A 144,179-nucleotide genomic window follows, 5' to 3' on the forward strand; every position below is an offset into this window, starting at 1 on the left:
AACTCATTTATAGTGCTATACTTGGATGACGTCCTAATCTTCAGCTAGAGTTGGGAAGAGCACCTCCACCACATCCGACAGGTTCTCCAAACACTGCGGCAACACAAGTTATGTGCCAATTTGGAGAAATGCATATTTGGCATGACCTAAGTTCAGTATCTGGGCTACATTATTAATGAACGGGGGGTGCATGTGGATCTAGTGAATATCCAAGTCATTCGAGATTGGCCATCTCCAACCACTCTAATAGAGCTCCGTAGATTTCTAGGTCTTGCCAGCTTCTACCACAGGTTCGTGTTGGGATTTTCTCATATCACTTGGAGTCAAGTCACCAAGGGAGGAGCGAAAGAAAAATTCTTTTGGTCTGAATCTCAACAAAAGGCATTCACAGAGTTGAAAGATCGCCTCTACTCAGTACTAGTGCTGGCATTACCAGACTTGTAACAACCATTTGAGGTCGAGACAGATGCCTTTGAATATGATATTGGGGCAATCCTTACTCAACATGGGAATCTAGTGACATATCACAGTGAGACACTTTCAGACACAATCCGGAAGTATCCCACTTAAGACAAAGAGATGTATTCCATTATGCAGGCCTGCCGACAATGGAAGCATTACATTTTGGGGAAGGAAATGGTCATCCACACAGACCACTGACCCCTGTAGTTGATATAGACCCAAGGGAAATTGTAGAATGATCGCCATCAGAAGTGGTCCACATACCTGCAACAGTTCCATTTGAATATCAAGTATAAGAAGGGAAACACCAACAATGTTGCAGATTGCCTTAGTCGATCACCGATCATGGCGTCAACCACCGTGCTCAACTCTTGTGGGCATGAGACTTCTGATTGGCCACTTCTCTACAAAAGTGACCCAGAATTTAGCCACACATACTAGACACTCTTGGAGGGTCAGCATGTTCCATATTTTCACTTCTAGGATGCCCTGTTATGCCACCTGGGTCACCTTTCTGTTGCTTCAAGAGAGCGTGCCAAGATGATTTTGGAAGCACACTACAGTCGGGCTGCTGGGCATTTCGGGGTCGAGAAAATGGTGGCAGTACTATAGAAGTATTTCTATTGGATGAATCTTCAACAGTATGTCGGGCAGTACATTAGATCATGCACTGCTTGCGCCATTGCCAAACTAACCATCAAGAAGCAAGGCCACTATACCCTGCTGCCTACCCCTAGTCGACCTTGGGAATCCATCTCCATGGATTACATGTCGGGCCTTCCTTCTACTAAGAATGGAAATGACTGTGTTTTTGTGGCCGTCGACAAGTTATCGAAGATGGCCATTATGGCGGCCTGCAAGAAGAATATCACAGCAGAAGCCACTGCTAAACTCTTCTTTGAACGAGTGTGGGTACACTTTGGGATCCCATAGTCTATCATCTCAGATCAAGACAATAGGTTCCTTAGTACATTTTGGTCCAGTCTCTGGTCAATGCTGGACACCAAACTCACTAAGTCCACAACCTTCCATCCTCAAACTGATGGCCAGACAGAGGTTGTCAACAGGCTGATCGTACACATTCTGCACATGTACAACTCAAATCATCCACACACATGGGATGAGAGCCTCCCCTATGTTCAACACAGCTACAATTAGGCTCTCCACAACTCGACTGGCCATAGCCCTTTTTAGGTGGGCTTGGGATTCCAGCCACTATGTCCCATTTATGTGGCCATGCCGTTTGCAACTACTCACGCAGATTCGACTCATGTCTAGTCCGAAACAGATAAGGAAAACAACTTCATTGAGCACATCCAACATATTCGCTAGTAGGTCCACAACATTCTACAGAAATCAAATGCTAAGTACAAGCAATGACATGATCAACATTGGGTGCCACACAAGTTTCAGGTGGGTGACAAAGTCTAGTTGAATTTGCAAAAGGAACGCCTTACCGAGCCTATCAGAAACTCAGACCACTCCGATATGGTCCTTACACCATTACCAAGGCTGTGGGAGACAATGCATTTGAGCTCAGCATTCCCCCATTCCTTGGCCTGCACCCAGTGTTCAATGTGGACTGCCTTTGACCATACTTTCCACCATTACTAGACACATTCGACATTGTAGAACAACTCACACCCATAGAGTTAAATCCAGATTGCATGGAACAAGCTGCAACTGATCAGATCATGGACACACAGATCAAGCACACTCGCCAGCAGAATATCCAACTGTATCGAGTTGTCAAAGCAGGCCAAATCCTTCACCAGGGCAAGTGGCTCACGAGGGACCAAGTTCAGCAGAAGTTTCCTCATCTCATGGAGGAAATCAACGCAATGGGGACCATTGCTTCCTAGGGGGGGGGAATGATCTAGGTGGATATTGGTGGCCACCCGCCAAATCCACTTGGATCCCCACCATCGTTTCTTTCAGCTTTTCAGTTTCCTTAATTGTAACACAGTTTACTATTTTTAGTAGTTTTTCAGGTCCTGAACTTCCAGAGCCATTTTGAGGCCCTAAATGACATTTTTTTGGGAAAAATGGGAGAAACATGGCTCCATGGACCGATGTTTCTCTTCCCAAAGTTTTAGTTCTCAGATATATCTTTCTAACGAGATATTGTGCATGTCAAATGGAGATCGTATGCCAAAGTTACGACCCCGGGAAGTTGATGTACCAATTTACCCAAACGGGGCCCACAGTTTGGCGTTTCATCTTCTAGGGTTAGGTTTTTGGATGTTTATGGTTTTCCATTATTTCTCAACAATAAATAGGCCTTTGAGCTTCATTATCACACAGTTAAGAGGCATGTAGCCGCCACATCTCTTCTCAGAGATAAGCTACCATCGCCCTAGCTAGTTTATTTCCATTTCTGTTTGTAAGCATATTTCAGTATTTTACAGTAATGAAATGAAGTATTATTTCTACTGCATCTCTATATGTATGGTTATATATTTAATTTGTTGCATTCCTTTTTAAATCCGGATCACCAAATTACCAAGGTTCACCCCAATGTGGGCTATGTCCACAAGAACTGTTGCTTAATATAATAAATCTTGTACAACAAACAGTTCTTGGCCTATGCACTAAGCTGTAGGCTGTCTGTGCACTCAGCTGTCGAATCAGGACTCTATGCACTCATCTACAGAGCATCTCCTTCACTACAAAACTATAGATCACAATAATACAACCATAACACTGATCTAGATCAATTCGATGTTTCTCTCTTTATTATTTCACCCTATATACTATTACATCGAAAGGTTACATCATCACAATACCATGGTCCAAATACCATGGACTCCTTAAAACAAACAACTATGGCCCAAAACCCTTTAGAAAATTGTGCTATTACAAAAAGGAGGGGTTTCCACCCACCCTGAAGCCCTTATACCACGTGTTATACTCCAACTACTCCACTGCGTGGTCCACTTCATGTTCCGCTGCTCTATTGTGCGCTTAGCTGCACGCTCCACTGCGCACTCCACTCAACAAAATGTAGTGTCCTTGCCAAAATATAGGCCAAGTTGGGCTGTGCCCAACATGCCCCAAACACTCACATGTGACTCATCTCGAGTCACTCAGCCGTTTTGCCTTTGATCTTTTCTGCGATGTTGTTGTAGGCATTGTTGAACTGCTGCAGAATCTTTGTGACCTTCTTCTCTTCGCTGCGCACTTCCTCCCACAGTGCTTTTGTCACATTTTTGTAGCCTTCTACACCATTGTTGTCTCTCTCTATCAAAGCTCTTGAATCTTCTCATCTACTACTTGGGACAGTTGGAGAGCCTCATCCTACCATGGTTGAGTTCTCTCTATCAAAACATGCTCTTCCTTCCTCAACTCCTCAATATTCTTCTGGAGGGAATTTCCCTCATTAATATTTACGAGCTTCTGCGAGATTGGTAATGTCTTCGCAATTTCCTGAATCTCTTCCAGCTGCTGTTGCTTTTGGTGAATGTTTTCTTGCAATTTCTGCACATTTGGATCTTCTTGCAGTGAACTCCAAATCTGTAAAATCTCGTCCAAAATTTTCCCACAGTTTGCCACTGCTACGGAGATGCTATCCATTGCAGCCTTCAGGTCAATCTCCCTCTGCTCCTGCACTTCCTGTGGTGTGGTTGGTTGTAGCTTCATTTGCAACTCACTTATCTTCATTTCATATGAGAATTTCACTTCCACAATTTTCTCCTTGTACCCTTTTACTGCAAGGCTGAGCTTTGCGACCTTGTCCTCTATTGGCTCTTCTTCTCAGACATCAAGGTCTGAAATCTCTTGACATGTTGCTTCAACTAATTCCTTAAGCTTCTATTTATGCTGAATTGCTTGATCCCTTTCTTGGATCGCCTGGTCGAGCTTCTGTTGCAGCAAAGATCACTCTCTTTCTACTTGAATGTTGAGCTGTGAGGTGTGCTATTTGTGTAACTTCATCTCATTTATGATTTCCAAGTGCAACTTGTGTAATCTCTACAATGGTACTGCTGCGATGTTAATGTTAACATTCCTCCATTCTTTAGCATGCTGCTAAGCCTTGGTGGAGTCAAACTGCAGGGCTTTGGTAGGTATCAATGCTATCTGCGCTACAAGCGTAGGCTCTATTTTCCTTTCTTCTCCAGTCTCCTCCACTACCTGAGTTGGCTGTCTAACTGTCTATGCCAATATTTTAAGTTCTGCGATGCACTCCTGCACACCTGTTAGAAGTGCACCATAACAATCTTCTAACTTATTCCACAATTCTGTTGTCACCTCCTGAATCCTATCTGTTGTGGGGAAAAATGCCTATTTAGGACGATCCTATCCACCTAAGATGTGACAGCGCCTTAGCAACAAACGAATACAGCTATCATGATTACTTCCTTTATGAAATATGAAAGAGAGGAGATCGGCAGACTTACCGTTGTCTTGCGGTTGTCCCTCGAACTAGATCCTCTTCTCTTTGTGTATCCACAGCTACTTGCCTCCTCGCTTGATCAAGAGAACAACTACTTGAATCCCACGAGATCACAGGAGAACAACTACCTGTGACAAGAGAACAACTACTTGCGACAAGAGAAGGACAAAATACAAAGGCAAATATACATATTCATAAATGATTCAGGATTAGAAGTAAATCAAATATACTAATGCAATCATACAAAATACACCAGCATATAGGAAAGAATCAAGATAGCTTTATTGAAAGTAACAGGATTCAGGAAGAGATACAACCCATAGGGCTCCAACCCAGCATCTCCTTCCTAGCAGAATGGAATTCCTTCTTCAGCTCCTTTCAAAGCATAACACACCCAATGTTTCTAGCCACAAACCAACAGCAATTCTTTGCAAATACCAAATTCCAACCTCCTCTGACCTCATGGAGAGAGATCTATATATAGGAGTTTTGGAGAGAGGATGAGTCAGCTTGAGACTGGTCTGAGACTGACTAGTGTCCTCTCCCACTTCAGTTCTTGAGTCCACTTGGAGGTTCTTGCTTCCACTTGGAGATTTGGAACCTCTTACTCATCACCAGTCGAATTCCCTGATCCAAGTGTCATTTTGGAAGCTTCCTGGGCATTGACACCTTGAGGAATGACTCTGCCACTTGTCCAAACTCGCTCAGCGCAGGTAGCCTTCTTTGCAGTTGACATTCAATGCAAGTAGACAGTGGAGCAGTTGACATTCAGCGTAGATGCTCAGTGGAGTAGTTGACATGATCCAGAATTGCCTTGTTTTGAGTGTTTTCAGGTGGAGAACTTTTGTGAATTGCTTTGGTTACTTGGCCTTGTTCCTCTAGGGGTAGGAACAACATGTTTAGGGACTTTGGATCCCTTGATTATTGACATTTCATGCTCAGTGATGCAAGGCACAAAAATGTCTATAACAGTTTCCCCCTAAAGTATGAGGCCGTTTATCGGGTGAAATGCTTTATCCAGGAGGGTCCGAAGTTCATCCATCTGCTGGGAGGAGACCTGTAATAAAATACAATACAATACATTATGATTCATACTGCTTTCATGATCTAGCTGAGGCGGGCATTCCCATGCTCAGCTTTATAAATTCATTTTTGTACATAGAACAGACGATCGTCTGATGGTAGACTGATAATTTTGGTGAAAATTATCATCCTTTGAGTAGGATGATCATCTGCTGCAATGATGTACATGTCAAATGTCTTTATATTTTCCTGAATATATATCGCAGCCCGGATGGATGAAACTAGATCCGGGGTCTTCAAACTCGTTCGATCTTCACTCTAAGTACAAGTCGATCCATGTGAGAATTGCGCTGAAGTCGAACATGGAAAGACATCGCTTGATTACCGGTCAATGATGTAAACCGTTAACAAGCGCGAGAGGAATCACCGATAATGATAATGACCCTCAAGGTACTGCAGTACAATTCACGTGGTGTGAATAAAGGACTTGGCATCGAACACCACGTAAAATCTTCTGGTCGAAGGTCATTGATGTATACCTATCGCCGGAAGTGAGAAACTTGCCATTGAGGCATGCAAGCTTCAAAGTACTGAAGGGGTTGTTCCTAGATCAACTCCTTGGATAATGAGCTGATGTCGACAAGGAGCGATCCGTCAAGGGAGGGCCTTAATGAATCCCACATCAGTGACACGGAACGGAGCTAATGATTTTAATGGAGGTGAAAACAATCTGTGACACATGATTCAGGGTGGCGGTCATGAATGGATGAAGGATAATGTATGGCAGTGGATGGGACCCGGTTGACTCTTTCTGAATGACTTCTCTTGAACATATGGCGACACTGATGCGATGGATTGGTAGCATTACCCCAAATATGGATGGTATGGCAAGACCATGGTGATGTGACCGGTGAATGAAACAACCCAACCCGATTGTGGTACGGAGGAAAAGTGTCATGTTCAAGAGCGACCTGCTACCATCAAAGTTTTCTTGATCTTTCCCAATTTTTCCCCAGTCATTGCTCACCAGTACCTCTTTATTTTTGTCAAGCTTGAGGAGGATAACATATGCTTGTTCTATAACCTTCCCTTCGGGTAAGCCCATCGCTATGTTTTAACGAGCCTAGCGATAGGGAAACTCGTTCTCGTCTAAAGACAAGTTTGTCGCTATTTAATCATTTTAACGAGTCTAACGACAAGGAAAACTCGGTCCTTTTCATTTTTAGAGAGTCTGAAAAGGTACATAAAGTCAACTCCAAAATTCCTTTTTCGTCATCTAATCCCTTAAGTCCGAAAAAGTATAAAACAATACAAAAGGGATGAGTTTTCGATAATTTTAACGAGCCGAATAAAACAAGCGCTTGACCTTTTTGTGCAATAATCCCTCAGGTCCAAAAAGATTAAAATCTAGAGGAGGGATAGCTCTTCCTGTCCTTTTAACGAGCTGGAAGGCTAAAACTCGACAATCTTTTCATATTTTATGAGTCAGTTGAAAAGAGCTTAAAGAAGACTCGTCTTTTGAGGAACGAGTGATAAACAGGGATAGCAACTGATTCCAGGTACAGGTTGGAATTTTCCAATCACGGCAGTGTCACAAGGATGGCTAGGTGAAATCACTCTTCACAGCTGTTCCTCAAAATGGGTAAACAATCATATGGAGGTGAACGATCGGCCAAATGAAAGATGGAGGCGGCAGGTGCAAACACGACCAAGGTTTTTATGGCTGATAAATTTACGATCACAGTGGTTATTTACCGGGATAGGTTCATTTTTTAGATAAAAATGAGCTTAAACTCTGGAGGAAACATTGCTCACTGCTTATATTTATTTTTTAACGAGCATGAAGACCGCGTTAAAACTGCTCAGATCTTGCGTTTATTTTTTAACGAGCATGAATTTTATGCTAAAACTGCTCGATTATATAGTCAAATTTTGATTTTTACCATAAATAGCTTTTCTCTTTTCAAGGATAGTACTGTATTCTCAATTGCTGCAACAAACTTTGTTAGAAATGAATAATATTGGCATGAAAATGAGATTATAACCCTAATATTTTGCTTTGAACTACGTAAAAAGCCATTAAAAGGTGTTTTTACCTCTCATTTTACCATTTCATTTGAATTTGGTTTGTTGGAGCTCTGGAGGTGCTTCTTCCCCCTTGATTTTCACCAGCTGATTCCGGGAGATTCTGCAGACGATTTTCAGCGCCGTCTGGACCAGGTAGGAGCTAAACCCTAGCTCTTTCTTTTCATGGTTTCCTTTTTCAGTTTTGTGCCTGTTTTCCTGCCCCCATGAGCCCCTGGGGTTTTACTAGGGCGCTCTGGCATCAGCGCAGGCAGTCCATTCGAAACCTGCGCTGAATGTCAAGCTGCCTTAAGGCAGTTTGACCTTCAACGCAGGTAGGACACTTTCCAACTGCGTTGATCTCAGAAAAACAACTCTATGCACATTTTTTGATGAAATTTTGCCAGTTTCTCATCAAACTCAGGAACTTACTCCTTCTCTTGTTTGTTTTGCAGGGATCTTTGAACAAAATGTCCCTTACATGGCGAGAACGAGAACATGAAGAGGAGGACATGATTGCCCTCCATGACCCTGTCACGGTGAACGTGCTGCGGAACTGTGGCCTGCTGAAGTTTTTCCGTATCTCTAGCATGAGAGCACAAATCTCTCTACTGCAGTATATGCTTGATGCTTGGGATCCCATTAACCAAGTATTCCAGATTAGGGGAAAATCCATCCCCTTGACCATAGAGGACATTTACTTCTTGACCGGACTGTCAAGGCGGGGTGCCCCCATTTCATTGTCAGGTTCGGCCCGGGGGACTGACTCCGTGAGAGATTATGTCCGCCAGTATTGCAAGGAAGGTTCCCAGCCGAGCAGAGACGGCAAGGTTGTTATCCGTGAGATTACTGACAGGTCTCTCAGGTCCATTCTGTATACCATTGGTAGGATGGCCGGTAGCGCAGCTCTGCATGTTGCCAACAGATCTTATGTGCAGCACGCCTTGGAGTGTCTCCAACCGAAAGTATTCAACTGGTGTGATGCAGTACTTGCTCAGATGAAAAGTCAATTGACCAAGGTAAAGGATGGGAAGCTGAAGAACTTTGGGTATGGTTCTATTCTGACTGCCTTTGCCTTGGAGAAAATACCACTGATGCAGCCTCAGTATATCGCTCTCGACTTGCCTTCTCCTACCGAGCCACGCATGCAAAGATGGGTTGACCACATGTCTAGGCATGCTGGTCAATCTCAGATTACTTTCACTGATACCTTCTTCAGGTGGTTCGAGCGCCAGGAGATGGTCTATTCTGAGTACCCATATGTTGGCATGGATTTCCGAGGTGATCCGGATTTGGTGCTACTGGATGGCGAACAGTGGGGCGCTATTGGTAAAACTTTTGACCATATCACTGTTTACTATTCTTACTTATAATGTCCTTTTTCTTTATTCTATCAAGACTTTAATCAAACTTATGTGTGCGTGCAGATGTTGGTCCTGTTCGTCCAACAGCTCGCCCGAAAGCGCCAGTTGCTGCCCCAGCAGGGGAGACTGCTGGGAGGGTTATTCTCCGCGACCTTAATGTGGCAGAGATTCTTACAGCTGTGCAGGAGCAGGTTGAGAGCCTTACACTCGGCATTCCCGATGTGAGGATTGACGAGTTACCTTTACAGTTGCAGCGACATACTACTGGTGTGCCTAGACGATGGACTCGTCTCTTGCGCATGATTGCACAGGCCGTGACGTGTTATCATGAGCATCACTAGACTAGGGTGCCCCCTAGCATTTTGAGTTTTTGGGTCATATGACTGATTTTGTCTTGGTTACAGAACATTATGTACGAACTATGAACAACTTATATATATTTTGATTTTCGAGTTTCATTCTGGTTGAGTTATATGATCCATATGTACAATCATTGATGATGTGTCTCTTTTATAAATGTTGCAAATGTCTATCTAACACATAATTTGCTAATGAGTCGGTTAATGTGTTTAAGTTTCTGGAAATGTGTTGGTATTGAATTGAATCAAACTGTCTTTCCAAAATCTTAACCCTTAGGAACATGCGATAAATAGCTGGATTGCGAACGGAATATATACCATTGAGTTGTAGTATTACGAGCTGTGAGTCTAGCCTGACAATTAGTCGGCGTATGCCACGTGTGATGGCATCAGAGAGTAGTTCTATCAACGCGCTATACTCAGCGATGTTATTCGTTGATTTCCCAATACACACTCCCCTGAAACTTACTAACTCGCCGCTTGGATCAAAAATGGCCCAGGCTGCGGAGGATAGGTTCCGCGAACTACGACTCGCTCCGTCGGCATATCCAACACATGTATCCAGAAGGTTTGACATCTGCAACAAATGAAAAAGGTGGATCACTCAACCAGAACAAATACTTTTAGCGAAAACAAAATACAACAAAAACATGCAGGTTACTATTTAAGAATAGTAACGCTTGAGGTACAACCCGTTGTGGGGCTGCGCCAGTGGAATTCCGTCGTAATCCATTAACTCGTAGGCTCCTTTTGCTAACACCCTTTTAACAATATAGGGGCCCATCCATAAGGAATTGAATTTTCCTGCTCCCAATTTATCGGATTCTTGGTCATAAAGCAAGACCAAATCACCTTCTGAGAAGACACGGGGTTTGACATTTTTGTCGAACTGCGCCTTGACTTGTTTCTTATGGGATTCGTTAGCCAGAGCGGCATCACGACGGGTTTCATCCAACTGGATTAATTCCAAGAAACGAGCCTCTTCTTCTGAAGTTCCGGGGAGGAGATCAATTGCGAGTTTAAGCGACGAAATTTCACACCGGATTGGCAAGACTGCTTCCAGGCCATACACCAGTTGAAAAGGTGTGAACCTGGTCGCGTTCTTTACCGATGTTCAGTAAGCCCACAAGGCTGAGTGGAGGATTAGGTGCCACCTTCTTTTATGAACCCCGATCATCCTTTGTAACATACGCTTCAGGACCTTGTTGATTGCTTCAACTTGTCCGTTGGCTTGCGGATAATACGGGGTAGAGCTGTCGTGAGATAGCCCTAGCTTGGCAGCTAATTCGACCATCATGTGATTGCGAAAATGCGATCCATGATCTGTAACTATAGCCTGTGGTACGCCGAACCTGGCAACTACATGATTGAAAAAGAAAAGGGCAGCCGTTTCACCAGTGTTATCCAATGTAGGCATCGCCTCGGCCCATTTAGTAAAATAGTCAACAGCGACTATAATATACCCATGCCCCCCGGTCGAGGTGGGGTTACATTGCATGAAATCGATGCCCCATTTGGCGAAAGGCCCAACAGCAACTATCGGCTGTAAAGGTGCGAGTGGTCTTCTGGTTTTGCTATCAAAAATTTGACAAGCATGGCAACTTCTGACTGCGATTATGCAATCTTTGAAGATAGTTGGCCAGAAGTAACTTGCTCGTAAGATTTTTTGTGCTGTTGCATATCCAGATTGATGCCCCCCACACGCGCCTGAATGACACTCATTCAGGGCGTTTTCGGCCTCCTCATGGGTAAGGCACCTCCTCAGAACTGTATCGATACCACGACGGTAAAGTGTATCACCGACGATCATGTAGTCTTTTGCTTGGTATCGTATATGTTTCTGTTCTGAGTGAGAGGTGTTAGGCCTGAATTTTTGGGTTTGGAGATAAACTATGATATCTCCATACCACTCATCGCTTGTAGATATCAGAAACAAACTTTCGTCCACGATTGACTCTTCTGATGTTTCATCGTTGGACGACGATGGGAGATCTCTCAATAATTCTGCGAAAACTAGAGCTTTCTTTGATTTGGATTTTACAAATTCCAGATCAAACTCTTGAAGGATCGCTATCCATTTTGAATATTTGCCCCCCAGCAACTGTCGCGACAGTATATAAGTCATGGGGTTGCAATCTGACAAAATGGTAGTTTTCCGAAAGAGGACATAATGTCGAAACCTTTGAATTGCTTGAACAACTGCAAGCGCTAGTTTTTCAACATAAGAATATTTACTTTCTGTATCATTTAAGTTTTTACTTAAATAATAGATAGGATGTTCAATTCCATCGACTTCTTGAACTAAAACCATCGCAATGGTCGTATCTGCTACAGCCAGATACAGGTTAAAATCTCTTTGATAGTCCGGGGCGTACATTAATGATGCTTTTACTAGACAATCCTTCAGAGCATCAAAGGAAGCTTGTGCCACCTGGTCCCAGACGAAAGGTACATCCTTTTTCAAAAGACGAGTATAACCTTTAGCAAGTTCTGCGTAATTTGGAATGAACCTCCTCAGAAAGTTTGCTTTCCCTTGGAGTTTCTGAATCTGAAGCAAATTTGAAGGTGGAGGCAAATTAATGATTGCCTGAACCTTGCAGGGGTCGAGACGAATCCCATCCTTAGAGACTACAAAGCCAAGTAAACGACCAGAACCGACGCAAAACACACATTTGTGTGGATTGAGTCTTATCTTGTAGTGTCGGCAACGTAGAAATATCGCTCTTAAATGCTGCGGATGATCAGTCCGCTTTCGCGAATGAGCCGGAAGGTCGTCGAGATAAGTTTGAACGATGTTCTTGATGTCATGGAAGACATAATTCATTTCCCTCTGAAACGTCGCCCCTGCATTCTTCAAACCGAAGGGTAATTTTTGATAAGTGAATGTGCCCCACGGACAAATAAATGCATTCTTTGACTGGTCCTGTGGGCGGATATTTATTTGATTATACTCGGAAAATCCATCCATAAATGAAAAGATTTCGCATCCGGCGCATTCATCAATTATCTGGTCGATGAAGGGTGTAGGGTAGTTGTCCTTTGGACAAGCTTGGTTTACATCCCTATAATCGACACACACTCTAATCGTCCCTTGTTTCTTCATAACAGGGACAATATTCGATACCCAATCGGTTAGAGGAACCGGGTAGATGAATCCAGCATGGAGAAGTTTTTCAACTTCTGCTTTAATGGCAGCGGATTTCTTGGGGTGCACCTGCCGAAGCCGTTGTCTTACTGGTTTGACATCAGGATACATTTTAATTTCATGTTCAACGATACTCGAGTCAATGCCTGGCATTTCATCATATGACCAAGCAAAGACATCTCTGAATTCGCGAAAAAGAGCGTTATATATTTCCAGTTCTGAAGGGGAACAACCTTTGCCAACATAAATATTCTCTACAACATTTGTTTTAGTCGAGATATTTATGGCTATAGTCTCTTCAATATTGGATAAGTTTCGCTCGGAATCCACCGTATTTACAGTATTTTTTAGGAATTCAAAAACTGAAGGGTGATAAAGGTCACGTTGAGTATCTTCTTCATATTCCGGAAGAAGGGAACAATGGTGGTGATCATTCCATGGTGCCCCCTCAATCAACATTGATTGTAAGATTCCTTCGTCAGTCCCATGTACTTTCGACCAAGGATCTAATGGGGTACCATATTCTCTAGACCTATCTACCCAAACGCTTGACGAACGTTGATTTGGGTTCGCCTCCCATGCTTGAAACATTGATTGCTACAATATTTCTAAAGGGCTTGGGGGCAAAACAATTGCGTGATCCATGTCGACATTGTCTTTTGCGACCTTCGTGGAAGATATCATGTTGCAGGTTGCTACAAACGGTATATTTCCTATGTAAATAGGAGGTGGTAGCGCGGAAGTTCCCATCATTGTGGGGTCTTTCAATAATCCTACTCCGATATCTTGAAGCGAATGGTTGCTCTCATGGATCATGGGAATGCTTCCTGTAACTTGTGAACCATTAGGGAGGAAGTTCTGTTTGTCGACGACCGTAATCCCTCCTTCAAACGGGAATGCGATCTTCCTAAAATAAGTCGACACAACAACTGTCATGTCATAGATCCATGGTCTACCCAGTAGGATGTTGTAGTCAAGATTTCCATCGATGACCTCAACATCAATTTCTACTGTTTTTCCTCCCAGTTCAACCTTCAAGTTGTTAAGGATACCGTACGGGGTATAAGTCCTTCCGTCGAAAGCTTTTAATGTCGTCGAAGATCGCGACAAGGTTGGAGATCCTAAAGTTTTCCAGCAACTCATCGACATGATACATGTAGATGCCCCCTCATCAATAATTGTTCTGTGAACAGTCTTGTTGAGGGCTTTCACTTGAATAAGGAAAGCTAGTTGAGCTGGTAACTGAGGATCGTATCCTTTGTGATCAAAGGATACAAGATTGGAATCCTTAGGATCAACCCCACCAATAGCTGATAACAAAGCCTGCCTTTGGGATGGGCAATTTTGTAATACTTCAAGAGTCGACATAGCGGATGGCGATTGGGCCAAATATTCCACTATGTTATAATGCTGCGCCGCCCTAGCGCGAGGATTAAATGTCGACTTGTGTACTACTCCCTTAGGCGGTTTTATTGTTAATTCAGGAATGATGGGCGGTACAACTTCTGTCGAAGTCATTGTCGAACTACTTGGTTGATCTTTACCTTTGTTGTTCGACAGTTGAGGATTCCCGTAATCTTTGTTCCTTATCGAAATCAAAGCATCATTCTGCTGTTTTGAAACCGACAACATAAGCACTTGCGACGAGGAAGCATTTCCACTATCAACCAGATTTTGACTTGGGTTGGGAAATGGATCAGTTAACACAGCTGAGGTTTGGGAACTTTTAAAGAAACTCTTTAATTCAGCTTTGAATGGACAATTCTTTGTGTAATGATCCTCTTCATCACATATTTGACATGGATAATTTGGTTTCCCTTTCCCAGGAGGGTTTGAAGAATTTTTTCCAGGAGATGACTCACCTTGTTTCTTCTTCTTCCCTTTGTTTTGCTTCTTCTTGCTTCCTGGTTGATTGGTTTCTTTGCCTTTATCTGCTGATACGGCATTTACTTCCGAAGCAAGAATTTCTTCTTTTGCATTTTGATCCGAATTCTTACGGGCTTTCTTAGACGAAGCCTTTATCGATTTCGCGTTTGCCGTGCCAATCACGCCATCACCGGCATGAGAGTCACTATTGGATTTTGGAGGAGGAGGAATTGAAAATTCCGGTCTAGGGGCGTCAGGTATTTTTTCATAGAGCGTGCCAGACTGAGTATAAACTAAGTCTAGATATTGTGCACGAGCAATAACTTGCTCCTCTGTTACGACTCCCCCCTTCGCCACATCTTCCGTTATAGCGGGAAGTAACGACTTTATAAACCATTCAGCTAATAGGTGATCGGGAACGTACGTTTTCACCATTCTACGACGACGACGCCACTCATGTATATGATCAGATATATGAGTGGCAGTTGTCTGCTTGAAGTTGGTTAATATTTCTGTTCCCGTTTCATACCTTATCGGTAATTGAAAATGGGTCAAGAAAGTCGTGGCTAGGGAGCTAAAATTGTCGAAAGAGGCCCTAGGTAATTCAATATACCATTTAGCCGCTGGACCTGTCAATGTCCTCTGAAAAAGGCGAAGCCTTATCGAATCATCATTCAGGGTGTTCGACGAGCACCACAGATGAAAAGTCATCACGTGATTCGATGGGTCTTCACCTGGATTTCCATTGAATTTAGGAATGTCAGATGGAAGCTTGTGAGGAATCGCTGGCCACCAAGGGGCATAAGCAATCGGATCGTTGGTTAACCGGTGTAAATCGGGTAACTCTAAAGTTGCCACGAATGGTAACTGTTGATTCAGGTTAGGTGAAGCATAACCAGGGTACGATGGAATCGCTTGAGCAGTGGGCCTCTGCATACCAGCATAATGTAATTGATGTTGGTATGACTGATACGATTGGTGGACTTGACCACTGTACAGTGGTTGGTTTTGACCGTTTTGGATATACGGTTGTCCACTGTTCGCAAAGATCTGCTGCTCGGAACCTTGGTACACTTGCTGGAATTGTGGTTGTTGGTATTGCACTAGCCATGGTTGCGAAGCCATGTTCTGTTGTGCTATGCTAACCATTGGACCAAGGTGTGGGGTAATTGTACCCGTTTGGACCTGTGTCGCCCCACCAGTTGGCGATTGTGGTTGTGACCCATGGTCAAGAGGCTGTTGCATTACGACCTGAGAAATCTGAGGTTGACATGCAACAGGCATCGCTTGAACTTGTGACACTGTTACAATCGCCGGTGTTGTTGGGATGTTCGTCATAGGTACACACTGTTGCATAGAATATACAACCCTTGGTTGTTGAGGTAGCATAGGTACCCAACCACTTGATGTAATTCCAGTATAACCTGAATACTGTTGCGAACTCCCGTATGGGTACCCTCCCGGAGGGGGTAATGAAAGGGCATACTGCCCCCCATACGGTAGCAATCCGGAACTCAAGGGGATTGATTGTCCTTAGGGACTGGATTGCCCAAATTGACCTCCAAATGGATCAATTTGGCGAGTCTCAACAAAAGAGTTGCCGGATATTACTCCGGATGAACAAACTGGAACAGACCACACTGTCGAAATAGTCCCTTGGTGGACTCCTTCTAGCGGTTGTGAGCTAGTTGGGACAGATGGTATGCCGGCAAACATCGTTGGAGTGACGGCAGGGGCTTCTGCTGTCGTTGTGTCGTTTGACACAGTCCTAGATGATGACGGTTGTTCAGACATTTTAAGTCTATCCAATAGATTGCCTAGCGATTCTACAGGAACCTCCACTTGTGGTGGGTTAACTTCTGATGAAGGAAATAGAGTGACCCCGACTCCAAAATGTGTTGGAGTACTTGCTTGCGGATCCTCTGCAATTTCCTCTATCGCAATCAAACCCGGTGGAAGAGGAAGACCGTCAGGTCCGTAAAATATTTCTGGTGCCGAAGAAGGCGCTGTTTCGACAGCGACAGTTGCTTGAGGAACAAGACTCTCTGGACCGGTTATAGATGGAACTGGTTCAGTTATACAAGTATTTTCCCCCAGACTAGGATCAGTATTACTGTCCTTCTGTAGCTGTTGAACTTCTTCTATGGAGGCAGGGTTTCCAGAAATGTTTGGAGTAACCAGAATCTCAGATGTAGTTGGAACGCTAGTTCTAACTTTTATAGGAGATTTTGAACCGGTTAAACGAGTTCGCTTTGTCCGTACTGTTTTCGATTCCGGAGACAAAGACGGTTGACTCGTAAGCCTTCGTGAACGATGGGGTTTCAATTGACTTTCTTCCACGATTGCGGATTACTCGATCAACCAAAATATTAAAAGGGGAAATTTGTGTTTCCGAACTGAATGAATTTTATTAGACGCTTTTAGACACAACTTGCTTTTTCAGTTTTAAAGAGTAGAGAAAAAGCTAAAGATGACTCTAGTCTCCTTCGATGTTTTAACGAGCCCAAAGTGACAAATGCTCGGATGGAATTTTTCTGTTATAGAGTCTGAAAAAGGCCAAAAGAAACTGCTCTGGAGATCTAGGCAGAGGGTGTGCCAAACTTTTCGCAAAACCACAGAATACGTTTTACGGTACGGGTGGTCGATCTTCGTGAATGCTGTGTTCACTGCATTGCGATCAGTAGGGCGGCCGACACGGTTTCCTAAGGATAAAAGATATATGCCTATAGGGGTCTCCCAATATATACGCGACGGTATGTGGGAGCACAAATCCGTACTAGCGCTACCATCTCTCAGGAGGAATCACCCACCTTCTTAGAGATCGACAGTCACTAGGCTTAATGACGCCGGAACACGTCTCTAGCCTAGACCTCTATGTTGTGCGTTATGTTACAAAGCGTTGTTAGGTTCATTCAGTTTATTTTAGGTTGATCTTTTTAAAGTTTGCCTTTCAAGGTTCACCACGAGATGTATAATACAACTTCCTAAATGCAGTCTAAGATGATAAGCAAGCTTTACAATCTTTCAACTTTGAAAATCCTAGCTACTAAGGGAAAAGAGAGAGACTATCTTTTCTCAAAGAGCAATCAGCACACTCTAATGCACTTTCCTTAAATCCAACATGCAAACTATCAAATGCAATATGCACAATGCAGGTGTTTGTTTTCACTTTCTTAGTATAAATGCCTACAAAGAAAGCTTTTGCACAACTTTGAATTTGCTTTTACAATGATCAAAATAAATAAGTTCACTTTCTTCGAAATCAACAAGGGTAGAAGAGATTACAATCACTTTGCGATTTTCGAAATAAAAACTTGTTTTGATACTTTGAAAGAGACAAATTCAAACCAATAAGCAAAAGTAAAACTATAATCAATCTGAACAAACAGCCAATGAACTCTCTTCTAAGATCACTCACAATCAGATCTGAATCAAAGGCTACAGAAAGACTACTTTACTCATGCAAAGGAAGACTGTAAATGACGCCACAAACACATAAAAACATTCACAATCTTTTTGTACAAAAATGGGGCGGAATTCAGGTAAAGAAAAGGGTTATCAGGCTAGTACCTATGCTGGTTAAAGGTTGCAAAAACAGAGATCAAAACAGGGCAAAAAAGGACAAAGAACCCCAGCTGCACAAGGCCACACTGGTTCAGCGCAAGTCCAACACTGTCAGTTTGACATTCAGCGCAGGTAGCCCCTTCAGGACCTGCGTTGAAATGCAGACTTCCTTCACAGTGCCTGCGCTGAAGAGAGAAACTCTCGTTTCCCTTGGTTTCTGGGTCACAAAATGCTCAAAAATCGACTGTTTCAGGCCAAATCAGAAACACAAGCAAGGTATAAACAGAGGGATGCTTTGATAGGGTACTAAAGACTATCACAAGGATCAATCAAATCATTCATGGATCTAGTTTAGATCATAGACAAGTCCAACATACTGGATCAAAGCAGCAACTTTTACTTTGCATCCGGGAAAGATGCAGTTCAAGAATTGCTGTCAAGTCTATGAAGTAAACAAATGACGGAAACACAAATGAAATGAATAAACAAGTTCTTCCCCAGTGGAGTCGCCAATCTGTTGTGGGGAAAAATGCCTATTTAGGACGATCCTATCCACCTAAGGTGTGACAGCGCCTTAGCAACAAACGAATACAGCTATCATGATTACTTCCTTTATGAAATATGAAAGAGAGGAGATTGGCAGACTTACCGTTGTCTTGCAGCTGTCCCTCGAACTAGATCCTCTTCTCTTTGTGTATCCACAGCTACTTGCCTCCTCGCTTGATCAAGAGAACAACTACTTGAATCCCACGAGATCACAGGAGAACAACTACCTGTGACAAGAGAACAGCTACTTGTGACAAGAGAAGGACACAATACAAAGGCAAATATACATATTCATAAATGATTCAGGATTAGAAGTAAATCAAATATACTAATGCAATCATACAAAATACACCAGCATATAGGAAAGAATCAAGATAGCTTTATTGAAAGTAACAGGATTCAGGAAGAGATACAACCCATAGGGCTCCAACCCAGCATCTCCTTCCCAGCAGAATGGAATTCCTTCTTCAGCTCCTTTCAAAGCATAACACACCCAATGTTTCTAGCCACAAACCAACAACAATTCTTTGCAAATACCAAATTCCAACCTCCTCTGACCTCATGGAGAGAGATCTATATATAGGAGTTTTGGAGAGAGGATGAGTCAGCTTGAGACTGACTAGTGTCCTCTCCCACTTCAGTTCTTGAGTCCACTTGGAGGTTCTTGCTTCCACTTGGAGATTTGGAACCTCTTACTCATCACCAGTCGAATTCCCTGATCCAAGTGTCATTTTGGAAGCTTCCTGGGCATTGACACCTTGAGGAATGACTCTGCCACTTGTCCAAACTCGCTCAGCGCAGGTAGCCTTCTTTGCAGTTGACATTCAACGCAGGTAGACAGTGGAGCAGTTGACATTCAGCGCAGATGCTCAGTGGAGCAGTTGACATGATCCAGAATTGCCTTGTTTTGAGTGTTTTCAGGTGGAGAACTTTTGTGAATTGCTGTGGTTACTTGGCCTTGTTCCTTTAGGGGTAGGAACAACATGTTTAGGGACTTTGGATCCCTTGATTATTGACATTTCATGCTCAGTGATGCAAGGCACAAAAATGTCTATAACACTATCCCCAATATGGTCCAAGTCCCCATCAATAAGGACCACTGGCATGATATCCTTTGTCTTGTCTCCCTTCTGTTTCTTTTTTCTTTTCATGGCAGCTTTGCCCTGTGCCTTCCTCTTTTCTGTGACAACTTGTTATGTTTCTATCTTTTCATACTCTTTATTTTGTTCATCACCTTTAGGAGGATCCAAGTGACCCTCATCATGTTGCTCCCCTTCTTCTGACTCAAGCTCATCCATGTATTTGTCCTTTCCACTTGCTTTCCCATGCTACGATATGTCCTCCTCTTTCGCACTATCTTCTGCCACTGTTGTACCAATGCTAAGAGGTCATATTCTGTTACCAAATATGGCAGTGGATGCCACTTCTTCTTTGTGTCCCTGCGAGCCTGTATATACACTTTGTGGAAATCAACCTTAAACTTCGCAACAAAGCTATATTGATCATATAATCTCGATGAAAGGTAAGGATTATGGTTCACTAACATATGTAAGTCCATATGATATAATACAAAGGACATGTCATTCTCCTGTTCTTGCGACATTTTAATGGTATAACACAGTGAGGCATATTGCATGGCTTCACAAACATCTAAAGCCACCAAAGGGAACTGTGAATCCTCCAGCTCACTCCATGCCAGCATTGCAATTATTAAAATCAACCATGCATAATGAAATGTGGTACATTTCTCCTAAACCTTGTGGTAGTCATCCAGAAAATCTTGGCATAGATATGTAGCCCAGTTGTACTAAACCCCATTAGCGCACTGCGCAGCTAATGAAACCACCAATGCAGGGACTTCATTAGTCTGACACTTTCTCATGATATTCTCGGCCAATATGTGTGCTGCGAAGTTAACTCCTTGGTCGCTGATTGATTTTATATCATACCCTCACTTCCCTTTTATCAGTCTGAAATTCCTCTTCATGCTTTCGGCTATGGCGTGGTCCTAATCTTTTCCAACAAATTATTCCGTAGGGTTTTTCCCTTGATATGGTAGTATTTTGATTCTCCATATGAGCATTGGTATATAGGGATCCTCTTCCCCATTAATAGGCATCCATCGTGCACCAACACGAGCAACTATCTCATAAAGGATGTGCTCCCTGGACTTCTGCTGAAGTGCAACACATTCAACATGTCCAATAACCCCGACTACGCCAACCCAGCCGCCCACTGCTACGACTCTAACCTCATCACACCACTTTTAGGGTAGTGCACTTGCTTTAAGTATCTATCTCATGAAAACTATGGATATTTATTCTTGGCATTGAAATCGTAGTCCGTGAACTTCAGCTACGTAATTTTCCCAAGAATTTCTCTAGTAAATGGTACTGACTCTAGCAATAGGGGTGTGAAGGTACCATACTTCACATCCTTCGATTCTTTTATTGGTTTTTCATTTGGTTTTATTAGTGGGATATATGGTGGTAGATGCGATGGAAATTCCGCGCCATCTATTTCCATTTCTATTTGCTCTGCTTCTTCCTCGTTGTCTCTGACTTGTTCGGTTTCTTGTTGAGGCTTGACAAGCTTCTTATCATGTTTCTTCTCTGTTCTCTCCTCTTTGGTCGGTTTATTTTGTGGAGATATCTGCTATGTGGATAATGATGCTATTGTGGGCATCTTAGGTGATGCTTCCATGATTCTAGGTAAGCCCTTCTCATGAAATATACGAACAATTTCTTCCTAAGAACCCTCAGACAACATACGACAATAATTTTTTTTGCAACTTCTCCGCAATAGAAACACTCGAATTCTCAATTCAGCAAAGTGCCAAATCTGGGTGGGAGGCGAATTTTTATAACACTTTTGAATTTCTAACCCAATCATTAGCTCAGATTTTATTTAGATTGTGCTCATTGATTATCCTTAGATCTTGTCAATCTGCCCTCATAAATGAAACTTTCCACGTGTATTAATGTTAATTTTCCATTTTAATGTTCATATTGTTCCAATGAACTTTGATGCATCCCATATTATAACGAACAACCCTTCTTACATCGAGGCTCCTATGAACTTCAACATAATCCAGACTGTAGCGAAGTAACTTCCTACGTCAAAGCTCTTTGCAACGTAGTTTATAGTTGAGTGCCCACTTTCAATTGGAGGTGGCACTAAGAATTTTCTCCTTTCTTCTTCAAAGCGAAGCTGTAGGGGCAGGATTGTCCTTGTACAACTTTAACTTACTTCCATTTACTCTTCCCTGAATCAATTCTCCATTTAACTTCTCTAATTGAACTGCGCCTCCATCAGTAATATGCTTGATAATATATGGGCCCAACCAATGTATCTTGAATTTTTCTAGAAATTTCACAAACTTACTATCATAGAGGAGAACAAGGTCTCCTACCTACAACTTCTTCTGCTTAATATGTTTGTCATGCCAGGATTTTTCTCTTGCTTTCTATACCTGCTGATGGAATCCTACTATAAATTTGTCTTCCTCCAAAGCAAGCAACCGCGACATTATTTCCTCCATCATATTAGGGTCTGCCATATATGTAAAAGTTGCAATCCTCAAACTAGGCATGATGTACTCCATGGGCATCACAACTTATTTCCCATAAAATATTCTGAAGGGTATCTAACCTTTTAAATTTTTACATGTGGTCCTATAAGCCCATAAAAATAATAGAATTCTAAGGTCCCAGTCATCTCTATTCACATTGCATATCTTAGTAACTGCATTCTCCAAAACCTTATTAAATGCTTCTACTGTTCCATTGGCCTAAGGGTGATAAGGGTTACTATTCTGATGATAAACTTGTAACTACTCAGTCAATGCTTCAATAGTCTTATTCAGGAAGTGTGAACCTTGGTCAATCATCAAAATCTTCTGACATCGAAATCTAGAGAATATGTACTAAAAAATAAACTTCATAGCAGTCTCTGCATTGCAGTCCCTTACTAGTTGTACTTCGTCCCATCTTGTCAGATAATTGGTCGTTGTAATTGTGTACCTCATACCAGTCCTCCTTCCAGGTGGGTTTCTGGGTCCAACAAAATAAATAACCCATTTTTCAAAGGCCTGCAATGTAACTTGTGGTACCAACGACATTTCATCTCTTCTTGAAGGCTTTCCTGTTCTTTGACACACATCACATGCTTGACAATATTCCTTTACATCTTTGGGTAGTGTAGGTCACCAAAATCCCTCTCTCAAAATATTCTGCGTAGTATCTTTTCCTGCATAGTGTCTACTAGCTGCAGCCCCATGAGCCTCTGCTCGAATCATCTGTCTATGTTCAGGAAAATATCTGTGCAGTATCTCATCTGGTCCCATCTTATATAAATGTCATGCTATTAATGAAAATTCAGTTGCCTTAACCACTAATTCTTTCTTTTGCTGCATAGTATACTTTGAAGGAGCCATTTCTGTGGTCAAAAACTGAATGATATTTGCAAAATGGTCATCTGCAACTTTGATTGCAAATAACTGCGCATCAGGGATATTATCCTCTATGCTGGTTCATTCTTCCCCTATTTCCAATCTTGATAGATGTTCAAGTCCTTCATTAAGTCTCCCTCATTTAACAATGATCTCAAAGTCATATTCCTGGAATAAAAGTAACCATTTGCAAATATTCCCTCCTAAGGAAGGCTTATTAACCAAATACTTCAGTGCAGAATGATCGGTAAACATTTTAAAGTTTGATCCCAACAAATACTATCTAAACTTCTGCAAAGCATATACCATAGCCAATCCTTCCCTTTCTATAGTGTTGTAATTCTTTTATGCTTTAGATAACTTTTTGTTTTTAAAAGCTATAGGATCATCGATCTCTCCTACACCAGGTTGTGCCAGTACGACTCCCAAAGCTATACAAGAGGCATCCACATGGAAATGGAATTCCTTATTCCAATCAGGGAACATTAATATAGGTGCAATTATCATTTTTTCTTTCAATATGTTGAGGCTTTTATGAAATTCTTCATCCGACTAAAAAGTTATATCATTTTTCAACAATTTCTCCATAGGCGCAGTAACTTGAGAATACCCAGTATGTCCCAACGTAGTGCGAATCTGTCTTACTGTCTTAGGTGGAGGCATGTTCATAATGATATCAATCTTTATATGGTCCATCATTAGTCCTTTCTTACAAACAATATGTCCCAACAATATGCATAAAGGTACACAAAATATGCACTTCTTTAAGTTCAAAGAGATATGATATTGTCTACATGTGTCGAGCATAAGTCTTAAACTTCCAACATGCTTGCTCAACAATCAAAATATTGTCCAATCATCAAAATAAACCTCTAAAATCTTGTGGATGTATTCCTTAAAAGCTATAACCACCACCCTAGAAAATATAGCAGGGGCATTTTTCAATCCAAAAGGCATTAGTATGTATTGATATGAGCCCCATTCTATAGCAAATGTGGTCTTATGTTGATCTTTAGGTGCAATTCTAATTTGGATATAACCTGAAAATCCATCTATAAATGAGTAAGCTTCTTGACCTCCTACATCTAACACTTCATCTATGAAAGGGGTAGGGAACGGATCATGTAAACATCATAGAAAATTTTAGGGGCGAATCTTAGCCCATGGGTGAAATTTAAGTGGTTTTTAATTTTTGAGAGGCATTTCTTTATATTAGACCCCTTTTCACCCAAAAAACATTTCAAAAATAAATAAATACTATATTTTAGCCACCAATATTATGAAAAATAAGAGAGATAAATGTCGAATTCGCCTCCCCAAATTTCATTTCAACCTCCTGATTCACCATGTTGGCAGATGGGATTGCTCCCAATCGCCTCCAATTTCCAACAACTGCATTTCAAGCTCCTGATTCGACTTGAAAATATGTTTGTTGGTGTGATTTCTCCTAGTCGCCCTCGATTTCCAACAACGACATTGGTGAGGGGCTATCTCTACCATCGATGTTTAAGAAAAGAAATAGAAAATCGCTTGTCGTTGAACATGATAAAAAAACCCTGCTCCCAGGAATGAATAGGATGAAATACTACAACCCATAAGTGAAAACAATAGAGACAGAGAGAGACACACAACAAGAAACCCAGGCATCGGAAAAACAAGACAACAAGTTAGTGTTAAGTTCATTAGAGAGAAGAGAACAAAGTTGTTCACTTTTGGTTGTGCAAGAAGTTTCTTAGCCAGGAACCACAGGAAGGAAGAAACTTGATTATCGGCCCTATTATTTTCTTCTAACCACATATAGTTTACGAGCTCAATACTAGGGGCATTACCAAATTTCATTTCAATCTTTGGATTCACCTTGAAAATATGTTTGTAGGTGGGATTGCTCTCAATCACCCCCGATTTCTAGTAACAACATTGGTGAGGGGCTATCTCTACCATTGGTGTTAAGAAAAACAACAGAATGGAAAAAACTAGGGGCATTACCAACATAGTGAATGGAAAAAACTAGGGGCATTACCAATGCAGTGAATGTGGGCGTAGTAGTACAACTAGATTGGGATAATCGAGAGTTCTCCTCTTCCTTGGCTCTCAATGTTCATCGTCTTTTCAAATTTCTGCTACAGTTTGGTATGTGGATTTTTATTGTTATCTCACTTTTTTGGCTCTATTTATTTTTTATTTTTTATTTATTTATTTATTTATTTTTATTTTGCATCTGGCTTAGAAAGGATATGGGTTTCATACAGATTTCTATTATTATCTCACTTTTTTAGCTTTGAAAATTTGGGGGTATTTTTGTTCTGTATTTGGCTTAGAACAGATTTGGGTTTCATATGTTTAATATTAAATGTACTAATAACTTTTATCTATGAAAACAATTATGCAATGGATCTGTAGAAATCCTGTGTACTCTAAATACAAAAACCTATATTTTCCAATGAAATCACGTGCACTGTAAACACAAAAACCTATATTTTCCAATGAAAGGGAATACTTTTAAACAATCCCATCTTTGTCTTATTTTATATATGACAACTTTCTATGATGATCTACAATATGGTCTTCTAGCTCTTAGTTTGAAGAACTAACACATACCCATCTAGACCTCCCTTTTATGCACCTCAAGGTCATGGAGTTCTTGATTACAGATCTCCTGAATTTCAATATATGATATATTGCTCATTTTGTGAACTCAGATGTGCATTATGTAGCTGGAAAGTGTGCAACCTCGATATGTATATCACATGCCGGTTTATATGGGTCTATATTAGTGTTCATGTTCAATTCACACAATTCATCATCTAGATTCACTAAATCATTTCACATACAAACACACAATGTGTTGATATATTCCCTACCTTATCTTGGAATGTTGAGTAATTCTGTATAGGTTAGTGATCAGTGCAACATTGGCAAGAACTTGATTTTCAATACAGATGAATAATTCATATCATAAAGAAAAACATACCCACGAAAACTAGGAACTTTTATCTTTTAGAAAAGAATTTTATGAACATGCCAATTCTCCTAGAATTTTCTCTGTAGGAAAGCTTAAACAATAGAAAACACATGGGGGAAATCCAAATTTTGTTCTATTTCATGGAATTTTAGGTGATGGTAACAACCTTTTTCACATTTGGAGGATCCTAGAACTCACCAATTGTTGATCCAGACCATGTAATCTGTGAATCAATGGGCAAGGGATTCATAAGCACCGTGTGCCTTGTTGCAACAAGAGAATAAGAACGGAAATGGCCACAGAACGCAATCACCCATAAGATTATATGTAATAAATGCCTTAGGGAAAACATGGTGGAACAATACCCAACACTGTTAATCGTAAGGGTTTCATATAAATAATCTCTCCTTTGTTTTTCCATAACAAGGGTTTCATATAAATAGGCTCTCCTTAATTTTTCCAGCATCGAGTTATGAAATAAAAAAATCATTTGGAATTGTTAGACATACAATATTTTTGCTTTTGTTTGTAGTGTAATTTTATGACATAAGGCTATTTGATATTTATACTTTATTTAGAGGCCTCAACTAAAAGCAAGTTAGCAGCACTGAATTACAAACTGAGTACATTGGAGCATCAGCTAGAGCTACTTGAAGCCAAGGTCAACATTGCATCAGGTACTTCGGGGTTGGATTGATCCATGCCCTTTTCCTATTGGAGACTGTTAGCACCTAAATCTGCCTTAGGCTGAAGAAGGCAAAAATTAGGGTAACCACAAACCACGCTCAGTCTCGTAGCTAGCCCTACGAGAGCAGGAGAGGGCTCTCTCCGAGTCACACTCAACAAATGGATATGCAAAATGGTCTGAGATGACTTACAATACGATGTTTACCTTAGGCTAGTAAGTGAAAAAGGATTTTGGAAAAGATTTTTGAAAGTGACTGAACTTCTGAGATGTATATGGGACTGGTGCTTAGCAAAGAACAGAGAAATGAGAATGAAGGCACAGATTATTCCGTGAGGCAAGGTAGGCGGGAAGTGCAACAATTTTAACTTAAGGTGACACGGAATGGAAATATCGCTGAAGATAGTGAAAAGGGCATGGTTGCATGAATCCTTTTCAACAGAAGAATAACACTGCACATGAAATTTTCCCACAGGCAGAGCAATATAAATTGAATTCTACCTAATCTCACTTAGAAAATTTCACTGAAATGAAACATGAAATGAATTATGAAACATAACAAGATACATATGGAACATAAGAACACATTTTCTAAACTCACAACCACAAGAATCTCATGAAACAGAGCCGATGCCTTTTATTAACTCTCTGTCAAAAATACACAGTGCAGAAATAGAGTTTCTTTCCCACAGTCTCTCAGAAGTTACAAGCCAGCCAACCCTTTGCAAATAAAATGCATAAAATATATAGAATGTGGGGAGAAGAGATGGAATGCCCAGGGGTCGGGAAGCTACTCAAATCATTTTGAAAAGGAGATGGAGAGCCAACCATCAACTATAGGTGCAGCGCTCTCAAGCGTGACATTTGGCTGTGGTGACCCTTTGCATTCTTCGCCACTTGGATAGATGCCCACCTGGAGAGGAAACTCTTTAAAAGCTACCTTTAGTGCCAAAAAAATGAAGAGTGGATGACCGGGCCCACTTGGAGAAGTCGCGACCCGAAATTTCGCGAAATGGGAGCAAACTGGGAAAAATTTCCTCTGTGCGCCGCGCGCTTTTCTCTGTGCATCATGCTACTTTGGGGCCTGTTTTGGGGCACTTTCATGTGTCCAAAATGTGCCCAAGTGGGCTTGTTGGAAATATTGGCCTGTCTACTTTCTAACCCCACTAGAATTTCTGAATTTTATGCTCATTTGCCCCTTCAAATCTTCATTATCCCAAGACTGCTTTCTGTGTGTCCAAAAAGTGGCAGAGAGACCATTTTTGGGTGTTTTTTCACCTTTAAGAGACCCAAAGCTTATCAAAATTTCTGGCTCAGACACCAGTAGACGTATTTTTTGATGCTAAATCCAAATATGCAAGTCGTTTCTTCATTGGAGTCCTAGAATTTTAGCGCCGCGTAGGGTGCGCGGCGCACAGGGAGAAAATCCTTGTTTTTCGCCCAAAAAATTTCCCTGTGACCAAAATTTGCCCAAATTTTTTGAGATTTGGGCTGGAAGTTCTCTATGGGGTGCCTTGCTAAGCCAAGGAAGCCTCAGCCAAGATTTTGAGCCTATATTTCTCTTTTTCCCTTTTTTCCCTTTTTGTGGCTTTCCTCAGTTTTGCTTTCAAACTCCTTATTCGGGCTCTCAAACTCAAGTTCTGTGCCCTGTAATGACGAGCCATGTGTCTTAGCAGTGTATTGTCTTCATCGGCCTTGTTCAACATATTTTCCAGGTGCATGTTGACTCTCTCAAGAATAGACTCACGATCATCAATAACCTGTTGCTCCAATGAAGTGAATTCAATCCTCCTCTGTTGGGCAGTTAGGCGATCCTCACGGATGTTCTGCAGCTCCATGATCACATGCTGGTCTTCTAGCTATTTGTTCCTCTGCTCCAAATACCTGATGTTCCATTTGGCCATCTCCAACTTGAGTGTCAAGGATTGAATCTCTATCTCTTGCTCCTGGAAGATCTCTTTCAGCTGTGCATTTTGTGGACGTGTATTTGCATCATCATCATCATGAAGGAGAATGAATCTGGTCTCTCATTTACCTGGTGGCACACCTGAAGGCCCCTCCTCATGCTTGGTCTTCTTGCCCTTGTCCCGTACCTGTATTGCCGATGTAGGAAGCGAGGTTCCTTCCACCCCGGGTGGAGATAACACTCGCTTTGCTGCTGCAAACAAATGCCTGGTGCCTTTCGGATAGCCTCTATGATATGTGATGGAAAATGGCACCACAGTGGTCTCATGGCGCTCATGTTGATGATAAGGACCACCTATCTCATGCTTTGCCTCTGCTACTACCTGTGGAGCGCTGAAGAAGTCACGGGAGATGAAGTCCTCCCAAGCAATGCCCTGCAATCCCAACTGATGGTCCACCAAAATCTGGATAAGAGCAAAGTGATAAACATTGTTGAGCTGCTGCCGAGGGGTCTTGTGCTGCATGAACTTTCTCATCCTCTCTATGTTCCCGCAAATGAAAAATGGGAGGTTCATCATACGCACCCTGGTAAAGTGCATGAGCAACCTGATGTGATATGCATAAAGGCGAGAAAACCTCCCCTCACAACTGAAGTATTTCATGATCAATTTCATGAGCGGAGCATACTCATCTCTCAGAAATCTGAATGGGAAAACTCTAGTGAGCTGACTCAAACAACTGGCCATAAAGTTCCCTCTCCACCTTCATCTTCTTGTGCCACTATTCTCCAACATTCGATATGCCTATTGCCACTGATATGGTTTCGGGTATCAATGTGAAAGTGACCCCTGCCAAGATAGACTGACCTCCATGTAGGTGAAGTGCAAAAAGACGGGCCAACTCATGATGAATTCTGACATTTTCCACCCTCTGACAAAATTTGAAACATGCTAAGTGCTGGAAACAAGACATAGCAAGAGGGCATGCATGCAACTCAGTGAGGGTATTTGGTTCATCCATGACATGTCTGCCACTCCTAGGTCTCCGGGGAGCCTGTTATCCCGAAGCTGTGTCATTGTGAGTTTCCCCCTCATAATCTGATGAAACTTCTGATGCCATTACTGCTGTTTATACCTTGAATTTCTTTGCTTCCCTCTGAATCCAATGACTCTGATGAATGCTCTGAAAATCTGTTACCAAGGGGACAATAAAATAGGGGAATGTTAGGAGGGGAATGATGAAAAGGGGAGTAGGGGTTTAAAGGGGAAATTTATCAGGGATTTGGGAGTGTTTGGGGTGTGGTTTTGATGGGGTAGGGTTAAGGTACTTTTGAGCTATAGGGTAACCATTAGGGGAAAATGCTCCAAAGGAGTTAGCTGATAGAGGTAGGGTAGGAGCATAATTGATAATCAAGTTACTGTAGCAAAACCATAGCTATTTTGTCATTCTTTGTGCCATTTTGTGTTTGCTTAAAAAAAAATTTGCCTTTCGAATTCATGGTCACCAAAACATGTTTTTATTTGAGTTTAGGATCAGTGGTGAAAAGATTTATGGGAATTTTTGCAATTTTGATAGCCAATTTACAAAAATTTGGGAGATTTGGTGCTTTTTTAGGCTCACAGGCCTGTGCGCTGCGCCAGTGGCAAATTTGCACTATGGCCGGGCTCCTAGTGCGTCGCGCGCCCTGAGTGCACCGCACCACATTGTGTGTGCGCCGCGCGCCCTGGGTGAATCGCACCACATTGTGTGTGCGCCGCGCGCGGTCAAACGACACAATTTTCTTGGAAAAACAGGGGATGGGTCTTAGTGGAGGTTTTTAAGGGATTTTCTTAGGAGATATGGGGGATATGGAGGTGGAAACGATAAGGAGTGAGAGGAAAAGGAGAGGGCAAACAAAACCTTGGTGGATTCTTCAAATTTACAAACCCCCATTATCATTTTTGCTTTGAGGGTGATTGGCATGGATGTCCAATATGTTTTGGATCTCACTTGATGTCTTAGAAACAGCTAAACATTGACCAAATTGATTGGAGGAGAGGTGTTATAAAGCCTACCTCATGATTTGAGCTTTCACAAAGATTTGAAATGGTTTGGCACTGTTTTGGGCCGTTGAACTGTGTGCGCCGTGCACAATTCCCAGTGTGTAGCACACCTTATATGCGTCACGCCCTTGCAAATTTTCCACTGCGGGCTGGCTTCCAGTGCATTGCGCGCTGTGTGTGCACCGCGCTCCCTGGTGTATGCACTGCGCTCTTTGAAACCGGCTCTCGCTTACTCAAATTCTCCCAATATCGACTTCACACCTTTGCAAATGTGTTCTCCAAGTCATGCAAGAGCTCAATGACATTTGATTTGGGTAAAACATGTATATATAGGCTTGAGAGAAACTGGTTTGATTTTTTCTTCCTTGAAACCCCCTTTCTAAAGTTTTTTTGTTTTGCACTTTTCATTGACTTTTAAAACACTTTGTTTTTCTTTTTTCTTTGAAATTTTGGCTCTCATGATGAAATTTTCGGCGTTTCTTTGCGGGGACTGTGTGACTGAGCCACTGGCTTTTGAAATCCATGACTACATCTGAAAATGTCAACTGTCGATTTTTGGAAAATTTTGTCATAGTTGACCTTGTTTGACTTTTCTTCAAAACAGAGTTTTGAAGAAGAGTCGATGTTTCTTGCGGTGATGATGAAGCTTTTTGCACTATAGGTGTATAAGATCTTCCTCTGCCTTGCATGACCTATTCTGGACATGTTTTTCAAGGACCACACTGATGAATTTCTAGACCCAAACCATAAAAAATGACTCTGTCCTGAAATAGGAACAGACCTTGACTATCATGAATTCCATTGATTTTGGACCAAGACCTGAATCAGCAGAGGCCAGACATGAGGGGAAATGAGTAGCATGAATTTCTCCATCAGATCATGGCATGTCCCTAGCGAAATGCAGCTGAGTGGATGGAGTGGGACACCTAAATTTGAAATGCAGAAAGAGCTTTGATCTCTGATGGAGGGCTGACCAGACCGACTCTAACATTGGCTCCAATGGGGGATGGTAGCTCCTTGGAGGTGCCAAGAACAATAGATCTCTGGAGGAGCTAGACAGTGCCTCTTGGTCCATTGGGCTATGGAGTCATCATTTTGATAAACAGCACAAGACTCTGACTTATTTACAAAACTGGAGTAACCAAGAAATTGACTCAAACTTGACAATTGGAATAACTCAAAAACTGACTGTACATACTGAAACCAAACTGAAATAAAAATGGTATTTACAATGACAGTGGAAGCAACGTTAATAGATCAACAATGATACCGCTTGAGCAGCTGACCATTGATCGGCCCTCCAAGACAATCTTCCCCGTTCATTTCCTTTAGAAGAAAGGCATTTTGACCTCTATATGCTGCGATTTTGAAAGGACCCTTCCGCATATTTTCAAACTTTCCATGCTTGCCTTTCTCTTCATTCCTTGCATCCCACCTCAGCACCACATCATCCAACTGAAATTTGTCTGCTTTATCTTTTCTGTCATAGATTTTCTTTATCTTCTCCTGCAACTTGGATGTGTTTTGGAAAACTTCTTCTCTTGTTTGTTGCAAGCGGATCATTTGATTCAGCCTTCTCTGCATGGGAACTTCCTCACTGCCAGCCTCTTGAATAAGTTTGACCACTGGGGCAGCAAGGGAAGCGGGAAATACTGTGTCTACACCATAAACCAGCTCAAACGGTGACATGCCAATAGACTTTTTCTGACTGATTCGATCTGCCCAAAGTGCATGAACCAGCCTCTTGTTCCAGCTCTTCTTATTAATTTCCAGTAGCTTCTTGATGATGTTGACCAAATATTTATTCGAAGATTCTGCCAATCCATTTCCTTGCGGATGATAGGCAGTTGAATGACCCAAAATTATATGATATTTGTGACAAAATTCTACCATCCTTTTCGATTTGAAAGCTGCTGCATTATCAGTGATCAATTTGTTTGGACAACCAAAGAGAGACAAGATGTTATTTTCGAGAAATGAGATGATTACCGTGCCCATCGCTTGTCTGGTAGGTGCTGCCTCAATCCATTGTGTGAAGTAGTCCGTGGTTGTAAGGATCCATCTATGCTGTCCGGACGAGGTGGGATGAGTTTCCCCAATGAAATCCAACCCCCATTGTTGAAATGGAGCGCTCACTTTGATAGGCTTAAGTGGCAAAGGCTGTAATTTCTATTTCCCTTCGAAAATTTGACACTTATGACAACGCTTTACCATCTTATGCACATCAACAAACAAAGTAGGCCAGTAGTACCCTGCTCTCAAAATTTTGTTAGCTATTGATTTCCAAAAAAGATGCCCATCACACTCTCCTCCGTGGAAATCTTCCATGGCTTTCTTTGCCTTCTCTTCCACCAAACAGTTTAACAAAATGCCACCAGGATCTTTCCAATACAATGCAGAATTCAAAATACAAAACTTGGCAGCCTTCAATTTGAGTGTTCTTTCTTTGTTTCTAGCCATGCCGGGCGGTGGTGATAGATTTTTCAGCACATATATTATATCAGAATACCATGGAGACAAAGCAAACATTTCGGATACTTGAACTGACGTTCCTTATTCATTCTCATCGGACAAGGCAATGATCAGATTTATGTCTAATGCATGCAAGTTTGATTCAGCCATTAATTTCGCCAACCCCTGTCCTTTGAACAGCTTTGTAGGCCTTATCTCCACATCGTATTCTAGCAAGGCTGTGATCCATTTGCCTCTTCTCCCTTCTAGATCAGTCTGTACCAAAACATCCTTTACAACAGTATTAGGAACATAGGCCAGAATGTGAGAATGTAGAATATACACCCAGAAATCCTTCAATGCCTTCACCAATGCCAAAGCTTGCTTCTCAATAATGTTGTACTTCAAAGCTGCATCCCTTATAGCCCTGCTAAAAAATGAAATAGGTCTTTCATGATCATCCCTCCTCTACAATAGTACCGTTGCCATAGTGTGCTCAGAAGCAAATGAAAACAATATGAAGTCTTGAGTGCAATCCGGGCTGACTAGAACTGGAGTTGAAGAAAGGACCAATTTGACTAAGTTGAAAGATTTTACAGCCTCATCCGTCCATTTCAGCTGGATGTCCTTTTTAAGCATGTTGGTCATTTCTTTCAAGTGTTTCGCAAGATTAGGCGCAAAACGACACAGAAAATTCATCTTACCATTGAATGACTGTATCTCCTTTTTATTCCTAGGCAGATCGATTTGCTGAATTACTTGCACACGTGCCGAGTCTATACAGATGCCATCTTTTGAAATGATATGCCCAAGTAATTGGCCTTCCTCCATGGCAAACAAGCTCTTCTTAGGATTCAATGATAAACCATATTTCCTGCATGTTTGAAAGACAATTTTTAGGTGATGCATGTGCTCTTCATCTGATTTTGAAAACACTGTCAAGTCATCCAAGTACACCACCAAAAACACATCCTTCTCATTTGCAAATTCCAAGTCCATTGCACGCTGAAAGGTGGCACCTGCATTCTTCAAACCGAATGGCATTTTGGCATAGTGAAATGTTCCCCATGGAGTGGTGAACGTTGTTTTGTCTCTGTCATCTTCATGGATTGAAATTTGGTTATATCCGGAATAACCATCGAGCAGTGACATACGAGATGCCCCTACTACTCGCTGAAGTATATGGTCCATCTTGGGCAGCGGATAGTTGTCCTTCAATGAGACCTTGTTTAGATTTCTGAAATCAATGCATAGGCGGATCTCACCGGTCTTCTTTCATACAGGTACTAAGTTAGATATCCAATCTGAAAATCTGATAGGCACAATGATACCTGACTTGTACAACCTATTTACCTCTTTTTCGATGGATGGCAGCAACTTTGGATTGATCCTTCTCAACTTTTGTCTAAATGGTTTATGATTGGGCTTGATAGGTATGGTGTGCTGAATGATGTTCGTATCATAGGTCTTTAAATCTGAATAATCCCAAGCAAAAACATCTGCAAATGAAGCCATCAAACTGATATATTTGTCTTTGATTTTTGACAGTAATGCTTTGGACAATTTCACCAATTTTGGATTTGCAGCTGTACCGATGTTGACTTCTTCCACACCCTTTTCCGTTGGCTGCAATGTCGGCTTGCGGGCTACATCATCCTGATCGAAAAGTTCTTCTAGGGGTATCAAGCCTTTAGGAATGATGTTGTTCTTTAGTTTCCATACGTCCATTTGATTGATCTGTACTTCTTCTGTACCATTCCCTTTGTTCCCATCATTTTCCACATCGATTAAGGTTTCTTTGAACTTGCCTTCGTTGAGCAGAAAATCCTTAATCTCCTCATCATCTTGGAACACTTGCCAATGTCGCTGATTGTCTGGAATGGTTGGACAGTGCTTGAAATGGATTTGAAACTTATTTCTGGTGTTCATGGGGATCTTCAAGCTGCTCGCTGCCTTAGCAAGGGCATTAGCAATACTATTTTGTATTCGTGGCACACATGTCAAGGTGTATTCCGAAAATAGCTTCAAGATGTCCAAAATTGCATTACGATAGGCCCGCATCCTAGGATGTTTTGCTTGGTACTCACCTCTGACCTGTTTTATCACCAACTCAGAGTTTCCATATATTGAAATCCTCTTTGCATTCAGCTTCCTAAGAATTTTCAGGCCAGCAATCAGAGCTTCATATTCAGCCTCATTATTGGAACATTCGAAGGCTAGCTTGTAGGAGCAAACTCTCACACTGCTAGGTACATTGTTTGGGGCGGATAAAGCATTGCGTACCCAAATACCAATACTAGCTCCATCATTCCCTACTGCTCCATCAAAATCCATGGTCCATAGGCCTTCTTCTTCTTCTTGCAAGTGCTGAAAATCTTTGTGTTTTCCATTGTTAGTTTGCTGTCCATCATTTGTTTGATGTCCATAATTTCCAACTGATTGCCCAATCTTTTGTTGCTTTTCTTGTCTTTATTTCTTTAAAATCTCTCTAAAATTTTCTGTTCTCTTTGGAATGTCGTTTGCTTCTACTATCTGACTGTCTATTTCATTTAAACTATCTAAAAACAAAACAAAAGACTCTAAATCTGTATGTACATAGTTTACAGGATGATTGATCGATTTCTCCTTGCTTGTGATCATATACTTCAACTTTTGTTCCCAGTATAATTTCCTCATTTGTCAAAACACTGGGATTGTCGCATAGGAGAAATCCAGCTGTAGTGTCCCCTTCAATTTTAACACCCAAGACCTGGAAAGAAGCATACCAAACCTTGGAGGAATGTCTGCTACCACTACATCCATCAGCACATTTTTCATAGGAAGCTGATCTAAACTCACAACTAAGTCTTTGATAAGCCCTATGCACCTTACTCTGCTAGAATCGAAAGAATAAAGATCATGATATTGCCGGGTGATGTCTAGACCAAGCTTATCCATGATAGACTTGGGCATGAGATTGTGAGAGGCTTCGGAATCGAACATGGCATTGTGTAGCACAAAGTCATGCAAGCGTAAACTGATATAGAAGGGTAGCACTTCGCTCTCGGGAGACTCACCATTTGTCGCTGGCCTGAAAATCATTTCTGGCTGATCATCTTCCACGTTTAACATGTCAGACATTGGGTCTAAGTTCAACAATTTGGAAATCTGTCCTCTATAGCTGCTGTTCTTCATGATTTCAGTCAAAGGGATTGATACCTTTAGCTTAGAAATCTCATTCTCTAGGCTGAAAGCGGGAGTTCTTTCTACCTCTTTGACTGGGATCTCTTTCCTTTCCTTGTCCTTTGAGGTGGCTGGTTGCTGTGATTGTTCTGCTGATTTTGATTTGCTGCTCTCCGGAACAACCGCTTCCTTTCCATTTCTTTATGCAGCTGATAGATATTTCTTTGTTGTTTCATCCTCCTTCTTTTTCTGAATTGGTTTAGCAGGTACATCTTTGTTTCGGAGGGAATATCGCTGTTGTTGTGTGGACAAAGCATTCATATACCCCCTTTGATATTCTTCTGACTCTTCTTCCAACACTATTTCGTTAGCTAGGATAAAATCGGTGTCTTGGTGTGTAGCTGAATTCACTGCACATTCTTCTTCTTCGGTGATGTAAGTAGGCAGCTCATCTGGAGTAAAAAGATGGTTTTCCTCACCTATTACATTCCCTTCCTCATCTGATTCTAGTCCATGTACAAAATTCTGCTGCAAAGGTGTTTGTATCGGCTGTTGTGCTGCCTGCTCTTGAGTTTGCTGATCTCTTTGCCTTATCCTATATTGTGGCTACTGTTGGCCACGAAAGTTAGGATTCCTAACTTGTGGCTCTGGCTTGTCCAGTTTTACCCTTTCAAGCATCTATTCTACCTTCTTGAGCAACTGATCCATGGAAGAAGATTCTTCTTTCACCGAGGTTTTCTTCTCTGCTTTCGCTCTTGCTCTTTTGGACAGCAGGTTAGCCTCAACGCTGACTGCAATTTTCTGCATATCTTCCATTGTAGCTGGTTCTCTCTCTCTCAATTGGTATTCCGTCAACATCAAGACCATCCGGAAACTTCATCATTGCTAGTCCCACAGGTGGCTTTAGATGGTCTAGGATGTCGTTGTAGACGGCATTAAATCTAACACAATAATCTTGGACTGACTTACCTACATTCCTTTTGATTTGCTTATACTTGGCCAGAATTTGAAGGGGATTCTTTTTCACTTCCCACCTGTTCAAAAGTTGCCTCTGTAGCTCAGCCAAGGTAGTGATACTTGCAGCTGTCAAACCTTTGAACCATTTTCTCACATCACCTGCAAATGTTTGTACAAAGAGCCTCATTGCCACGTTCTCCGCATCGATCTCATGAAGTTCATAGAAATCTGCCATTTTATCCACATGTTGTTGAGCTGTAATACCATTAGGAGTGCCATCAAAAAACAAAATTTTACTTTGATAATCATTTGGCATGTCATCTAGGACTTGGGGCAGAACAAGAGGAGAAAAACAGGTAGCCATCATTCTAGGTGGATTTGAACTTGGAGGTGTTGGAGGAGTGTGCACAGTCCTTAAGGGGCTTGCACTTGGAGTTTGGGGCTGTGTGGCAATGTAATTATCAATTAATCTATTAGTTCTTTATGTCTCAAGGTCTACAAGAAATTGCGGATCGGGGATGGTGTAATCAACAACCTTTTCAGATTTAGATTCAAACAGTGATATCTCAAATCGTTCGTCAAAGTAAAGCTCTTCAAGATACTCAAAAATATCAGGACATGAAGGGGATTTGAACATGGGAGTTATGGTGCTTTCTTGACGAAGGAGTCTTGGGATCAAATTTGGATTTTCATAAATGTGAGGAGGGTCTGGGTCTAGATTTGCTCTGGTGTATCGTCTTGAAGCCAGCGTGCTATTAAGAGGAATTATGGGACACAATCAACTTACTCAGCCTTTCGAATCATAAGCTCATCATCCGGGAGCCTAGAATTCTTATGAAACAAGGGGATTTGATTTTCACCTTAAGTCCCCAGTATGGTCGCCACAATGTTAGCACCTAAATCTGCCTTAGGCTGAAGAAGGCAAAAATTAGGGTAACCACAAACCACGCTTAGTCTCATAGCTAGCCCTACGAGAGCAGGAGAGGGCTCTCTCCGAGTAACACTCAGCGAATGGATATGCAAAATGGTTTGAGATGACTTACAATACGATGTTTACCTTAGGCTAGTAAGTGAAAAAGGATTTTGGAAAAGATTTTTGAAAGTGACTGAACTTCTGAGATGTATATGGGACTGGCGCTTAGCAAAGAACAGAGAAATGAGAATGAAGGCACAGATTATTCCGTGAGGCAAGGTAGGCAGGAAGCGCAACAATTTTAACTTAAGGTGACGCGGAATGGAAAGATTGCCAAAGATAGTGAAAAGAGCATGGTCGCATGAATCCTTTTCAACAGAAGAATAACATTGCACATGAAATTTTCCCACAGGAAGAGCAATATAAATTGAATTCCACCTAATCTCATTTAGAAAATTTCACTGAAATGAAACATTAAATGAATAATGAAACATAAAAAGATACATATGGAACATAAGAACACATTTACTACACTCACAACCACAAGAATCTCATGAAACAAAGCCGCTGCTTTTCATTAACTCTCTGTCAAAAATACACAGTGCAGAAACAGAGTTTCTTTCCCACAGTCTCTCAGAAGTTACAAGCTAGCCAACCCTTTGCAAATAAAATGCATACAATATATAGAATGTGGGGAGAAGAGATGGAACACCCAGGGGTTGGGAAGTTACTCAAATCATTTTGAAAAGGAGATGGAGAGCCAACCATCAGCTATAGGTGCAGCGCTCTAAAGCGTGACATTTGGCTGTGGTGACCCTTTGCATTCTTCGCCACTTGGATAGATGCCCACCTGGAGAGAAAAATCTTTAAAATCCGCCTTTGGAGCCAAAAAACCGAAGAGTGGATGAGCTGGCCCACTTGGAGAAGTCGCGACCCGAAATTTCGCGAAACGGGAGCAAACTGGGTAAAATTTCCTCTGTGCGGCGAACGCTTTTCTCTCTACGTCGTGCTACTTTTGGGCCTGTTTTGGGGCACTTTCAGGTGTCAAAAATGTGCCCAAGTGGGCTTTTTGGAAATCTTGGCCTGTCTACTTTCTAACCCCACTAGAATTTCTCAATTTGGTGCTCATTTTCTCCTTCAAATATTCATTCTCCCAAGACTGCTTTCTCTATTTCCAAAAAGTGGCAGAGAGGCCATTTTTGGGTGTTTTTTGACGTTTAGGAGACCCAAAACTTATCAAAATTTTTGGCTCGGACACCAGTAGACGTATCTTTCGATGCTGAATCCAAATATGCAAGCCGTTTCTTCATTGGAGTCCTAGAATTTAGCGCCGGGAGAAAATCCGTGTTTTTTGCCCAAAAAATTTCCCTGTGACCAAAATTTGCCCAAATTTTTTGAGATTTGGGCTGGAAGTTCTCTATGGGGTGCCTTACTGAGCCAAGGAAGCCTCAGCCAAGATTTTGAGTCTATCTTGCTCTTTTTCCATTTTTTCCCTTTTTGTGGCTTTCCTCAGTTTTTCTTTCAAACTCCTTATTCGGGCTCTCAAACTCAAGTTCTGTGCCCTATAATGACGAGCCATGTGTCTCAGTAGTGTGTTGTCTTCGTCAGCCTTGTTCAACATATTTTCTAGGTGCATGTTGACTCTCTTGAGAACAGACTCACGATCATCAATAACTTGTTGCTCCAATGAAGTGAATTCAATCCTCCTCTATTGGGCAGTTAGGCGATCCTCACGGATGTTTAGCAGCTCCATGATCACATGCTGGTCTTCTAGCTATTTGTTCCTCTGCTCCAAATACCTGATGTTCCATTTGGCCATCTCCAACTTGAGTGTCAAGGATTGAATCTCTGTCTCTTGCTCCTGGAAGATCTCTTTCAGCTGTGCATTTTGTGGACGTGTATTTGCATCGTCATCATCATGAAGGAGAATGAATCCGGTCTCTCATTTACCTAGTGGCACACCTGAAGGCCCCTCCTCATGCTTGGGCTTCTTGCCCTTGTCTCGTACCTGTATTGCCAATGTAGGAAGCGAGGCCCCTTCCAACCCGGGTGGAGATAACACTCGCTTTGCTGCTGCAAACAAATGCCTGGTGCCTTTTAGATAGCCTCTCTGATATGTGATGGAAAATGGCACCACAGTGGTCTCATGGCGCTCATGCTGATGAGAAGGACCACCTATCTCATGCTTTGCCTCTGCTACTACCTGTGGGGCGCTGAAGAAGTCACGGGAGATGAAGTCCTCCCAAGCAATGCCCTGCAATCCCAATTGATGGTCCACCAAAATCTGGATAAGAGCAAAGTGATAAACATTGTTGAGCTGCTGCCGAGGGGTCTTGTGCTGCATGAACTTTCTCATCCTCTCTATGTTCCCGCAAATGAAAAATGGGAGGTTCATCATACGCACCCTAGTAAAGTGCATGAGCAACCTGATGTGATATGCATAAAGGCGAGAAAACCTCCCCTCACAACTGAAGTATTTCATGATCAATTTCATGAGCAGAGCATACTCACCTCTCAAAAATCTGAATGGGAAAACTCTAGTGAGGTGACTCAAACAACTGGCCTTAATGTAAGGCTCATAAAGTTCCCTCTACACCTTCATCTTCTTGTGCCACTGTTCCCCAACATTCGGTATGCCTGTTGCCACTGATATGGTTTCGGGTGTCAATGTGAAAGTGACCCCTGCCAAGATAGACTGACCTCCATGTAGGTGAAGTGCAAAAAGATGGGCCAACTCATGATGAATTCTGACATTTGCCACCCTCTGACAAAATTTGAAACATGCTAAGTGCTGGAAACAAGACATAGCGAGAGGGCATGCCTTCAACTCAGTGAGAGTATTTGGTTCATCCCTGAATTGTCTGCCACTCCTAGGTCTCCGGGGAGCCTGTTCTCCCGAAGCTGTGTCACTGTGAGTTTCCCCCTCATAATCTGATGAAACTTCTGATGCCATTACTGCTGTTTATACCCTGAATTTCTTTGTTGCCCTCTGAATCCAATGACACTGATGAATGCTCTGAAAATCTGTTACCAAGGGGACAATAAAACAGGGGAGTGTTAGGAGGGGAATGATGAAAAGGGGAATAGGGGTTTAAAGGGACAATTTATCAGGGATTTGGGAGTGTTTGGGGTGTGGTTTTGATGGGGTAGGGTTAAGGCACTTTTGAGCTATATGAGTAAAGGGGACAAAGGGATAGGATTGCATTGTAGCTAGGGTAACCATTAGGGGAAAATGCTCCAGAGGAATTAGCTGACAGAGGTAGGGTAGGAGCATAATTGATAATCAAGTTACTGTAGCAAAACCCTAGCTATTTTGCCATTCTTTGTGCCATTTTGTGTTTGCTTAAAAAAAAATTTGCCTTTCGAATTCATGGTCACCAAAACATGTTTTTCTTTGAGTTTAGGATCAGTGGTGAAAAGATTTATGGGCATTTTTGCAATGTTGATAGCCAATTTACAAAAATTTGGGAGATTTGGTGCTTTTTTAGGCTCACAGGCCTGTGCGCCGCGCCAGTGGCAAATTTGCACTGTGGCCGGGCTCCCAGTGCGCCGCGCGCCCTGAGTGCACCGCGCCACATTGTGTGTGCGCCGCGCGCGGTCAAACGACACAATTTTCTTGGAAAAACAGGGGATGGGTCTTAGTGGAGGTTTTTAAGGGGTTTTCTTAGGAGATATGGGGGATATGGAGGTGGAAACGATGAGGAGTGAGAGGAAAAGGAGAGGGGAAACAAAACCTTGGTGGATTCTTCAAATTTACAAACCCCCATTATCATTTTTGCTTTGAGGGTGATTGGCATGGATGGCCAATATGTTTTGGATCTCACTTGACATCTTAGAAATAGCTAAACATTGACCAAATTGATTGGAGGAGAGGTGTTATAAAGCTTACCTCGTGATTTGATAGCTTTCGCAAAGATTTGAAATGGTTTGGCACTATTTTGGGCCGCTGAACTGTGTGCGCTGCGCGCAATTCCCAGTGCGCCGCGCGCCTTATATGCGTCGCACCCTTGCAAATTTTCCACTGCGGGCTGGCTACCAGTGCTCCGCGTGCTGTGTTTGCGCCGCGCGCTGTGTGTGCACCGCACTCCCTGGTGTATGCGCTGCGCTCTGTGAAACTGACTCTCACTTACTCAAATTCTCACAATATCGACTTCACATCTTTGCAAATGTGTTCTCCAAGTCATGCAATAGCTCAATTCCATTTGATTTGGGTAAAAGATGTATATATAGGCTTGAAAGAAATTGGTTTGATTTTTTCTTCCTTGGAACCCCCTTTCTAATGTTTTTTTGTTTTGCACTTTTCATTGACTTTTAAAACACTCAGTTTTTCTTTTTTCTTTGAAATTTTGGCTCTCATGATGAAATTTTCAGCATTTCTTTGCGAGGACTGTGTGACTGAGCCACTGGATTTTGAAATTGATGACTGCATCTGAAAATGTCAACTGTCGATTTTTGGAAAATTTTGTCATAGTTGACCTTGTTTGACTTTTCTTCAAAACAGAGTTTTGAAGAAGAGTCGATGTTTCTTGCGGTGATGATGAAGCTTTTTGCACTATAGGTGTATAATATCTTCCTTTGGCCTGCATGACTTGTTCTGGACATGTTTTTCAAGGACCAAACTGATGAATTTCTAGACCCAAACCATAAAAAATGACTCTGTCCTGAAATAGGACCAGGCCTTGACTATCATGAATTCCATTGATTTTGGACCAAGACCTGAATCAATAGAGGCCAGACATGAGGGGAAATGAGTAGCATGACTTTCTCCGTCTGATCATGGCATGTCCCTAGCGAAATCCAGCTGAGTGGATGGAGTGGGACACCTAAATTTGAAATGCAGAAAGAGCTTTGATCTCTGACGGAGGGCTGACCAGACCGACTCTAACATTGGCTCCAATGGGGGATGGTAGCTCCTTGGAGGTGACAAGAACAACAGATCTCTGGAGGAGCTAGACAGTGCCTCTTGGTCCATTGGGCTATGGAGTCATCATTTTGATAAACAACATAAGACTCTGACTTATTTACAAAACTGGAGTAACCAATAAATTGACTTAAACTTGACAATTGGAATAACTCAAAAACTGACTGTACATACTGAAACCAAACTGAAATAAAAATGGTATTTACAATGATAGTGGAAGCAGCGTTAATAGATCAACAATGATACCGCTTGAGTAGCCGACCATTGATCGGCCCTCCAAGACAGTCTTCCCCGTTCATTTCCTTTAGAAGAAAGGCATTTTGACCTCTATATGCTGCGATTTTGAAAGGACCCTTCCACAGATTTTCGAACTTTCCATGCTTGCCTTTCTCTTCATTCCTTGCATCCCACTTCAGCACCACATCATCCAACTGAAATTTGTCCACTTTAGCTTTTCTGTCATAGATTTTCTTTATCTTCTCCTGCAACTTGGATGTGTTTTGGAAAACTTCTTCTCTTGTTTGCTGCAAGTGGATCATTTGATTCAGCCTTCTCTGCATGGGATCTTCCTCACCGCCAGCCTCCTGAAGAAGTTTGACCACCGGGGCAGCAAGGGAAGCGGGAAATACTGTGTCTACACCATAAACCAGCTCAAACGGTGACATGCCAATAGACTTTTTCTGACTGATTCAATCTGCCCAAAGTGCATGAACCAGCCTCTTGTTCCAGCTCTTCTTATTAATTTCCAGCAGCTTCTTGATGATGTTGACCAAATATTTATTCGAAGATTCCGCCAATCCATTTCCTTGCGGATGATAGGCAGTTGAATGACCCAAAATTATATGATATTTGTGACAAAATTCTACCATCCTTTTCGATTTGAAAGCTGCTGCATTATCAGTGATCAATTTGTTTGGACAACCAAAGCGAGACAAGATGTTATTTTTGAGAAATGAGATGATTACCGTGTCCGTCGCTTGTCTGGTAGGTGCTACCTCAATCCATTTTGTGAAGTAGTCCGTGGTTGTAAGGATCCATCTATGCTGTCCAGACGAGGTGGGATGAGTTTCCCCAATGAAATCCAACCCCCACTGTTGAAATGGAGCGCTCACTTCGATAGGCTTAAGTGGCAAAGGCTGTAATTTCTGTTTCCCTTCGAAAATTTGACACTTATGACAGTGCTTTACCATCTTATGCACATCAACAAACAAAGTAGGCCAGTAGTACCTTGCTCTCAAAATTTTGTTAGCTGTTGATTTCCAAAAAATATGACCACCACACTCTCCTCCGTGGAAATATTCCATGGCTTTCTTTGCCTCCTCTTCCACCAGACAGTTTAACAAAATGCCACCGGGATCTTTCCAATACAATGCAGAATTCAAAATACAAAACTTGGCAGCCTTCAATTTGAGTGTTCTCGCTTTGTTTCTAGCCATGCCGGGCGGTGGTGATAGATTTTTCAGCACATATATTATATCAGAATACCATGGGGACAAAGCAAACATTTCGGATACCTGAACTGACGTTCCTTATTCATTCTCATTGGACAAGGCAATGATCAGATTTATGTCTAATGCATGCAAGTTTGATTCAGCCATTAGTTTCACCAACCCCTGTCCTTTGACCAGCTTTGTAGGCTTTATCTCCACATCGTATTCTAGCAAGGCTGTGATCCATTTGCCTCTTCTCCCTTCCAGATCAGTCTGCACCAAAACATCCTTTACAGCAGTATTAGAAACATAGGCCAGAATGTGAGAATGTAGAATATACACCCGGAAATCCTTCAATGCCTTCACCAATGCCAAAGCTTGCTTCTCAATAATGTTGTACTTCAAAGCTGCATCCCTTATAGCCCTGCTGAAAAATGAAATAGGTCTTTCATGATCATCCCTCCTCTGCAATAGTACCATTTCCATAGTGTGCTCAGAAGCAAATGAAAACAATATGAAGTCTTGAGTGTAATCCAAGCTGACTAGAACTGGAGTTGAAGAAAGGGCCAATTTGACCAAGTTGAAAGATTTTACAGCCTCATCCATCCATTTCACCTTGCTATCCTTTTTAAGCATGTTGGTCATTTCTTTCAAGTGTTCCGCAAGATTAGGCACAAAACGACGCAGAAAATTCATCTTACCATTGAATGACTGTATCTCCTTTTTATTCCTAGGCAGATCGATTTGCTGAATTGCTTGCACATGTGCCGGGTCTATACGGATGCCATCTTTTGAAATGATATGCCGAAGTAATTTGCCTTCCTCAATGGCAAATAGGCTCTTCTTAGGATTCAACGATAAAGCATATTTCTTGCATTTTTGAAAGACAATTTTTAGGTGATGCATGTGCTCTTCATCTGATTTTGAAAACACTGTCAAGTCATCCAAGTACATCACCAAAAACACATCCTTCTCATTTGTAAATGCCAAGTCCATTGCACGCTGAAAGGTGGCACCTGCATTCTTCAAACCGAATGGCATTTTGGCATAGTGGAATGTTCCCCATGGAGTGGTGAACGCTGTTTTGTCTCTGTCATCTTCATGGACTGAAATTTGGTTATATCCGGAATAACCATCAAGTAGGGACATACGAGATGCCCCTACTACTCGCTGAAGTATATGGTCCATCTTGGGCAGCGGATAGTTGTCCTTCATTGAGACCTTGTTTAGATTTCTGAAATCAATGCATAGGCGGATCTCACCGGTCTTCTTTTGTACAGGTACTAAGTTAGATATCCAATCTGAAAATCTGATAGGCACAATGATACCTGACTTGTACAACCTATTTACCTCTTTTTCGATAGATGGCAGCAACTTTGGATTGATCCTTCTCAACTTTTGCCTAAATGGTTTCTGATTGGGCTTGATAGGTATGGTGTGCTGAATGATGTTCGTATCATAGGTCTTTAAATCTGAATAATCCCAAGCAAACACATCTGTAAATGAAGCCATCAAACTGATATATTTGTCTTTGATTTTTGACAGTAATGCTTTGGGCAATTTCACCAATTTTGGATTTGCAGCTATACCGATGTTGACTTCTTCCACACCCTTTTCCGTTGGCTGCAATGTCGGCTTACGGGCTACATCATCCTGATCGAAAAGTTCTTCTAGGGGTATCAAGCCTTTAGGAATGATGTTGTTCTTTAGCTGCCATATGTCCATTTGATTGATCTGTACTTCTTGTTGGAAATAATACTGAGAGGGGGGGTGAATCAGTATTATCAGATCAGATAAAACTTTTCAATTTCATGCTCAGAAACATATACGCGACTTCAGTTAAGTGAACCCGCGTGTACACGCGACTGTGTCTAATGCAACTAGCGTATATCCAGAGATCTTATGATTCAGTTAATCTTATCTTCAGTAAATGCATCAGAACATTATTAAGCATATTAACAGTAAACAGGTGCAGTATAACAGAACAGATCATCACACAAAAGCCACACACATGAACACCATGATATAAGGTGGAAACCCAATGTGGGTGAAAACCACCTGCTGCAATTTGTCTCTTTCTTCTTTAATGAAAACTTCTTTTACAATGTACTGGTGCAGTCCTTTACCAGCACGCAGGCTACAACCTGCAGAGGGCTACAACCCTCTTAGCTCTTGTACTAGCCGATCCATTTACTAGTACGTAGGTGCGTACCTACAGAATGCTTCTTTACTCGTTTTCCAGCTGCTAGTGGAAGGGAGCTACAACCCCCTGGCTCTTGTACTGGCTGATATGTTTACCAGTACGTAGGTGTCGGCCTACGATCTACCCGGGACCACGTTTCATCAATTTTCAGATTGGATCCATAAGACAATCATCATTGTAGTACAACCTGCATCATTAATCACTGAAATACCCAATTCTGAATCACTGTAATCCTATCAACAATAACCAGACAATCATAGCAACAACCAGATCCAGCTCCATATTCAAATATCATACTTCACATTGTATACGCTACTTGGATGAACCCAACCTGCGTGTATACGCTCTTTTACCAAAACCAACTCGCGTACAGATCTATAAATTCAACCTTAAAACTCTGCAGCTATATCAGACATCAAAACATACCCAGATCATAATAATAAACATGCGTCAGTAGATCTAGTCTATCCAGAGTCAAAACATATGAAGATAATCATTCCAAGCCTTGAGATCTCGTTCCATCATTCATCATCCTCCATATGAGTGAAACCTTGGTTCAGATCACCAACCCATAACCAGCACTTGGATCACACACTTTCTCAGATCTTCATCACTCACACTTGCTCCTTTGGCCTAGTGATCTTCTCCTTATATAGCCTTAGGCCTTGCTCAATACCAAGAGCCAAAACCATAGTAACACAATACCATCAACCTCGAAACTAGGGATCGACACGTCCGTCGAGACACCATGGTCCAAAACCATAGGCACAACTTCCAAGGACTAACTGCCACTGACCAAAGGTACGTTTTCACATGTACGCGCTTTTACTGAAGCCAACCTGCGTGTACACGCTGATTCTCCTTGATGAACCTGCGTATATCTCTTTCTTGTCCTGCTGTACTGAGATCTGTCCATTAGTTAAGTTGCCATCACCTGTACCAGTCTCTGAGCACCTGTACCAACTTCTGAGTGAGTTGCCATCAAGGACAACACTTGAATCATAATGCCAACAATCTCCCCCTTTGGACTTGATGGCAACCACCACACCAAGTCACTCTCCCCCTTTGACATCAAGGGCAAAGGGTGGACCAAGATATTCTCTTCTTTGGTATACCTTCTGCTGTCCATACTGCTGTCCATACTCCCCCTGAGTACATGCTGAAATCTCCAAATGTGCTCCCCCTTTGTGTATGCCAAAGTGTACCAATCTATCCATCCTGCTCTTGCTGAATTGTGCTGTTCATGCTCCCCTTGACTGTAGGCAAGATCTGCAAAAGATGTTCTTCAAGAAGAACAAAGACTTATACATCATAGAAGACCTTCCTATCACCAAAAGACTCAACATACATTCATCACCCAACCTAGTGGGGATATACCAATATTGACTCATCCACCTAACCATGTGAAGATACATGATAATACATGAACATTTCATCATTCATCCCAGGCATAGTGGGGAAACCAACATAGGCCGTTACATGACCTTGACATCATAAAAGAGATACATGACATAGTGATGAAATATCTAGACCAAGACTTATGAACGCCACCAACAGCATCATGATCTGTACCATAAGCATCAGCCTGCAATACCATTCCTAAACAGTAGGATGTATCATTTAGCTTCATAGACTTTATCAACACCTTCTAACCATAATGCCAACAATGCATTATTTGAAGAATATTCTCCCCCTGAGTGTGAGCCAACCATGTCTGAACCATTTCCTGAGCCTGTTCTGCTCCCCCTGAGCCTGAGCCAACCATGACTGAACCTGGGTCTGTTCTGCTGCCCTTTCTCCATATACGCGACTTTTCAGCCTGTAACTCGCGTATATACGCGACTTTCCTTCATGAAACTTGCGTATGAGAATTAGAACACTGAAGTTTTACACCTTCAGCTCCCCCTGAGTTTGTTATGTCTGTGCTGTGCTGAGTACCCTGTGCTGTGCCATATTTTTCTGACTGAACTTCCTTTTTCTTCCATATCTTCAAGCATGTTGATGATTTCTTCTTATCATGAGCTTTGTTCCTGCAATCCCTTGCTTTATGTCCAAACTTGTTACATGCATAGCATCTTACATGTTTCATATTCCTCCTGTAGCAATCAGCAGCTTTGTGGCCAAACATATTGCAAGAAAAACAATATCCATTAAAGTACCTCGAATGTGATGATCTTTCTGCATGATGGTCTTGAAACCTTCTTCTTCTACATATGGCTGCAACATGTCCAAGATTATGACATACATAACATTCAACATTATTCAGTGGAGGAAATAATCGTCTATCATGTCCATAGTTAGGAGTAAAGAATCTTCCTTGAGGAATTTCTTTCCTTGGTTGTTCCTTGTTGGGCATTTCAGATTTCTCATTAGAGTTTCTTGCCTTGCTTTGTGAACTAGATTCACCTTTAACATATCCACGAAAACCAAGACCAGTCTTGATAGCAGGAGATCTTTGACTATTAAGAATATCATCCAAGACTTTAGTACTATCTTGAAATCGTAAAAGCTTATCCTTTTCTTCTATTTTACCTTTCAAGATATTTACCTCAACTTGATGTTGTTCTTCCTTTTCAAGACATTGCTTCTCCAAGGTCTCTTCAGCTTTCCTTCCTTCATCCAACTGATGCCTTAGTTTGAGGATCTCGTTTTCTTGCTCTTTATTCAGTGCTAGCAGCATTTCTCGAATTCTGGAGGCACATTCTAACTGATCTTCTAATCTGATGATTTCTTCCTTGAGGGCATTCTCCCTTTTGCTAGGTAGATCTTGTTGATCTATGATTTGATCTGATGCTTCATTTGCTTGTCCATCTTCGATCTGAGATGCTTCAGGATCTGAACACTTGCTTTCACTCAACGGCAGGTTGTCATTTTTCCTTTGAGCTGTCTTCTTCTTCTGACGTGCTTTCTTCCCCATTGTTCTACGAATCTCCTTCAAGCGATCAAGCTTCTCTGAAGGACCTGCTCTGATACCAATTGTTGGAAATAATACTGAGAGGGGGGGTGAATCAGTATTATCAGATCAGATAAAACTTTTCAATTTAATGCTCAGAAACATATACGCGACTTCAGTTAAGTGAACCCGCGTGTACACGCGACTGTGTCTAATGCAACTAGCGTATATCCAGAGATCTTATGATTCAGTTAATCTTATCTTCAGTAAATGCATCAGAACATTATTAAGCATATTAACAGTAAACAGGTGCAGTATAACAGAACAGATCATCACACAAAAGCCACACACATGAACACCATGATATAAGGTGGAAACCCAATGTGGGTGAAAACCACCTGCTGCAATTTGTCTCTTTCTTCTTTAATGAAAACTTCTTTTACAATGTACTGGTGCAGTCCTTTACCAGCACGCAGGCTACAACCTGCAGAGGGCTACAACCCTCTTAGCTCTTGTACTAGCCGATCCATTTACTAGTACGTAGGTGCGTACCTACAGAATGCTTCTTTACTCGTTTTCCAGCTGCTAGTGGAAGGGAGCTACAACCCCCTGGCTCTTGTACTGGCTGATATGTTTACCAGTACGTAGGTGTCGGCCTACGATCTACCCGGGACCACGTTTCATCAATTTTCAGACTGGATCCATAAGACAATCATCATTGTAGTACAACCTGCATCATTAATCACTGAAATACCCAATTTTGAATCACTGTAATCCTATCAACAATAACCAGACAATCATAGCAACAACCAGATCCAGCTCCATATTCAAATATCATACTTCACATTGTATACGCTACTTGGATGAACCCAACCTGCGTGTATACGCTCTTTTACCAAAACCAACTCGCGTACAGATCTATAAATTCAACCTTAAAACTCTGCAGCTATATCAGACATCAAAACATACCCAGATCATAATAATAAACATGCGTCAGTAGATCTAGTCTATCCAGAGTCAAACCATATGAAGATAATCATTCCAAGCCTTGAGATCTCGTTCCATCATTCATCATCCTCCATATGAGTGAAACCTTGGTTCAGATCACCAACCCATAACCAGCACTTGGATCACACACTTTCTCAGATCTTCATCACTCACACTTGCTACTTTGGCCTAGTGATCTTCTCCTTATATAGCCTTAGGCCTTGCTCAATACCAAGAGCCAAAACCATAGTAACACAATACCATCAACCTCGAAACTAGGGATCGACACGTCCGTCGAGACACCATGGTCCAAAACCATAGGCACAACTTCCAAGGACTAACTGCCACTGACCAAAGGTACGTTTTCACATGTACGCGCTTTTACTGAAGCCAACCTGCATGTACACGCTGATTCTCCTTGATGAACCTGCGTATATCTCTTTCTTGTCCTGCTGTACTGAGATCTGTCCATTAGTTAAGTTGCCATCACCTGTACCAGTCTCTGAGCACCTGTACCAACTTCTGAGTGAGTTTCCATCAAGGACAACACTTGAATCATAATGCCAACACTTCTTCTGTACCATTCCCTTTGTTCTCATCGTTTTCCACATCGATTAAGGTTTCTTTGAACTTGCCTTTGTTGAGCAGAAAATCCTTAATCTCCTCATCATCTTGGAACACTTGCCAATGTCGCTGATTGTCTGGAATGGTTGGACGGTGCTTGACATGGATTTCAAACTTATTGCTGGTGTTCATGGGGATCTTCAAGCTGCTCACTGCCTTGGCAAGGGCATCAACAATACTATTTTGTATTCGTGGCATACATGTCAAGGTGTATTCGGAAAATAGCTTCAAGATGTCCAAAACTGCATTACGATAGGCCCGCATCCTAGGATGTTTTGCTTGGTACTCACCTCTGACCTGTTTTATCACCAACTCGGAGTCGCCATATATTGAAATCCTCTTTGCATTCAGCTTCCTAATAATTTTCAGGCCAACAATCAGATCTTCATATTCAGTCTCATTATTGGAACATTCGAAGGCTAGCTTGTAGGAGCAAACTCTCACACTGCTAGGTACTTTGTTTGGGGCAAAGAAAGGACTGCGTACCCAAATACCAATACCAGCTCCATCATTCCCTACTACTCCATAAAAATCCATGGTCCGTAAGCCTTCTTCTTCTTCTTGCAAGTGCTGAAAATCTTTGTGCTGTCCATTGTTAGTTTGCTATCCATCATTTGTTTGATGTCCATCATTTCCAACTGATTGCCAATCTTTTGTTGCTTTTCTCGTCTTTCCTTCTTCAAAATCTCTCTAAAATTTTCTGTTACCTCTGGAATGTCGTCTGCTTCTACTATCTGACTGTCTATTTCATTTAAACTATCTGAAAACAAAACAAAAGACTCTAAATTTGTATGTACATAGTTTACAGGATGATTGATCGGTTTCTCCTTACTTGTGATCATATACTTCATCTTTTGTTCCCGGTATAATTTCCTCATCTGTCCAAACACCAGTCTTGTCACATAGGAGAAATCCAGATATAGTGTCCCCTTCAATTTTTCCACCCAAGACCTGGAAAGAAGCATACCAAACCTTGGAGGAATGTTTGCTACCACTACATCCATCAGCACATTTTTCATAGGAAGCTGATCTAAACTCACAACTAAGTCTTTGATGAGCCCTATGCACCTTACTCTGCTAGAATCGAAATAATAAAGATCATGATATTGCCGGGTGATGTCTATACCAAGCTTATCCATGATAGACTTGGGCATGAGATTGTGAGAGGCTTCAGAATCGAACATGGCATTGTGTAGCACAAAGTCATGCAAGCGTAAACTGATATAGAAGGGTAGTACTTCGCTCTCGGGAGACTCACCATTTTTCGCTGGCCCGAAAATCATTTCAGGCTGATCATCTTCCATGTTTACCATGTCGGACATTGGGTCTAAGTTCAACAATTTGGAAATCTGTCCTCTATAGCTGCTGTTCTTCATGATTTCAGTCAAAGGGATTGATACCTTTAGCTTAGAAATCTCATTCTCTAGGCTGAAAGCGGGAGTTCTTTCTACCTCTTTGACTGGGATCTCTTTCCTTTCCTTGTCCTTTGAGGTGGCCGGTTGCTGTGATTGTTTTGCTGATTTTGATTTGCTGCTCTTCGGAACAACCGCTTCCTTTCCATTTCTTTGTGCAGCTGATAGATATTTCTTTGTTGTTTCATCCTCCTTCTTTTTCTGAATTGGTTTAGTAGGTACATCTTTGTTTCGGAGGGAATATCGCTGTTGTTGTGTGGAAAAAGCATTCATATACCCCCTTTGATATTCTTCTGACTCTTCTTCCAATACTGTTTCGTTAGCTAGGATAAAATCGGTGTCTTGGTGTGTAGCTGAATTCACTGCACATTCTTCTTCTTCAGTGATGTAAGTAGGCAGCTCATATGGAGTAAAAAGATGGTTTTCCTCACCTATTACATTCCCTTCCTCATTTGATTCCAGTCCATGTACAAAATTCTGCTGCAAAGGTTTTTGTATCGGCTGTTGTGCTGCCTGCTCCTGAGTTTGCTGATCTCTTCGCCTTATCCTATATTGTGGCTGCTGTTGGCCACGAAAGTTAGGATTCCTAACTTGTGGCTCTGGCTTGTCCAGTTTTACCCTTTCAAGCATTTGTTCTACCTTCTTGAGCAGCTGATCCATGGAAGAAGATTCTTCTTTCACCGTGGTTTTCTTCTCTGCTTTCGCTCTTTCTCTTTTGGACAGTAGGTTAGCATCAACGCTGACTGCAATTTTCTGCATATCTTCCATTGTAGCTGGTTCTCTCTCTCTCAATTGGTACGCCATGTCAATATCAAAACCATCCGGAAAATTCATCATTGCTAGTCCCACAAGTGGCTTTAGATGGTCTGGGATGTCGTTGTAGACGACATTAAATCTAACACAATAATCTTGGACTGACTTACCTACATTCCTTTTGATTTGCTCATACTCGGCCAGAATTTGAAGGGGATTCTTTTTTCACTTCCCACCTGTTCAAAAATTGCCTCTGTAGCTCAGCCAAGGTAGTGATACTTGCAGCTATCAAACCTCTGAACCATTTTCTCACATCACCTGCAAATGTTTGTACAAAGAGCCTCATTGCCACATTCTCCGCATCGATCTCATGAAGTTCATAGAAATCTGTCATTTTATCCACATGTTGTTGAGCTGTAATACCATTAGGAGTGCCATCAAAAAACGGAATTTTACTTTGATAATCATTTGGCATGTCATCTAGGACTTGGGGCAGAACAAGAGGAGCAAAACAGGTAGCCATCATTCTAGGTGGATTTGAACTTGGAGGTGTTGGAGGAGTGTGCACAGTCCTCAAGGGGCTTGCACTTGGAGTTTGGGGCTGTGTGGCAATGTAATTATCAATTAATCTATTGGCTCTTTCCGTCTCAAGGTCTACAAGAAATTGCAGATCGGGGACGGTGTCATCAACAGCCTTTTCGGATTTAGATTCAAACAGTGATAACTCAAATCGTTCATCAAAGTCAAGCTCTTAAAGATACTCAAAAATATCGGGACATGAAGGGGATTTGAACATGGGAGTTATGGTGCTTTCTTGACGAAGGAGTCTTGGGATCAAATTACGATTTTCGTAAATGTGAGGAGGGTCCGGGTCCGGATTTGCTTTGGTGTATCGTCTTGAAGCCAGCGTGCTATTAAGAGGAATTACGGGACACAACCAACTTACTCAGCCTTTCGAATCATAAGCTCATCATTCGGGAGCTTAGAATTCTTATCAAACAAGGGGATTTGATTTTCACCTTAAGTCCCCAGTATGGTTGCCACTATGTTAGCACCTAAATCTGCCTTAGGCTGAAGAAGGCAAAAATTAGGGTAACCACAAACCACGCTCAGTCTTGTAGCTAGCCCTACGAGAGCAGGAGAGGGCTCTCTCCGAGTCACACTCAGCGAATGGATATGAAAAATGGTTTGAGATGACTTACAATACGATGTTTACCTTAGGCTAGTAAGTGAAAAAGGATTTTGGAAAATATTTTTGAAAGTGACTGAACTTCTGAGATGTATATCGAACTGGCGCTTAGCAAAGAACAGAGAAATGAGAATGAAGGCATAGATTATTCCGTGAGGCAAGGTAGGCGGGAAGCGCAGAAATTTTAACTTAAGGTGAAGTGGAATGGAAAGATCACTGAAGATAGTGAAAAGGGCATGGTCGCATGAATCCTTTTCAACAGAAGAATAACACTGCACATGAAATTTTCCCACAGGCAGAGCAATATAAATTGAATTCTACCTAATCTCACTTAGAAAATTTCACTGAAATGAAACATGAAATGAATGATGAAACATAAAAAGATACCTATGGAACATAAGAACACATTTTCTACACTCACAACCACAAGAATCTCATGAAAAAGAGCCGCTATTTCATTAACTCTTTGTCAAAAATACACAGTGCAGAAACAAAGTTTCTTTCCCACAGTCTCTCAGAAGTTTCAAGCCAGCCAACCCTTTGAAAATAAAATGAATACAATATATAGAATGTGGGGAGAAGAGATGGAACACCCAAGGGTTGGGAAGTTACTCAAATCATTTCGAAAAGGAGATGGAGAGCCAACCATCAGCTACAGGTGCAGCGCTCTCAAGCGTGACATTTGGCTGTGGTGACCCTTTGCATTCTTCGCCACTTGGATAGATGCCCACCTGGAGAGAAAACTCTTTAAAATCTGCCTTTGGTGCCAAAAAACCGAAGAGTGGATGACCAGGCCCACTTGGAGAAGTCGCGACCCGAAATTTTGCGAAACAGGAGAAAATTGGGTAAAATTTCCTCTGTGCGCCGCGCGCGTTTCTCTGTGGGTTGTGCTACTTTGGGGCCAGTTTTGGGGCACTTGCAGGTGTCAAAAATGTGCCCAAGTGGGCTTTTTGGAAATCTTGGCCTGTTTTCTTTCCAACGCCACTGGAATTTCTCAATTGGGTGCTCATTTTCCCCTTCAAATATTCATTCTCCCAAGACTGCTTTCTGTGTTTCCAAAAAGTGGCAGAGAGGCCATTTTTGGGTGTTTTTTGACCTTTAGGAGACCCAAAACTTATCAAAGTTTTTGGCATGGACACCAGTAGATGTATTTTTTGATGCTGAATCTAAATATGCAAGCCGTTTCTTCGTTGGAGTCCTAGAATTTTAGTGCCGCGCAGGGTGCGTGGCGCACAGGGAGAAAATCCCTGTTTTTCGCCCAAAAAATTTCCCTGTGACCAAAATTTGCCAATTTTTTTTTGAGATTTGGGCTGGAAGTTCTCTATGGGGTTCCTTGCTGAGCCAAGGAATCCTCAGCCAAGATTTTGAGCCTATCTTGCTCTTTTTCCATTTTTTCCCTTTTTGTGGCTTTCCTCAGTTTTGCTTTCAAACTCCTTATTCGGGCTCTCAAACTCAAGTTCCGTGCCCTGTAATGACGAGCCATGTGTCTCAGAAGTGTGTTGTCTTCATCGGCCTTGTTCAACATATTGTCCAGGTGCATGTTGACTCTCTCGAGAATAGACTCACAATCATCAATAACCTGTTGCTCCAATGAAGTGAATTCAATCCTCCTTTGTTGGGCAGTTAGGCGATCCTCACGGATGTTCTGCAGCTCCATGATCACATGCTGGTCTTCTAGCTATTTGTTCCTCTGCTCCAAATACCTAATGTTCCATTTGGCCATCTCCAACTTGAGTGTCAAGGATTGAATCTCTGTCTCTTGCTCCTGGAAGATCTCTTTCAGCTGTGCATTTTGTGGACGTGTATTTGCATCATCATCATCATGAAGGAGAATGAATTCGGTCTCTCGTTTACCTGGTGGCACACCTGAAGGCCCCTCCTCATGCTTGGGCTTCTTGCCCTTGTCCCGTACCTATATTGCCGATGTAGGAAGCAAGGCCCCTTCCACCCCGGGTGGAGATAACACTTGCTTTGCTGCTGCAAACAAAAGCCTAGTGCCTTTTGGATAGCCTCTCTGATATGTGATGGAAAATGGCACCACAGTGGTCTCATGGTGCTCATGCTGATGAGAAGGACCACCTATCTCATGCTTTGCCTCTGCTACTACTTGTGGAGTGCTGAAGAAGTCACGGGAGATGAAGTCCTCCCAAGCAATGCCCTGCAATCCCAACTGATGGTCCACAAAAATCTGGATAAGAGCAAAGTGATTAACACTGTTGAGCTGCTGCCGAGGGGTCTTGTGCTGCATGAACTTTCTCATCCTCTCTATGTTCCTGCAAATGAAAAATGGGAGGTTCATCATACGCACCTTGGTAAATTGCATGAGCAACCTGATTTGATATGCATAAAGGCGAGAAAACCTCCCCTCACAACTGAAGTATTTCATGATCAATTTCATGAGTGGAGCATACTCACCTCTCAGAAATCTGAATGGGAAAACTCTAGTGAGCTGACTCAAACAACTGGCCTTAATGTAAGGCTCATAAAGTTCCCTCTCTACCTTCATCTTCTTGTGCCACTGTTCTCCGACATTCGGTATGCCTGTTGCCACTGATATGGTTTCGGGTGTCAATGTGAAAGTGACCCCTGCCAAGATAGACTGACCTCCATGTAGGTGAAGTGAAAAAAGATGGGCCAACTCATGATGAATTCTGACATTTTCCACCCTCTGACAAAATTCGAAACATGCTAAGTGCTGGAAACAAGACATAGCGAGAGGGAATGCCTGCAACTCAGTGAGGTTATTTGGTTCATCCCTGACATGTCTGCCACTCCTAGGTCTCCGGGGAGCCTGTTCTCTCGAAGCTGTGTCACTGTGAGTTTCCCCCTCATAATTTGATGAAACTTCTGATGCCATTACCTCTGTTTATACGCTGAATTTCTTTGCTGCCCTCTGAATCCAATGAATCTGATGAATGCTCTGAAAGTCTGTTACCAAGGGGACAATAAAATAGGGGAGTGTTAGGAGGGGAATGATGAAAAGGGGAATAGGGGTTTAAAGGGGAAATTTATCAGGGATTTGGGAGTGTTTGGGGTGTGGTTTTGATGGGGTAGGGTTAAGGCACTTTTGAGCTATATGAGTAAAGGGGACAAAGGGATAGGATTGCATTGTAGCTAGGGTAACCATTAGGGGAAAATTCTCCAGAGGGATTAGCTGACAGAGGTAGGGTAGGAGCATAATTGATAATCAAGTTATTGTAGCAAAACCCTAGCTATTTTTCCATTCTTTGTGCCATTTCGTGTTTGCTTAAAAAAAATTTTCCTTTCGAATTCATGGTCACCAAAACATGTTTTTCTTTGAGTTTAGGATTAGTGGTGAAAAGATTTATGGGAATTTTTGCAATGTTGATAGCCAATTTACAAAAAATTGGGAGATTTGGTGCTTTTTTAGGCTCATAGGCCTGTGCGCCGCGCGCTTTTCCCAGTGCACCGAGCCAGTGGCAAATTTGCATTGTGGCCGGGCTCCCAGTGCGTCGCGCGCCCTGAGTGCGCCGCGCCACATTGTGTGTGCGCCGCGCGTGGTCAAACGACACAATTTGCTTGGAAAAAGAGGGGATGGGTCTTAGTGGAGGTTTTTAAGGGGTTTTCTTAGGAGATATGTGGGATATGGAGGTGGAAACAATGAGGAGTGAGAGGAAAAGGAGAGGGGAAACAAAACCTTGGTGGATTCTTCAAATTTACAAACCCCCATTATCATTTTTGCTTTGAGGGTGATTGGCATGGATGGCCAATATGTTTTGGATCTCACTTGACGTCTTAGAAACAGCTAAACATTGACCAAATTGATTGGAGGAGAGGTGTTATAAAGCCTACCTCGTGATTTGATAGCTTTCGCAAAGATTTGAAATGGTTTGGCACTGTTTTGGGCCGCTGAACTGTGTGCGCTACACGTAAATCCCAGTGCACCACGTGCCTTATATGCATCGCGCCCTTGCAAATTTTCCATTGCGGGCTTGCTGCCAGTTCACCGTACGCTGTGTGTGCGCCGCGCTCCCTGGTGTATGCGCCGCGCTCTTTGAAACCAGCTCTCACTTACTCAAATTCTCACAATATCGACTTCACACCTTTGCAAATGTATTCTCCAAGTCATGCAAGAGCTCAATGCCATTTGATTTGGGTAAAACATGTATATATAGGCTTGAGAGAAACTGGTTTGATTTTTTCTTCCTTGAAACCCCCTTTCTAATGTTTTTTGTTTTGCACTTTTCATTGACTTTTAAAACACTCTGTTTTTCTTTTTTCTTTGAAATTTTGGCTCTCATGATGAAATTTTCGGCGTTTCTTTGTGGGGACTGTGTGACTGAGCCTCTGGATTTCGAAATCCATGACTGCATCTGAAAATGTCAACTGTCAATTTTTGGAAAATTTTGTCATAGTTGACCTTGTTTGACTTTTCTTCAAAACAGAGTTTTGAAGAAGAGTCGATGTTTCTTGCGGTGATGATGAAGCTTTCTGCACTGTAGGTGTATAAGATCTTCCTCTGGCCTGCATGACTTGTTCTGGACATGTTTTTCAAGGACCAAACTAATGAATTTCTAGACCCAAACCATAAAAAATGACTCTGTCCTGAAATAGGACCAGACCTTGACTATCATGAATTCCATTTATTTTGGACCAAGACTTGAAATAGCAGAGGCCAGACATGAGGGGAAATGAGTAGCATGACTTTCTCCGTCAGATCATGGCATGTCCCTAGCGAAATGTAGCTGAGTGGATGGAGCAGGACACCTAAATTTGAAATGCAAAAAGAGCTTTGATCTCTGACGGAGGGCTGACCAGACCGACTCTAACAGAGACAAGGAAAGAGAAAATTTTTAGACCATAATGATAAACCTAACACCTCGGGACATGAGGCACAACATCCTTGAGCACGATCCGGACTTGCACTAAAATATGGGAGTAACTGATAATGCCTTACCTCATATAGTTATATCTATAAAATATATTTACCTGTGAAGTATTGATACGTAAAATTTGTTTCTCCACCATTTTATGCAAAATCCAGGGATGATATCATGATATCTTAATCAATTCAGAATCCCTGTAGATGATGTTTTTCTCCCAATATTTTAATATGTCTTCTTATACTGAATTCATCTAACCAGAGACAGATTTTAATGAAATGTTGACATATCAGGAAAGTTGAGGTTTTCATGTAGGCTGATGTGTGTAAAGCTAAAGTTATCTGTACTAAAAGACAAGGCAAGGTTTCCCAGGATGTCATATTGGTAACTATTGCAATAGTGATTCTTTATTTGTTTTGTTTTCTCATGGTACCATTATTCATTCATTTAGTCTTTCCACTTTGTTTTATTTTTCATGGTATCATTTTTCATCCATTTTGTCTTTTTAATTTTATATGTGCAGCCTTAATTATACCACAAAATCCATTTAGGTTATCACCCAAAAGCCTACCCAGTGCCCAACATGAAGAATAAGTCTTGGTAATCTCAACTATCCTTCGTTCTCTGCAGTTTTTCATCCCAGTCAACCCAAGAAGCACTCAATTGTCTTCTTTAGAATTGTCATTAATGTATGTCCTCCTCGGTCCATCTATAGAGTCAGGGTCATTCCTCCAAGCAGAGGTGTGAGTCGTGACTATGACTGTCAAGCCAAGAAAGCTGGTCTTTACTGAGGCAAACCAGAGACTAAGCTACACTGTCATTGTAACCACAAAGCATATGAACCTTCTCCCCGGTAACATGGACACACCCTTTGGATTCCTTTCCTGGACAGACGGGAAGCATATTGTGCAGAGCCCAATTGTTGTAACTAGACAGGAACCTTATTAGGTATGCTTTTCTCCAAATATTGTACACATTGAAGCTCTAATGGTCACCAATTGAAATGGATTTTTTCTGCCTCTTTTGTTGATATACCTGCAGAAGTTGGAAGCAGATCATTGTACAGGTGTGTAGTAAACAATTATCCACACGTAGTTTCTTAGTTAATTTGGTTTTGCAATCAACATGGTAGTGCTTTGCGTTTATTTTGGGAGTCACTTCAATTACTGAGAGGATTCAACATTGGATGACAGTGGTTCCTGAGTGTGTGTAATGGAGATTTTTAGCATAGGATGATATATATATGATAGATATTTCCATGGATTCTCTATGTTCGATGTAGAGTTGTGTATACTTATTAAGGTTTTTAATTTTTTGCTAACATTTTGACAGTCTCAAATACATTGACAAAGTTTCTTTGGGGTTAGGTGGGTTTACTGCCTCTACTTTTCCTTAATGTGATTATTTTGGATTGTCATTCAGAATGTGACACAATGCTTTTGTAGGGCTTCTAGAGCATGTACATGTCAAGTCATGGGTCACCTCTCATACAGAGATGGCCAAATACAACAAGAAATTTTAGGTTTATACAATGACCTTCCTTTGTGGTAGGATTGCATTTCTTGATTAATTTCCAACAATTAAGAAGTAGATGGCCTTACTGCATTGAAAATTTCATTTTTCTTTTTAAAATTTTCACTAATGGTTGTTAGGGCTTACAACTTGTTATAGACATTTTTGTGCCTCGCGTCAAGGAGCAGGAAATGTTGATAATTACAGGGATCCTCAGTCCCTAAACATGTTGTTCTTACCCCTATAAGAGCAAGGTCATCAATCAACAGCACTTCCAATCAGTTCTCCACCTGAAAACACTTCAGAACAGGCTTATTTTGGATCATGTCAGCTGCTTAACTGAGCTTCTGCGCTGTATTGCAACTGTCCCACTCTGTACCTGCGCTGGAAGTCAAAAACAATGAAGGCTACCTGCGCTGGGCGAGATTGGCCAAGTGGCACAGTCATCCTGCAAGGTGTCAATTGCCCAGGAAGCTTCCAAACTGACACTTGGGTCATGAGATTCGCCCTGTGATGAGTAAGAGGTACTTGATCACCATGTGTAAGCAAGGATCTCCAAGTGGACACAGGAACTGAAGATTAACTGAAGATGGAGAGGACACAAGGCAGCTTCATGTCAGTCTCAAGCTGACTCATCCTTTCCTCTTCTCTCCTATATATAGAGCTCTTCTATGAGGTCTATAGGGGCTGGAATTTTGTATAAGCAAGGAGGTGCTGTTGGTATACTGCCAGGATTATTGGGTGATTGTTTTACTAGAGGTGAAGAAGAGAGTTCTTGCTGCCGAGGAGGTGCTGCTGGATTGGGGCCAACATCATTGGTTGTAACTTCCTCTGGAACCCTGTTACTTTCTATCAATAAAGTTTGCATGTTCTTCTATATACTTGTTTTACATAGATGCTTTTGTGTTTACATGTATATTTGATGCAACCTAATCCATGCTTCAATTATGATTGCTTGTATCTCGTAGTTTGCTCCCTTTTGTTGTGCAGATTCTGTGTGTAGCTGGATCGGCTTGGAGAGTAAAGAGCTGGGAACGGGATACAAAGCGAGAAGGACAAGGATCGACTAAGCGCAAGACACCAGGTTGGTTGATCCTCTTTCTATTCTCTCTGTGCTTTTATAAAGATGAACATGAAAACTTTGTCATTCAGTTGTTGCTAAAGTCTGTCACCTTTAGAAAGGGTTAGTGTCATCCGCATCGGATACTTTTCCCCACAACACAACTCAAGGCCTGTTGGGAATGATGTGATTAGTATTGATTTGGGTACTCCCAACTCACGTGTGGAAATCATGGAAGGGAAGGTTAGTTGTTTATGCTTGAATGCTAAAGTCCTTATTGTTTTCTCTAGGCTGAGCTGACAAAATAATTAGTATTTTGGTTTTCACGCATCTTCTCATTAGACTATTTTTTGAATATATGTAGAACCCAAAAGTAATTGAGAACTCAGAAGGGGCCAGGACAACACCATCTATTGTACATGTGAATCAAAAGGGAGAGATACATGTAGGTATTCATGCCAAGGTCTTTTCATAAGATATTCAGATGGGTTTTCATTGATTTTTACCCAGGGTCCCATGAAGTTCGAGCAATTACTTCAGTTGATGATATAGTGTCCTTTATATTTTAGCATTCTGCATTTGGATAAAATTCTTCATATTTCCATTGACATCTATTTTACAAAAAAAAAGGTGGCGAGGAAACGACCACAAGCTAAAACTCTAAGGAAAAAGGCCTATATAGTTAAAAAATGCCATGCAAGGTCTCCAAAACTAAAGTTCCATAAAGCCCAAATCATAAAGCAACAAACATATAAACAACCAGGTCATTGGGAAAGAGTTAGTGGATAGACCATGATGTTGCAAGAATTAAACCCATTCGAGGATGAGAGTCTTCATCCTTAGAAGGAGGCCCCAAACCTTTAGTTGTGGGCTTAGGATCAACTATCCATCATTGTCATGTGTTGGTTAATCATCGTGGCTAGAGGAATAGTCAGAAATTTGTCAAAGTGATAGACCACTTTGGGGTTCTTGTTGGGGGTCAATGCGTTTGCGCCTCTTGACATTCTTTTGCAACTCAACTTACTTTATGTTGATGTCGTTGCTTGAAGGTTGAGAGTGTGTAGAGTGGGCAAGATAATATCCTTGAGGTGGCACTTTATTCATTATGCATTGTCTAGTAGCCCATTAGCTCATGTAGGTGGATTATTTCCATCTCCCCCTCCACATTTTCACTTGGATATGTGGATTCAAATGTACACAAATGAGTGACCCCTCTTACAAAGTACATTGGCACCACACTAAGAACTAGTTGATACACATATCTTTCTTCAGTTATGGGCTTAGGATCAGCTATCCATCATTGTCATGTGTGGGTTAATCATGATGGCCAGAGGAATAGTCAGAAATTTGTCAAAGTGAAAAACCACTTTGGGGCTCTTGTTGGGGGTCAATGCCTTTGCTTCTCTTGACATTCTCTTGCAACTCAACTTACTTTATGTTGATTTCATTTCTTGAAGGTTGAGAGTGTGTAGAGTGGGCAAGATAATATCCTTGAGGTGGCACTTTATTCATTATGCATTGCCTAGTAGCCCATTAGATCATGTGGGTGGATTATTTCCATCTCCCCTTACACATTTGCACTTGGATATGCAGATTCAAATGTACACAAATGAGAGACCCCTCTTGCAAAGTACATTGGCACCACTCTAAGAACTAGTTGATACACATCTTTCTTCAGTTGTGGGCTTAGGATCAAATATCCATCATTGTCATGTGTGGGTTAATCATGATGGCCAGAGGAATAGTCAGAAATTTTTCAAAGTGACAGACCACTTTGGGGATCTTGTTGGGGGTCCATGCCTTTGCTTCTCTTGACATTCTCTTGAAACTCGACATACTTCATGTTGATGTCATTGCTTGAAGGTTGAGAGTGTGTAGAGTGGGCAAGATAATATCCTTAAGGTGGTACTTTATTCATTATGCATTGTCTAGTAGCCCATTAGCTCATGTGGGTGGATTATTTCCATCTCCCCCTCCACATTTGCACTTGGATATGCATATTCAAATGTATACAAATGAGAGACCCCTCTTGAAGATTAAATTGACACCATGCTAAGAACTAGTTGATACACATCTTTCTTCAGTTGTGGGCTTAGGATCAACTATCCATCATTGTCATGTGTGGGTTAATCATGATGGCCAGAGGAATAGTCAGAAATTTGTCAAAGTGACAGACCACTTTGGGGCTCTTGTTGGGGGTCAATGCCTTTGCTTCTCTTGACATTCTCTTGAAACTAGACTTACTTTATGTTGATGTCATTGCTTGAAGGTTGAGAGTGTGTAGAGTGCGCAAGATAATATCCTTGAGGTGGCATTTTGTTCATTATGAATTGTCTAGTAGCCCATTAGCTCATGTGGGTGGATTATTTCCATCTCCCCCCCGCCCCACATTTGCACTTGGATATGCATATTCAAATGTACACAAATGAGAGACCCCTCTTGCAAAGTACATTGGCACCACACTAAGAACTAGTTGAAACTTGATACACATATTTTTCTTGTGTTCCATACATGATATAAGATACCAATTCTAATATAGTATTGTGTTGTGTGAAAATCTATGGTCCAGGGGGGAGAATATCCCAATAGGGAAATCTTCTAAGGAATATTAGATGAGAGCAAGGAGGGACAAAGCTTTAATGAACATATTTTCAAAACTAGAATAAATGCTTCAAGGTTTCATTATTGCCACATAGTTGGCTTTCAAGGTTTAGAATTACTAGGTGTTAAAGCATTTCCCTATGACTACGTCATCATGTGTTAAATACCAATCTAAGTAGGTATTTTTGGGTTGTAACTGCATATTTGAGATGGATTTAATACCAATTGAAGTAGGGATTTTTGGGCTGTAAGTGCCAATTTTAGATGGATTTCAAATATTAAAGACAAATCTTCTCCTTAGATTTGATTCTCTAGATGTTTCCCTTTTGCTTAGGTCAATGCCAAAGCCATTTGTAACCATCAACTCAATTGTTGTTCAGAAAACATTTTCTTTGGTTCCATCTCCAATCTTTCCACCAAGTTAGAGACCATAGAAGGTTAAGCATAAGAAAAAGGTGTTTTAAGATTGAGCTCTGAACGTTTTCTAGTGTAATTCTATTTTTAAGACTAAGATTGAATTTTTCTATAAGGTTTGTCAATCCTTCCAATCTCCAAATTTTTTGTCATAAAAGACACCAAGACCCAAATGCCTTTCTTGTGCAGTCTCTTGGTTGAGAACCAAGAGATGTTCGAAATCCGATTTCCTTGTTGAAGAACTACTTGGAAAAATTATACAATGATCCTTGAAATAAATCCTGGCTTCAATGAAGTCACTTTTCCACACCAATTTGACCTCCCAAGCTTCCCGAGCGCTTTTGGCTACAAAGGTCTCATCAGTTGGCTAGATCTTGGGGTGGAAAATAGCTTGTGAATGTTTATAACTTTATATTACTCCATATTTTGTAGCAGAGTGAAGCCCCTAAGGTGATTGATTCCCAAGTAGTCTCTTCCATGCCTCCTTCCCTTCCACTACTCTAATGGCCCATTTGGCATAAAAAGCCTAGGCTTTCATTTGGGTGGCTAGAGCACCCAATCCTCCTTTATCCTTAGGGGCGTAATAGTGGCTGTAGCCAACTATATGAAAACCCTCATCTCCACTAGAGTTAGTGTAGAGAATTTTTTTGAAAAGATTTTCTAGATTGGCATAAGTTTGGGGAGAAGGGACTTAATGTGATGAATAATAAATGTGGGTAGAAACCGACTTTTGGATACAAATTTGAATTTTCCTATGAGGAATAGAGGCTTCTAGATCCATTTATCGATATTGCTTCTTATAGTTCATCTGGAAAGGGTTCAAAAGAAAAGGGAATACAAAGGAATTTAACACTTGGCCAGATCCTAACCAATCAATTATGGGCATCCTTTTGACTATGTCGATAGCATTGGATTTTTCCATTTATAACTTCCACCTAGAATCCTCACATAAGATTTGCAAGTAATCCATGGTGTTGCCTAAATTTTGTTTCTATTCAATGATTTTTATTAAATTTTATCTATGAGGTGACTATTCATTCATTTATTTCCATATACAACAGAGAGAAGAAACCTTTTATGAGGCGATGTGCTATTCTACTATGAATAATATAGCCAATGGATTCATTAGACATTAAATAAAGGGTTAGGGTGAGTGAGAAACCTTACCTGATTAACTAGAAGAGCCCTATCTTATTAGACTTGGTATGATTGATAGAAGGACAAGCTATGACATGTGCAAAGAAATTTTCTACTTTAACAGAATATAGGCCAAATCCAAGTGCTCTAAGCATGGTGAAGATTAATGTCTATTCCACTTTGTTGTAGGCTTTTATAGAATCTATTTTAATGAATAGGGTCTTGAGGGATTTTTCTTGGTTTTCCCTAGAAGTGAAGAATTTGATTTTTTGTTGGTTTTATATATAGTATTAGGTATGTTCTCACGTTTTCTATGAATGAAATGGGTGAATTTTATCCTACACCCAATAGGTTATCGATATGTAATTTCGGTAATTTTTATTTCAAACTATCTTTTAAAGAAATGTAATGATTTCATTTGTGTGTTCAATAACTACAATGTTCTAATGGAACTCTGCATTTGTGGCTTACCTATATAGGTTCCATGGAGAAAGATTAGTGGTGTGACATAAATTGTCCTCAAGCAGAGGCTTTAGTTTTACTCTTTTTTGGAAGCAAATACTTTCTTCCAACATTTTTGAGTTCCATGAAAAAATTGGAAGTCCTAATAGTATTCAATTATGGGTTCAAGAGAGACATACTATTCAATTATGGGTTAAATAGAGCCACAATGAATGGTCTATCAGCCTTATCTTCACTTAGTTTAAGGCTATTCACTTGGATAGGCTGCATGTGCCCCCACTTCAAGAGCATAGTAAAGTCTTGTAGAACTTAGAGAAGTTATCTTTAAGCTTTTAGTGAAGGGGTTGGGAAAATGTCTGGGTTCAATAACACCCAATAGAGCATTAAGCTTCCAATAATGCTAGATTTTAACCTGAACCACTACTGTGATTTGGAGGAGATGCCCCCTCATATTTGTGACATGTCTTCAGTTGTGAATTGGACTATTACTAACTGTCATTTCCTTAGAAAGTTACCAGATGAGTTGGGGAACCTCAGCTCTTTAAGAATGTTAAGGAAGGAAAGAAAGTACATTCTGCTAATTTCTCTTATGCTTTTCAATTTTTTCTGGATATCTACATTGTTTAAGGAAGGAAAGTACATTTTGTTAATGAAAATTTGTCTTGACATAAAGGCCCATTTTCAAATTCTAATGATTTCAAAAAAAATTGTATAGCTGTAATGCTTTTGAAAGGAGAGCATATTTGTTCAATTTAAGTATCATGATCCCATCTTCCAACTTATTTTTCAGTAACCCATTAGGCTTTGTAGCTTTGAATAAATCCATGTCTTTTGATAAGACCCTCTTCCAAATTAGAATGCAGTTTCCTTTTCTCAATAACCACGTACAATGTCTTGATTTTTTTGTTGAGCAAATAGAGGTTGTGCTGAGAAAATAGAGGTTGTGAAATAAGTATATGCCATACAAGGACTTGATTCATTGATTATGTATCAATTATGGCTCTTGATGTAACAATGTCTTGATTTTGTTGCTTAGAAAATAGAGGTTATGCTTTACTGTTTCACAGACTTTCTTACAATATTTCCATAAGTATTGATTTGTAATCTCAGTCACTGAGGGATGACAGTAATGGCTAAGGTAATATTTCATGGTTTGAATTTCCCCTCTTACTAACTATTTAAATATATCACCTCAATTTAACTATTAGTCAAAGGAATTGTATTTGATTTGTAAACAATTCATTGCTTGATTTATAGATTTTGATTTTTTCCCTTTTTCATTTTTTTCTCAGATTTGGTATGAGATTTCTTTCAAGATTTGGGTTCCCTAGTTTCCCCACCATAGCTATGAGGTTCAGATGCTATCAGTAAATATTCTCGGAACATTACAAATTTTCCAGTAAGTTTGCTTTGAAACATTTTTGTTGCTGTTCCATGGTGTCAATGCAAATAAGCACTGCAACTAGTGCCATTATTTAGATTACGTGTTGAAATATAGGTGGTTTTTTAATTATGGAGTGATTATTTTCTAGGTACTAAGGCCATATGCATTTGTATCCCTTATGTTGTCCTGAGATATTCAAATTCACAATAGGAATTGAGGTCTCTTTTCCACTGCAGATTGCAGTCAGTTTATTGAACATAATATATAGTAGATTATCTTTTACTAATCAACTGTGGATTTGATCCCTCATAGGAAAGGAAATTCAAAGTGACTCTAATTTCACACTAATTTTTCAAAACATCCACACAGGAAAGGAAATTCAAAGCGACATTGATTTCACACTGATTTGTCAAAAATGGTGGAAAGAGAAAATACAGCTTTGTATTCAACAATGCTCTTAATTTCATATGTACATGCACAAACATATTAGTAGAAAATATTGAAGGGTTTTCTAAGTAATATTTTCCATTCCACTACATTCTTTACAGCTTGTAAATAAATAACTTAGAATAATTCATTACATTACTTGTTATTATTTATTAATCAATGGTTAATATTTTGATATTGAATTGGCTAAGATTTTTCTTCCTTCTGTGAAATTGTGTGTTCTATAATGTTTCTTTTCCATTCACTATGTATAACATATAAAGTGTGTCTAAGGGAGTAGGAATATTGGAAAGTCCTGTGATCCTTGAACTATGTTACAAGGCATAAACCCAATGGAGTAGGGTGGGTGCATCCCCATGAAGGGGTCACAAATACCAAAGTTGGTATTGGCTAGTGCCTTGAGCTAGAAAATTTTTTTTGCCCTTGTATTAACAATGAATCTGGAGAGGATTTTGATATTATCTTTTTAAGATTTATATCAGTTAAGATTGATGGATAAAATTCATGAGAAGTGAGTCAGGATGTCCTTGCAAGGTGGTTGTTGATTAGTGGAAGCTATCATGGCCATTATGTTAGGCCAGGTGGTCGCACTCCCCTGATCATGAGCAAAATTGTGATCAAGCTGGAAGACTTCATAGTCTAGCTTGATTGTTTAGCAGTGATGGTTAGTGGGCTCATTCGCAGAAGATTCTATTTCGCTAATCCTTTTTATAGAGTTGTTAGATTCAATTTCCAAAGGTTTTAATTACAATATAGAGTTGAGTTCTTAGAGAGTTGTGATTCACAGTGTTAAGTATAGCAGCTATGACACTTGCATGAAGACAAGCATAGTAGAGGTATCAGGCTCTGTTATAAGCTTACCTGCATATAATCCTAACTGTATATAATCTGACTCCAATAGGTTATGAGTGGAGGCGGATCAACATAGACACTCGAAGAAATCCACATGGTTATCTGCATACTCATTATGAGAGAGAAAGTACAAATGTACAAATGCTTCTCAATGACTGTTTCCTGGGATTTTACATTGTATTTCCCATTCCTTGATTTACCAAGTTTAAATGATTGATCTGAATCGTATCCTATAAAATATTTGTTGAATTATTCATTATTTTCTCCGTCTTTGTTATTTTCTCTGTCATGTTTGAGTAGGCACCAGAAAATGGTACTTGGAATTACACCTTCATACATGTTAATCATATAGTCAGCATGAAGTATCTAAACTAACCACTGGAAGATGTGCTACTAGCATTGAGATGGGTAGCTTTGTTGGCTCCACATTTGCATCCTGAATAGGGCTCCCACCTTCAATGGAATTATCAGAAGAGGGAATGAGGCTGCCCTATATTTGGCATCTCAAGACAATATGGTTCAGAGTAAGAGGATGTTAATGCCTAGAAAGGAGGACAGTTTGCCAGCAAAATGGAAGTTGCTCAAGGATCAAGCGTTTGATGCTCAAATTGTTTCCCTTCACACAGGTGGGTGATTTTGGCAGTTTGAAGTGTATATTATGTACTGGGAATTGTTGCTTCTTTTTTCTAGTTCTAAATAGTATGTTTAATCAATAGTCTATGTCAGTCCCCTATGTCAGTCAGCCCATAGTAGATCAGTAAACCATCATACCTATTTCAACCTATCCACATGCCACATTCCAACACAGGAAGAAGGTACAGGATGGTATGTTACTGAGGTGAGTTAGTGAGTAAGGGCCATTCCCAATAGCCAATACTTGATGCCAAGAGTTGATCCCCAGGAGGTGTCGATTCCCTATTACCTATACCTGATTCCCTATACCTCGGATAAACTCATTACCCACCAAACCTGGAGGTTGACATAGGGAGCGACCTAATCACAGGGGCTACTCAGATGGGCTACTGGTTAGTGAAAACAACCTCAGTCAACATTCTTCACTAATGAAATTGCTACTTTGGGGGTCACAAAGCAAATTCTATGTTGAAAAGGTCCATTAATTCCAAGGATGTAAATTCAGGGGACAAACAAGGCTTACAGATAAGTCGAGGGTCAAGAGTGTGCTATGAATTATGGCAATGTAACTCAACTGTAAAGCATGGTGGTATAGCTCTGTGGACTATTGGATTATGTCAATTCAATAAGCTTGTTGATTAAGGTATGATAGTGCTCATATTCCTTCTGCACTTTTCTTTGTATAATTTTTTGTATACTTTTTAATAGAATATTGTAGCACTTGTGGAGTTTTCTCAATCCAACTAAGGTTTTGCTAACTCCGAGTCTGGTGACATAATCAGTTCCAGTGGTAGAATGAGGGGAGGTTTTGCTGGTATAGGGCTCAAAATGCTGGTGCTAATCCTTTCTATATCACATATTATCTCTAATGAATGGTCACTCTTATTACATGCTATGAGCTCAACGTATTATCTCTAATGAATGATCACTCTTATTACATGCTATGAGCTCAATGTATTATAGGAAAATGCATATCTATCTCACTTCATAGTTCATGGTAAATCTATCTATAGATATCACAATAGCTAACTCTCTAGACCAATCCCTCATTAGAGTTTGACTTATATAAGGATTGAATAGGATAGTTTGGAAATATTATTATTATTTCTATTTTGATGGAGAAGTTTAGAGGCCCAACCTGTTGCTGAAGCTAGGAATTTGATCAGTAGGGTAAACATCATATATTAACCCTTTACCTTAGCCCTTATGCTACATGTTAGACAATCCATACATACCTTTATTTACTTATCCTTCACCAAACAACCTTATTTATGGATGGAGTATTGGCCCTTACTGATCAATTGCTTCAATTAAGAGAAAGTAGCTTCTATTTTATCACTGTTCAGAAGTGCAATTATGCATTTTTGCAACTATTCCAATTTACAGATTTTGAATTTTTCCTTTTTCATTTTTTTCTCAGATTTAGTATGAGATTACTTTCAAGATTTGGGTTCCTTGGCTATCCCACCATAGCTATGAGGTTCAAATGTTGTCATAAAATAATCATGGAACGTTATATGAGGTTTAGATGCTGTCAACAAATAATCTTGGAACACTACAATTTTCCTGTAAGTGTGCTTTGAAACGCTGGTGCTTCTTTTCCATGTTGTTAATGCAAATAAACACTCCAACTGGTGCCATTATTTAGATTATGTATTGACATCCAAGTGGTCTTGTAATGATGGAGTCATTGCTTGCCAGGTACTAAGGAAATCTAAATTTTTCTTCCTTCTGTGTAGTTGTGTGTTCTATATTGTTTCTTTTTCATTCACTATGTCTAGCATATAAAGTGTGTCTAAGGTAGTAGGCAGATTGGAAAGTCTGGTGATCCTTCAACTATGTTACAAGGCAGAAACCTAAGGGAGTAGGGTGGGTGCATACCCATAAAGAGGTCACATATACCAAAGCTGGTCCTGGCTAGTGCCTTGAGCTAGAAAATTTCCTTTACCTTTGTATTAGCAGTGCATCTGGAGAGGAAGCTGGTCTTGGCTAGTGCTTTGAGCTAGAAAATTTCCTTTACCCTTGTATTAACAATGCATCTAGAGAGGATTTTGTATCTTTTTAGAATCTCTGGCAGGGACTTGTTGCTCCACAACATTTCTTGTTCTTTAAAAAACTGAAAATGAAAAGTTTTTTTTCAGATGCCTAAATAAAAAGTTAATTTTAATCTTCTAAATTGGAGCTTATGAAGTTCTTATAGTACACTAACTTTGTTCAATTCTAAAACTATCGATTACACTACAACTTCGCATTAATTTTAATTATTATAGTACTTTTTGTAGTCTCAATAGTTTAAAGAGACCTCCCATGACGATAATTTAATGGCTAAGCCAAGAATCAATGCCCCTACTTCACCCTCTCTTATGTCTTGTTGATTTTCATTGCTATTTGAAGCAATGCTAGGAATCCTTTTAGTGTTCATGTTGATTTTTTTGTGCTTGTAATTAATTAGCTAACCATAGCCTTATTATTAATGGATGAAATCCCATACTCTAAGAGAATATTTGGGTATGGAATATTGTTTTATAATTTAAGATTTTATTAATTATAAAAAACTTCTAGATTTGATTGATTTTCTCTAAATTCATTTAAAAAAATGACAAATTCTAACGTTATAATGATATAAGATCAATGGATGAAATCCCAACCTCTAAAAGAATATTTGGATATGGAATATTGTTTTATATTTAAGATTTTATTAATTATAAAAAAATGTCTAGATTTGATTGATTTTCTCCAAATTTCTTTGAAAATGTGACAACTTCCAACGTTATAATGATATAAGATAAATATCATAACAAGGATATTAAAGAGGATATTATTTTCTTCCCAAAGCCATAGATTTATTTTCCCACAATTGTTCTCAAGGCCAAAGTAGAGATTTCAATCTCCATTAATCATTCTTTCCATATTATAGCTCAAATTGAGCTTGTCATATAGGTGAACTTTAATATATTTGTACAAAAGAATTTCCTCCTTGATTTTATTTCTATACACAAACTTAGGGTAGAGGATGTGCATAGATGTTTTGATCATCTTGTCAATTCACTAACATTACAAAACTAGCTTAAAAAATATTTAAGAATTTTTAGTTGTTTTTCAAAATTGGAGGGGATCCTTTCAAAATGAATAATCACATTCCATAAAGAAGAATGTTGGTTATTCTACTAAAGGTATCTCCAACACAACTTGATTTCTCTAAATACACTTCTAACTCATAAATATTGAGGCCAAATAATGTAAGGCATAAATGACATCCTTGATTGACCTCTAGATTACAATAGGTTTCTATTAATCAAAATTAACTATTCTTAAAATTAGCATAAAACCTTATTACAAACAATCCTAATCCAAAAATAACCTTTAGATCCCATTATCTTTCATATGTTAGGCACAATGTTAAAAGTTTTCCTAAAGTCAACAAAACAAAACAAAATTTCATTTTTTTCCGCACGCTTCTATGAAAATCGTAAGAGTAATCAAGTAGTTCAAAGTTAGATGATAAATTTAAACACTTGCTTGACCTTCATCCTCTTTGTGGATTTCCAACCAAAGTAGTATTCTAAACACTAATTTCATACACATTGACTAAAAGAGAGATAGTAATGTGATATGATAATTAGATGGAGTTTTATAGTGACTTTTTAATTAAAAAATAACCCTATCTATTCTATACCATGATCCATTCAATTCCTTTACATAACAAATATAATGCCCAAAAAAGGAGGCATTTAACATCTCGACGTGCACAACAACAACATAAAGCTTGTATATATGCAAACCATTTCCCTTTCCACACACCTAAGATGAAAAATCCAATGTTTCAAGGAATGTTACCCTCTTGTTCAACTTGCCAAACCTCCCATTCTGAATATTCATAAAATATTCTTGTAAGAACTAAAGAGTAAAGTCCATAAAAAAGTCACGAACTTTATGAACTAGGATAACATTAGGACAATGTGCAAACATGGATTAAGTTACGGTAGCAAATATAACCTGGAATCGTTTCGGTGCAATTGTGAATATTAGGAGCCTGATGGACAATAAGTTTCTTTAATGCCTTCAAATAAGCATCACATATTCAATATTAGTAAGTTAATAATCATTACCATTTTTCAATGGATAAAAGGATTTACGTACATTTCTCAGTTTCATAATCATAGTTGTAGGGGAAAATATCACACTATATCAATTTATAAAGGGTTGTTCATAGAAAAAAACCTCAATGATAGAATAAGGTGAAGTTTTACAAAATGGCCTAATTTGTAAAACTCAGCCTTCTTAACTAATCCATGTATCGTGTGTGTGTAGTGATAAAATAAATTGCATATGTTTCACTACATCTCAAACCTCTTGGAGTGAGATATTAAGCATCCATGAAAACATGCAACATCCAAGTGCTCCACTTTAAGCCCTACGACAGGGAAAAGACCATGGATGGTTTATGGAAATAAACTATGTTATTGGCTGGTTAAACTTAAAATTCTAATAAAGTCCCACAATTTCCCTTTCCTATGTTCCCTAGAACTGATATTTTTTTTGTTTGTGGCCTTTCATTGTCATATGCCATTTCTTAGTAGCTCCAGATTCAAAGCCATCTCTCATTTCTTTCATGGCTCAAGGTTACCCTGTTTATATGTCTGAAAATATTTTTACATTTCTTCTGAACACATTAAACCCAACTATCTTGTTCCACGCTGACATGCTTTTAATTTTGTTGAACATTTAAGTGAACTATAGCATATTGGGCCCTTTGTCAATCTTGACGCTAAGGTTCAAATTTTTCCCTTTATGTTGACTTAAATTACTGGCACTCTAGGCAGCGTAATAGATAGGATTTTGTTCACTAATACGTGAATATCATACATGGCATTAGTCTTGGGTCAGGGTAAGGCTAAGTTTAATGAGTGTCACAATACTTTATCTACAATCTTAAATTTCCCATTGACCTTAAACATCCCGAGAAAACTAAATGAGGAATTCTAGGAAAAAAAATGCCCAAGTTAGGCATAGAGATTAGGGTTTGGGACAATGTTTGTTTCCTCCTTCTTAGGATGCAATATTTATTCAGAATAGTAATGACCTATTGGAGTTTGAGATAGTTTATTCCCCTTGTTGTGTTGATTGAATTTCTATCACTATTTGAAGGAAATCATTTGAAACATTTTATATACATCGATGGTAAACTTTAGTTTTGAACATATTATTGCTTCACTTTCATGGCTCAAGGTTTCCCTATTTATATGTCTAAAAATAGTTTTACATTTCTTTTGAAAACATTAAACCCCACTATCTTGTTCCACGCTGACATGCTTTTAATTTTGTTGAACATTTAAGTGAACTATAGCATATTGGGCCCTTTATCAATCTCGATGCTAAGGTTCAAATTTTTCCCTTTATGTTGACTTAAATTACTAGCACTCTAGGAAGTGTAAAATATAGGATGTTTTTCACTAATATGTGAATATCATACATGGCATTAGTCTTGGGCTAGGGCAAGGCTGAGTTTAATGAGTGTCAAAATACTTTATCTGCAATTTTAAATTTCCCAACGACCTTAAACATCCTGAGAAAACTAAATGAGGAATTATAGGAAACAAAATGCCCAAGTTAAACATAGAGATTAGGGCTTGGGACAATGTTTGCTTCCTCCCTCTTAGCATGCAATATTTATTTAGAATAGTAATGAGCTATTGGAGTTTGAGATAGTTTATTCCCCTTGTTGTGTTGATTGAATTTCTATCACTATTTGAAGGAACTCATTTGAAACATTTTATATACATCGATGGTAAACTTCAGTTTTGAACATATTATTGCTTCACTTTCATATCAACTTCAAAAGAACAACAATGAAGCTCCCCATTTTGACCATCGATGGGAAATTTATGGCAATGACTATGTGCATTGTGAACTCATGGGACCCTTTGAATGCTAATTAGTTGAGTTTTCATGGGGTGTTCAAATTCCCGCTCTCAACCTTTCAAATTCAAAATTGGCCAAATGGGTGATTGATTGAGCTATTTGCATTCCTTTCTTGAATTGCATCATTCTCCATGGAAAATTTCTCTCATCGAATTATTTATAGTGAGTGTAGAATATGGAGTGAGATTAGGATTCATGTTTACAAGTGATCACATTTTTTTTTTTCGTTTATGGCTAGTGTCCTCCTTTAAGTAGTTTGAGTTTCTTCCATGATCATAGGCAGCCTTTGCTTAAACTTGTGCGACAATTAATGTATTAATTCATACACTACCCTATTTACATTAATGAATAAAATTTTCACTTTAAAAGTACAAGGCGTTTTAACACTAAGGTTGAACTCATTACACCAAGAGCTATAAAGACAAAATAATTGATGCTATAAACTTAGAACTCCAGGAATGTGCAAGAAATTTGAAACAGTTCTAGTTCACTTCATGAAAAGTTATTTCTCTTGTTTCATATTTTATTAATATTTGATGCATTTAGATCAATTTCTTTCTGCTAAGGATAAAACTGGTAATAGAGTTTGTTTATCTTAGAGTTGCAGAGACAAAATGGCTTGTCAACAAGATGGATGTCACTTTTCTTCTCCGAGAAGATACATTTGTCTTATTTGAATATAGGATAAAACTGTAAAACAAAGCTTGTTTATTTTAGAGGTGCAGAGACAAAATGACCTGCCAGCAACATGGACATTACTTATCTTCTCCTCCGAGGAGATATATTTGTCTAATTTGAATAAAGGTGTCTCTACTAATATTACATTCAGGAAAATGTAACGTTATTATGTGGTTGTGTGCTCAATTCTATTACATTATATTACATGAAACATGATAGTAGTCTTTTTTTTTTTTCCTTTTTCGCATTCATAATCAATAGAATTAAAGTTTTCCTCCTCCTATTTTTAGTTTTGAATAAATAGTGTGAGTTTTTAAAACTTAAAAAATTATAATAACAATTATTAATTCAAAATTATGGTCAATAAATTTTTTATAAATTCAAAATTTTATAAACAAGTGCCATGTCGTGGCAATGTGCAAAAAAAACACAGTGATATTGCCACCATGTGGCTCTTGTCATATATGGTTTTATACTTTTTCAAAAAATTCTCTAAGAGTTCACAATGTTAAGATTCACCAGGACTTTACAAAGTTTTATTATTCAGTGAAAGATTCACCAAGATCTTACAAGATTTTATAATTCAGTAAAAGATTGGCCATGATTTTACAAGATAATATAATCTAGATTCGTCAAATTTTTTATATGTACATATTATATTATTGATAAAATCGCCTTCCATTTTTCTTATATACCATGGGGATTCGCCCATTTATTATACATATAAATTTGGGGGGAGGGGGGTTCTTAAAATTTTCCCCGGTAAACATGCATCATTCAACTTTCTTAGATCACCACATATCCTACTTTCTCCTTGAGTCTTCTTCTCTTGCACCACCAAAGGAATCATCCATTCTGATTCTTCTACAGGTTCAATAATTCTTGCTGCTATCATCTTATCAAGCTCTATCTTTAATTTTTCCTTATACTTTAGGTTCAGCCTGTAAGGTCTTTGTTTGACTGGCTTCACATTAGATTTAAGGGGAATCTCCATGAATGGTAGATCTCCTATTATACCCTTCATCGCTGAAAAATTAGTGGGGAATAGTTCTTGATATTCATGAAGTAACTCTGTAACTTTATTGATTGTATCCTCATCCCACTAGTCTCCTATTATTGCAAAAATGGGTTCCTTCCCTGATCCTATGTTCACCTTCTTTGTCTTTAGTGGCTTCGCTATATCTGGTATTTCTGGCTTAACTCCAGTTACTTCACAATATCCTTCTGATTCTGCTAGGTCGATGTTGCAAGGATCTTCTTATTCATCTGCAGTGAGGTTATAACACTCTAGTGCATTTTATATCTGCGTAGCCCAATTAGGTTGCTGCCATGTCAGTGGGGTTACATTCTCAAATATCCCCTTCTTGATTGTTTAAAGGGCCAAATATATGTATGGACAATCATCCTCAAAGATGAATGTTAATATGAATCCATCAACCATGTCTTCCCAATTTACTGTACCATGTCGAAGCTCTGTTTCTAGGTATAAGTTTTTAGGGATTGTCTCTAATGTATGAATGAATCCATGTACCCATTCTTGCTGCAGAATATCCTTCCATATTGTAGTGCATAGCTGGATATGCTTACTAGGATTAGTTTCACCATCATATTTTATCTCTATCTCTGTATCTATCTGTCCAAACCTTACCCACATCAATCTTTGACATTCCTGCCAACCTCCTATATTATTCGTGGGTGCATCCCACCATCTAGCAGGACTATCTTTTAGGGCTATATCCAAGGCTGACAACCTTTGATTTTATAAAACTTGTTCTTCATAATCATCAAGAAAAGTATTTACATCACCTAAACCATCATAAGAAGGTAGGTTACATACCTCATATGTCATATAATGAACTTATTTGGTAATTCTTGCACATTGCCTTGTGGATACTTCATGCAACCTATTCTACCAGTTTTCCAACTCTTCTTCTGAGTTTGAGGTACAAGAACTATAATGCTCCCAACTCAGCTTTCCCTTTGCAGTATGGTCAACAAAATCCTATTTCTTTGCTGTCATTTGATAGATGTTGTCTATATAAGCTATGCATTATTGTTCTTTGACTTGTTCTGTATATCTTTCTCCTTATGATGGATCTAAGGGAAAAATTACTCTCATATTATTTCCTTCAAATATCATCTGTCTCTTCTTCAAATTAATTATAGCCATATTGTCATATTCCCAATCAATTCCAAGTAGTGCAGGATAAGGGTTATTGTCATCGATGATCTCTATTACTTCAAAATTAACAGTAGTGCAAACTCCTTCAATATCCACTGTGACACCTGGTTGTCTTCCTAGAGGGAAGAACTTTTGCTGATTTTCCATCCTTGACTGAATAGGTGACAATCGTAGCTTTGGCTTACCCATTAATTCCCATGTCTGCTTTGTTAATAAATTAACATCAGATCCCAGGTCCATAATAATTTGATCCATCTCATATTCCCCCATCTGTGCACTAAGCCTAATTTCTATTCTAGTTCTCTTCTGTCGATGCAAATTATTGACTTTGCAGTATTTCTTTGGATGCACATGAATCTATCAACTCCTGAAGTGCTTCTACAACCTTTTGATCCCTTAACAATTTCATACAAGTATACAGAAAAGACTTTAAAATACCTACTTGATTTGCTGAATCATGATCTTGTGTCAGAGCTTGATCCTCTATCGGAGCTCAGTTTTGTGTCGAAGCTAATGAAATGTCACAGTTACTTTTCTGATTGGGCTTTGGTTGTGCACTAGATGTCGAAGCTCCAAAATCCATAAAACTTCTCTTTGCTTCCATAAATACTTCTTTTTCTTTCTGAATATAAAAAACAAGAAATTTCTCATTATTCTTTCTAACCCATGCAATTTTAGATTCTTTCTTTTCATCTGCTTTATCACTACCGGTCGTAGCTCCACTTCTAATGACAATACTAATTCAAGGTTCTTCGTCCTCCTTTCAACAGTTGTCATTTTAATATTCAGTGTCAGCTACTGATTCCTTTTTTCTTACATCTTTGCCATAAGTATAGGACATTCTTCAATTACATGGTCAAAGGATTTACAATACTTACATGTCATTGTGGGATTCTGACAATCTCTCGCAAAATGACCTGACTGGCCGCAATTATAGCAAATGATTTGTCCATGTCCTTGACTAGCTCCACCACCTCGACCTCTTCCTTGGTAACCTCCTCGACCACCACGCTGTCCATTTCCTCATGTCCATGCTCTTCTTATTATATTCTATAAGTGTCAACACCACTCTCCATCATTAGTTCATAAGCTCGACAGTTGTTTTCATAATGGCCTATTGATTTATAAAATTTGTAATATAGGTTCCTGGGAGTCTATACACATTTCTGTAACAAATAACAATCTTTTGAATGATGTTGGTCTCTAGTCTTACATATATCACACCACAGGCTAGATCATACATTCAAGGGATTTGGTGCTCCACCAACCATGTAATTATTGAACATAGGGCACTGTTCTTTAGAATGGCCCTCCGATATGCATTTTGTACACCATACCTCCTCTCTAACTTCTTTGCTTTTCTTGATGTCTTGTAACTGTAAGGTTAGGTTCACAACTAATTCTGAATCTATTGCATGCTTGCATTAGTATCTCCTATAGGTGAAGCTTCCAATTTCATTGCAATTTCTAGATCTTTGACTTGAGTTCCTATATTTTGTTGCATCAATGGCAATATGATATGTGATAACAACGTAGCTATAAACCACTCTTGATGTTGTTGTAGAAATATGTCGAAGCTTACTTGATCCAACAACACCTTAAATCTTTGATCAAACTCCCAAACAGACTCAATAGGTTTCTATTTGATCTCTTTTAATTCGGTGATGCACTGAGATTCAAACTTCAACTTCTTAAATTCTCTTATAAGTGATGTTTTAATATATACCAATGCTATGATATGATTACTTGAATACTTCATATACCATGTCAATGCTCTATCCTGGAATGTTGTAACGAGCTGTGATTTCTTTATATTTTCATCATTGATCTGGTTCACTATCCATACTGCTTCACCTAAAAATAAAAAATGTTCCGGATCCTCCAATCCAGCTCCTTCGAAAACATGTAGCTTAATATTGTCAGCCATACTTATTCTTGGAGGGGGAGGGGGAGGAGGAGAGTGAAAAACACCCTAATTATTACTAGATTCCGGTTTCAGTGAACTCTCAGGTTGGAAGGGTGAATACTGTGGAGTTACCTGTGGGTTATTAGGGTGGCTTTATTCTCTATCACTTTCGGATTCACTCAAAAGAGGACTATAATCAGTCTCTATAAAGGTCTCCAAGTCTTGTCCATGAGAACTCTTTCTAGTATCTACTCTATATCTCTTTCCACTTCGCGTTACTCCGATCTCTTGTTCGGATCTTCTTCTAAACATAAGTAAACTAGAAATCTAATTGCATTTGTAAAACTCCCTTTTCACACAGAAGCATCTTAATCCAAAGGTTTAGATATTTCAAATACTTACCACACGGTCCCTTGAAGAATCATCGTTTCGCTTTGCTATAAGATATAGTTGAGTCTACTGCGAACTCAATAATGAATCCTCCCAAGATGCTATCAATCCAGAAATCAACAACCCTTGAAATCCTATTGTCAGTGCTATTGGGTTGCTATATCAGTTCAGGGGTCCACACTGTAGGTTCGTCACTCTTAAGACAATCCTTTCTTTCAGTCAACCTTGATATCCACTTGCACAAATCAATAGGAAAAGAAGCGAAGAAAGTTTCGTATTGATCTATAAAAATATACTTCTGTAACCAAGCTTTAGATGTCAAATGAGGGTTTCTATTTTCTTTCTTCACAAATTATTTATAATCTAGGTGGATATTGGTGGCCACCCACCAATTCCACTTGGACCCCCACCATTGTTTCTTTCAGTTTTTTAGTTTCCTTAATTGTAGCACAGTTTACTATTTTTAGCAGTTTTTCGGGTCCTGAACTTCCAGAGCCATTTTGAGGCCCTAAACGACATTTTTTGGGAAAAATAGGAGCAACATCGCTTTGGGAACCTATGTAGCTTTCTCATCCCAAAGTTGTAGCCCTCGGATAGATATTTCTAATGAGGTATTGTGCGTGTCAAATGAAGATCGTATGCCGAGGTTACGACCTCGGGAATTTGATGTACCAATTTACCCAAACGGGGCCCATAGTTTGGCACTTCATCTCCTAGGGTTAGGTTTTTGGATGTTTGGAGTTTTCAATTGTTTCTTGAACCTTTGCATGACCATCCTCGCAAATCCCGACGACCTCCCATGGCAGATGAAAAGAAAGATGAGGGGGCAGGAGATCCTATCAAAATCTTGTTCAAAGAGGCCCTCAAGCAACAAAGGAAAATGATGATGGAAAACTTTGCCCAGATCCTTAAGTGGCTGCGTAGGGGCGACACATCTACTTCCAGCAGCTACTCTGGAAGTGCCACACCCTTTAAGGTACAAGTTAACTTTGAAATTCCCATATTTGAGGGTCAGATAGATGCAGATGCTGTAGATAAATGGTTAAATCTGTTAGAAGGGTATTTTTTTGTTCATGATTTTTCCGTCCGGGAAAAGATTACTTTCGCTCTTCTAAAAGCCGCCCCCACTTCAAGGACTGGTGAGAAACCTACTGCGAGCAGAAGGATGAAAGTATGGCCTCACTATTTTCAGCTGCACCCACTTGGAATTCATTCCGAAATGCCATCAAGGAGCAGTACTACCCTGTCAGAAGCTATGAGGATAAATACATAAAGTGGACCACATTGTGGCAGGGAAGGGACCAAGACGTGCCAGATTTTACCAATATTTTTCATACCCTTCACACAAAGTTGGGTATTAAGGATTCTGAGTTGCATTTGGTACTCAAATACTGCAGCTACCTACACAGGTACATCCAGGACAAGATGGAGTTCTTGGACATCTTCTCACTCGACACGACGTACCGATACACTGTCAAGATCAAGCATAAGTTTAAACAGAAGAAGCGATACTTTGGATGTGCAAATTTGAAGCAAAGGAAAGGCACCCCCAAATAGCTGAACAAAGGAAAAAGCCAAGGTGGTGTGGCCTAGGACAACCTGCCAAAGCTGCAAGCAAAGAACAACACTGTGAAGCCGAAGAAGGACACGGGAAAGTGGTGTGAGTTCCATAAGAGCTCCACTCACAACACAAGTGAGTGTCAGGCCAAGCAGTCACCGGTGGCTGAACTAAAGTCTTCAGAATCATATGCATGTTCTGACTGTGAGTCAGAACCCGATAAGGGGAATGACAAAGGGAAGAAGATTATTTATGCAGAGTCCAACGCCACCATTGCCATCACGAAGATCTAGAAGGAGGAACCCGAAGATCCAGAGGAGGAGGAGGGACTCTTCCACTCCTATATGTGGGTAAAGGGCTTCCCGCTACAGTTCATTATCAACAACAGGAGCCAAAAGAACCTCATTTTGGCAGAGGTCGTGAAGAGGCTGGGCTTATCGACCACATCACATCCGCAACTGTACACCATCGGGTGGCTTCACCAAGGACGAGATCTTCACGTGAGCTAGTAGTGTCACCTCCCATACAACATTAAGCCCTTCACAGATAAGGTATTGTGTGACGTTGCTCCCCTTGATGTTTGTGATGTATTATTAGGCCAACCATGCTTATGGAAGTGACATGTTGTGTATGAGTCAAGGCTTCGTCTTGTTATTGTTACTTTGGGAAATATGTTGTACATGATACTAGAGGTAGCACCGCCTACCACCATCTCTTTGGTTACTGCAAAACAATGCAGTAAGCTCATTTCCAAAACTACGAATTTTTTTTTCCTAATGATACACCCTCAAGGAAAGAAGAAGATGGTGGACACGACCTCCAGACATGGCCCCTCTACACGAAAACTACAGATGGACAAGGTCATGGAGGAGTATGAAGACATCTTCACCTCCCCCGTAAGGGTTCCTCTACACTGTCAGGTAAAGCACTCCATCGATTTGACCCCAGGTGCGTCACTGCCCAATGGACCAATCTATTGGCGCTCCATTCTGGATAACAATGAATCAAGAGGACGATTCAGGAGCTACTGCAGAAAGGTCACATTCGACAGAGTTCATTTCCCCGTGGGAGCCCAATCATGTTGGTACAAAAGAAGGATGGGACTTGGAGACTCTATATTAACTATCGGGCACAGAACAAGATCACTGTTCAGAATAGGTATATGATCCCACAGATTGATGACCTTATGAAACAATTGAAGGGGGGAAAATATTTCAGCAAGATCGATTTGAAGTCAAGATATCACCAGGTACCAATCGAACCCTTAGATGTGTGGAAGACTGCCTTCAAAGCTAAGGAGGGCCTTTTTGAATGGTTGGTTATGCCTTTCGAGTTGACAAATTCTCCTGCAACCTTAATGAGGCTAATGGATGACATCTCGTGACCATTCATCAACTCATTTGTAGTGGTATACTTGGATGACATCCTGATCTTCAGCCAAAGTTGGGAAGAGCACCTCCACCACATCCAACAGTACTGCAGCAAGACAAGTTATGTGACAATTTGGAGACATACACTTTTGGCATGACCCAAGTTTAGTATCTGGGATACATTATTGATGAATGGGGGGTGCATGTGGATCCAACCAAGATCCAAGTCATTCGGGATTGGCCATCTCCACCCACTTTGACAGAGCTCCGCAACTTTCTGGGTCTTGCCAACTTCTACCGCAGGTTCGTGTTGGGATTTTCTCATATCACTTGGCCCTTGAGTCAAGTCACCAAGGGAGTAGCGAAAGGAAAATTCTTTTGGTTTGAATCTAAACAGAAGGAATTCATAGAGTTGAAACATAGCCTCTACTCGACACTAGTGCTCGCATTACCAGACTTGCAACAACCATTTGAGATTGAGATAGATGCCTCTGACTATGCTATTAGGGTAGTCCTTACTCAACACGGGCATCCAGTGGAATATCATAGTGAGACACTTTCAGACACATTTTGGAAGTATCCCACTTATGACAAAGATATGTATTCCATTGTGCAGGACTACCGATAATGGAAGCATTAAATTTTAGGGAAGGAAACGGTCATCCATACAGACCAATGGCCCCTGCATTTCATACAGACCCAAGGGAAGTTGCAGAATGACCGCTATCAGAAGTGGTCCACATACCTGCAACAATTACATTTGAATATCAAGTATAAGAAGGGAAACACCAATAATGTTGCAGCTTGCCTCAGTCGACCACCGATCATGGCGTTAACCATCGTGCTCAACTCTTGTGGGCACGAGACTTCTGATTGGCCACTTCTCTACAAAAGTGACCCTGAATTTGGCCACACATACCAGACACTCTTGGAGGGTCAGCATGTTCCATATTTTCACCTTCAGGATGCCTTATTATGCCACCTGGGTCACCTTTGTGTTCCTTCAAGTGAGCTTGCCAAGATGATTTGCAAAGCACACTACAGTCAAGCTGATGGGCATTTCGACGTTAAGAAAATGGTGGTAGTACTGCAGAAGTATTTCTATTGGCCGAATCTTTGATAGGATGTCGGGAAGTACATTAGATCCTACACTGCTTGCGCCATTGCCAAACTTACCATCAAGAAGCAAGGCCTCTATACTCTGTTGCCTACCCCTCGTCGACCTTGGGAATCCATCTCCATGAATTACATGTCAGGCCCTTGGGAATCCATCTCCATGAATTACATGTCGGGCCTTCCTTCTACTAAGCATGGAAACGACTGTGTTGTTTTGGTTGTCGACAGGTTCTCGAAGATGGCCATTATGGCAGCTTGCAAGAAGAATATCACAGCAGAAACCACTTCTAAACTCTTCTTTGAACAAGTGTGGGTACACTTTGGGATCCCACAGTCTATCATCTCAGATCAGAATAACAGGTTCCTTAGTACATTTTGGTCCAGTCTCTGGTTGATGCTGGACACCAAACTCACTAAGTCCACAACCTTCCATCCCCAAACTGATGGCCAGACAGAGGTTGTCAACAGGATGATCGTACACATTATGCACATGTACAACTCAAAGAATCCAAATGCATGGGATGAGAGATTCCCCTATGTTTAGCACAACTATAATCGGGCTCTCCACAACTCGATTGGTCATAACCCTTTTCAGGTGGGCTTGGTATTTCAACGACTATGTCCCATTGATGTGGCCATGCCATTTGCAACTACTTAGGAAGATTCGGCTCATGAATAGTCTAAAACAGATAAGATAAACAACTTCATTGAGCACATCCAACATATCCACCAGTAGGTCCACGACATTCTTGAGAAATCAAATGCTAAGTACAAGTAGTGACTTGATCAACATCGGGTGCCACACAAGTTTCAAATGGACAACAAAGTCTGGTTGCATTTGTAAAAGGAACGCCTTACCAGATCCTATTGGAAAGTTAGACCACTCCGATATGGTCCTTGTTAGAGCCTAGATTGACCTCAGGCTGAAGGGAAGCAATTCTAGGGTAACCACAAACCACACTTAACCTAGTAGCTAGCCCTACCAGGTCAGGAGAGGGCTCTCTCCTTGTCAATCTCAGTTGAGACGACTAAATCAAATATGGATTTTAGGCTAGGTATAGTAGCTCTAGTGTTTTTTGGTTGATTTTGATGGTTTTGTTGTTGGATCAAACGGAGCAGGCAACTTTGGGTCCGGGAAATGAAGTCAAGATTTCAGGGTGTTCTATGGGGCGAGGTCGGTAGGTGTTTTGGCGCTTGGATTTGAGTGAGATGGTAGATATAAGACCGGTGACGAGCTGAGGAGGGCATGCAAGGATCATGAATCCTCTTCAGACAGCTAAAAACATCAAGAACTAAATGAATTCCCAAGGCAGAGCACTGTTACCAATGTATTCCACCTATCTATCTTGATTTCATTTAGTTAAGAAGAATGAAATAGATTTTGGCACATATAACACATGAGAATAACTAATGACAGAAGGAGAAACAATACAAAAACGCATTACCACAAGAATCCCACAAAAATAGTTACAAACCCTGGTTTATTTCCTTGCCAAACTGTTGTAGAGATGTACAATGTAGCTCAGAGCATCCAAAAGAGTCCAACCCTTTCAAATGACGAAGAAAGTACATAATATATGCATCAAACAACTCATGCTAGCCATCAAGGGTTGAATCCATGAGAAGAGGGGTGGTTTCAACCATATCTAAACTAAGAACAAGAATATAGGCAGTGGAACAACTTGCCTCTAAAACCAAGGAAACTGATTCATTTACCCCCAAACCACCTCAAAATGATGTATCTACCCTCAAGAGTCATTTTACAATTACATTTACATAGCATAGAATCATTTACATTCATAAATTCATCCATAATGAGAGTAAAAATCAATTTGTAGAAAAACTAGGTGAAATTTTGATTTTTGAGCAAAACTGGAAAAATTCATCCTATGCGCAGTGCCACTGATCCTATGCGCAGTGCTTTTTCAAACCCAGTTTTGGAGGCCTTCCCCTTAACCAAATTGAGCCCAAGATGGCTTTTTGGAAAGATCTGCCTATCTAGTTTCTGGAACATCTTGCATTTATAAATTTGGAGGTCATTTGCCCCCTCAAAAGTGGAATCTCCCAAGACTGCTTCCTGTGTGTCCAAAAAGTGGCAGAGAGGTCATTTTTTGATGGTTTTTTGACCTTTAGGTGACCAAGATTTGCTCCAAATTTGATGAAACTTTTTGGGTTTTCTTATTTTTTTATGCTGAATCCAAATATGCAATCCATTCTTCAAAGAAGTTCCCCAATCAAAAGCGCAGCGTCGGTGGCACTGCCCACCTATTGCAATTTCCTGTATTGCAAAATTTAAAATTTGAAAATTACAAAATTTTACCAAAATTTTCCCAAAATTGGCAAAAGGCACCCTCATCCACTGCTTTGATGAGCCAATGAGGCATCAGCTAGGATTTCCAATTTGTCTTGCTCCTCATTGGCCATTAAGGCCTTCCTCAACTTAGCCTTAAGCTTCCTCATTCTTATGTTGTAGATTTTGTTCTTGGTCATGCAGTGATAGGCCATGTGGCGAAGCATCTTTTTATCTCTGCTAACCCTCTCAATCAACTTCTCCAGGTGTATGTTAACCACTCAAGACAAATCTCCTTAGGATTCTCAATTTCCTTTGCCTTTTGTCTTCTAACCTTGCCTCTTCGCTGCCTAGTCACTTGGCCTTTTTCATTGTTTGTGAACACTTGTGGTGAATGATGAGATAGGGTGGATGGATGAAAGATGAGTATGAAGAGATTTTAGGATGAGTAGGTGAGGGTGAATGGGAGTGTGAATGGGATTTAGGGAGTGAGTAGGGTTTAGGGGAGTGAGTAGGGTTTTGTATGTAGGGTATAGGGTTTCATATGGAGGGTAGGGTTTAGGAGTTTATGTGTGGGAATGGGATGTATATAGGATAGGGTTTTATATGGAGGGTAGGGTTTTAATATGTAGTGTATGAGGTTTTAGGAACCAACAACAAAGATAAATGAGTGAACCTTGAACCATTATGGTGAACAGTGGATACTAGGGTTTTGTTTTTATGGGTAAAAGACCAACAAGATTTCATGCAAGAACACTCTTCAACAAGGAGGATCAATGTACTTACTTGTAAAGAGGAGGAAATTGGAGTTTTGAGGCAGTTTGAAGTGATTTGGAGCAATTTGAGTGTGTCTGACAGGTGCGCAGTGCCCTCACATAGGTGTGCAACACCTTTTCTATGCATAGTGCCAATGTAATTTTCCACTGCCCAAACTTCCCAGGTGTGCAAAACCTTTTCTATGCACAACGCCAGTGTAATTTTCCACTGCCCAAACTTCCCAAGTGCGCAGCGCCTTTTTGAAGACCACTTTTGGAGGCTTTTCCGGCGTCAAAATTGGTCACAGGATAGCTTGTTGGAAAGCTTGTCAAGTCGAATTTCCAAAAAATCTTTAATTTTTCAATTTGGAGTTCATTTTCCCTATCAAAAGTCAAATATCCCAAGACTGGTCAAAATGTGAAAAATGAGGCTGCCTAAATGCAGAGTGCTGTTGCAATCAACTTTTGAAGGTCTTCCTCAACTCCAAATTGAGCTCATGGTAGCTCAGTGGAAATATCTTTGTCTCTAGTTATCATTTGAATCATCATGCAAGTCATTTGGCTGACCAAGCTAGGAGAAATCTTCATTTTACCAAGGTCACTCCAGAGGTGCATTAACTCTCCTGAGGCAACTTGTATTTTTGACATTTCTCTCAAACCATGAAACCTGTGTAAATACTGAAAGAGGATTTTCTTCTTGAGTCAATGATGGACCAAAGCCTCTCTCACTTTTTTCAAATTGATCTTTTATTGCTTAGAAACACGGTTTGAAGAAAAACAGGCCCTTATGTATGATGAATGGCTTGTTCCTTGGAATGACTTCTCGATAAATGATGGAGACCTGATGTTTGATGATATGAAATGGGCTCATTCCTTCTGATATCTCTCATTCCTCTTCTCAGATATCTCTGCTCCCATACCCAACCCTAACTCAATAGGAAAGGAATTTAAGGGTTTTAGTGCTTGTATCTCTTTTGTTTTGATAGGTGGACTAATGCTCAAATTCTTTGACTTTTGCAGTGGCAGGTACTTGGCAATATCACCGGGTGACCAGGAGCAGCATGGAACCATTTATTACATATGAGAATGATAAAATTACATCAAATTTAAATATGAAATACAAATGCTATGTTTTCACCTCAAAACTAGTTTTGAGGTGAGAACTTCATTAAGCTTACAAATTAACAAATTTTGACTTTTCTGATCGTTATTAACCTCCTCATGTCTTTGCTGACCATTATTAGAAATAATCACTGAAATTTGACCATGGAGGAAACCCTAGACCTAATGAGACCAAAACCCTATGTAATTAATGAAATAGACTGAAAATGAGCATAAACCATTGACTGAAAGGTATGAAAGGAGGTCAGCAAGTACATATCATGAGGGAAAAACTGAAATGAACCCTACCATCAGTAGATCCATGACCTAATGGAATGCAACCTCATCAGAATGGGACTCCTAGTATGAAATGCAAAAGAGTAATTTTGATCACTGATGGCAGTGGTGAAGACACTTACACTAACAGTCCTTACACCATTACCAAGGCTATGGGAGACAATGAATTTGAGCTCAAAATTCCCCCATTCCTTGGCCTACATGTAGTGTTCAATGTGGACCGCCTTCGACCATACTTTCCACCATTACTAGACACATCTGACATTGCAGAGGAACTCACACCAACAGAGTTAAATCTAGATTGCATGGAACAAGCTACAATTGATCGGATCATGGACACGCAGATTAAGTACACTCACCAGCAGAAGATCCAACTATATCGAGTTGTCAAAGCAAGCCAACTCCTTCACCAGGGAAAGTGGCTCACCAGGGACCAAGTTCAACAGAAGTTTCCTCATCTCATGGAGGAACTCAACGCAATGGGGACCATTGATTCCTAAGGGGGGAGGAATGATCCAGGTGGATATTCGTGGCCACCTGCCAATTCCACTTGTACCCCCACGATTGTTTCTTTTAGTTTTTTCAATTTCCTTAATTGTAGCATAGTTTACTATTTTTAGCTATTTTTCGGGTCCTGAACTTTCAGAGCCATTTTGAGGCCCTAAATGACGTTTTTTGGGAAAACTGGGAGCAACATGGGTACATGGACTTATGTTTATCAACCCAATGTTGTAGTCCTCACATAGATCTTTCTAATGAGGTATTGTGCGTGTCAAATGGAGATCGTATGCCAAAGTTATGACCCTGGGAAGTTGATGTACCAATTTACACAAACGAGGCCCATAGTTTGGCGCTTCATCTCCTAGGGTTAAGTTTTTGGATGTTTAGGGTTTTCCATTGTTTCTCAACAATAAATAGGCCTTTGAGCCTCATTGTAAGACAGTTAAGAGGCATGTAGCCGCCACATCTCTCCTCAAAGATAAGCTACCATCGCCCGAGCTAGTTTATTTCCATTTATGTTTGTAAGCGTATTTCAGTATTTTACATTAATGAAATGAAGTATTATTTCTGCTGCATCTCTGTATTTATGGCTATGTCTATAATTTGTTGCATTCTTGTTTAAATCCGAATCACTTTCTCTTTTAGTTATATCCAATCTTGAAACTCTTTTTTCGATGGGTACCACAACCACATATCCCTCAAACATATGCCAGTCCCAACAATAGGACCATTTCTTGGCTTGGTTTGGCTTGACCAAAGTTTGATCTATACTGCGCACCAACAAAACCCTCAACCATTGGCCCTTTCAGCAACAAACCTTCAAGTAGATCGTAGTCTCACTCGAAGTGACTATGAGAGGATACAGAACTAGGTTTATGCAACCTTGAATGATGTGGAGATGTGGTATTATTATGTTCTTTTATTCTTAACTCTCATAAATCACTTCGCCACATTACATTAATCACTTAAACATATCATATCAAACCATAAACCATCATTGTGCTGAACTCAAACAAAATTGTAATAACTACAACTCTAAAACAAACAATAAGAAAATATACTCATTAAGACACCAAATTACCGTGGTTCACCCCAATGTCGGGCTACGTCCATAAGAACTACTTCTTAATATACCAGATCTTGTACAACAAACATTTCTTGGCATGCGCACTAAGTTGCAGGCTATTTGTGCAGTCAACTGCAAAGCCTCTCCTTCGCTACAAAACTACAGATCACAATAATACAACCATAACACTGATTTAGATAAATTTGATGATTCTCTCTTTATTATTTCACCCCATAAATGCTATTACATCGAAAGGTTACATCATCACAATACTATGGACTCCCTAAAACAAACAACTATGGCCCAAAACCATTTACAAAATCATTCTATTACAAAAAGGAGGGGCTTTGACCCACCTTGAAGCCCTTATATCGGGAAGTATACTCCATCTGCTCCACTGCGCAATCCACTTCGCATTCCACTTCTCCATTGCATGATCCACTGCATGCTCCAATGTGCACTCCACTTCACATTCTGCTGCTCTATTGTGCGCTCCGCTGCACGCTCTACTGTGTGCTCCAATCCATAAAGTGTGGAGTCTTTACCAAAATCTAGGCCAAGTTGGGCTACGCCCAACAATAGTCCATAGCATCATTCCCTTCCAAAGTCAAATCTAGAGACATATTCCATGCATGATAGTCAAATTTGTCCTTAAGCTTGTCCTCAAATTTGAAGTATGATGTAGTAGTCATTGAAGCTAGCTCAAAATTCTTGTCCAACAACTTTCCTTAGTGATTTATTTTCTCACTCTTGCTTGGGTTTTGTCTTCACCTGGGCTCTGATGCCATGTTACTTTTAGTTAAAAATGGAATGTTCTATGCTTAGCACAATAAGAATTTCCAATTTCCAATAGAAATCACAATAATCACATTGAGAGTAAAGGCAGATAGAACATAAAATAAACTGCAGAATACAAGCCAAGACAAGAGGACACCATATTTGGTGGATGCCAAGGAAAAATCCCAGCGTGGAGAAAACTTTTAGATCAATTATTCTTATTATTAAATCAAAAGTTCAGTATAGAGAGAGAGTACAAAATTCAAATAGACTTGCCCAATACAAAGTGAAGACAACCTTGTAATTTTCTGCAGTCAACTACAATCACGCTTCAACCCTAACTATAAAGTCAACATTGGTCAAAACAACAACAAATATTACTCAAAGTAGCTTGGTCTTCCTTGGTCAAACTCTACCTGATCAGGAGGATAAATTCAACCCAAAACAACTCGGCCAGACTCAGTCAAAGGAGAGAGAAGATTGTTGGAATTCTCTGGGGTCAAACAACAGTCAACCTTGAAGTCAACGTAGGTTAACCAGCCCAAAAATCCTCAGTTTTTGTGCCCAACAATGCAGCCTAGAAAAATCAAATCTTTGACCCAAAAATCAAATTCAAACTCAGTAAAAAATGCCTTGGTCAACGCTAGTAAAACCTATCTCCGAAGTCTGAAATTCAGCCTATAATTTCTGCCTAGAAAATCTATCCTCCTAATCGCACGTTAGAGAGAGAGAGAGAGGCTTCCCAAGAGTTGTACGAACCAATTTGATTAAGAGAGAGAGAATAATGTGTGAGTGAGGGATGACCAAATGAGGTGTGAGGTCTCTTGTATTCATACGCTTTGTTGTGGGTGAAGAGACACATCCATTGGGCTTCTTGAGTCTACATAATGATGAAGTCAACCTGATCATTTTGCACATGTGAGGGCATAAATTCAAAACCACACTTCTGCTTGTCCGAATGAGATTATATTTATATCAATCTTGGACCTCTCAAAAATAGGAATCTAATGCAATCATCATCTCCATCAAATGAGCTATCCCAAGGTGGAATTTGGCCCTAGTTTCCAATTTTAACAATTTGCTTCTTTAGTTACAAACATAAACTTATTATCATAAGTTTTAAAAGTAACAATCTGTATTTGTATCAAATTGTTGGATAGGTCTCCCAAAAAACCTTGACAAGAGGAGGAAAATAGTTTGACGAGGTTGTGTACTTGAAAAACATTTAAGGGGAGAATAGATTTGAGTGAGATGAGAGCATTCAAAAATTACAGAAGCAAGGGGGGCATCAATAGATTTATAATCCTTCATATTGAATTTTTATGGAAGATCCAAACTATATTGGGATTGAGAAAGAGATATTTGAGAATAATACTAAGTAATCCGAAGATTGAAAATTGAAAAAATAGAGTAGTCCTGAATGATCTCAAAAGACACTCTAGATATGGATTCATTTCAGTACTCATGATATCATTACTTAAATGTAGTCTAGCTAATCTGCCTCTACTCTATCTCTACTCCGTTTCTCAGTGGTTTTCATTCCAAGGCACAAGCCAAGCAAGGCCATCGATTGGTGTAATGCTTTGAATTAAGGATATTGTTTACGTTAAAAAAGATTGACATTACAAGATGATTTATTTTTGACAAGTCTCTCATGAATTTGAGAAGAAGAAAATGAAGAACAAAAACGTATATAATATAATATATAATATACTGGTGTTTGTATTTATAAACAAAATCTAGGCTTGAAAGTGAACCAATTTCAATGAATCAATAGGTTGACTTGATTTTATCAGACTTGCATTGGGTAGCTCAGGGTTCATTCATCATTTGTAACACCATTTGATTTGACTACATGGGAAATTTACAACTATCCATGGGAGCTGGTTTTTTTCTAGACTATGTAATTAAAGATGCAATTTTTTTTTTTTTTGTAAGCTAAGATGGAACCATTTCTATTATATCAGGTTAAAACCAGTGCATACATGCAATGTCCTCAACCCGCCCTGAAGGGAAACCGGGTCTGTTGGCCATTTGAAGTTCTTAATGGCCATCCAAAAACAAAATTTAACGAGTCTGTTTGTCCATGCTATATATACTAACCATTCAAAAAAACTAACACTGTTTACTAGCTGCATTATAAAAGATAACAGAGGGTAGCATGCTTTTCAGCTTCCTAACTAAGGAGAAAATAAACATATCTTGAATAATCATTCTTCCATTGCGCTCGGCTGATGCTCCTCCTCTTTTACCTCCTGAGTAAGCTTCTTTAGCTGCTGCTGTATCTCGTCGAGCTTGCCATCTTGCATCATAATGGTTATCTGAAGGTTGTTTATCTCTTTCTTTAGATTAGGAATGCCTTGGGCCAATTCAGCCATCTCCATGGCCACCTGTTCCATAGCCTTAGCCAACAATCGCTTCATGACCCAATACACATGTAAGGCCTGTTTATACAGGGACATACGACCTCTGGTATTTCCAGGGTCTGGTAACAGGTATTCCCAATCCTCCATCTCAGATTCTGACTGTTCCTGGGTCGCCTCCTCTTCCAGATGCTGGATTATTCTCCTGATGTCTGCATGCGTGTCTTTGCAGTAAGCCCTCTCTGCATACTGCACCTGGCGATTCATCGTTTTCCTTCCACGTTTGTTTCCTGCTGTTTTGGTGCGTCCCTGTTCCTGATGACCGGCTTGCCACCGTCCTCTTCTCCCTCTGCGGCCCCTTCCTCATCCTGCTCTGCCTGCATTGTATTCCCTTACCCCGCTTCCCTGTCCTAATTCTCTGGCCGGTGCTCCCATGTCGGCTTCCTCTTCTCGGCCCCTGACTTTCTTATCTCCTATATCCTCCGCTGCTTGTCTTGTTTTCTCCAGAATTCTCCCTTTACCTCTATCGCTTTTCCTTATCTGTTGTTGACTATCCCGTTCCAGGTCATATATCTCTTCTATGTTTGCCTGGGTCTGTTCCTCTCCTTCCCATTGCTCCGGCTTAGTGCCTTCCGCTCGCGGAGGTCTTCCTCCCCTGTTCCCCAGCATTACAGTCCTCTTCATTCCGTCCTCAATTTTCTTGCTCTGAGTTTTCCTCAACCCCGGAGGTCGACCCTGTGTGGTTTCTCCTGCTCCGTCTATCACCTTTTCTTTCCTACCTCCGTTCACCTCGAGGACGCTCCTTTCATGCTTGCCCTTATGCCTCCACCCGTATCCACTCCCGTTCACCTGCCGACCTCTTCTGATCTGCTGTACCGCCTTTCTCTGCCGCCTGCACTCACCATAATAGCCCACTCCTTCTCGGCTTTCCCTTGTGCGTCCTGGTCCTTGTCCCATCACCGTTCCGCCGTCACCTCCACCACCTCTGAGCTTGTGATTATTCCTCCTGCTGCAATTTAACATGATGTCCAGTCTACCTAACTTAACATCCACCTGCCGCGATCTCCTGATGCGAGGTGGCTCATAATTGCCACCCCTCGTCCTTTTGCTGCCTTCCCGTCTCATCATATTAACCACCCTGATCGGGGGTAAAGATGCAAACTTTTGTTACCTCATGGAGACCACTAATGTTACAATAATCATCATATTCCATTATTCCATTGTTTTTACCATGTTTCTATTAATCAGAACTAATTACGTCTAGGCTAGAGGAATGATGTTTATGCATCGACTATTTCTTCTCAAGCTCAAGAGTGTGAAGAATAACATCTTTGAGAGCATATTTTACTAAATATATATATATTTTATTTTTTTATTTTTATTTTTATTATTTATTTATTTATTTTTTTATTTTTATGTTGGCAGGTTTGCATAAGTTTTTTCCTTCTCTCTACAATCATGGTATTCACCAATTTTTCTTTGTCATATGATAGTGATGTGATTTTAGACCTGTCTGGAGAAATGTATGATGTAGGGGATCACATCATATTTGGGTAACCAATGGATTTTACAACTCTTTTTTATTTATATTGTTGGAGTGCGTGGATCATATGGATGTTGCTCATAACCTACGGGCATTCCTATTTTCCATCAGATGGATCATAAATTATTTTATTAGTGGACATCCTTGAATAAATGTATAGTATGTTTAGGTGGGAAATGCAAGAACTAATCATAAGTGATAGGAAAGACATGAAAACATGAATGAGAAAAGGTCCACTCTCAAAGTGGATAATTCAAGTCCTATATCAGATGTAGCAACATAGAAAACTGCAACAATGGTATTCGCTTCATTAATGTTCCACTACAGGGGAAATCTAAATGCTAGTTAATTTAGATGGGCAACAATAAGTTTTGGATTTTCTAGTTGTTTTTGAGGATTTCACAATCTAGGTAAATAATTCTAGGGGAGGCGTAAAACAAACTAATCATTCATTGGGGAAGAGGCAACAACTCTACTCTCACTTCTACTGGATGGATGGGAGAGAAAATAAGATTCAAAATTCATTTCTTTTTTGGGCACAACAAGTTAGTTCTTCGTTGAGTTATTTCTCCAATGATCACACATTTTCCTTTCAGTGCAATACTATCTTTTGATAAGTGCTAGACTGTACTTACCTTGACGAGCAATAAGCCATATTACTGGTGTTTCTGTGTCAGGTTGGGTGAGTGGTCAACGAATACTTGAGAGAGCTACTCACTTATGGTGATAGTTTGGAGAGAGAGGCAACTTTGGTGGCATTGAGGCTTTCACTGCTTCAGCTCTTTTGCTTCTCTCTCATTGTGTCGAAAATATTATGTGCAATATTGTCTATATATGGAAGTTTGTTGTTATTCTAAAACAAGTTACTGGTGTTATTTGTCTATTACACTTTATACTTCCATATTAATTCAGAAAGCAAGCTTGAGAACCTTGAGAACCTTGAGAACTCTTAGCAGAAGAGTGAATGGAAAAGTTTCTCTAATGTTACCTAAAATGCATTTGATGCAGTTTTGAAGAGCTCTCAAGAATCCAAAATAGATTTAGGAAATCTGAGAAATTTCTAGACTATAGTGGGATTCATCGTGGAGACTATTGGACCTAGAATATTGGGTTTTCCTGCAACAATGCAATTTCATTGACATTGAATTTGATGAATTTACCCTCATCTATTTTCTAGTTGCAGAGCTTGATTTTGCAGCTATGAAAGCGGACTGGGTGAGGTGAGTTTTACAAGTTCAAATATTATAAATTGCATGAAAACATGAGAAATGTTGCTATCCCATAAAATAGGGTCTTCTATATTTCAAATCACATTTTAGAAGGTTTTTCAAATTTTCGGGTTGGATAGACGATAGAGACAAATACAAGCAAGTGGTTCAGAAATGATCAAATAACAAAAAGAAGATCAAACATATCAAAATGTCTAGAGAATATTCTTTCAAAGAGATTACTAAACAAGTCCACTAATGTATCAAGAGTCAATACACGATTAATGAATATCCTAATAAGGAACCTAATATTACGAACATATAAGAACATATACTTATAATTGATTCTATTGAGTAAGCATATTAAGCAGTCATTGATCAAGTTGATTATGTAGTTGGTTCAGTGGATTCTTTTATTCAGTTTCACATGGGTTATCATAGGCTATGGGTAGAGGTTGAGATTCATAATGAACCCAAAGAAGAATAAGGAGTTAGGGGTATTTTTTCAGGATTGTAGACTAAAACCCCAACTCCAAGCTCCCATACCTGCGACAACTGCCATGCTCTCCCTTTGTGACCACGTTTGTAAGGTCGAATTTGGTGCTGGTAAGAGCTCTCCCTCCACAGAACTAGTAGGCTGTGTTCCATTTTATTGCCCAAGTATGTACTTTTCCATGCTCTTGCGTTCTCCTTGATGCGAGCCTCCGGATCCCTCTGATCAAAACGCTCCACCACTCTCCTTGTGAAATCCTCATAAAAATTCACGTTGGAATGCCCCAGAGTGGACAAGTCGTGAAACCACCAGTCGCTTGCCTCCCCTTCCAAGTGTAGGGTAGCCATTTTATTGGCTTCCACCTTTGTCATCCTGTTGCACTGGAAATAAGTATCCAGCTTTGCCATCCAAGCTCAAGTTGTGCACTTGGTAGTGCCATCATATGTAGGGAAGTACATCCTCCCAACAATATGTTGCAACTCGAAGCTCTGTGTGCCTTGGCCTCAATAATTCCCGCCCTTCTCATTTTGATTGAAATATGATAAAACTAAATTAATTATATACACCCATGAATAATCCATAAAATAAATTATCACTACCACTCCCAAAACGAAAACATTATTTGCCCTATAGTTATAATTTTCAAGCCTTGACTTGATGAACTCAACTACTAACCCTCTACCTTAGGCGATTCCCACAATAAGATCTAGGGAATTCAAAGTGGATGAAGTCAAACTAACCGTGGGGTGGGATTAGGGTTTAGAAATGCAGGGGAAAAGATATATATACCGACACAATTTTAGATTTTCATTTTATAGATCCATTTATCTTCCACCAATATTTAGAAGATCCATTCCTACCTTCTGACTTGCTTTCTTGTCGGATAACTTGGTATAAGCTAACATGGGTATAATACATATAAGATGCCCTATTAAGGAAGATACCAGAGCTTTCCTGACTGAGTTGTGATTATGTCTTTTCCACCAATCAAAGGCCTTGTTAGCAAGATCGACTCCTACAGTAGGAATAAAGAGGTGGTTTCCTCTGTTGCTGATCAAACAACCCCTCTATGGGACAACTGATCAAAAAACCACCTTCCCTTCTCCACTAGTTCTGGGGCCTCTGGGTAGGTTCCTAATGCTTCTTTCCCTTAGGTTACATCTTTTTGACTGGTGACCTTGTCGTGCATGCTTCCATTAGTACAGAGGGAATAATGTACAATGCTTCTTCATTTTCTTCTTCAAGTTCTCCCGTAGTTAGAGGTATAATTAGCTAGTTGTAGGTGACGATGTCCCTATTGATGAAGGAATCGTTGGGCAAGCATTATTTATAGAACTGTTGATTCGGTGAGCTCAGTGAGATTAGTGCCGGTGGATAGAACCTCCTAGGAAGTTACCCTATGCATGTCCCATGACCTCATGTTGGAAGTGTATCCAACAATAGTAAAATCCGCCTCATGTGAAAAAACTGAGACTCCTATGAAAAACTAATACTGGATGGGTTGTGAAACCTATACATATTTAACAACGAAATAAAGAGCCCTCGTGTGATCGATCAAGCAAGAATTCCCCTACCCGTGCATGGTATAGCTTCAAGACATTCATTCAACGCAATTGTCTACTACTTGAAGTTACAAAATTCATTCAACACAACTGTCTGTATGACACAACACATAACATTCAGACAACAACTACATGTAATGAGGGATTCAGGAGCACCAACATTTAATTTTAAGTAAATAATTCTATAACAATCCAAAAATTACTCAATCATGCCAGAAAGTTTCTTTAAATATGCATTTTAACTCTAAGTTATGAACCTCTTGGCCTCAGGAAGAGGCCAAATAAGACATATGAATGTTTGATTGGCTAACAAGAAACCATTTCAACATTTAATAGGCTTAGTGAAAAATGAATTATAACATATACCACAAGACTTTGGTTAAATCATTTTTAATCCTTGCGAACGACTCATATTCCAACACATATCAATTACGATAATAAAAAATGATAACACCATGATAACACACAATGATGTATATATATATATATATATATATATATATATATAAAATTAATTTTCAGATTCACAAGCATACACTGAAGTTTCCATTTTTTTAAATTTTCTGTGACTATATACAAATCAAAACAATGAATTGGGATTCAACATGGCACTAACTCAAGAAATAACTGCCATAACAACAAAACACAAAACCCTGAATCACAATATTTGCAAGAATCTAACCCTGACTTACTTGTTACATAAAAAAATAAAATCCTTTAAATAAAAATGTCAGAAAGACAGAATCCAAACATCTTATTCGCACCTATAAATGAAACATGCCAAACCCTAACGATAATTAAACTTAAAGGAGTGAGCAATATTATTTTCCCTTTCTCATTTGAAAGCTCTAACAAACAAAAAGAAAACCAAAATGTTTGAAGTGACACATATTAACCTAAAAACTACTGAGATTTTCTTTCCTCTTTTACGTGGAGTGTTGTTCCATAGTGCTATAACTAATTTTTATTTTATTTTTATATTTTATTATTAATAAAATTTTTATATTTGTAATTTATTATTAATTTTATTAATTATATTATAACTTTAGACATTTTAATTTTCACCTTTGATCTTCTTGTTCTTTTTATGTCAAAATAGAACTATTAAAACCTCAAGATATAATTTTAAAATAAAATAGAAATTTTTTAAACAAAAATGTGTAAATAACTATTAATAATAAATATAAGGGAAGTTGAAAATTTAAAATGGAAATGTTGAAAAAAAACAATGTGTTAAAATTAATGATGGAAAAAAGTCAAATCTTCACATAAGAACTTTAAAGTGGAAATGTATAATAAAAGATAAATGTGAGAATATGCAATAATAATATAAAACTAAATACTCTTTAAATTTTATATTATTTTTAAAAATTTAAATTTAAATTTTTAATAAATAATTTAATATTAAAAAAATAGGGGCGTAGTCTAATTTATAGACGAAATTGTCTTTTTCACGATCATTTTTCCTGATTAATTTTAATTAAAATTCAATAGAGATTTTTAAAAACTTGAGTTTAAATTGTTTAATTTGCTTAATTTGAGTGCCCAAGGAGGTTTTGAAGGTGCTAAATTGAGCGCTCAAGGGGTTTTCAGGGTACTAAATCCATTTATGTATTCAAAAATGTATTTTAAACAACAAAAAATATTGAAATTGTACTGCCAGATTTTAATGAATCTTAGTGAAAAAAATTATTTTGTCAATAAATTAAACTACACCAAAATTATATATATATATATATATATATATATATATATATATATATATATATAACTTATTTAAAGTAAAAACTAGTTAATTTTGAAATTCAAAAAATTTCAAGCTCTTATAATTATGTGAAAAATATATAAAATAAATTAAATGATATATAAAAATAATAAAACATTACAATGAGCATTTTAATCAAACACAAATCATCCCAAAAAAAAGGGAATGTCCATTACATGATAAAATAACACAATTACATGGAAAATATATAAAAATAATTTTTATAATATATAAAAATAATAAAACATTACAATGAGCATTTTAATTAAAAAATAAAAACAACACCACAAATCATCCTTTAATGAAAAAAAATAATGTCCCATCACATAATTAAATAGTCATTGAAAATATTAAAATGTTACGTTGAGAATTTTAACCAACAAATAAAACCAACCTAAAGCATCCTAAAATTAGAAATGAAAATGAAACCTCAAATCACAATGATTTGCAAAAATCTAGTCATCCTAAAGTGTTGTGGGGAAAAGTATCCGACTCGGAATGACCCTATCCCTACTCTAAGGGCGATAGTTCCTTAGCAACAACTGAAAGTAAAGCTTTGATATTTTCCTTTATGAAAGTACAGAGAAGGAAGAAAAGATTGACCAACCGATATCCTTCGCTTTTGTCGATCTTGTCTTCTCTCTTCGTCCCTTGCTCCCAGCTCCTTGTTCCCTTGCCGGCCCAGCTACACAAAGATCCTGCACAAACAAGAGAGGGAAACTACAAGAAACATGTACTCATAACTGATGCATGGATTAGAGTGAATCAGATATACAAGTAAATACAATACATCAATGCAATACAAGTATATAGGAGAACATTCAAAGCTTTATTGATAGAAGTAAAAGGTTCTGAGAAGGTTACAACCATCAATGGCTCCAATCCAGCAGCACCTCCCCAGCAGCAAGAAATCTCCTCTTCACCTCTATAAAAGAAATCACCCAATAGCTCTAACTGTAAACCAACAGCACTTCCTTGCTTTGCACAAAATTCCAGCCTGCTTAGACCTCATAGAAGAGCTCTATATATAGGATAGAAGAAGAAAGGATGAGTCAGCTTGAGACTGACATAAAGCTGCCTTGTGTCCTTTCCCTCTTCAGTTAATCTTCAGTTCTTAAGTCCACTTGGAGATCCTTGCTTACACATGGAGATCAAGTACCTCTTACTCATCACAGGGCGAATTCCTTGAACCAAGTGTCAGTTTGGAAGCTTCCTGGGCAGTTGACACCTTGTAGAATGACTGTGCCACTTGGCCAATCTCGCCCAGCGCAGGTAGCCTTCATTGGAGTTGACTTTCAGCTCAGGTACAAGGAGGAGCAGTTGACATTCAGCGCAGATGCTCAGTGGAGCAGCTGACATGATCCAAAAATAGCCTGTTTTTGAGTGTTTTCAGGTGGAGAACTGATAGGAAGTGCTGTGGTTTGCTGACCTTGTTCTTCTAGGGGTAAGAACAACATGTTTAGGGACTGAGGATCCCTGTAATTATTGACATTTCATGCTCCATGCTGCGAGGCACAAAAATGTCTATAACAGTTGCCCCCTAAAGTATGAGGCCGTTTATCGGGTGAAATGCTTTATCCAGAGGGTCCGAAGTTCATTCAAGTGCTGAGAGGTGCCCTGTAATACAATACAATACAATACATTATTTTTCATTCTGTTTTCATGATCTAGCTGAGGCGGGCATTCCCATGCTCAGCTTTATAAATACATTTTGGTACATAGAACAGACGATCGTCTGATGGTAGACTGATAATTCTCTGCTGAAATTATCATCCTTTGAGTAGGATGATCATCTGCTGCAATGATGTACATGACAAATGCTTTTATATTTCCTGAATATGTATCGCAGCCCGGATGGATGAAACTAGATCCGGGGTCTTCAAACTCGTTCGATCTTCACTCTAAGTACAAGTCGATCCATGTGAGAATTTCGCTGAAGTCGAACATGGAAAGACATCGCTTGATTACCGGTCAATGATGAAAACCGTTAACAAGCGCGAGAGGAATCACCAATAATGATAATGACCCTCAAGGTACTGCAGTACAATTCACGTGGCGTGAATAAAGGACTTGGCGTCGAACGCCACACAAAATCTTCTGGTCGAAGGTCATTGATGTATACCTGTCGCCGGAAGTGAGAAACTTGCCATTGAGGCATGCAAGCTTCAAAGTACTGATGGGGTTGTTCCTAGATCAACTTCTTGGATAATGAGCTGAAGTCGACAAGAAGCGATCCGTCAAAGGAGGGCCTTAATGAATCCCACATCAATGACACGGAACGGAGCTAATGATTTTAGTGGAGGTGAAAACAAACTGTGATATATGATTCAGGGTGGCGATCATGAATGGATGAAGGATAATGTATGGCAGTGGATGGGACACGGTTGACACTTTCAGAATGACCTCTCTTGAACATATAACGACACTGATGCGATGGATCGGTAGCATTACCCCAAAATGTGGATGGTTTGGCGAAGACCATGGTGATGAGACCGGTGAATGAAACAACCCAACCCGATGTGGTACGGAAGAAAAGTGTCATGTTCAAGAGCGACTTGCTACCATTAAGCTTTGATGTTCTCCCAATTTTTCCCCAGTCATTTCTGACCAGTACCTCTTTATTTTTGTCAAGCTTGAGGAGGATAACATATGCTTGTTCTATAACCTGCCCTTCGGGCAAGCCCATCGCTATGATTTAACGAGCTTAGCGATAGGGAAACTCGTTCTCGTCTAAAGACAAGTTTGTCGCTATTTAATCATTTTAACGAGTCTAACGACAAGGAAAACTCGGTCCTTTTCATTTTTAGAGAGTCTGAAAAGGTACAGAAAGTCAACTCCATAATTCCTTTTTCGTCATCTAATCCCTTAAGTCCGAAAAAGTATAAAACAATACAGAAGGGATGGGTGTTCGGTACTTTTAACGAGCCGAACAAGACAAGCGCTCGATCTTTTTGTGCAATAATCCCTCAGGTCCAAAAAGATTAAAATCTAGAGGAGGGATAGCTCTTCCGGTCCCTTTAACGAGCTGGAAGGCCAAAACTCGGCAAACTTTTCATATTTTACGAGTCTGAAAAGAGCTCAAAGAGGACTCGTCTTTTGAGGAACGAGTGATAAACAGGGATAGCAACTGATTCCAGGTACAAGTTGGAATTTTCCAATCACGGTAGTGTCACAAGGATGGCTAGGTGAAATCACTCTTCGCAGCTGTTCCTCAAAATGGGTAAACAATCATATGGGGGTGAACGACCGGCCAAATGACGGTGGAGGTGATGGATGAAAACACGACCAAGGCTTTTAAGGCTGATAAATTTACGATCGCAATGGTTATTTACCGGGATAGGTTCATTTTTTAATGAGCTTGAACTCTGGTGGAAACTTTTGCTCACGCTTTTCTATTTTTTAACGAGCATAAATTCTGCGGTAAAACTGCTCGATTCATGGTCAAATTTGATTTTTTACTTTTACTAGCTTTTCTCTTTTCAAATGTAGTACTTCACCTTCAATTGCTGCAACAAACTTTGTTAGAAATGGACAATATTTGCATGAAAATGAGATTATAACCCTAATATTTAACTTTAAACTGTGTAAAAAGTCATAAAAAGGTGTTTTTACCTCTCATTTACCATTTCATTTGCATTTTGCTTGTTGGAGCTCTGGAGGTGCCTCTTCTTCCTTGATTTTCACCAGCTGATTCCGGGAGATTCTGTGGACGATTTTCGGCGCCGTTTGGACCAGGTAGGAGCTAAACCTTAGCCCTTCACTTTCATGGTTTCCTTTTTCAGTTTCATGCACATTTTTCAGGGTTTCTGAGCCTCAGGGGTTTCATCAAGGCGCCCTGGCATCAGCGCAGGTTCTCCTTTCGAAACCTGCGCTGCATGCCAGGTTGTCTTAAGGCAGACTGCGCCTCAGCGCAAGGGAGAGACTCTCTGCCTGCGCTGGGCCTAGAAAAACTGATCCTGCATGTGATTTTTGATGATTTTTCGCCAGTTTTTCATCAAAATTAGGAACTTACTCCTTCTCTTGTTTGCTTGCAAGGAACTTTGAACAAAATGTCCCTTACATGGCGAGAACGAGAACATGAAGCAGAGGACATGGTTGCACTCCATGACCCGGTCACGGTGAACGCGCTTCGGAACTGTGGCCTACTGAAGTTCTTCCGTATCTCTAGCATGAGAGCACAGATTTCTTTACTGCAGTATATGCTTGATGCTTGGGATCCTGTTAACCAAGTATTCCAGATTAGGGGGAAAACCATCCCCTTGACCATAGAGGACATGTACTTCTTGACTGGGTTGTCAAGGCGGGGTGCCCCCATTTCTTTGTCAGGTACGGCTCGAGGGACTAATTCCACCAGAGACTATATCCGTCAGTATTGCCGGGAAGGTTCACAGCCGAGCAAAGACGGCAAGATCAATATCCGTGACATCACTGACAGGTCTCTTAGGTCCATTCTGTTTACCATTGGTAGGATGGCCGGTAGCGCAGCTTTACATGTTGCCAACAGATCTTACATGCAGCACGCCTTGGAGTGTCTCCAACCGAAAGTGTTTAACTGGTGTGATGCAGTACTTGTTCAGATGAAAAGTCAATTGACCAAGGTAAAGGACGGGAGGCTGAAGAACTTTGGATTTGGTTCTATTCTGACTGCCTTCGCCTTGGAGAAAATCCCATTGATGCAGCCTCAGTACATCATACTTGACTTGCCTTCTCCGACCGAGCCACGCATGCAGAGGTGGGTTGACCACATGTCCCGACATGCTGGTCAACCTCAGATTACTTTCACTGAGGCCTTCTTTAGGTGGTTCGAGCGTCAGGAGATGGCGTTTTCTGAGTATCCATATGTGGGTATGGACTACCGAGGTGATCCGGACTTGGTGCTACCGGATGGCGAGCAATGGGGCGCTATTGGTAAAATCTCTGACCATATCACTGTTTATTGTTTTTACTCATGATGTTACTGTGAAAAACTAATCAAACTCTTGGGTGCATGCAGATGTTGGTCCTGTTCGTCCAGCAGCCCGTCCACGATCGCCAGCTGCTGCCCCAGCAGCAGAGCCTGCTAGGAGAGTTGTTATTCGCGACCTTGGTGATACTGAGACACTTACAGCTGTGCAGGAGCAGGTTGAGAGCCTTACTCGTGGTCTTCCGGATGTACAGATTGACGAGTTACCTTTACAGTTGCAGCGGCACACTATTGGCGTGCCTAGACGATGGACTCGTCTCTTGCGCATGATTGCACAGACCGTGACGTACTATCATGAGCACCACTAGGCTAGGGTGCCCCCTAGCATCTTTTTGAGTTCTAGGTCATACGACCAATTTTGTTTTGATTACAGCACATCATGTACAAACTATAAACAGCTTTATATATTTTGATTTTCGGGGTTTATTATGGTTTATTTGTGATCCACTTGCATTAGCACCGATGCATCTCTTTTTATATATGTCGTAAATGTCTATCTAATACATAGTTTGCTAATGAATCTGTTAATGTGTTCAAGTTTCTGGAAATATGTTGGTATTGAATTGAATCAAACTCTCTTTCCAAAATCTTAACCCTTAGAAACATTCGATAAATAGCTGGATTGCGGACTGAATATATACCAGTGAGTTGTAGTATCACAAGCTGTGAGTCTAGCCTAACAATTAGTCGGCGTATACCATGAGCGATGGTATCAGAGAGGAGTTCAATCAACGCGCTATACTCAGCGATGTTGTTCGTTGACTGCCCAATACACACACCTCTGAAACTCACTAACTCGCCGCTTGGATCAAAAATGGCCCAGGCTGCGGAGGACAAATTCCGCGTACTACGACTCGCTCCGTCGGCATATCCTACATATGTCTCAGAAAAATTCGACATCTGCAACAAACGAGAAGGGTGGATTACTAAACCGAAACAAACACTTTAGCGAAAACAAAATACAACAAAAGCACTCAGGTTACTATTCAGGCATAGTAACGCTTGAGGTACAACCCGTTGCGGGGTTGCGCCAGTGGTATCCCGTCATAATCCATTAACTCGTAGGCTCCTTTTGCTAACACCCTTTTAACAATATAGGGACCCATCCATAAGGACTTAAATTTTCCTGCTCCTAATTTGTCGGATTCTTGGTCGTAAAGCAAAACCAAGTCACCCTCAGAGAAGATACGAGGTTTGACATTCTTGTCGAACTGTGCCTTGACTCGTTTCTTATGGGCTTCGTTCGCCAAAGCGGCGTCACGACGGTTTTCATCCAACTGGATCAATTCCAAGAAACGAGCCTCTTCTTCTGAGGTTCCGGGGAGGAGGTCAATTGCGAGTTTAAGAGACGAAATTTCGCACTGGATCGGTAAGACTGCCTCCAGGCCATACACCAATTGGAATGGTGTGAACCCAGTGGCGTTTTTTACCGAGGTTCGGTAAGCCCACAATGCTGAGTACAGGAGTAGGTGCCATCTTCTTTTGTGAACCCCGATCATCCTTTGCAACATACGCTTCAGGACCTTGTTGATTGCCTCAACTTGTCCGTTGGCTTGTGGATAATATGGGGTAGAGCTGTCGTGAGATAGCCCTAGTTTGGCAGCTAATTCAACCATCATGTGATTGCGAAAATGCGATCCATGATCTGTCACTATAGCCTGCGGAACGCCGAACCTGGCGACTACATGATTAAAAAAGAAAAGGGCAGCTGTTTCACCAGTGTTATCCAATGTAGGCATCGCCTCGGCCCATTTGGTAAAATAGTCAACAGCGACTATAATATACCCATGCCCCCCGGTCGAGGTGGGGTTACATTGCATGAAATCGATGCCCCACTTGGCGAAAGGCCCAACAGCAACTATAGGCTGCAAAGGTGCGGGCGGTCTCCTGGTTTTGCTATCAAAGATCTGACACGCATGGCAACTTCTGACAGCTATTATGCAATCTTTAAACATAGTTGGCCAGAAATATCCTGCTCGTAAGATTCTTTGTGCTGTTGCATATCCAGATTGATGCCCCCCGCACGCGCCTGAATGACAATCATTCAGGGCTTTCTCGGCCTCCTCATGGGTAAGGCACCTCCTCAGAACCGTATCGACACCACGACGGTAAAGTGTATCACCGACGATCATGTAGTCTTTAGATTGGTATCGTATACGCTTCTGTTCCGAGTGTGAGGTATTAGGCCTAAATTTTTGGGTTTGGAGATAAACAATGATGTCTCCATACCACTCATCGCTTACTGATATCAGAAACAAATTTTCATCCACGATTGACTCTTCTGATGTTTCATCGTTGGACGACGATGGGAGATCGCACAATAATTCCGCGAAAACTAGAGCTTTCTTCGATTTGGATTTTACAAAATCCAGATCAAACTCTTGAAGGATCGCTATCCATTTTGAATATTTGCCCCCAAGCAACTGTCGCGACAGTATATACGTCATGGGGTTGCAATCTGACAGAACGGTAGTTTTCCTAAAGAGGACATAATGTCGAAACCTTTGAATCGCTTGAACAGCAGCAAGCGCTAGTTTTTCAACATAGGAATATTTACTTTCTGTGTCATTTAAGTTTTTACTTAAATAATAAATAGGATGTTCAATTCCATCAACTTCTTGCACTAAGACCATCGCAATGGTCGTATCTGCTGCAGCTAGATACAGGTTAAAATCTCTTTGATAGTCTGGGGCGTACATTAATGACGCTCTTACTAGAGAATCTTTCAGAGCGTCAAAGGAAGCTTGCGCAACCTGGTCCCAGACAAAAGGCACATCCTTTTTCAAAAGACGAGTATAACCTTTGGCAATTTCTGCGTAATTTGGAATGAACCTCCTCAGAAAGTTTGCTTTCCCTTGGAGTTTCTGAATCTGAAGCAAATTTGAAGGTGGAGGCAAATTAATGATTGCCTGAACCTTACAGGGGTCGAGACGAATCCCATCCTTAGAGACTACAAAGCCAAGTAAACGACCAGAACCGACGCAAAACACACACTTGTGCGGATTGAGTCTTATCTTGTAGTGTCGGCAACGTAGAAATATTGCTCTCAAATGTCGCGGATGATCAGTCCGCTTCCGCGAATGAGCCAGAAGATCGTCGAGGTAAGGTTGAACGATGTTCTTGATGTCATGGAAGGCATAATTCATTGCCCTCTGAAACGTCGCCCCTGCGTTCTTTAAACCAAAGGGTAATTTTCGATAAGCGAATGTGCCCCACGGACAAATAAATGCAGTCTTAGACTGGTCCTGTGGGCGGATATTTATTTGATTATACCCAGAAAATCCATCCATAAAGGAAAAGATTTCACATCCGGCGCATTCATCAATTATCTGGTCGATGAAGGGTGTAGGGTAGTTGTCCTTTGGACAAGCTTGGTTTACATCCCTATAGTCGACGCACACTCTTATCGTCCCTTGTTTTTTCATAACAGGGACAATATTCGATACCCAATCGGTTAGAGGAACCGGGTAGATGAATCCAGCATGGAGAAGTTTTTCAACTTCTGCCTTAATGGCAGCGGCTTTCTTGGGGTGCACCTGCCGAAGCCGTTGTCTTACTGGTTTGACATCAGGATACATTTTAATCTCATGTTCAACTATGCTCGAGTCAATGCCTAGCATTTCATCATATGACCATGCAAAGACATCTCTAAATTCGCGAAAGAGAGCACCATATATTTCCAGTTCTGAAGGGGAACAACTTTTGCCGACATGAATATTCTCTACAACATCAGGTTTTGTCGAGATGTTTATGGCTACGGTCTCTTCAATATTGGATAGGTTTCGCTCTGAATCCACCGTATTTACAGTATTTGTTAGGAATTCAAACACTGAAGGGTGATATAGGTCGTGTTGAGTTTCTTCTTCACACTCTGGAAGAAGGGAACGATGGTGGTGATCATTCCATGGTGCCCCCTCAATCATCATTGATTGTAAGATTCCTTCGTCAGTCCCATGAACTTTTGACCATGGATCTAATGGGGTACCATATTCTCCAGACCTATCTACCCAAACGCTTGACGAGCGTTGATTTGGGCTCGCCTCCCATGCCTGAAACATTGATTGCTATAATATTTCTATAGGGCTAGGTGGCAAAACCACTTGATAATCCATGACGACTTTGTCTCCTGCGACCTTCGAAGAAGATACCATGTTGCATGTTGCTACAAACGGGATATCCCTTACATGGAAAGGAGGTGGCAACGCGAAAGTTCCCATCATTGTGGGATCTTTTAGCAAGCCTACTCCGATATCTTGCACTGAATGGTCGCTTCCATGGATCATGGGAATGCTTCCAGTAACTTGTGAACCATTAGGGAGGAAATTCTGTTGATCGACGATCGTAATCCCTCCTTCAAACGGGAATGCGATCTTCCTAAAATATGTCGACACTACAGCTGCCATGGCATATATCCATGGTCTTCCCAGTAGGATGTTATAGTCAAGTTGCCATCAATGACTTCAACATCAATTTCCACTGTTTTTCCTCCTAGTTCAACCTTAAAGTTATTTAGGATACCGTACGGAGTGTACGTCCTACCGTCAAATGCTTTCAATGTCATCGAAGATCGCGACAAGGTTGGAGATCCAAGAGTTTTCCAGCAACTCATCGACATGATACATGTCGATGCTCCCTCATCAATAATCGTTCTATGAACAGTTTTGTTGAGTGCTTTCACTTGAATAAGGAAAGCTAGTTGCGCTGGTAACTGAGGATCATATCCTCTGTGATCAAAGGATACAAGATTGGAATCTTTAGGATCCACTCCACCAATTGCTGATAACAATGCCTGCCTTTGGGATGGACAATTTTGCAGTACCTCAAGAGTCGACATAGCAGATGGCGATTGGGCCAAATCTTCCACTATGTTATAATGCTGCGCCGCTCTGGCGCGAGGATTAAATGTCGACTTGTGTACTACTCCCTTAGGTGGCTTTATTGTTAATTCATGCGTGAGGGGGGGTACAGCTTCTGCCGAAGTTGTTGTCGAACTACTGGGTTGATCTTTCCCTTTGTCGTTCGACACCGGCGGATTCCCATAATCTTTATTCCTGGTCGAGATCAAAGCATCATTTTGCTTAGAAATCGACAACATAAGCACTTGTGACGGGGAAGCATTTCCACTATCAACCATATTTTGACCTGGGGTGGGAAATGGATCAGTCAACACAGCTGAAGTTTGGGAACTTTTAAAGAACCTCTTTAACTCAGCTTTGAACGGACAGTTCTTTGTCGAATGGTCTTTTTCATCGCATATCTGACATGGATAAATTTGTTTCCCTTGCCCAGGAGGGTTTGAAGGAGTTTTTTGAGGGGATGACTCACCCTGTTTCTTCTTCTTCCCTTTGTTTTGTTTCTTCTTGCTTCCTGGTTGATTGGAGTTTTTGCCTTTATCCGTAGATACAGCATTTACCTCCGAAGCAAGAATCTCTTGATTTGCTTTTTGATTCGAAGTCTTACGGGCTTTCTTATTTGAATCCTTTGTCGACTTAGCGTTTGCAGTTCCAATCACGCCATCACCGGCATGAGAGTCACTATTCGATCCGGGAGGAGGAGGGATTGAAAATTCCGGTCTGGGGGCGTCAGGTATCTTATCATAGAGCGTGCCCGACTGAGTATATACTAAGTCCAAATATTGAGCACGAGCAATAACCTGCTCCTCTGTTACGACGCCTCCCTTGGCCACATCTTCTGTTATAGCAGGAAGAAGCGACTTTATAAACCACTCAGCTAATAGCTGATCTGGAACATAGGTCTTTACCATTCTGCGACGACGACGCCACTCATGTATATGATCTGATATATGTGTGGCCGTTGTCTGCTTGAAATTGGTCAAGATCTCTGTTCCAGTTTCGTACCTTATAGGTAACTGAAAGTGTGTTAAGAAAGTCGTGGCTAGGGAACTAAAATTGTCGAAAGAGGCTCTAGGTAATTCAATATACCATTTAGCCGCCGGACCAGTCAATGTCCTCTGGAAAAGGCGAAGCCTTATCGAATCATCATTCAAGGTATTCGACGAACACCACAGATGGAATGTCATCACATGATTCGACGGGTCTTCGCCAGGATTTCCATTGAATTTAGGAATGTCCGAAGGAAGTTTGTGAGGAATCGTTGGCCACCAATGGGCATAGGCGATTGGATCGTTCGTCAATCGATGTAAATCTGGTAATTCTAGAGTTGCCACGAATGGCAATTGTTGATTCAGGTTTGGTGAGGCGTACCCAGGATACGATGGAATCGCCTGAGCAGTAGGCCTTTGCATACCAGCATAATGTAACTGATGTTGATATGACTGATATGGCTGGTGGGCTTGGCCACTGTAAAGTGGTTGATTTAACCCGTTCTGAATATAGGGTTGCCCACTATTCGCAAAGATCTGTTGTTCAGATCCCTGGTACACCTGTTGAAACTGAGGTTGTTGGTATTGCACCATCCATGGTTGCGAAGCCATGTTTTGCTGTGCGATACTAACCGACGGACCAAGATGCGGGGTTATGGGTCCCGTTTGTGTCTGTGTCGTCTCGACAGTTGGCGATTGTGGTTGTGTTGCAGGTTCAATGGGCTGTTGCATTCCAACTTGGGGTTGACATACAACAGGCATCGATTGAACTTGCGACACGGTTACAATTGCTGGTGTCGTCGGGATATTAGACATAGGTACACACTGTTGCATGGAATATACAACTCTTGGTTGTTGGGGTAACATAGGTACCCAACTACTCGTCGTTACTTCAGTCAAACCTGAATGTTGTTGAAAACTGCCGTATGGGTATCCCCCCGGAAGGGGAAGTGAAAGGGCATATTGCCCCCCATATGGTAACAATCCGGAACTCAAAGGTATAGATTGCCTTTGAGGACTGGATGGCCCAAACTGATTTCCAAAGGGATCAATTTGTCTAGTTTCAACATAAGAATTACCGGTTATTATATCGGAAGAACAAACTGGAACAGACCAAGTTGTCGTAATAGTCCCTGGGTGGACTCCTTCTAGCTGATGAGAGCCAGTCGGGACAGCTGGTATGCCGGCAAACATCGTTGGAGTGACAGCAGGAGGTTCTGCTGTCGCTGTGTCATTTGGCACAGTCTTAGATGTCGACGGTTGCTCAGACATTTTAAGTCTATCCAATAAACTGCCTAACGATTCTACAGGAACTTCCAGTGGCGATGGACAAACTTCTGATGCAGAGGGAAAAAGAGTGGCGCCTACTCCAAAATGAGTTGGAGTATTTGCTTGCTGGTCCTCTACGATTTCCTCTATTGCAATCAGACCAGGAGGAAGAGGAAGACCGTCAGGTCCGTAAAAGATTTCTGGTGCCGAAGAAGGGGTTGCTTCGACAGCGACAGTTGTTTGAGCAACAAGACTCTGTGGACCGGTTTCAGATGGAACTGGTTCAGTTATGCAAGTACTTGTCCTCAGACTAGGATCAGTACAACTGTCCCTCTGTTGCTGTTGAACTTCTTCAATAGAGGCAGGGATTCCAGAAATATTAGGAGTGACCAGAATCTCAGATGTTGTCGGAACTGTTGTTCTAACTTTAATGGGAGATTTTGACCCGGTCAAGCGAGTCCGCTTCATCCGTACTACTCTCGGTTCCGGAGACAAAGACGGTTGACTCGCGAGTCTCCTCGAACGACGGAGTTTTAATTGACTTTCCTCCACGGTTGCGGATTACTTGATCAACTAAAATACCAAAAGGGGAATTATGTTTCCGTATTGAATGAATTTTATTAGACGCTTTTAGACACAACTTTGCTTTTTCATGTTTTAAGAGTCGAGAAAAAGCTAAAGATGACTCTAGTCACCTTCGATGTATTAACGAGCCCAAAGTGACAAATGCTCGGTTGGACTTTTTCAGTTATAGAGTTTGAAAAAGGCCAAAAGAAACTGCTCTGGAGATCTAGGCAGAGGGTGTGCCAAACCTTTCGCGAAACCACAGAATACGTTTTACGGTACGGGTGGTCGATCTTCGTGAATGCTGTGTTCACTGCATCGCGATCAGTAGGGCGGCCGACACGGATTCCTAAGGATAAAGGATAAATGCCTATAGGGGTCTCCCAATATACGCGACGGTACGCGGGAGCACAAGTCCGTATTAGTGCTATCGTCCCTCAGGAGGAATCACCCACCTTCGTAGAGATCGACAGTCACTACGTTTAACGACGCCGGAACACGTCTCTACCTAGACCTCTATTGTGAGCGTTATGTTACAAAGCATTTTTAGATTCATTCAATATATTTTAAGTTGATCTTGTTTAGCAGTTTGTCTTTCAGGATCACCACGAGATGTATTGGTACAAATTCCTAAATGCAGCTAAAATGATAAGCAAGCTTTACAATCTTTTTAGCTTTGAAAATCCTAACTACTGAGGGGAGAGAAAAACATAATCTTTCCACACAGAGCACAAAGCACAAACTAATGCACTTTCTCCTAGATCAATCACGCAAACTTATCAAAAAATGCAAATGCAAGATGCATGTATTTCTTTTCTTTTCCCTTAATGTTGATGTAAGACAAAAGGAAACTGTCGTATAATTTTCGAATTCAATTTGAAGCGTAAACAAACAAGTTTTGTCTAAAATCAAAAGACGCCTTACAGGTACTTGTTTCGACACTAAAAATGTATGAATTCAAACCATAAAATGAAAAACAAACAAACTCAAACAGCCATGAACAGTAACAAAACTAGCTCTTAAGATCACAAAGACACTTTTGCAGTTCAGGATTTAAGAGGCCACAGCTATACTGGTTTGCTTTTCACAATGGGAAACTGTAACTGAAACAAGAAATACTGAAAGAACAATCACAATTTCATCACACAACTGAGGCGGAATAATGTCAAGGAAAGTTGGTTTACAGCAAGTACAAATGACAAGCAATCAGCAGCAAAATAACAATGAAAACAGGGCTAAGACTCAGTAGGAAACCTCAGCAAGACATTGGCTAACTGGTTTAGCGCAGGCTCTGGTCTGTCAAACTGACTCTCAGCGCAGTTCCCGAAGGGAGTACCTGCGCTGAAATGCAGACTGCCTTTGGACAGCCTGCACTGAGACACGAGAGTTGCGTTTACAAGGATTTCCGGGTCATAAAAAGCTCAAAAATTCACTGTTTTTGCTGAAATAAAAAGCTATAGGTCAAGTACAAGCTAAGGGATGATCAAGAGGATGAAAAGCTATCACAAAGAGTACAAGAGTCTTTTGTAGATCAGCTCTTCAAATCATGAATCTGCTCAGAAAATGAGCAAGAGTAGCAGCCCCTCTACTTCGCTTTTGATATAGTCAAAAGCTTTTCGATTTGGTACTCTTTTGTTTAGGAAATGAATAGCAAAGATACTACAAACACCAACAAGATACTAGGCTCCCCAGTGGAGTCGCCAGTTTGTTGTGGGGAAAAGTATCCGACTCGGAATGACCCTATCCCTACTCTAAGGGCGATAGTTCCTTAGCAACAACTGAAAGTAAAGCTTTGATATTTTCCTTTATGAAAGTACAGAGAAGGAAGAAAAGATTGACCAACCGATATCCTTCGCTTTTGTCGATCTTGTCTTCTCTCTTCGTCCCTTGCTCCCAGCTCCTTGTTCCCTTGCCGGCCCAGCTACACAAAGATCCTGCACAAACAAGAGAGGGAAACTACAAGAAACATGTACTCATAACTGATGCATGGATTAGAGTGAATCAGATATACAAGTAAATACAATACATCAATGCAATACAAGTATATAGGAGAACATTCAAAGCTTTATTGATAGAAGTAAAAGGTTCTGAGAAGGTTACAACCATCAATGGCTCCAATCCAGCAGCACCTCCCCAGCAGCAAGAAATCTCCTCTTCACCTCTATAAAAGCAATCACCCAATAGCTCTAACTGTAAACCAAGAGCACTTCCTTGCTTTGCACAAAATTCCAGCCTGCTTAGACCTCATAGAAGAGCTCTATATATAGGATAGAAGAAGAAAGGATGAGTCAGCTTGAGACTGACATAAAGCTGCCTTGTGTCCTTTCCCTCTTCAGTTAATCTTCAGTTCTTAAGTCCACTTGGAGATCCTTGCTTACACATGGAGATCAAGTACCTCTTACTCATCACAGGGCGAATTCCTTGAACCAAGTGTCAGTTTGGAAGCTTCCTGGGCAGTTGACACCTTGCAGAATGACTGTGCCACTTGGCCAATCTCGCCCAGCGCAGGTAGCCTTCATTGGAGTTGACTTTCAGCGCAGGTACAAGGAGGAGCAGTTGACATTCAGCGCAGATGCTCAGTGGAGCAGCTGACATGATCCAAAAATAGCCTGTTTTTGAGTGTTTTCAGGTGGAGAACTGATAGGAAGTGCTGTGGTTTGCTGACCTTGTTCTTCTAGGGGTAAGAACAACATGTTTAGGGACTGAGGATCCCTGTAATTATTGACATTTCATGCTCCATGCTGCGAGGCACAAAAATGTCTATAACATAAAGATAATTAAACTTCAAACAATAAAATCACTAAGTAATACTATTCCCATTTCTTATTTGAAAGTTGTAACATTTTCGGTAACCTTGCATGAAGTTAGAAAATTTTACAACATTTACCGATGTGTAATTTTCTGAACTGCTTTCCATATTCATTCAATGACCATTAGATAAACCATCATAATTACATAGAGTAATATTTAGTAAAAGAATAACAAGTTACACAACCATTAACTACCACTGTTGTAGCACATTAACATAAATTTCATGATGTAACCTTACATCAATTCCATGATTTTTTTAACTCGGTTACTAAATCACATACTTGATAATATAAACATCACATCATGCAAGGAATCAACATCATAAAAAATGCTACAACAAGAAACCACTTCATTAGACACAAATATACCTTGGAAACCTCGTAGGGTGAAGACTAATGAACATTTAATTTTATTATGAAACTTTTGTGAGGATGTCCACCCCTCACTCAATGTCTTATAAGGGAGTCGATCCCTAACCATTTTCATAAAATCTTACAAAGAAACATAATTTAAATACAACATATTTAGTTAAAAGCTATTACAATCATCATGATATCATTTACCTACAAATCCTCAATCTCTATGTCTTTATGGCTTCGTTGTTTCCATTAATAGATCATCCTGCAGCTGAAATTCTTGAATCTGCATGGATCTTTATTTGTCATAATGTTAAACATAATCTATCCTTTTCATATGTCATCATCATTCCCTTCCATTACTATTGTTCATCATGGTTATGGGTCAACTACACAAATCCCTACTCTTCAGTGACTCTTCATATTCAACAAAGGATTCTCATGAGGGAACTTCATGCAATGGGGAAAATTGCTTCTTAAGGGGGGAGGAATGATCTGAATGGAAAGTGGCATCCATCCATGGTATTCATCCACCCTTGGTATTTGTGTACCCATGGAATTTACTCGTGGTATTGTAACTAAAAAAGACTATAAGTAACAAGCTGCATTTTGTAAAAGGACATAGTGTCCACCACAATGTAGCTTTTACCTTTATTCTCTATTTTAATAAAAAGTTTCTTTGTGAGGTTGTTTACTGTGTGTTCTCCTTTTTTATGGCATGTCAAATTTTTTCAGATCTTGGGGGCCTCCCCAAGGTCTAGTTATGACCAATAATTAATTTTTATCAGTGATGCTTCAACCTCTATTCATATGCATACATATAACACGAACACAATATCATGCCATGTCTTCTTTAACATCACTGCACATGCATTAATAGAAACATATAGTTATCAAGCACGTATATAGATAAATGCCACTTAATTTTTATTCCACTCGCACTTGAGTCCACATTATTTTCCAAAGAGTAACCATTACAATTGTTCTTATTCTTTTGAAGGGAACTAGCACACTAGCTATGGTTTTTCATGTGAATACATAATCTTTTCACAATAGTTGTTATTCCTGCATGCAAATACATAACCTTTCTCAAAAGGAAGCTAACGTAATCTCGTATGAAAATTCATAATCTTTCCAAAAGAAAAGCTAACATTATCTTGTATGAAAATGAATAATATTTCCTAAAAAAAGGTTAACATACTCTTGTTTGCAAATTCATAATCTTTCTAAAAAATTCTATGATAATCGTGTATGTTTAATTGCATAATATTTCTTAAAGAATATCTTAGATCCATTTTTACTCCGGATCTACCAAGCACCGAGAGGGATCAGATCTCTTAAGGTGCAAACCTATTTTCCGAGTGAAAAACTGAAGAAAGGTTTGCACCTCGAGAAATTTGATCCCTCTTAGAGGTTGATAGATCCGGAGTTAAGATGAATCTAGGCTAGTTTAATTATTAATTTTATTTTTTTCTTATAATTTTTATTTTTATATAATTGAACTGAGTCAAAATATTTTAATTAATAATTTTATTTTAATGTTATTTAATTTGATAACATAAAATAATGGGATATTACAACAACTCTGCCATACTAGGATGGAGAGTGTCTCCTGACCAAAAATTGTAATAAAATAAAAATATTTATAAAATATTTTGATTGTGAAATGAGAGACGGAATTTGATTCTGTGATATTGATGAGCCATGGAATTGGTCCATGGTATGGTATGATTAATAATATCCATGGTAAAGTGGGGTATGTATCCCTCGTTAGAAGTCTTGTTAATTGTAAATATTAATTTGATTGTGAAATGAGGGATGATTTTTGGGCATGTGGTATTGATGAGCCATCGTATTGGCCCATGGTATGGTATGGTTAATAATATCCATGGTAAAGTGGTGGTGAATATCCATGATTAAAAATCTTGTTATATTGTAAGTATTAAGTTTTTTTATGCTTATTAATGAAATTTAAATATAGTTACAAAATTATTATTTTAATTTATATGGTAAAATAGATTTTAATTTATAACTACTATTTATATCTTATATATTTTCATGTGATATAGGAGTAGATATATCTCAAAAGTAATTATAATTTATTTTCTTTTAAATTTAATAAAAAAATGTTATAAAATTAAATTCAAATAAAATATTTATAAAATATTTTGAGTGTGAAACGAGAGATGGTTTTTGGGCATGTTGTATTGAGACATGGTATTGGTCCATGGTATTGTAACAAATCCTATTTATAAGTTAATAATATCTATGAAAAAGTGGATGTGAATATCCATGGTTAAGCATATTGTTATATTGTAAATTTGTGTGCTTATTAATTAAATTTAAATATGGTTACATAATCATTATTCTATTTTATAAGGTAAAATGGATCTTAACTTATTGTTGGTACTTATATATTTTAATGTAATATGTGTATATATATATATATTTTAATCTAAAAATTTATTCATAGTTTTATTAATAAAAACAAGATTACAATGTAATAAATTTGAATTTTATTATTTGTATCACTTTTAAATTTTTACAGACACTACAACATCCCCCTTGGGCTCTATATTAATTTTAACCGACATGCAAATGTTAACCAATTTATGTATTATAAATTGGAGATATTAATATAAATTCAACATATTAAGCCGGCATGTAGAAATATTTACAAACTTTATTACATTACATCTACACATTACCCCATTACTAGACATGAATATGGTACCTTTGAACATCGAGTATTGCGAAAAATGACTCATACTGATAGCTACCTACATGCAAAATCTCACTATTATCCCTCTCCAAAATTGGGGATCCTCAACACCTTGGCCCTAAGAGTTGTTTAGATAACTCATAATGAACACCTAGAGCATGAGTTAGTCTACCTTACTAAATTCTTTTGCATATAAAAACAAAGAAATTCTTAAATCCTTCATGAGAGTGAAAGAGATTATGAACCCCACCTCACAACAACCCTCTCATAAAGAAGGAAACTCACAACCCTCCATGAAGAAAGGACACCTTCAATATATTTGAGGTATGACAAACATAATTTCTAAGGTCGTTAGAAAAATAAACATTGGTTCTATATTCAAAATTTTGGAAACTATAAGGCATAAATTGAAATCTATAAAGGATAGCATTGATCAACATCAACTAAAAGGGGTTTACAAAATCAATTGCTCGTATGGAAACAACTACATTGGTGAAACAAGAAGAACATTTAAAACAAGAATTAGGGAACATGGTATAGATACCAAGAATCCATGCAATCATACATCTTCTCATGCAGAAAATTCCCTCAATTCTAAGCACCATATATGCATGGATGACACTTCAATCATCTCTAAAGAAGATCACCACATCACGATAAAATATAGAGAGGCAATAGATATATTAAAAAATCCAAACAACCTCAATCGAGATGGCAGGCTTGAGGTTAGTAGAAACCAACTTCCTCTTATCCCTCTTCTCTAAATTTTCTTTCCATCATATAATTTCTTTAGTTTTAGGATTATTTTCTATTATTAGTACACCATTTCATCATTATATTAATATACTATTGTATTATATTAATACATCAATATTGATATAGTAATTTATTAGCATATTATATTACTAGCCTAGATCCATTTTAACTTCGGATCTATCAAACGTGAGAGGGATGAAATATCTTAAGGTGCAAACCTCTTTTCTAAGTGCACAACTTGAAGAAAGGTTTGCACCTTGAGAAATTTAATCCCTCTCGGAGCTTTGATAGATCTAGAGTTAAGATGAATCTAGCCTCGTTTAATTATTATTTTTATTTTTTTAGTTTAATTTTTATTTTTATATTATTTCACTCAGTTAAAAGATTTTAATTAATAATTTTATTTCTTATTTTTATGTAATTTGACTGGGTCAAAATGTTTAGATAACATAAAATAACTGGAAATTACAACAACTCTTCCATACTGGGATGGAAAGTGTCTCCTGGGCCAAAAATGTAATTTAAAAAAGAATAAAAAAATATTTATAAAATATTTTGATTGTGAAATGAGAGACGAATTTTCATTATGTGGTATGGATCATCCATGGTATGGTATGGTTAATAATATCCATGTTAAAGTGGGGTGAGTATCCCTAGTTAAAATTCTTCTTAATTGTAAATACTATTTTGATTGTAAAATGAGGGATGACTTTTGAGCATGTGGTATTGATGAGCCATAGTATTGGTCCATTGTATGGTAAGGTTAATAATATCCATGGGAAAGTGGTGGTGAATATCCATGATTAAAAAATATTATTATATTGTAAGTATTAAGTTGTTTTGGTGCTTATTAATGAAATTTAAATATGGTTACAAATTTTTTATTTTAATTTATATGGTGAAATGAATCTTAATTTATAACTACTATTTATATCTTATATATTTTCATGTGATAGAGGTGTAGATATATCTCAAAAGTAATTATTACTTTTTTCTTTTAAATTTAATAAAAAAAATGTTGTAAAATTAAATTCAAATAAAATATTTTGAGTGTGAAATGAGAGATGGTTTTTGGGCATGTTGTATTGACGAGCCATGGTATTGTAACAAATCCTATTTATAAGTTAATAATATTTATGACAAAATGGATGTGAATATCTATGGTTAAAGATATTGTTATATTAAAAATTTGTGTGCTTATTAATTAGATTTAAATATGGTTACATAATCATAATTCAATTTTATAAGGTAAAATGGATCTTAACTTATTGTTGGTACTTATATATTTTAATGTAATATGTATATTATGATTTTTTTAAATCTAAAAAGTTATTCGTAATTTTATTAATAAAAACAAAATTACAATGTAATAAATTTTAATTTTATTAATTTTATTACATTTAATTTTTTTACGGACACTACAACATCTCCCTTGGGCTCTATATTAATTTTCACTAACATGTAAATGTTTACCAATTTAGGTATTATAGTTTGGACATATTAATATAAATTAAACATATTAAGCAGGCATGTAAAAATGTTTACAAACTTTCTTACGTTATAACTACACATTACCCCAATACTGGGTTGTAGAGTGCCTCTCAGCGTAAAACATAATAGTCATTCTTACCATGCATGCAAACTCCATTTCTCCCCAAGAAATCTATCTCAATAATTTTCTTCCCATACATGTAAAATGCATTCCTTTCCAAGGAATCTATCTCAATCAACCATTATTTTCGTGCATGCAACACATATTTTCTTCTCTAGAATTCTACCATAATTAGCTATTCTTATATATAAACAGATACATACCTCTTTTCCAAAAATAAATTAATGCAAAAATTAATGTTTCTATGCGTAGAGATTCTTATTCTTTTTTCTCATTAACTATAGTTTTTGTTTGCATAAGGACATTATTTCTTTTCAAGATGTCTAACACAAAAGTCATTACTTCATGCACTTATTTCTTCTAGATTTCTACACATTAATTCCCTGCAATCTTTTCCAATAAAAATAACATAGTTTCATTATCTTTTTATGTGTAAAGTTCACACACATTCTTTTCAAGAAATATCATGACTTCTTTTTGTTGTATGTGTAGTGTTCATATAGATTCTACTTCAAGAAGCTATCATGGATTCTTTATCTTTTTATGTGCAAGGTTCATATGTAATTTTTCTCAATAAAATGACGTAGATTATTTATTTATTTTCCACATAGAATCCATGAAACTTTTCCATAACACATCTTTCCAACAAAATATTTTTTTAACCCATGTTTATGCACACAAGAACTATGGAAATATTTTCCAAAAATTCTAATGCATAAGAGCATGCAATTACATGTTTCTCTTCCAAAGTCTAACATAATAATTATTCTTTTCCCTTTATGAAAATATTTATTACTTTTTCTAAGTAATCTAGCTCAGTAACTATTCCTTTTCCTGCATGTAATTATACATTTATTTTTTCCAAAAAAACTAACATACTCGCTATTCTTTTCCCACATGCAAACGTATCATCCTTTCTAAAAGTTGCTAGCATGGATTTCTATTCTAATTATTTTCCAAAAAAATAATTATAACTGTCTTCATCTTTAAGAAAAAGGACATTAGCTATTCTTTTCAAAGAAAGTCTTATAATTTATTATTTGTGTAAGAAAATTGAAAGGAATCTTTCTAAGAATTTATTATAATCACGAGAATTATTAAAACTTTTAACAAGGTAAACCTCTTTTACCTACGTCTTTGTACAGAGTAATTTTATGAAAATATTTCCTCAAACGAAACGTTAATTAGCCTCTTCTTTCCAAAATTCATGAAATCCTTTCGAAACTCATTGTTAGTCTCTGCATAAGAAATTCATTAACTAGTCTATACAGACCAAGAGTTGATGAGATGTTCTCAAGGAACGTTAAGAAATATTCACGTACGGATACTTCACCTCTCCTCTTTACACTAGTTTGGTGTTAGAGTTGTGCAATCGATGACTTGCACAATCTGTAATCTCATCCTGCAAAATTATCTGTATATATGCAATATTTATGTGAATATATTTCAACGAGTACAACAAAAAAATACATAATTGATTGCAGGTAGTGAAGCTTCTACGATTTCCATGAACAAGGGGAATTTAATGGAACTTCAAAATAGTGTTAGGTCCCTATAATACTAGTGTAGCCCCTGTATTGATATTATTAGTGTAGCCTCTATATTGTTATTGTTGTGCCCCATGGAATGTAACAACCCAAAAATTAAAATATACAAATAATTACATAAATTTATATAATTAATAATCAACACCCAATTATTCAACTATTTAACATAGAATTTTCAAAAACACGAATATATATGACTTACCTATATCTATGATATTCTTTACTTGTGCTTTTGGACTTGAATACTCTTTGAATGATGCTAACCACAAAAAATATTTTGGGGATGACTCTCCACCGAACCGTAGGCTCAATTGCACGTAATGTTTCTACAGTTGTCCACCTCGAGCCCCCAATCAACATACTACTTCTAGGGAATCCTTTGTCTCACAACACTTTTCTTCCAAGAGAATGGATGAAGAAATACATGAATCTCATCCTCCTGCTCATCTATTAAATAGACCAAAAAATAGAAAGGGGTCTGCATACACACATTCCATGTGTCAACATGCAACTTTTATTTCTTTATTTTAAGTTTTACTTGATTTAATATTTTTCTTAATTTAATTCTTTCTTATTTTATTCCCTTTTACTTTTTGTTAGCTTTACTTATTTTTGCTATATATATATAGATATATATTTCCAGCTTATTATTTACTATTCTATTTATTTATTTATTATTATTATATTCTCTTCATTATTTATTATTTATTTACTATAATTATCTTTTCTTTATTATTTATTTACTATTATATTTTTTTTTTATTTTTTACTATTTATTTACCATTATTATATTTTCTTTATTGTTTATTATTTATTTACTTATATTTTAATATTATACTATTTTATTTATTTATTATTATTAAGGGACATTACATACTCCCCTCTTTAAGGAACTTTGTCCCGAAGTTAAGTTGAATCATTTAACATTTTAATTTATTTAGCTATTTATTACTTCATGTTTGCCTCATATCCTTTGTTGAACTAGTATAACCAATAGACATTGAAAGTTTCCACAACACCCGGGAAATCCCACAAAATCTCTGTCTTTTTTCCCACTTTTGGAACTAGGCATAAGCCTAATCGGTTTGTACCATGTCCCAAGGCTTGCCCCAAGGATCACACTTAACTCATACCTCATCTTTCCCAAGGTAGGAACCCGAATCAATATTCCATGCAGTAGTACTTCAGGCATCTCGAAAGGATCGTCCACTCTTTCCACACTCACTAAGGTGCACAACCCCGGGCATCAAAGTCCTTACGCCCCCACCAGACTTCAGCATCCCAATCCATTATTAAGCACTTGGTCTATAATATCAAGCACTTGGCCTCCTCAAGATGGTCACATAGCTCCTCAAGAGCTATCCATCAAGAGGTATACAAGACAAAGGAACCACTAGAATATGTAGTGTTGATTGAGTATATCCTCAATCCATATGGTGTTACTTATTCTCCCTCACAGGTATGGGCTCCCATGATATCATTAAATAAACCGGCTCTCTTAGCCCATTTGTGGGGTTCGTGTCAGTCACCATAGTCACCACATCTCAACATGCAACCAATGCATTAGTTATAATCATAACATCATAGAAAATAATCCACATGCCCAATATTGCATGTCATCATGATAACATAACATCATTGTTAATCACCACTTTCTGGATAGTAAAGAGGTACATGCCTATGCATGTCATAAAATCTACATGAAATTACCACATGCTTCACGTTATGAAATACCATCATAAGTTATAACATAAACATATTTACATCAATGATATATCATGACATCATAAACTAACCACATGTCAATATAACTCCATATCATAACATCATAATCCTTGTGCCACATCATGCATATCATATCCATCATGAGTGTATAATGTTATTATCACAACAAAATGAATAAATAAACACCACATATGAATCATTAACTTCTCATTATCACATACCATCGCATCATGAAACATAAGCAAAACATTGTAGAACAACTAAAACCATAACCTTATACATAATACCATAGTCTATCAATAAAATTAAAGCAATTACACATGATTCAGAGGTTTGGATAGTGCATATTAAAGCTTAGCTTTTTCTACTTAAGTCTTCTTAGGTAGAGTTTGCATTTTCGCTCTAACATTGTATCTTATGTCCTTCATATGACACTACAACAAATTTGGGTTAACGTTGGAAATTAACAACTATAGTGTATGGTGTTTAACACTTTTCAAAAAAAAATGGCCAGCATGTGGTTTACATTTTGTTGGAAGCTAACATGTCATACTTGTTACTACTGAAACCGACCCACTTAAATATTTCATGGATAAGGAATGCCATATGTTGTTACTCAAAAGTAAAATTAGGTTATTTATCTTAAAATAATAGTGATTTATTAGAAATTGGCACAGTGGCCGCCATTGGATTCTTGCAACAATGATATGCCCTATGGTCTCACAACATGGAACGATATCAAGATAGGCCCCGACATGGCAAAATTGAGAATGTGCGCCAATAATTTTAAAAATACACTAGGATTTGCAAATTATCTTCTCTCAATGTTGTTTAATTGTCATTAAAAATCAAAGTGAGAATTTAATCCCACACTTATGGAACGTTTGGTAATAATTTTTTTTTTCAATATTTCGTAGTCCGAACATTTAGGTTAAACGATTCAATTATTTAAAATACTAAACACATTATTATATAAATCATAATAATAATTAAAAAAAATTTATTCTCTCTAAACAAATAACACTTAATCTATATAATTATATATATTTAAATTATTAATTTTATTAATTTAAACATAATTTAAATTATCAAATTATATTAATTAAACATAAGTTATCAAATTATATTGATTTAAACCTAAGTAGCATGATCACATTTATATTAATATAAATGTGGTTGATAAACGTCGATAGACATATGATATAATAATTAATATTAATATTAATATTAACATTAACATTAATAATAATAATAATAATAATAATAATAATATTATTATTATTATAACAAGTTAAAATAATTTTAGAAATTAATAATAGCACATATAACCAAATATTATAAAAAATAATTGAACATAATTTAATAAAACAAAACATGAAATTAAATACAACATATTAATAAAAAAAGTTAGTTTTTTTTTTTTCAATCTATCAATTTATCTAGTTATTCCTTTTATTATTTGTTATAATTTATAAATATATTTATTTAGTTATTCCTTTATTTTTTTTTGAAATTTATAAATATATTTTTATGTATTTAAATATATATTTTTTATCTATTGATTTATCTAATTATTCCTTATTTATTTGAAATTCATAAATATATTTTTATGTCTTGAGTTTTCTTTTTAAATTAGAATCTATTTAAATAGTTTATTAATATTAATATTATATTTATATATAGATAAATAATTATAATATAAAATTTATTAGAATATTCTTTTAAAGCTAAAAATTTATAATAAAATAGACTAAAATAAAATCAAAATGATTTGAATTGACTTTTATCACGTTCACTTGTTTTATTTAACTGTTGGAATTTACCGTTTCATCTTTGAGATCTATAAATTTTTGTCAGTTAATCTTCCCCCTCATCGATGAACCTTGATTTAGGTTCGAAACACGTTGACCCTTTGTTCTCATTGTGATTTTTTCCCGGAAGATCTGAACAACCTAAATATATAACATTATTTATGCTAGAAAAATATGATAAATTAAACAATCAAATTAACAATGGAATATTAATAATAAAAAATAACAACCGAAATAGAAACACAAGACCATAACATTAACGAATGTGAAATATTGCTAATTAAAAATATAAAATAATGTTGCTAATTAAAAATCTAAAATAATTTACAGTATTTATATTAATATTATTATTTAGAATACTATTAATATAATAGAAGATAAACCAATATAAAAAAAATTAATATAATAAAATATAAAAAAAAATATAAATTAAAGAAATGAAAGTTTAATATAATTACACGAAAATGATCTTCAAAAAAAAGAAGAAACAATATAATTAGAATTACTGAAGAGTAAGTATAAGCATAGGAAAAACTAAATACATTGAAGAGAACATAAATTTTGACATCAACAACAAGTGTTGTCAATCACTAACAAGCATTCACGATGGTTAAGAAAGGATGATTATGACAATCTTAGTTGCAACGCAACAAAGAAATGAGATGAAATTTTAAACATTACAACACTAATGACAACAATCCAATGTTTACTAACATTGAAAGAAATAATAATAACAATAACAACGCATTCGACAACAAAATTCGACTCTCAACACTTAAACGCAACATAATTATTTCATAGCAGCCTCTTCAAAACACACCCAGAGTGGTGGCAAAAGAAACACCAATTCAAATCAACAAGATAGAGATCACGATACTTCACATTTTCAAGCCAGTCCCTTCTCAAATTCCTCCTTGATTCTCTTTGGTGCAAATGATATATTGTTTGAACATTTGATTTCATTCCACTCAAAACACGGATATGCTCATAGAAAAAATGAGGATAGAAGCCATGTCTTATATCAAACCTTTGATGAATAAAAGTAACAAAACTAATGGTTTTTGTAATAGACTTAATCTCTCTAATGTAATAATTACCATATTTGTTCTCCATATCTATGAATCATTGACAAAAACATACAATTAAAATCAGTACATTGAAAGAAAATAAGTTAACATAAACAAAACTATTCATTTATGATTTTTATTATTTCATATTCAAACATAAATATAAAAGGATTCAAAAGGACAGAAAAAACGCAAACAACTACAATTCAAGAAATCAAACAACAATTTCTCTGAAATAGTCAATTTACTTAAAAAAGAATTCATAAATAGTAAACTGTATTGAAGATAAATACCCCAAAAATGATATTGAATTTAATTTCTCCTCCTCTTTCTTTATAAGTGTAACATATGCACTATCTTTCATTTTTTCATAATGTTGAAAAGAAAAAGGCGGTGAAATCCATAAAACATCTATTGATTTCACTCTCGATATAGTTATAAATGTTAGACCTTCCCTTTCTCTGTCTCCAATATCTACAATGGCTCGTTGCAAAGTCATCGATGTGATTTATGTATTGTTAATGCCCATGCCATTTTCAAAGGAATTTGCCTCATATTCCTCCTAAGAACAAGTGAAATGGGTACACAAATTGGAAAATCCTTATCAAATGGAACACCAAAATACTTTTCAAACATAACTGTAACAAATTGTGGAAGTTGTAGCAGCTTTGAACTAGGCACAAAGAAAATATTTTCAATATATCCAAGTGCACCATTAATGAGACCAACTTCAACCCAAAAATTACACATTAACATCACGCGCTCTCCATGACATAACAATACTTCACGCTCCAATATATCATCATCACTATCACTTATTTATGTTCTTCTACTACTTTCTGCAACACATCTCGCAATAGGAGAATTTAACGCTTTAAGCATTTTTCGATTGTGAAAATTGACGAGATTATTCATCGCAAATAAGTGAACAGAAGAATCAAACAAAATCCTTTGTTGTCGATCCAAAAAACTATCAACATGGGTCATCATAAAATCCCAGTCTGTTGTCACTCAGGTTGTCCCTTGGCTCCTTAAGGGATACGACCGAGGTAACCACAAACCAATCTTTGGGCTACAGGTCCTAGCCTACCTGCAGTCAGAGAGGGCTCTCTCTTTAAAATTTATCTTTGTTTTGGGTTGATTTTAGGCTAGTTATGGTGTACATGGGTTTTGTTTTGATTTTGGTGGGAAGGAGATGTTTTCAAGCAGAGTTGGGATGCCTAATGTGAGAAGTTCAAACCATTGGGCATGGAGTCATGGATTAGGGTTTGCTATTGCGTTTTCTTGGTCACAAGAGGAATACAGAGCATGATAGCTACACATAGAACAATATCAGGCTGGAATAAAGATGGAATGAAGGTCAGAGATGAAAGACAACTAAGAATCTTTCATTAGCTAACAGAGAGGGAAGGTGAATGAAAGTTTGTCTAGGAGGAGTCAAGAATTCCTAAATAACAGTCATATGTGAAAGAAACAGGGTAAACATGATCATTTAAGTATGCATGTTCATAAACGTTTCTGAAGAAAACATATAGAAATAACAAGAACTGAGCATAGGGTGCAGTCAAGCAAAACCTAAGCTATTCTTATGCCTTGCTATTTAGATGGTAACACAATGGTGCATAAACATATGTAAATTGTAAACAGAGGTAGGAAAACACTTATTAAGCCATGTAGCAGCACAAGAATTCCACAGTCACTCTTTGGCCATTAAATAACACAACAGTCAGTTCTTCATCCAAAGCATTCCGGCAGTCTTTGATTATAGAGCTCTCAAAATATACAGCGCAAGTCTAGAATGAGGATTATCAACCAACCAACCCTTTAAACAATGAATTAGGGTGGTTTATATAGAAAAAATATCCAAAAATATCTATTACAGCAGACCTTAAACAGGTCTGAGGGAAATGAGTTCTTTAACCTAATCTTGTCCTGAAATTAATGCAAGAAAATATCTATTTGAGTTGCGCTGGAGGCAGCTGCATCAAAATGAGTTAATATGGTGTCCTTTGTGGCTCGGTGCAGTGTTTTTGCAATAACTATGCCTTGTCTTTTATCTGCACCTCTAAGGCGGTTACGCTGCTTTTAGGTGGCTTTAATGTGCACTAATCCCGATCTGATGAGCTTTGCATGGTCTTTACTGCTTCTTTTACTTGGATGGAGGCCTTTAATGTTCACCTGCTTTGATATTTCCAATCAGATACTCTTTGCTGCTTCACTGATACTCTTTAATTGAGTCTGGGCTTCATCTTTCCTCTGATACTCTTGAAACTGTCAAATCGCCCCTTTTCTGAACCTACATGAAGAAATCCTGTCAAATTGCGAATTTTCGGGCCTGCTGGTAGCCAAGCAATAGGAGGCTCCCCATTTTGAGCATTTTTCTTAGAATCGCGCATCGAAAACTGCCTCAGTTTTTCATTCCGGGCATCCATTGTTGCGATTTTCGACCTTCGCGCCTTTTTCGGTGATGACGTCAGCATGACGTCAACGGTGGGTCCCAGTATGGCAGGGTGATGTGGCAGGGTGACGTGGCAGGGTGACATGGCAGTACGGCAGGGTGACGTGGCATAGGACACGGTGGCGGGGTAGGGACGGAGGTAGATGCGGTGGCAGCGACGAGGTGCTGACATCAGGGGCGGAGAGACAGAAGGTGGTTTGTGGTTTTATTGGACCGCCTTCTGTATGGGGGCGGTATTTGTCAGAGCCCGCCCGATGCAATAAAAGGCGGACACGCGTCTTTTGTATGGTGGAGAAACCGCCGTGCCATCGGAGGCTAATGGTCGGACGTCAGGGTGGCTCCGAAATCGCTGAGAGCCGTCGGATCTAGGAGGGCAGATCGAAGGGCTAACGGAGCATGGAGCTAGTGGGCTGTTAACATACGGGTGCCCGCTATATATTCGATTGATTTTTTTATGTGCGGGGGGGTCAAAACTTTGGGTTTGTGGTTTATATGGGTTTCATGTGGGCACCGATGGTTATTAATTTAACCGAATATCAAATTAATCCCAAATAAAATGTATGCGCGGGGGATACTGCTATAAGGTTTGTGTGTGAGAGGGGGGGTATGGTTATTAGTTTAACCAGAGGTTAAGCTAACTCCAGGTTTAAGACGCGGAAGGGCTAATGCCAAGCCCCAAATGAACTTGGCATTTCCCCCAAACTGATGTTATAGGGCTATAGTGCTAGGGGATGGGAATATGTACATAGGGGAGCTGTTTAGTGCTTTTTAGTAAGGGGAAGGGGAAATAGATAGGGATTTACATAATAATGTTAGAAGTTAATATGAAAATGACAAGAAAGCACTAAGTTCAGAGATCTTAGGCCACTTAAAAGGGAAAAATGACTTACAGAAGAAATATGAGCACCTTTTCAGCAAAGCAGATCTTTGCTTAGGCAAATGTTATGGAATATGATGATTCTTAAAGATATCAAGCAGATCTTAACATCTTATAGGGGAAATTAGTGAATTATTTGGGGAATAAGAAGAAGGGGGAGTTAGACATGCCTCGTTTGAGCTCCTCCAAATGAAAAACTGCTTCAGAACTGTGATCTGAATAGATATAACACTTGAAAACATGAAATGGATCACATAGCATGATTCTGCAACCACAAAACTACTTACCCAGCCTACTTACCTAGCATTTTTTCTTCTTTTTGCATGGGTGCACTTGGACTTGCAGACCCTGATTATCTTCTTTTCTTTTAACTACCCTCCTATCTAAGTGTACCCTTATCTCTTCCAAGGGCCCAGATTAAGCAATTGGGCTCCTTCATTTCTCTACCTAGCTTACTCATCTTCCAAGCGTAAGCTGTTTGGACAGATATTCATTCTCTATCTTCTAAAACAAGTAATTTAAACCTAGGGAAGCCAAGATTAAGCTGTTTGGCTTTCCCTTACCTGTAAAACTCTTCAAAAATGGTATGATTCTTCAAAAATGGAACTTCTTGAAAATATGGAACCTTGTAGCATGAAAAGATGACATATTTGGCATGTAAAACAGTCAATCATGAAATATGAAACCTATTGCAATAGGAGGCTAACAGTGGCTCCACTTGGGGATGGTTTTTCAAGATGAAAAGCCAAGAACAACAGGTCAGAATGCCTTGATCTTCACTTGTTGCTATGAACTGAAATTCTCCTTCTTCTCAATGCCTTTGACTGAATTCTTATAAGCTGATATGCAGTATCCTTTTGAGCTGAATTGCAGAAACATTACAGCTCTGCTTCTTGCCTTTTGGGTGCTTGTAAACATATTGAAATCTTCTTGAGCACTTCTTTGGATTTATTTCAAAAACAGAGATTTGAAATAGAGCTTTCTTTGATCTTTCCTTCAAAATTTGCTGCATTGTTCCCTCTTATTGGCCTGCTATAAGAAAAAGTGCTGAAAATTCAAATATTAATGTACAGATAGTATACAGAGCTGTGTTGCGTTCAACAAAAGGGATCATGATAGTGCTTTATCATTCAGCCATTGACAGGGCCTTCTTCAGCTGTGCTGCCATCCAAACTCTTTAGAAAATATGTGTTGTTGCCTTGAACAGCAGAAATAATAAAGGGGCCTTTCAACAGGAAATCAAACTTGCCATGCTTTCCTTTGTCCTCTCTTCTTGAATCCCATCTTAAGACTTTGTTGCCTATGCAGAAATATTCAGCCTTGGTTCTTTTGTCAAACATTTTCTTGAGCTTCTCTTATAAAATCTGAGCTCTGTCGTACACTTGCTCTCTTGTTTGCTGCAAATGGATGGTTTGGTTTATTCTTCTTTGGATATTATTCGGCTCTGCCTGAATCTCTTGCAGCAATTTGATAACAGGGATTCCCAAAGAAAAGGGGAACTTGGCCTCCATGCCATAAACTAACTCATATGGGCTCATCCCTATGGACCTCTTGGTTGACAATCTGTCTGCCCATAGGGCATTTACAAGCTTTTTGTGCCAGTTCTTCTTGTTCTCCTCCAAGACTTTCTTAATGATGTTAATCAGACTCTTGTTGGATGATTCGGCCAAGCCATTCCCTTGAGGGTAATAGGCTGTGGAGTGACCTAAGGTAATGTGGAATTTGTGGTAAAAACTGATCATTTTCTTGGATTTGAAGGCAGCAACATTATCTGTAATGATCTTCTCAGGACAACCAAATCTGGACAAAATGTTGGTTTCAAGGAATTGGATGATAATGGAGTCATTGGCTTACCTACATGGGATGGCTTCAATCCACTTGGTAAAGTAATCTGTGGCTGTTAGAATCCACTTATGTTGGCCAGAAGAGGATGGATGGATTTCTCCGATGAAGTCAAGACCCCATTGTTGAAAAGGCTTCTTGGTTGAAATGGGCTTAAGGGGCAAAGGCAGAATCTTTCTTTTGCCTTCAAAGATTTGGCATTTGTGGCATGAAACAACAAAATTTCTCACATCAGCAAACAAATAGGGCCAATAGAAACCAGCCCTTAGTATCTTATCAGTAGTGGACTTCCAATATAAGTGCCCTCCACAGTCCCCTCCATGGAATTCTTTCATGACACTGTCAGTTTCATTCATAGTTAGACAATTTAGGAATATTTCTTCATGATTTTTCCAAAACAGGGCATTATCTAAGACACAAAACTTTGATGCTTTCATCTTTAAAAATATCTTTTTGGTTCTGGACAACCCTGGAGGAGCACACAGGTTTAACAATATAAAACATATATCAGCATACCATGGGGATTGCAAAAAAGATTGACTGATCTGTGGAGTCGCCATCTCCTGTTCATTGTCCAGTTGATTAATGTCTAAGGCTTGAAAATTGGTTTCGGACATCAGTTTGGCTAAACCTTGTCCCTTTATCAGCTTGGTGGGTTTTATCTCAATGTCATACTTAAGGATATTAGCAATCCACTTGCCTCTTTTGCCTTCTATGCCCTCCTGAGTTAATATGTCTTTTACAACAGCATTTGGCACATAAGCAATCACATGTGAATATAAAATGTAAATTCTGAAATCTTTGATTGCTTTAACAAGGGCATATGCTTGCTTCTCCATGATTTGGTACTTCAAGGGTGCATCTCTAAGGGCTCGGCTGAAAAATGCAATTGGCTTTTCATTTCCCTAATCATCTTTATGCAAAAGGACAGCAGCAATGGTGTGTTCAGATGCAAATGAAAAAATGATGAAATCCTTATCAAATTGAGGACTTGTGAGGACTGGGGCTTGGGTTAAGGCAGATTTTATGCCCTCAAAGGCTTGCTTGGCCTCTAAAGTCCATTTTACCTTGGAATCCTTCTTTAACATTTTATTTAGCATTCGTATCAGCTCGGCCAAGTTTGGGATAAATCTCCTTAGGAAATTGATCTTTCCTAGGAATGCTTGCAATTCTTTGATGTTTCTCGGATAAGGGATTTGCAAGATGGCTTGAATTCTTTCAGGATCAATTCTAATCCCATCTTTTGAAATGATATGGCCTAGAAATTTTCCTTCTTCTAGGCCAAAGAGAGATTTCTTGGGGTTCAAGGAAATGCCATATTTCCTACAGGTTAGGAACACTTGCCTTAGGTGTTTAAGGTGCTCTTGATCAGATTTTGAGAAAGGAGTAAGGTCATCAAGGTAAACCACTAGGAAATCATGTATTTCCTTGGCAAATGCAATTTCCATGGCCCTTTGAAAGGTAGCACCTGCATTCTTTAGTCCGAAAGGCATCTTCACATACTTAAATGTTCCCCATGGTGTTGTAAAGGTTGTCTTGTCTTGGTCATCTGGGTGAACAAGTATATGATTAAAACCTGAAAAGCCATCTAGCAAAGAAATTCTTGAAGACCCCACTACTCTTTGTAGAATGTGGTCCATTTTTGGCAGTGGGTAGTGATCTTTAAGGGAGACTTGGTTCAGATTTCTTAAGTCCACACATAGTTTGATCTCCCCTGTTTTCTTCCTTGTGGGAACAAGATTGGATACCCATTCTGAAAATCTAATGGGTGCTATGATACTAGCCTCAAACATTCTTTTCACTTCTTTCTCAATCAAAGGGAGAAGCACATGATTTATTCTCCTTAGTTTCTGTTTGAAGGGCTTTTGATTTGGCTTTAAGGGAATGGTATGTTGAATAACGGAGGTGTCATAGGACTTAAGGTCCTCATAACTCCAGGCAAATACATCTTGAAACTCTTTAAATAAATCAACATATTTTGGTTTTTGATCGGGAGGCAAAGACTTGGACAGTTTAATCATTTTGGGCTTCTCTGCTGTCCTAATATTACATTCTTCCACAACAGCGTTTAAGGGTTGCATCTTTGGCTTTTTGGGGACATCGTTTGAATCAAATATGTCCTCTAATGGAGTGAGGCCAACAGGTAGAAAGTTGTCCTTTAAATCAATGACTTCAGCCTCTGCTTCAGCTATTTCGTCTAAATGCATTTGCTTCAGCTCTTGCATGTTTTTCTCATAAAAAATGGTTGCGTGCAGCATTTGATTTGCTACTTCAGCTGTTATAGTTTGCTCATTTTGGCTCATTTGCTATTGTGGGTCATTCATGGTATCTTCATCAATGTTTAAGCTTGAGAATTCTTGCTGTAAGGTAATAAAATTGTTGATTTGAGCATCATCCTCAAAAACTTGCCAATCTTTGATATTGTTAGGGACAGCAGGCCTATGCTTTATCTCAGCAATAAAGTGGTAATTGGGCTCAAGGGGCAGCTTGCAAGTGCTAGCAAAAGTAGCTAGACTATGAGCATGCATGTTATGGTTTCTAGAAATCTTAGAAAGCTTGGATTTGGTGAAGGAATTGAGTATTTCTGTGGCAGCCGACCTATAAGCTCTTAGCCTATTGTCATTAGTAACAAAGTTACCTTTCATCTGTTGAATGATCAAATCAGAGTCACCTAGAATGGACACTTTTGCAGCTCCTAGAGCTTTGAGAAGTTTAAGGCCTAAAAAGAGAGCCTCATACTCTGCCATGTTATTGGTACATTTAAAGTTTAGTCTGTAGGCATGACCCTCTGCATGGCTATTATGTGTATTGTGAATCCATATTCCTGCCCCTCCTCCTAGCTTATTGACAGAACCATCAAACTCTAAATACCATGTGATTTCTTGCTTGTGGTTAGTATTAAGAGTTTCAGTCATTTTAGGATTGGGCAGACCTAGGTTTTGTGCTTCATGTGGTTCTTCTTGTATGCTGGTTGCACTAATTGTTTTAACAGTTTCACAGGTATGGGCAACCGACTCTTGATTGATGCATGTTTCTTGTTCTAAAGGCAAAGGCTTCTCATCAGTGGGAGGGAAATTATCATCATTGAACAATATAAAGGAATCCATATCAGAATGGATTGAGTAAATGGGAAAGTTTTGGGGTTTTTCCTCACTACTTACCACATACTTCATCAGTGTTTCTCTATACGGTCTCTTTGGTTGCCCAAAGACTGAAATAGTGGCATAGGAGAGGTCTAGTTGGAGAGATCCTTGGAGTTTTGCTCCCCAAGATCTTGATAAGAGCATGCCATACTTTGGTGGAATGTCAGCAACCACCACGACCATTAGGATTGTTTTGTTGGGAAATTGGACTAAAGACACACAAAGGTCTTTGATTAAGCCTAAACACTCGACCTGACTAGAATCAAATGAGAATAAGTCTTTGTAGGGTCTAGTGACATCAAGATTTAGCTTCTCCATTACAGATTTGGGCATTAGATTGTGTGAAGCACCTGAATCAAGCATAGCATTGTGCAACACTTTATCATGAATGTGCAAACTGACTTAAAAGGGTAGAACAACCCCATGTCCTGATTTACCATTGACTTCAGGACTAAAAAGTAATTCAAGTTGATTGTCTAAGACATTAACATCATCCCTGTTCTCTGGCATTTGCAGTGATCTTTTGATTTGCTGTCTGTACACATCATGTTTGGCAAGCTCAGAGAGAGGAGTAGATATCTTTATTTTACCAATTTCTGCTTCTAAATCAAACGGTTTTTTTTACTATGTTTTAGTATTGTGACTGGCATATTTTCCCTTTTCAATTGTATCTTCAGTGATATTCTCTGGGTTATCAGTGATTTCTTGAGATTGTTCTGTTTTGGGAAGTCTTTGATGAGTGCTATTTACATTGTCTTTTGAGGGACAGGATACAAAAGGCTGGTTATTAAAGGGTTGCATGTCAGATACATCCTCTATGGTCACTTCTTTTAATTTTGGGTCTGTTTTATCAGCAGGTTTTGTGATAGTGGCCTTGTCTTTTACTTTCTTAGCTAGCTTGGCATCCTTTGGCTTGATGGGATCAGACACATCAATGGTTCTTGTTCTCAATTTGTATTGTTTATGGACTTCATAGACAGCTGAATCATAGCCTTGTTTGAAGTCAAATGACTCTCCAGACTTGGTTTGAAATTGATTTATATCATGGTCATCTTGGTCTTCTTGGGTTAGAAATACTTGTTGTTCACTTTTCAAACCCATCAAGTTTATGTGAGTTTCCTCTATCTGATCACTAGATGTGGATGCTTCAGCATAGTTTTCATGAAAAGGAGGTCTTATATCATGGTCAGGACTTGCCCTTCCAACGTTTGAGTTTTGATTTTTTCTAAAGTTTGGATTTCTGATAGGATTGTTTTGTTGTCCTTACCATGAGGCTTTTCTTTCAATAGTTCCCATTCTATTTTCAAAGCTGTCCATACCTTTGATGATTGTGTCCAATTTTTTCTCAAAGGCTGAAGGTTCATCTTTGAAAGTGGTTCTTCTCTCAGCTCTTGCTCTATTTCGCTTGGCAATAAGATTTGCCTCCACACTAACAGCTACATTCTGCATGTCTGCTAAGGTTTGAGGGGCTCTTTCCGTTAACTGATAAGCCATGTCTGAATCAAATCCATCAGGGAATTTGTATAAAGCAAGATCAGGTGGAGGTCTAAGGTTTTGTGGAATAGCATTATAAACATTGTTAAACCTGGCACAATAGTCTAAGACAGCTTCTTGAGGGCCTCTTTTGATAGTGTCATACTCGGATAATATGTGCAGAGGGTCCTTCTTCTTTTCCCATCTGTTGAGAAATGCTTGGTAAAGAGCATCTGGATTGGCTATGGAATTTGCAGCAAGTGCTCTAAACCAAGGCCTTACATCTCCTGTTAAACTTTGGACAAAAATCTTCATTCTTACACTATCATCATCTATTTCATAACTCTCAAAATAATCCTGCATTTTCTTGGTATGTTGCAGGGCTGTGCCAGAACCAATACCTTCAAAACATGTGATTTTGGTTTGATAGTCCTGAGGCAAAGCCCCTGGATTTGCAAGTAACTGTAAATGTGCATATCTGTTAGCCATATTTTCAGGGATAAGTGGAACGACTGGAACAACTGGAAGAGCTGTAATAACAGTGGTGGTAGTATGCGCAGTGAATGGAGGTGTGGAAAAGGTTCTTGGAGAGGTGGATGATGAATAAGGGGAAGTGGGGTTTGAATGAAACAAAACTTTAACAGGGGTTGGAAAAGAGCTTGGCTGAACTGTTTTAGGACTAGAATCAGCAAACACTTCTTGTTTTTGTTTGCTAAGGTTTCTAGAGATTAAATTGGGATTTTCAAAAACAGCTGGTGGATTTGGGTCTAGATTTGACCTAGTATTACGTGTTTTCTTCTTGGGAGCCAGCTTCTAGCTTGTTTTTTGGAATTTTCTGAATAAGGTCCCTAGCGGAGTCGCCAATGATGTTATCACTCGGGTTGTCCCTTGGCTCCTTAAGGGATACGGCCGAGGTAACCACAAACCAATCTTTGGGCTGTAGGTCCTAGCCTACCTGCAGTTAGAGAGGGCTCTCTCTTTAAAATTTATCTTTGTTTTGGGTTGATTTTAGGCTAGTTATGGTGTACATGGGTTTTTTTATTTTTTCATTTTGGTGGGAAGGAGATGTTTTCAAGCAGAGTTGGGATGTATAGTGTGAGAAGTTCAAACCATTGGGCATGGAGTCATGAATTAGGGCTTGATGTTGCGTTTTCTTGGTCACAAGAGGAATACAGAGCAGGATAGCTACACATAGAACAATATTAGGCTGGAATAAAGATGGAATGAAGGTTAGAGATGAAAGACGACTAAGAATCTTTCATTAGCTAACAGAGAGGGAAGGTGAATGAAAGTTTGTCTAGGAGCAGTCAAGAATTCCTAAATAACAGTCATATGTGAAAGAAACAGGGTAAATATGATCATTTAAGTATGCATGTTCATAACCGTTTCTGAAGAAAACATATAGAAATAACAAGAACTAAGCATAGGGTGCAGTCAAGAAAAACCTAAGCTATTCTTCTTCCATGCTATTTAGATGGTAACACAATGGTGCATAAACATATGTAAACTGTAAACAGAGGTAGGAAAACACTTATTGAGCCATGTAGCAGCATAGGAATTTCACAGTCACTCTTTGGCCATTAAATAACACAACAGTCAGTTCTTCATCCAAAGCATTCCAGCAGTCTTTGATTATAGAGCTCTCAAAATATACAGCGCAAGTCTAGAATGAGGATTATCAACCAACCAACCCTTTAAACAATGAATTAGGGTGGTTTATATAGAAAAAATATCCAAAAATATCTATTACAGCAGACCTTAAACAGGTCTGAGGGAAATGAGTTCTTTAACCTAATCTTGTCCTGAAATTAATGCAAGAAAATATCTTTTTGAGCTGCGCTGGAGGTAACTGCATCAAAATGAGTTAATATGGTGTCCTTGGTGGCTCGGTGCAGTGTTTCTGCAATAACTGTGCCTTGTCTTTTATCTACACCTCTAAGGCGGTTATGCTGCTTTTAGGTGGCTTTAATGTGCACTAATCCCGATCTGATGAGCTTTGAATGGTCTTTACTGCTTCTTTGACTTGGATGGAGGCATTTAATGTTCACCTGCTTTGATATTGCTGATATGATATTCTTTGCCGCTTCACTGAGACTCTTTAATTGAGTCTGGGCTTCATCTTTCCTCTGATACTCTTGAAACTGTCAAATCGCCCCTTTTCTGAACCTACATGAAGAAATCCTGTCAAATTGCGAATTTTCGGGCCTGCTGGTAGCCAAGCAATAGGAGGCTCCCCATTTTGAGCATTTTTTCTTAGAATCGCGCATCGAAAACTGCCTCAGTTTTTCATTCCGGGCATCCATTGCTGCGATTTTCGACCTTCGCGCCTTTTTTGGTGATGACGTTAGCGGTGGGTCCCGGTACGGCAGGGTGACATGGCAGTACGGCAGGGTGACGTGGCACATGACACGGTGGCGGGGTAGGGACGGAGGCAGATGCAGTGGCAGTGATGAAGTGCTGACGTCAGGGGCGGAGAGACAAAAGGCGGTTTGTGGTTTTATCGGACCGCCTTCTGTACGGGGGCGGTATTTGTTAGAGCCCGCCCAATGCAATAAAAGGCAGACACACGCCTTTTGTACGGTGGAGAAACCGCCGTGCCATCGGAGGCTAATGGTCGGACGTCGGGGCAACTCCGAAATCGTCGAGAGCCGTCGGATCTGAGAGGGTGGATCAGAGGGCTGACGGAGCGCGGAGCTGGTGGGCTATTAACATACGGGGGCCCGCTATATATTCGATTGATTTTTTTATGTGCGGGGGGTCAAAACTTTGGGTTTGTGGTTTATATGGGTTTTATGTGGGCGCCGATGGTTATTAATTTAACTGAATATCAAATTAATCCCAAATAAAATGTATGCGCGGGGGATACTGCTATAAGGTTTGTGTGTGAGAGAGGGGGGGTATGGTTATTAGTTTAACCAGAGGTTAAGCTAACTCCAGGTTTAAGACGCGGAAGGGCTAATGCCAAGCCCCAAATGAACTTGGCATTTCCCCCAAACTGATGTTATAGGGCTATAGTGCCAGGGGATGGGAATATGTACATAGGGGAGCTATTTAGTGCTTTTTAGTAAGGGGAAGGGGAAATAGATAGGGATTTACATAATAATGTTAGAAGTTAATATGAAAATGACAAGAAAGCGCTAAGTTCAGAGATCTTAGGCCACTTAAAAGGGAAAAATGACTTACAGAAGAAATATGAGCACCTTTTCAGCAAAGCAGATCTTTGCTTAGGCAAATGTTATGGAATATGATGATTCTTAAAGATATCAAGCAGATCTTAACATCTTATAGGGGAAATTAGTGAATGATTTGGGGAATAAGAAGAAGGGGGAGTTAGACATGCCTCGTTTGAGCTCCTCCAAATGAAAAACTGCCTCACAACTGTGATCTGAATAGATATAACACTTGAAAACATGAAATGGATCACATAGCTTGATTCTGCAACCACAAAACTACTTACCCAGCCTACTTACCTAGCATTTTATCTTCTTTTTGCATGGGTGCACTTGGACTTGTAGACCCTGATTATCTTCTTTTCTTTTAACTGCCCTCCTATCTAAGTGTACCCTTATCTCTTCCAAGGGCCCAGACTAAGCACTTGGGCTCCTTCATTTCTCTACCTAGCTTACTCATCTGCCAAGCTTAAGCTATTTGGACAGATATTCATTCTCTATCTTCTAAAACAAGTAATTTAAACCTAGGGAAGCCAAGATTAAGCTGTTTGGCTTTCCCTTACCTGTAAAACTCTTCAAAAATTGTATGATTCTTCGAAAATGGAACTTCTTGGAAATATGGAACCTTGCAGCATGAATCGATGACATATTTGGCATGTAAAACAATCAATCATGAAATATGAAACCTATTGCAATAGGAGGCTATCACAATCAGCAAGAGAAGGCTCTACATTTCTAAGATTGGTTAAAATATTGTGAAAATATGCTTGTCTTAGATCATCTCCTTATTGCCTATAAATTTTGTCCAGAGCCACTACAATATTGAAGATTTCCAAAAAAAATTTCCTAGTTTTTCTACCTATATACAAGGGTTTATCCTTAATAGGAGGCAACTGGTCAAGGTCACCCACAAGAATGATGGACCTAACACTAAAAGGACAATCCTTGTTTTCAGGAAAGGCTTCTCGCAAACGAGAATCTATTTGTATGAATAGCCTTGGACCTATAAAGCTCATCTCATCAATCAATATATATCGAACATGTCTCATTTCCTCTTGGAACACTACCAAAGCCTTCCCACATAGTGGTTTCATATCTTTTATAGGAATTTTTAAAGAAGAATGTATTGTTTTCCCACATATGTTAAAAGCAGTAATACCAGTTGGAGCAAGCAATAACAATGGACTTTTTCCATTCATTGTTGCACTAGAAAGGGCATGAGAAATACACCCAATGAGAGAAGACTTCCCTATTCCAGCAGTACCTGGAATAATCATTTTCAAAGCACCATCATTTTCACCATTAGCAAAGTGTCGAAAAATAATTTCAAAAGAAGCTAGTTGTTTTTCTGATAGAGACGAAGGTGAAAAATATGTGTCCGTAATGAACCCATAATTCAAAACACCTGCAAACTACACATATTTTACAAAATTGACCCCTTCTTCTAAAAAATAATTTGACACCATAATTTCCTTCCAATTATAATCAACATCAAAGTTGCAGGGAGGAATCGGTTGGTTTGGTAATGGAATCAGAAACTGAGAGCAACGTGGACCGACACCAGATGGAAGAATCAAGTACGCAAAGAATTAGGTACGAAAATGCATTTGATTTGATAGAATTAACTTGATAAGAATTTTACAAAAGGAATCTGTCAATCTTGTTGAAATTTAATATCAGTCTGTCAATCTTGTTGAAATTTAATATCAGTCTGTCAATCTTGTTGAAATTTAATATCACAGTCTTTACATTTGGTATTATCAAGGTCTGAAATGTTTACACAGCTTGGAGAAACTAATCGCGAAAAAACTTGCCACTCTTCAAAATATCAATCAATATTTTCTTCATGTATAAGTGGCTCCACATCCTCTTCATCACCTTTATTTGTCAAAGGGCCTCGATCAACATGCCACACACGATATCTCCAATTTATCCAACTCTCAACAATACTTTCAGTAGACAACCCAATATCTGAACCAACGTCACGAAATGGCTTGTATAAAAACAACTCACTCCAGTAAAATGTTTCAAACTCTTCTGAACCCTCATCAGGAACAACATAAAACCATGGCCAAACACGAATGATAGCCTTCTTATCATGTGGCCTCCATTTGTCCTACCTACGCTTCTCCTCAAAACTCCATGATCTTGTTGTTTCTATCAAGCATAAATGTTCCAAAAAAATAGGTCGGCTTTGATAAACCTAAATGAAATTGTTTCCACACAAAACTTCATCAAAATGTAGCGAAACCCTTTGGTACACTTTCTTGCCAACATTCAAGGAGAATAATTTCCAACTACAGACAACAAGAGGCAACTTTAGCAACAAATGACACATCTCTTGAGCTCCAACGTCACACTCAACAAGCATCTCAGCAAGGAACCTTCTATACACAGATAATACAGGAGCCTAAAACCCACTCCTACTACCAACTCTGGTCAACATTTTGTGATAAATTTCAAATATTCTCTCTGCCTTTGACGCATATTTTGCAATATAATTTAAAACTTGACGTTGAGAAAGAACTGGCTTACAATCAACATTTTCTCGCCACATTGTTAAAACATTAGGATTGTGAACATTTAAACTGTCATCATTTCATGCTGGTTCATACTTATTTCTCCCTTTTTCATCTATCGACAATGTTGACTCTGCACGAACCTCTGATGGAGCATGATAGAGACATCAAAGAACAAACCCTTTTTTACATAAAAAAGAATAAAAACTACATTTTGTCTGCATTTGCACATGGTTAACTAAATTCTCATAATCTTGTTCAACATTGCAAGAAACAAATCATTGAGTGTTCAAAATACATGGATCATCATTTAAAGTTTGAGGGATCATGAAATTTTGACGATGTATGTCACGGGGATTCCATGCTGTAACATATTTTTCAAAGTTCCACTTTGCTATACCAACAACAGTCACCTTGGATCAATCCAATGTTTCCATATTTGGTGCTTCAGGAAACCATAGAAAACCATGGATATGGGCAGGACCTCTATGCTGCCACTCGTATATGAAAAGATTGAAAACATGCAGTTAAAATATAATATGAAATCATAATAACATACATTTTCCTTCAAATCATTACAAAATTGTAAAAAAGGAAGAACAAAAACCTATACCAAAAGTCTCTAGCACCAAGATATCTCTGCAAGACTATGTCATGGAAGATATTGAATCTTTGATGCATGTACATAGAAACTATATGCAGGTACCAAATAACATTTTGAATCTTTCTGGCATGCTC

Source organism: Pinus tabuliformis, chromosome 9 (genome assembly GCF_031772625.1).
Source record: "Pinus tabuliformis cultivar Carrire ecotype Pingquan chromosome 9, CPIR1, whole genome shotgun sequence".
Taxonomy (NCBI): Eukaryota; Viridiplantae; Streptophyta; class Pinopsida; order Pinales; family Pinaceae; genus Pinus; species Pinus tabuliformis.